Source organism: Coloeus monedula (assembly GCF_965178545.1).
Source record: "Coloeus monedula genome assembly, chromosome: 2".
Classification (NCBI taxonomy): Eukaryota; Metazoa; Chordata; class Aves; order Passeriformes; family Corvidae; genus Coloeus; species Coloeus monedula.
The window spans coordinates 117,557,157-117,699,811 of NC_138782.1; the positions used below are offsets into that span (position 1 = coordinate 117,557,157).

At 46.5% G+C, this 142,655-nt stretch overlaps 2 protein-coding genes across 3 annotated transcripts; both read left to right on the top strand.

The window, feature by feature from the left end:
- The first annotated feature begins 5,866 nt into the window (after window positions 1-5,866).
- Window positions 5,867-65,681, top strand: PINX1 (PIN2 (TERF1) interacting telomerase inhibitor 1). 2 transcript variants are annotated; one of them, XM_082277043.1, is made up of 7 exons: window positions 5,867-5,894; window positions 11,221-11,330; window positions 13,122-13,214; window positions 13,560-13,638; window positions 17,303-17,395; window positions 19,931-20,007; window positions 64,446-65,681. In XM_082277043.1, exons 1-7 carry the CDS (start codon window positions 5,876-5,878, stop codon window positions 65,049-65,051), a joined length of 1,077 nt encoding a protein of 358 aa, XP_082133169.1. In that variant the 5' UTR covers window positions 5,867-5,875; the 3' UTR covers window positions 65,052-65,681. The 2 variants fall into 2 exon arrangements, with proteins under 2 accessions (XP_082133169.1, XP_082133170.1); XM_082277044.1 differs by lacking the exon at window positions 13,122-13,214.
- A 7,721-nt stretch (window positions 65,682-73,402) lies between these two features.
- SOX7 (SRY-box transcription factor 7) lies at window positions 73,403-77,685 on the top strand. The gene is made up of 2 exons (XM_082302404.1): window positions 73,403-73,646; window positions 75,592-77,685. Exons 1-2 carry the CDS (start codon window positions 73,421-73,423, stop codon window positions 76,494-76,496), a joined length of 1,131 nt encoding a protein of 376 aa, XP_082158530.1. The 5' UTR covers window positions 73,403-73,420; the 3' UTR covers window positions 76,497-77,685.
- Window positions 77,686-142,655: the final 64,970 nt, after the last annotated feature.

Here is a 142,655-nt window from a genome sequence, read left to right on the forward strand (position 1 = left end):
TTTGTGGAGGATTGTCCCCAGTGAATTATTCAGGTGGTTTTTCATCACTCTGCTGTCCTCCAGTGTACAAATATTGAACCAGTTACGGAACAACTTCAGCAGGGTTTTCCCAGGGACTGCAGGCAAAGTAGCTCATCCGTGATTCCCTGAATTCCACCACTCTCCTCTTCCTCCCAGTATGATCATTACTGATTCAAAGGGTGTTACATGACAGTTCTCCAAATTTCCAGGCTGAGCTTTCCCTCAGTTACCAACCTCCCAGGAGAGGCAGAGCTCTCTCTTCCTACTCCCAAACCCACACCATTAAATTGCACTGAATATTCACTCAGGATTTTGGGGAAGACTGAAAACAAGACACCTGCAAAGCCCTCAGTCTCCTGTCAATGCTTCTTATGGGCTTTTCACCTCCTCTCCTACATCAAGGTGAGATCAAGGCCAGGTTGGACAGGGCTTGGAGCAACGTGGGATAGTGGAAGGCGTCCCTGCCCATGGCAGGGGGTGGAATGAGATGAGCTTTAAGATCCCTTCCAATCCAAACCATTCCATGTTTCCATGATCCCATAAAGCCCATGCTGATGAAATAGCAAAACCAAGAGCAATGATAATAATAATAATAATAATAATACCACACTGCACTCATAGAATAGAAGGAAAATCATCAGAATTCCTCTCTGCTGCCTCTTTTGCCACGCTCCCTCCAGTGTTCCCAGCCAGCCACTGCTGAGCTCTGTGCTGGCAGCACTTCCAGGAACAGCAACCCCTCTCCCTGAGCCTGTTCCTGCTCCTCAGTGCCCCAGTAGCTGTTCTTTGAACCCCTCGTCTCCTGGCTGTGGGCACTCGTTGTGACATCCTTTGCTCAGTGGGTCACACGTTGTTAATCTCTTGCTCCCTGCCTGGCGCTTGATGGGCAGCTTCTCCCACCAGAGCTCACCTCTAATCCGTGTGCTCCCTCGAATCAGTGTCCTAAATCAAAGCTGTCTTGTCGTTTTAAGGTCTCCAGGCAGCCCTTGTCCCTAGAGCTTCCATCCCACCTCTCCCAGGACTCCCTCAATAAGCATTTCTAGCCTGGCCTCAGGCCATTTATCACACAACAGAGGCCGAGTTGCCTCACAAAGGACTTGTTGCACAGCCGGGACTCACATTCTGTTTCTTTCCTCGCTTTCCTCCTCCTTTCCTCCCCCTTTTCTATTCCTGGCTGCCTCTCCTCTCTCTCCTCACATCTCCCAGGTTTACGGGGCATTGGAATGGGGCCCTTCTGCAGGGCACGGAGCTGCTCCTTAGCTGGGAAATGTAATTCTCTCCCTCCTGACTTCCAAGGGTCTCCTCCAGGTGGAAAGGGGTCGGCGAGGTGAGTATCTGGCTCAGATGTGCTTCCAACCCTCCTCCTCTTTCCTGCTGGTTCAATTCCCATGTTGTTGGCTCTGTCCATCCCAGCTGGATTTTTCCCTGTGACCCCAACTCAACCTGAGAGTGGCACCAAAGGAATTCCCCAAAGCCTGAAGGGACTCTTGAGCTGACAGCAATTGATAAGGACGTGCTGGGAGGAAAATTCCCTGCTCAGACTCCGAGCCCTGGGTGATCCTTGCGGGGCTGGCTCTCGGGAAACACCTCTTTCCAAGGAAGACCCTTGGGAGGAATTGCTGGAGAACTCTGAATGGAATGCCCACCAGGCATCTTTATCCCTCTATTCTTCAGACCAGAGCTACATTTCAACCTCCCTCCAAGCACACTGGAAACAGGATTTTAGGCTATTTTCTTAGAGGGCTGGAATCACCCACAGCTGCTGTTATTTCTCTTGGCAGAAAGTATATATTCAAACACTCACGCATTTTTCTTTTCTGTGACACCAGCTTTTAGTCAGGGATGTAACTGGGAAGCACAATAATTGCCCCTGGATGGAACCTTTTCTCTGCCTAATTTCACTTCCCCTGAGCATATTCATGGACTTAATTGTTTTATAAACTCCTCATTTGCAAGAACTGTGTCAGATAATTTGGACCTTGACCTCGAGCCTCCTGTTAAGCAAATATTAAGTAATAATTAAATCATGTGCGACCTCCTTTGTGTTTTGAGTTGTGATTCTTTGCTGGCCGGAAGTGAGAGCTCTGGAGGCAGAAGTGCTCTGATGCGGCCGAATATTAAGTTTCAAAACCAAACAAGAGAAAAATCTCAACCTGAAGGCATCCTTTAACAGCAATTACTTCACGTTTTCCACCTCCAGTGATGTCTTTATATCACAGCGAAGCTGTTCCAAACGTGGGGAATGCTGCTCCCTGTTGGAGCGACCAAATACAACACTCAGCTCTCAGCCGGAAGATTTGAACCTCTCCAAAATTAAAAACAGAGCAGAATTTGGCTGGTGTGAAATGCATCACACAAGTGACCATCAAACACTCCACACATCAATTTCATTGATGTAAAAGAGATCTTAGAGGGATAATTCATGGAAATGGCTGCTACTGCCAGGGAGGGCACTTGGATCAGGGAATACAGGTAGAAGGATGAGGGATTATTTCAGATCCAGATGCCAGCAAAGAGTGGCCACTACAGAGAATCCCTGGGTGGTAGTGAAGGAAGAGAAGGAGGCTCCTACAACTCCCTGAAAGGAGGAGGAAACGGCCCCAAGTTGTGCCAGGGGAAGTTTAAATTGGGTATGAGGGAAAATTTCTTCACTGAAAGGGTGGTCAAACATTGGAACAGCTGCCCAGGGCAGTGCTGGAGTCCCCATCCCTGGAGGGATTTAAAAGCCCTGTGGATGTGGCACTTGGGGACATGGCTCAGTGGTGGCCTTGGCAGTGCTGGGGGATGGTTGGACTTGGAAGTTTTTTCCAATCTGAGTGATTCTATGAGGATGCTGGTGACTGAACTGTGAGCACTGGAAAGCAGATGAGGTGACACAGAGCTGGGAAGGGGCTGGAGCACCAGGAGCAGCTGAGGGAGCTGGGAAAGGGGCTCAGCCTGGAGCAAAGGAGGCTCAGGGGGGACCTTGTGGCTCTGCACAACTCCCTGACAGGAGGGGACAGCCAGGGGGGGTCGGGCTCTGCTCCCAGGGAACAGGGACAGGATGAGAGGAAACGGCCTCAAGCTGTGCCAGGGGAGGGTCAGGTTGGACATCAGGAGGAATTTCTTCATGGAAAGGGTGGTCAGACATTGGAAGGAGCTGCCCAGGGATGTGTTGGAGTCCCCATCCCTGGAGGTGTCCAAGGAATGACTGGAGGTGACACTCAGTGCTCTGGGCTGGTGACAAGGTGGGGACCAGTCACAGGCTGGACTCAGTGATCTTGGAGCTCTTTTCCAACCTAAATGATTCCATGATTCTGGGATCCTGTGTGACTCTATGAAAACAGAAAGAAGGCTCTTCTGTGGTTGATCCTGATCTCCAAGGATTTCCTCCTGGAGGAAAGCATTAAGTGAAACTTTTGAAAGGGAAAATCTCTCTCTCTCCCATGTAGTGAAGGTCTGGGCAGTATTTATTTGTTTTCACATCAGTCGAGCCTGATGAATGTGACCTGAAAGTGCAGAGAACTGGCAATAAAGTCTGGGGAGAACAAACCCTGTGAGGATTCCTGGCAGCGGGAAATGGCCTCAGAAAAGTCTAGAAGGACCAGTTCAATACCCTTGTTTAAAGGAGGAAGTGGGGCAGCCAGAGCAGCCAGTGTAATAGGACCTGAATATGGACTATTAAAAATAAATCATCAAGATAATTGTAAATTTAGAGATTTGCCAGGATCAAGCTCCATTGTATCAACGTAACTTTGCTGACAGACAGAAGGGGTCTTAGAGAGGAAAAGCCACAGATACAATGTTTGTTTGCTTTGTCTATGAAAAAATACAAATTAACCTTATCAAAATTGTCCTGCACAGTGTTCCCAAAGCAAACAGGGAGCTGTAACATAAATCCAAAGGCACAGAGGCAAAGCAGTGGGAAAAGCTGAGCCACGGGAGCTGTAACCCAGCTGCCATCCAGATGGGAGGATGGATGGAGAAAGAGCAGTGGGAAATCTGTCCTGATCCTCTCCTGTGAGGAAAAGGTGAGGGAATTGGGCTTGTTCAGCCTGGAGAAGAGAAGATTTGGGGTCACCTAATTGTGGCCTTCCAGTACTTGAAGGGAGTCTACAGGAGAGCTGGAGAGAGACTTGGGACAAGGCATGGAGGGACAGGACACAGGGAATGGCTTCCCACTGCCAGAGGGCAGGGATAGATGGGATATTGGGAAGGAATTCCTGGCTGTGAGGGTGGGGAGGCCCTGGCACAGGGTGCCCAGAGAAGCTGTGGCTGCTCCTGGATCCCTGGAAGTGTCCAAGGCCAGGTTGGATGGGGCTTGGAGCACCCTGGGACAGTGGGAGATGTCCTTGACCAGCAGTGACCGGAGGGCAAAGCAGGTCAATGGTATCCTGGGGTGCACCACGAAGAGCATTCCCAGCAGGTCAGGGAGTGATCCTGCCTCTCTTCTCAGCCCTGTGAGGCACATCTGGGGTGCTGTGTCCAGGTCTGGGCTCCTCAGGACAGCAGGGACACAGCTCCTGTAGCAGGTCCAGAGAGGCTGACAAAGTTGATGAAGGGCCTGGAGCATCTCCGTGCCCAGGGAAGGCTGAGGGAGCTGGGGCTGCTCAGCCTCAGAGGAGATGCTGAGAGGGACCCTCAGCCCTGGGTGTCCCTGTGTGCAGGGAGGGCTCAGAGCAGGGCCCGGGCTCTGCTCCAGGGCCCAGCAATGGCACCAGAGGAACGGGCAGGGACTGATCCCAGGAAGTTCCACTGGACATGAGGAAGAACCTTCCTGTGCAGAGACCGAGCACTGAACAGATTGTCAAGAGAGGGTGGGGAGTCTCCCTCATGGGGGATATTCCAGACCTGTCTGGACACAGCCCTGTGCTCTGGGATGGCCCTGCTGGAGCAGGGAGGTGGCACCAGAGGAGCCACCGTGGTCCCTTCCAACCTGACCCATCCTGGGATTCTGGGCTCAATCCTCCCATTATCAACCTCACTCAAGGTACTGAGGACACTTGGGACACTTCCAGGTGACTCCAGCTGGGAAAGAAAAGGAAAACCACCAAATATCCACAGTTCAGAACAGCACAACAACATGAACAGACGCAAGTATTGATTCAGTAAAGGGTGGAAGACAGAATTAACACACGCCATGAACACAGAATATAAAACCCCTTCCTGGCACTTCTAAAAAAGGGATATTAAAAAACAAAATATTGTGCTTGGATGCAAAATGTAGGCAAGGAGGATCCAGAGGAAGCTGCCTGAAGAACTCAGTCATATCTTGGGTGCTGTTCTTCAAATAAAACAACTGAAGAGATGCTAAAAACCCAGAAAATATGAACGACCAAGGGCTTAAGAACATAACTACAAAAATTATTCCTGTAGAGAAGAGCTTTGACTCAGCAACTCATCAAACAGGGGTTGCTCCAGTCCTCAAATGCAGTTTGTGGCAGAAAGGAAAAAAAAAAAAACCTGTTTCATTTCACAGAAAGGCTGGAAGGGGATGCTGCTCAAGCTGCCTCTGTGTGTCCCCCACCCTACCCTTCCACGACAGCGAGATTTGGGGAAATCCAGGCACAGCCAGACCCGCAACTCCCTGGAATATTCACCCTGCCCGCGCCCCTTATTTCCAATCACACACAGCGAGCGCTGCTCATCCCCTTCCCCCGGCGCGGGAACAGCCGATACACAACCGAGACCGTGTTTTGAGATAGTTACTGGAATTTCAGCAAATTTGCAAACTTCATTTTCATTTTTTCATTTTTGCTTTGGTGTCCGCTGCGCTCGCCTGTTTTAAAACTTTTTTAATCAGGCGCCGCTCACGCCGCCCTTTTTATGCGCCGGAGGTCACGAAAGTCCCCCTGCAGGAAGGGAGGCCCCCAAGATGGCGATGCTGGCGGAGCGTGAGTGCCGGTCCCGATGGGAATGCCGCGGGAATGCTGCGGGAATGGGAGCGAACCGGTGCCTCGGGAGCGGTTCCAGACCCTCCCCACAGCCCTGCCTGAGGGGTCCGGGCTGCGCCGCCCCTCCCCATGGGTGCAGGGGGGTCTCAGTAGCGCATAAAGGGGTTCGGGGGGTTCCGCTGCTGCGGAAGGAGGTTTCAGAGTTAAGGAAAGGGGAGTGCGGGGACTGGGAGAGGTGGGGTGAGGAGGTTCCTTTGTCCATGAATTGGGCTCCAGGGGTCCCCTGTGTCAGGGGAAGGGGGGGTCATGGGGTGAGGAGACCTCGGGATGGCCGGGAAAAGGGTTTAGGGGTCCCCCGGTGTGGAAGAACTGGGGGCTGGGAGAGGCAGGAATGAGGGTCCAGAGGGTCCCAGTGTCAAGGAGAAGGGGGGGTCTTGGAGGTAGGAGACCTGGGCTGGGGCCAGAAAAGGGGCTCAGGAGGTGCCCGATGTTGAAAAACGAGGGGTTTCGGGTCTGAGAAAGGCAGGAATGGGGCTGCGGGGGATGCCAGGGTGAAGGGAAAGGGGGACTGGGGCCTGGGAGAGCTGGGCTGAGGGTGAGAAAAGGCTTCAAGGGTCCCTGGGGTTGAAGAACGGAGGGGTGTGGGGGCTGGGAAAGGCAGGAATTGAGGAAAAGGCAGGGTTAAGGAAAAGATGGGGTCTGGAGGCTGGGAGAGGTGGGATGGCCGGGAAAGGGGTGCCAGGGGGGCACTGGTGCAGGATGAGGGGTGCAGGGGCTTCTCTGGGGGGGGTCTGTCGTGTCCCGGGCAGGAGCAGTGGGAATGTCCCTTGGACACCTTTAGGGACAGCTTGTCCTTCCAGGGGCTCGGTGCCGTCTCTGGCCGTGTGTTTAAGGGGAGACACCTCCAGCCCAGGGGTGCTGGGGACGCCCCGGGGACGTGGCAGGGCCGTGGGCTGGTGCTGGGGTTGGTGCTTGGGTCACTCCCGGGGCAGCGCTGGAGCTGAGCCAAGCTCTGCCAATCCACAGCTTTTAGAGACCCTCCAGAGGAGGCTTTGGAGGTGGGGAAGGGTCTGGAGGGGCCAAATGAGGAGGGCCTGAGGGCACTGGGTGTGGTCAGCTGGAGCAGAGGGGACTGAGGTCAGACCTCACCAGGGGCTGCAGCTCCTCCCGAGGGGCAGCTCCGATCTCTGCTCCCTGTGAGCAGGGACAGGATCCAGGGAATGGCTGGAGCTGTGCCAGGGGAATTTGGGATGGATAACAGGGAAAGGCTCTTCCCCCAGAGGGTGCTGGGGCACTGAACAGCCTTCCCAGGGAATGGGGACATTCCCAAGGCTGCCAGAGCTCCAGGAGCGTTCAGACAACGCTCTCAGGGATGCACAGGGTGGGATTGTTGGGGTGTCTGTGCAGGGCCAGGAGTTGGACTGGATGATCCTGGTGGGTCCCTTCCAGCTCAGGGTGTCCCCTGATTCCATGGATTTTGTTAAAATTCCCATGATATTGGAAACAAAGAGCTTCACTTTTGCCTCTGAGGTGATTGAGAACTTGGGCTCCCCATTTCTGATAGAACTTTCTGGTGTCAGGACACCCTTAACCGAGAGCTCAGGGTCTGCTGAATTTGTTTGCTGGGCTTCAGGAAATATGGACAAGACAGACTCATAACAAATGTGGTTTCCATTGGGAAGTGAAGATGTGAATTGAGGAAAACAAATCTGCATTTGCACATGGAGTTTTCTAGGTATTTTCAGTGTGAACTTTGGTACTCTTTTTTCCAGAATTTGTTAATTGTTTTAATTGGATGTATCAATAATAGACTCACTTGGAGTGGAAGGGACCTTAAAGCCCATCCAGTCCCACCCCCTGCCATGGGCAGGGACACCTCCCACTAGCCCAGATTGCTCCAAGCCCTGTCCAGCCTGGCCTTGGACACTTCCAGGGATCCAGGGGCAGCCCCAGCTTCTCTGGGCACCCTGGGCCAGGGCCTCACCACCCTCACAGGGAACAATTCCTTCCCAATATTCCATCCATCCCTGCCCCCTGACAGTTTGAAGCCATTCCCTGTGTCCTGTCCCTCCATGCCTTGTCCCAAGTCCCTCTCCAGCTCTCCTGGAGCTCCTTTAGGCACTGGAAGGGGCTCTGAGGTCTCCCTGGATCCTTCTCTTCTCCAGGTGAACACCCCCAGCTCTCCCAGCCTGGCTCCAGAGCTGTGTCCTTCCTGTGCTCCCAGCCCATCTCTGGGCTCATGGCAGGGGTTTGGATGGGAACTTTTCGAAATTATAGTTAAAAACTTGCTCCAGGCATAGAATTCATCTTGGCAAAAGGGATTAGCGATGGATCTTTTTCAGATCATGGAGTGTTTGAGTAAAGAATTTGAGTTGTCCAGCCCTGGCACAGCTGCCCAGGGCAGTGCTGGAGTCCCCATCCCTGGGGGGGTTTCCAAGCCCTGTGGATGTGGCACCTGGGGATGTGGCTCAGTGGTGGCCTTGGCAGTGCTGCGGGATGGTTGGACTGGGTGATCTTAGAGGGATTTTCCAACCTCAGTGATTCTGTGATTCCCTAAGGAAATGAGGATTTTCTCCACTGGATGGTGCTGCTCTCCCGGAGTTCCATCACTGTCTGTGGCATCATTTTCGGAGCAGCCCAGAAAGTTGGTGTTAAATTAGGAGCTGAATCTTGTAGCTGGAAGTTTGTACCTGGTTTCCTCTCCCACTTTAGATACATCAGTAAACAAACGTTTCTGATAAATTATTGACTAATTAGTGGATTTTGTTGTTTGTTTGGAAATGGAAGATGATTTTATGTTTTCTGGAAATGGCATGGAGCTGTTCCTGGCTTTCTTAAATACTTCTCTAAAGATGAAAACAAGTTTGTTTGGGATTTTTTCCTACATTTAAGTCACCCTGTTTAAAAATCAGAGTATGTTATCCTGGCAGAAATCTGAGTGTTTGAAATACTCGGATTGCAAGTGCTGAGAAAGGGAAGGTCTCTTAATTTCAAGCTTAAATACTTGTGTCTGGTGCCCTTGTGCTTTTGTTACCAACATCCTCCCAGGAGCAAAACATCTCAGGGGCTTCTCCACAGGGAGATGCTCAGGAAAAAACATAGAAGTTCATTTCTGAGGTGGTTTAAAGCACATCAAACAACTCAATCTGGAAGTTAATTCACCCATTGTTGATAAATCCTGAGATACATGGGGTGGTTTTACAACTGTAGGAGTTGCATTGGATTTAATTTCTTGGGGTTTGCAAAGTCACCACCTGAGGAGCTACTTACAGAGAGTGTAAGAGTATGGACATACCGAAAATGTTGGATTTATAAAGGGCATGGAACCGTTTTTGGTGGCTGAGTGAGGGGAAGTTGATGTAAATTGAGGGATTTTAGAGGTAGAAATGAAGAAATGTGAGTGAAAAGGAGGGCAGCTGCTTAAGTGGGCAGCATAAACTCTATTGGAATCATAGAATCTGAATTATTACGGTTGGAAAATCCCTCAGAGATCATCCAGTCCAACCATCCCCCAGCACTGCCAAGGCCACCACTGAGCCATGTCCCCAAGTGCCACATCCACAGGGCTTTTAAATCCCCCCAGGGATGGGGGAATACCCTGGGCAGCTCTTCCAATGTCTGACCACCTTTTATCATGAAGATATTCCCTCATATCCGATCTAAACCTCCCCTGGCACAACTTGAGGCCATTTCCTCTCATCCTGCCCTGTTGCCTGGGAGCAGAGCCCGACCCCCCGGCTGCCCCCTCCTGTCTGGGAGTTGTGCAGAGCCACAAGGTCCCCCCTGATCCTTTTCTCCAGGCTGAGCCCCCTGGTTCTCCATGGGACAGCAGGGAATCCCAGTTTGTTTAGAAGTTAAAAATCAGAGACCACAGTGGTGCTTCCTCACATTTTGTTGGCAGCATGGGCAGGGCTGGAGGAGGTTCTGCTCTCAAGACTTCCTGGTGGGAATAATCACAGAATCCCAGGATGGTTTGGGGTGGAAGAGACCCTAAAGATCATCCCATTCCACTCCCTGCCATGGGCAGGCACACCTTCCACTCTCCCAGGTTGCTCCAAGCCCCATCCAGCCTGGCCTTGGACACTTCCAGGGATGAGGCAGCCGCAGCCTCTGAGGTTAGTAAGTTGTTTCCTGTAGAGAAATGAACCAGCCAAAGGTTGGATTCCCCTCACAGCCCTCGGGTGTTTAACCCACTGTGAAAGCTGTTTAGGGACTGTTTGGAGCTTCAGAGTTTCAGAAGCTTCTTAAAAAAAGCCCCCACCTTTCATTCTGACAGCCTTAGTTCCTTAAAAATGAAACAAAACTGGACAAAAAAAATGAGTCAAACATCCCTGTAATATTCAGTCCCTCTGGCCCAAATCCCAAATCTTGTCTTTTAGGGAACGATGACTTCCTGATTACATTGAAAACACCTCATTGGATTTGGCTTCTCCCTGCCTTTGTGTGGCCTTGGGTTAACCGGTCATTTTTGATCCAGCATTTCCCATGGTGTTTAATGAAGTTTGTGATCTTCCTGTCTCCCATTCTTTGTTTGTCTTGTTTATTTAGGTTCTCTTCCTGCCTGGGTTTAGGTGCACACTTCAAGTGACTGGTTAACTGGGCTGGCTTCTCTTCCTTGATTTCAAGGAAGCTGTTCCTGGTGGGAAAGGCAACATGTGGGTCTGGGAGAATGTAATTTCTTCGGGAATCTGTATAGGACAAAGGAGCCTTGATTTTTCCTTTGGAGCACTTAACTCCTGCAATAATTTCTGGCAGCTTTTCAGTTTTCCCATAAAGCATTTTTGAGAAATCCAAAAGCTGAAATCCCACGGGTTTGTGTTCTGTCATTCCCTTTCTCTGTTCACTTACATTGGATTTTTGATTTGGCTTTTGTTAAGAAGGCAAATATTAAAATTTCTGGGTTCTGGTTCAAGGGAAGTCTGGAGAATGGGTTTTGTCCAGAAGTGGGAGAGCTGCATCATAATCTCCTCCTCTGTAGATTCCATGTTGAAGCCAGATGTAAAACAAAATTGGAATAAATATGGAATTTACACCTAAATGGTAATCCTTAAAGCTTTCCCTGAATCACAGCCCATCCTGAGGGACAGCAACTTCCATAGCAATTCTGCTTTGGCATCTTCCCATTAATAATTAATATTTTCACTGGGCTTTTATTGTTGTGGTGGTGGTTTTTGTTTAGTAAAATTAACCCCCAAAATATGGTGAGTCTGGCCTAAGTTCTGGAGTGGTGTTTTTGCAATGAAGAGCTTTGGTTGAACTGATCCAATACCAAGAACTCTCTGGGAATGCCAGTAGAGCCTGTTTGAATTTTCCCTTCCTGCTCCAGCCCGGAGAAGGCAGAAGTGGTCCGTGGATCCACGAAACAGCGCCTGGAGCAATGATGACTCCAAATTTGGCCAGAAGATGCTGGAAAAGATGGGCTGGTCCAAAGGAAAGGTAGGATCTAAGGGAAAATTGTCGCTGAAGGGTCTAAAACTGCCATAAATCAAACTCTCATTTGATTTATTCTCTTAAGTGCACAGAGAATTTGAGCAGTGACAGATTTCTACACTTAGTTACAAAGTCTTGTTTGTGCCTCTCCTGCTTTCCAGTTTCTCTCCATTCTCTGACAACCTAAATTCCCAAGTGAGAGCAGGAGTTGGAACGTTAAATCAGGTTAAAGGTTTTAAGCTGCCTTTAAACCCTCCATTCTCTCCCTGTGTTTGGTGCTCTTTAAAGCAACTGCAGGACCTGCTTTAATCTTCCACCTGGTTTCAATTTTTTTTTCTGCTCTCTTCCTTGAACCCCCAAAATGCTGTATCCTGTGAGCTGTGTCCCTTCCCAGCTCCAGCCAGGACCTGTGGTCCCAGTGACTGGTTCCTGGCACTAACAGCAATCTCCAGGTCAGCACAGACACCTGCAAACTGCAGGTTTAATTCTACAGAGGTGCCTCAGCAAAGCTGAGATTTGGGGCTGCACATCAGAGTATTTAATGATAAGAATCTCCACAAACCCCTACTTCCTTTAATTCTCCTTCTAGATTTCCTCTTACAGACTTTCCTTAACAGGAATAAAATTAGGATAATTCTCAATTCTCTGAATGCTTTAAAGCCTGTTTTTGGATTTAAACTGTTGCCTCAGTTGTCTCACAACGTTTCCCACTCGAGCTACTGGATCTTCCTTGGCAGCAGTTGTACAGGAAGGATTTATGTCTCCATTCCACTGCAAACTTGGACAAATGGAACTTTCCCTTGATCAAATTAAGGGGCAGAAGCCCATCTGGGCAAGGAAATTAAGCTGCTTACACCAGTCCTGTTATTGGTTGTGTTGGAATTGGGTCAGGGCAGGTTGTGTGGCCGAGTCTCCTGCTTGCTTCCATATCTTTTGGTCAGAAGAAGTTTCAAGGCAAATTTTCCACCCCACTGATCAGAAAAACTCCACTTTGGTTGTCCAAACATGCCTCATTCCTTCAAATATTAGATATCCCAGGATATCCTGATATCCTGTGTCTGCAGGGCTTCTCTGCACTGCAGCAGCACAAAAATGTTTATTAATTCTAGCACACTTGGCTGATGATTTGTGACAGATGAGGCAAAAAGCAGGTCCCAGGAGCAAAGTTTTAAACCAAAAGCTTTGCCTTTTAATTTTTTAGCCTTGATCATACAGTTAAGAAAGATAACCCTGGACCTGATTATTGCTTCATATTAAAGAACCCTGAAGTCATTTGCTCCAATATTTTCATCCAATTATGAGCACAAATGAGGTGGAAGAAGTTGTGAATGTCCTCCTAGCTCCAGTCTGCTTCTCCCCTGCCCCTCCCTGCTCGTCTCCCGTATAAATTTGTTCTGGATTGTGTGTTCCATGTGCATCTGCCTTACTCCCATTACCCTTCCCAGTGACAGAGGGATTTTTGGGGAGAGGTATGTTCTTCTTATATAGAGTCTTGTTGGAAAGCTGGAAACACTTTGGGCTTGCTTAGGAATGTCAGGTGGCTTCCTGATTAATCACCCAACTACTTCATGTTGTTGCTGTTTTAGTGTTTGTAATGCTTTGCTGGAGGCTTAAGTAGTGAATTTAAAAGCCTTTGTTTGTTGTGTGGTAATGCCTGTGAATGAGTTCAGCTACAAGCGGGCAAATTCATAGGGAGTTGTGATTTCTTGCTGTATTTCTTTGTGAACTATCTGACAATCCAAAAGCTCTAACTGCTGCTGTAAAATCCTTACATTTTTACCCTCAAATCCTCCTTAGGGTCTCGGGGCTCAGGAGCAAGGAAATCCAGAACACATCAGGGTTAAGGTGAAAAACGACGTGCTGGGATTAGGGGCTACCATCAATCACGAGGTGAGCACTAGACCCAGGGCAGGGAATGGATCCCATTTCAGCAACAGCACAATTATTTGAATGGAACATCAGTGAAATCTGTTGTCACAGCAGGTGGTAGCATGTACCAAACAGGATTGTTCAGGACTTCCCAACACAACCCTGATAATTTCATTTCACTTTGGGGTGGCTGTAGGAGCTGTTGTTGGTTTTACCACCTGTGGAGCTTCCCAGGGTCCCTCCCACCAACAGGGACTGGATATATCCAATTAATTTACTTCTTAGAGTCTTAGTTCTTAGAGTTTAGTAAAACTTGTGTTAGTTCTGAAGACTTCTGCCTTGTGTTCATGTGGGTGATATTTACAGGACAACTGGATTGCTCATCAGGATGACTTCAACCAGCTTCTGGCTGAGCTGAATAACTGCCATGGACAGGGTGAAACAGGTAGGTTCATGCTTGGCTCAATCAGATGCTGGAAGCTCAGCAGAGTTTCCATTCTGTGTCTTAAAAGAGTTCCTGAGGCCCAGTTTGGGCTACAAATAAGGTTAACAACTCCCTCTTCTTCCCCAAAATTACTGGGAGCCAAAGGATGTGTTGCCATCCATGACCATGGATTTGCAGATCTCAGTGCATCAGTTTTACTCTCAGGACTCAAAGAAAGGCTTTTTGTTGAGGAAGGAAAACATAAGATATTGAACTTGTTTATTTTATCCAGATCACAATATTTGGGACACTTTTCCTGGGCTGTACCTACAGGAAGAGTTATTTCTTTATGAAGCACCCCGAATCTGTCTGAAGGCTCACAAAAATCACTCAGCACTGCAATGCTTTGCCTTCCTTTTACAAATGAACTGTCACACTTGGCTTCCATGCTCCAGTGGCTTCTTAAATACCTCCTTTTCCTGTCCTTGGAGAGCTGCTCCATAGCTTTTGCCTCAGAGTTCTGCATTTCTGCTTTGAGTGTGGTATAAAGTGATTTTTGTAGCCCTTGTGTTGAGCACACAAGTGGGGAAACTTCCCCAAAAGGGCTATTTTTAAAGTCTTCTCTTTTTGAAGTTTCTTACAAGCTGACCTTGCTTTGTGAAAATGAAGTTAGGAAATTGTGGTGGGTGTGAGCTTAGAGAAAGGATTGGTTTATCAAATGATTTATCATCTCTCCTCTAGTTAAACTCATGTTTAAATGCTGGCTTTGTATCTAAACAGCTTTCTGAAGTGTTGTTAAACCAAGGGCTCCTGTTTGGATACAGCCTGTCCGTGTGCTGCTGGGGCAGCATTGCCAGCTTAGTGGATCCACCAACTTCATTTCATTCATTCATTTGTGTAACCTTTGAGCACTGAAGGTTTTCTAGGAGAAAAAATGTAGAAAGAAGAGGAGGAAAATCGGTTAGCAAGGAAGTTTTCTAATCCTGGTGAGCTAAGATTAAAATTCTGAGCCTGATGCCTCAAAAGACCTTTTTTAGCTTGCTGTGCAAGTCTTCCTTGTGGAATCATGAGGCCACCCAGGACTCGGTGCTGTCACTCAGCTCCTCGAGAGCTAGGAGAGCACTTCACGGGGAAATTCCAGAAGTTCCTGTCTACCTTTAGAACTAAATCCTACCCAAGTTGCAACTTGAGCCCTGGGAAGATCAGGGAGGTGTAACTGGTGGGAAACCTGCAGACTGATGAGCAGAGAGCTGAAATTACTTGCCCAGGGCCACGGTGAGTCAGCAGAGGCAGGTTCAGGGAGCAAGGCTTGGTCTTAAGCTCTGCACTCTTGCCTGGGTCACCTCATGCAAAGTGACCCTTGAAAACTCCCATTTCTCCCTGTTTCACTCAGTTCTTTTGGTCCTTTTAGGAGCTGGGACAAGTTTTCAATCACTGAAAGCAAATTTGGGTGCACCTTGAAAATTCCAGGTCAGAGTCGCATTTGGTGATTTACAGAAAGGCATCACTCCGAAACTTGGTTTTTTTGGCAATTGTTGAACTGGCAGAACTCATCCAGAAAAAACTCTGCCTGCAGCTGTGCTGCAGGAGCAAATGTTACATTATTGGCCATCCTCCAGTTCCAAACTGCATTAAAAGTCAGCTGAAAAACTTCATTGTTCTTAAAGAACTGGTGCAGTTGCCAGAGCTTGATTGCAATTAGAGGTCGGAAAGGAACAGACCCATGGGGGTTGATGCCAACACTCAAATGCCCTCAGTGTCTGTAGTTTTAGCTGTCTTTTCCTTTGTTTTTTCTAGCTGAGCACCCAGTGAGGGCAGGTTTAGATTAGATTAAATGTTAGGAAGAAATTCATCTACTGGTGTTAAGGCCCTGGCATAGGTTGCCCAGAGAAGCTGTGGCTGCCCCTGGATCCCTGGAAGGCCGGGTTGGACGGGGCTTGGAGCCACCCTGGATAGTGGAAGGGTTTGGGGCTATGTGGTCTTTTCCCACCCAAACCATTCTATAATTCCAGGCTGTTTTGCTGGGGTCCTCAGTGATGATGACTGCCCCTTTCCCATTGATAAAATGTGGGAACAACACCCTGCCTGTGCTTTGGCACTTCCACTTCGATCAGATTTGCTGCAGAAATGCCACTTTGGTGGCTTTATTGCCCTGACTGAATTTCTTTGAAAAGCACATTCATATTCCTGCAGCGCTTGCTCAGTTTGTCAGGATTTTCCAGTCCCTGGAAGACTCAGGGATGTATTTCCCTGCCCACTGCAAGTACCAGCATGTTCTGGAGTGAAATCCCTCTCTGCAGGCACGAGGCGGTGCTGCTGCCCCTTTCCCTGTAGGAATAACGTGGAGGAGGAAGCTCTGTGGAAACGTTTTGCTGTGTAATGCTCCTTTTGCTACCAGGAGGTTGGAAACCAGGCTCAAAGTGCTGCACCTCTGTCAAGATATTTTAGTTGTGATCCTTGCTTTCCCCACAGACCCTGTTATTGATGATTTTTTTTGTTAAAAACTGATTTGCTGGTCCTTTCTCTTCCCATTAGGGTTTAATGTGTGAGTGTGAGAATGAATCTCAGCCTGCTGGCCCTCAGCTCTCGCACTGCAGGCTGAGGATTTCACTTTTAGCTCGGGGATTCTGTCATCAGGTGGCACTGCCTATCAAACAGGGAAGTGCTGGAATTCCAGTGGCAGAAAAGCTTGGGCTGCAGAGCTTTCCAGGGTGGGATCATATAAAAAAAGTGACTCAACTTGGCCCTCAGGGTATGGGTTGATTTCCCTACCCATTCCCCTGGGAGGAAAAAAACCATCTCACCAGAGTAACCTTCTCTGGAGTTAGAGAGTAGAGACTCCTGTGGTGCCTCTTTTCAGGACTGGTAATGCAGTAGTTAGCTGTACAACAGGTTAATTCTCTCTTTCTTGTAAATTAACAGGCTCTGTGGCTGCAAAGAGAACATTTGTACCCCTAAAATAACCTTGCACAGCACAGGAACGTGATCTCTGTGCTGTTAAATAGTGAGGTTAATCTTTCACGTGGCTTTAACCTGCTCAGAGTCTCCCAAAGCACTCCTGAGTGACTCTGGGACTGAGCCAGCCCCGGAGACCATTCCCAGAGGACAGTTTAGATGCAGTCCCTCTTCTGGAAGCCTGGAAAATGAGATAATAGGGATGTGGCAATTTGTTCTGGTTGGCCTCAGGGACAGAAATGCTTTGTCACCATTCAGTTTCCTTACACAGATGTATCAGCTTATGTCCAAATAAAGGTATTTTGTGTAGGGTTAGAAATGAAAATCCTGTGGGGGGTTTTTTCCCCCCTTTTTCTTTTTGCTCAGTCAGGTTCAATATTTTATTTCCTACTATTTTTTACATATTTCTCGGACTCTGGTTCTGGAGACACTCCATAAAAACAGCACTATTATTATTTTCTAACCACAGAGATGGATTTGCTTTTGACCTGGAGTAGCTTTATCTGCCTTTTCAAATTACATTGGATTGGAAATGGGAAAGAAGTGATGGGGCGAAAAAAAATCAAGCAAAAACTTAAGAGTGCTTCCTTCAATAATATTTTATGATATGTTGTTGTTGACTGAATTTTGAGAGAGAAAGTTGAAAACACTGATGTTTGAATTTGGTGGTTAAAGTGCCTCTAACAGAGCTGGAACCTGTTTGCTTGGGGTTTGTTTCTGGTTTTTTTAGAGCCCTCAGTGAAAAAGCAGAAAAAGACATTCAGCCTCGAAGAAAAATCCAAATCTTCCAAGAAACGTGTCCATTATATGAAGTTTGCCAAAGGTAAGAGGAGTTTTGTTGTTTCATAAGCCCTGGCCAAGATTAGAACAAACCCTGGTCAAGGTGATCTGTTGCCTTCTGGAGTCTAAATTACGCAAGTAAAACCTGGGTTTAGAAACACCCCCTGCAGCAACTTGCTTAAAGCTCTAATGCGCTGTTCCTCTTTGTTTTGGGTAATTTTGGATGGCCTTAGGCTGATGTTGGGAATAAAACAATCCCTAAGTGAAGGAGCTGAATAAAGGAGCAGCGAATATTCTGAGGGTCGGGGCGTGGGCAGGGATGGGAGCAGGAGGCAAAGGCGAGGTGGGAGTGACTGAGGCATCTGCGTGGCACTAAACCCTGCAATCCCCAGTAACCCCTGCTCAGAGATCATGTGGATGAGATCAGGGATCAGATTAAACCTGCATGAAGGAAGAGGAAAGAGCTCTTACATCCATCAGATACTTTCTGGGATAAATTAGGGCAGCGCTCGGTGGCTGCAAAAACTTTACCAAGAACTTGTGGAGTTCAGTAATTTCTTTCTTTCTTTCTTAGAGTGATGGCATGATTTGAGTCAGTCCAGGTCGTGGCCCTTGACAGTTGTTCAGTCCTGTCCCTGGTGCTCTGTTCCCCTTTCACACGGTGTGTGTGCCTGTTTCAGGGCATGGATAGGATCAGTTTCCACTAATGGCTGATTTATTAAACTGAAAGCTCTGTGTCATGTATTCCAGCAGCAAATGCCTCTGCTAAGACAGAACTAATTGATATCTGAATGGAGGCCAAATTTTCATATCGGGGTTTGGGATTTTTAGTGGGCTAATTCAGCCTTTAAGTCCAAGCTGTTAACATGAGCTTGCCACTTTATGACATTAAACAATTAAATTGGTTCAGGGCTTGCAAGTGCAGAGGCCATGGCCTGCTTGAGGTGGTAGCAAAGAGGACTTACTTTGATTCGGATTTAACCTTTTACTAAATATAGAGGAAAAAAGAAGTGTCTTTTGAACAAAGCTCAAGGCTTTCATATTCCCAATATCCCTGATTTGTTTGGTCGCATTTCCACAAGGCAGCTCCTCATTTGCTTGTACCCTCTGTGGCCTGACACAGGGAAATTGTACTTTTTCTGAGAAAGAGGAAAAGTTATTTGAGAAAGGCTCATGCTGTCGTGGCCCTTGTTGTTGAAGTCCAGTCCTGCTTCCTTCCAGACTAAACAAGACAAGCTCACACAAAAGCGGGAGAAGGGAACAGCGACGGCACCAAACGCGGCTTCCGCTCCTGGGGCTGGTTTGGAGCCTCACTGCTGGAGGAACAGGCACCCCTGGATCTGGGAAATACACCCCAACCTCAGATTAAAACACTGATTTCAGCTGCTTTTCTAGTAGCTGCTCCCCTGTGATGCTGCAGGGGATTTGGGCTGTCAGCTGAGTTGGTTTTCTGAGAGGGAAGGAATGGGGGATGCACCCGGGGGAGGCATGGAGAGGAAGCGTAGCCTAAAAATGGGAGCAGGAGGATTTTAGGTGTCACATTCCAAGCCTTGGCCAAGATAAAGCTGAAAACAGACCCAATCTCATCCAGCTTGCTTGCAGAAAGCCATTTAGAGGCTGTGCAGTGAGGCAGCAGGAAGCTGGGGAACACTTGCTCCTCTAGGCTGATGTGTCTCTTTACCCTCTGGGGGCAGGAAAGGATCCCAAGAAAAAGAAACAAGTTGAATCGTCAGATTTGGGGATTTTTTTTTGTTTTGGGTTTTTTTGGCTATTACAAGATTCATTTTGAGGTCAGCGATTTTGGAATCAGAAAATCAAGTGATTTAAGACCCCAGCAGACTCTTAATGAGTTTACCTGTCTGGGCTGATTTTGTTTCTTTAACTTCTGCTGACCTTTTCCAAAAGAATTTTCTGACAGAAGTAGCAGACAACTCAACAAATTCTGCACTGTGGAATTGGCTAAACCTTTGCCTGTATCTCTGAGTCTCACATCACACCCTCCTGCTTCCCCCTCCCTGCTCTGTGTCTGATACCCAGCTCACCACACAACAATCAGATGGGAATAATGGACCTCCTGGAAATCTTTGCTTCACCCTTGCAGTGGTTTTGAGTTGGAATAATCCAGTGTGTGGCAGAGGTGGAGGTTTTGCTTTTCAGAAGCAACATCAGAAATCGAAGAAAAGCCTCCACACAGTAAAAATTGATTTCTTTTTTTTTTTTCATTGTGTGGAGGAGCTGTAACTCCCTAATTCTGTCAGAAATGGGGAATCCTCACAAGACTCCAAAGATCCCAGTGCATACACACATTTCCTCATGTGTACCTTCATTTAGTGGCTTTAGCATAGAACCACAGCATGGTTTGGGTTGAAAAGGACCTTAAAGCCCATCTCATTCCAACCCCCTGCCATGGGCAGGGACACCCTCCCCTATCCCAGGTTGCTCCACACCTCGTCCAACCTGGACTTCCTGATTTTTATTCACCTCCAAGAGCAATTCCTCTCTGTGGGTCACACTGTTGCCAAAATGCATCCTCAGATGTGAAGGTTTGGGGTTTTTTTCCTCTCTTTACCCCTTCCAGGGAAGGATCTCTCGTCACGCACTGAACAGGACCTGTCCTGCATTTTTGGGAGAAGACAGAAGAGTGCCAAGACCCAGGTAAACAAGAATCTTCTCCTTTCTCTTGTTTCCTTGTTTATTATCCCTTAAACAAAACATCCAAATGTCTTCTGCCAATGTGTTTTTTCTCCTTGAAGGGCTGTGCTTGAACTGTGAGGAAATAAGAGTAAATTTAATCCCTGGTTTTTTGGATTATTGTGATGTAACTTCTTTGGAGTTGGGGAACTCTCCAGTATTTTAATTTTTTGTTAGGAAATGTACATCACAAAGGAGAATTTTGCTTGACCTGATTGGACTCGATGCTCTCAGAGGTCTTTCCCAACCTAAATAATTCTGTGAAAGAACCATAAATACCCAAAATAAAATTGGACATTCCATGCCAACAGGGCAATCTCCACAAAAATTGCCCTCGTTTTCACAAAATTGGGAAAGGCTGAGCAGCTGCAAAAGATTCAGAGGTGCCCTGAACAGTGATAAATATTTGATGAGAAGACCTCTCCCCTGACTTTGTGTAACGAGATCAAGGTTTGGACCAGCTTTTATTTTATTTATGTGTTCATTAGCATTTTGCTTTTGCAGAGCGCAGACCTGCTCTATCAGTGGACAAAATAACTGTGACATGACCAACATATCCAGAAAAATTCTTTGGAAAAAAAACCACCTGGAAAAGCACAAATGGATGTGTTGCAGGAATTGCCCTGTTGGTTCCAAGTTCTTGGAAATCCCTTGTTTTAAGGGAAAAATGGGGCTTGAGTTGAGTGGAAATTGAGTGGAAATTTCTGTAGTGTTTGACACCTTGCTCTTGGTGCTCTTGGAAGTTGTTGTGGAACTTCACTGCAGGTCACTGGGAGCTGAAATAAGGATTTGGTAACTTCCAGTCTGTGAGGACTGTTGGAGCTCTCAAATCCTGTGCCAGGGAGTCTTGTTGGTTCTGAGCACCTAAATGTGCCATGGATCTGCTCCTTAGCTCCCTTGCTTGTCAGATCAATGGGAAGCAGGAAAAACTGGGATTTAAAGCAATTTTTCGCTGGTGGGGTTGAAAGAGCAGACTTTGTCCACTCATGAGTTGTCTTAAGTAGTTGGTCTTGTTTTCTCTGTCTGTTTCACATCTTTTGAAATTCAGAGTTGGAAAGTTGCTTCTTCTGGGTCTTTTTCCTGCAGAACATTTGCTCTTTTGTGGATAAACACTGCAGATCACATGGATTTTATGGAGGGTGTCTAAGTTTGTGCATGTTTTTGCCAGTCCCTTGACAGATGCAGTGGTTGGCTGATGGCTGCTGTGCTGATTTCCTGAAATGGTTCAAGCTTCTGGCAGAAAAGTCACAGACTGTTCCCTCCTAAGCACCCAAATTTCCCCATGCAAATCCAGGCAGGAGAGAACAGAATTTGGAACTGCTGTCATCTTCTGGCTGCTGCTGAGCAGCCACAGGGAGAGGAAGCCAGAGGCAGCACAATTGCTCCCCCCAGCTCCCCCTTCTCCTTCTCTTCATGGATCAGAGATCTGTGAAGTTTGCACAGAACAAAAGTGCATTGCTCGGGCCCTCCAGCTCTGAGCAATTGCATTTCACTGCACCCATGAACTCTTAGGATCCCTTTCCATCATGTTCCAGAGCCTGGTCCTTAAGGTGGCACTTCCAAAGGAAGTGCCCTGTGAGGCCTTGCAGGAATTCCCTGTGTTTGCATTCTGGTTTGAAATCCCCAAGCTCTGGGCATTTCCCTGAGTGTGCAGAGCTCACTGCAGGAGCAGGAAGGTGCTGCCGTTCTTCTGGAACTGAGTTGTTCCTGCGTGGAGATGATGTAGGAAGAGCCCTGGTGCCCAGCAGAGCCCTGGGTTTGCCTCCAGATTGTGGTAGGCTCCAATTTCCTTCTAATTTCAGCTCCTGCAACCCTGGGCTGGTTTCCCTGTTCACAGGATAAGGACTTCCACACTTCCATAGGGGCCAGAACTGCTCCTATCAATGGATCTAATTGCAGGCTCCCAGCTGTGGTTGCAGTGGAGATGGTACATGGAAGTACTCCTATTGACCCTGGAAGAGCTGGGGTGGTGGCCCACAGGAATCTCATGGATTTAACAAGGCCAAGTGCTGGTGCTGCATCTAGGTTGGAGCAGCCCCTGGCATCAGCCCAGGCTGGGCATGAGCAGATGGAGCAGCCCTGGGAGAAGGACTTGGGGGTACTGGTGGGTGAGAGCTGGACATGACCCAGCCCAGAAACCCCCCAAGGGCAGCAGGGAATGGGTGGATTCTGCACAAGGAGAGCATGGAGCTGCTGGAGCGAGTCCAGAGGAGGCACCAGGATGATCAGAGGGATGTTGCAGCTCTCCTGTGAGGAAAGGATGAGGGAATTGAGGTTGTTCAGCCTGGAGAAGAGCAGCTTTGGGGTGACCTAACTGTGGCCTCCCAGTACCTGAAAGGAGCTACAAGAAAGATAGAGACCGACCATTTACAAGGGCCTGGAGGGACAGGACAAGGGGGAATGTCTTCAAACTGACAGAAGACAGGGTTAGATGGGATATTGGGAAGAAATTCTTTCCTGTGAGGGAGGTGAGGCCCTGGCACAAGGTGCCCAGAGAAGCTGTGGCTGCCCCTGCCTGGATCCCTGGAAGTGTCCAAGGCCAGGTTGGACAGGGCTTGGAGCAACCTGGGATAGTGGGAGGTGTCCCTGCCCATGGCAGAGAGTGGATCTGGATGATCTCTAAGATCCCTTCCAACCCATGCCATTCCATGATTTTATAGCTTGAATTCCTGTCTCAGACTCTTCCTGAGGTATCATCTCCTTCCTCTGTTCTCTGAGGTGCAGTTTGAGAAGCATTCAGCACACATTTGATGTGCACTGAAAGACCTACCAGCCCCCAACGGAGCTCCCATTCCACTCTTGATCTTTTGACAAAGCGTTTCAGCTTAATTCTTTTCCCCTTATTTCTGTTTGTTTCAGTCTGGGATCAGAAAAGCTTGGGTGTAATTTTATGGGAAGATGCAGGAACTGCTTTTCATATAGTCACAGAATTGCTGAGGTTGGAGGAGACCTGGAGGTCTCCAGATCAGTCACCCTGCTCAGGGTCAGCTGTGGCACCTTCTTCAGGAGTTTGTCCAGAGTTTTGATTATCAGCCTTCCTTAAAGCCTCCAGTTTAAGCCTGTGACAAAATTTCAGTGGGTGGATAAAAGAGGAGGAGAAAAGGAGAAGAGATTACAGAATCGTGGAATTGTTAAGGTTGGAAGAGTCCTCAACTCCAAGCCTGTTCACCACTAAACCATGTCCTCAGGCACTTTATCCACATGTTTCTTGCACTTCCAGGGATGGTGACTCCTCCACTTGCCTGAGCAGCCTGTTCCAGTGCCAGACAACCCTTTTCATGAAGAAATTTTTCCTAAATCCAATCTAAACCTCCTCACTGTTGCACTAGAGCTGGCTGGTTGGCTGGTGTCACACCAAACTGCCTTTAGAGCTTAGGAAAAGGGAGGAAAAAAGCAAAACACAGGGAATTTTGTCTGTGCTTATGGTCCAAGGAGAGTCAGTGGGAGGACTCAAGGCTCAGTGATGGTCTCTGGACCAGCAAGATAATCCTGGCTTTTCTGAAGTGCTTGTCAAAAATCTGTCACCCCTGAGCTGCTGCAGTGATAAACAGGGTCTCAACAAATCAGATGTGTCACTGTTCCACTTAGTCCTGTCCACTCTTTTCCAATGTGGTCATTAGCAATCATTTTATGATCTTGACCAGTGCAGCAGCCTTTGGCAGGAGATGCTCTGTGTGAGCTTAGTCTGAGCTGTCTTAACTGTGGGGCTGATCTCAGACTCACTTTGCAGCTGTCTCAGTGGCCAAGGACTGATCTGGTAGTGGATCCTTTCTCTTGTTTCACACCAGCTCTGCAGCAGTAAGTGGGGAATGTTGAAGCTTGGATTATCTACCTTATCAAAGGAAGAGGGAGTTGGCCAGAGGATTGTGAAGATTGTGAAAGAGGGGAATTGCAAAGGATGTGGAAGGAAATGCTGTTTGCCCCTGAGGGTTGAAAGGAGTTTCTCTAGAAGTAATAAAACTACAATACTGTTGTTTTGATGGTTCTGGGATATGTGTTACTAATCAGAGGCACTTGCAACCTTTAATTCTCCTGAATGTTCAACATAACCATCCTTTTTTTAAAATTATTTTTGATAAATCATTTGTCCAACTCAAACCTCCTTAATAAACTACACGGGGACCTTTGTTTAAAACAAACAAAAACAACAAAAAAAATACAAGTCAAAAAAATGAGGTGGGGAAGAAAACAATGGCTGGGCTTCAGAGTGGACCTAAATTGAAAACGTCTGCAGTTTTTCCCAGGGAGAGCAAGTGATCGAAAATATTGAATTGTAATTATGAGGCTCTCTGGAGACCTGCAGTGAGGACCTGTTTTGCAGGGTAAGATCTGCCAGACTTGTTTTTTGCCCCCACTTTCCCTGTGATTTTCTCACTTGCTTAGGAACACTGGGAGCTGGGGAGACAGAAAAACAAATTCCATTAGTTCCTATCTGGTTGAACTTCCTGGAACCCCCACTATTTTTTTTGCTTCTCAGAATTTCCTTCCTCCATCCAGCTGTGTTTCCTGATGAAGCCTTATCACTGGAGAAAATGCTCCTGAGTGAGGCTGAGGATTTGGGAATGAGTTGCAGACGGTCCCAACTTGGTTGCTGAACAACATGATTCTGGCACTGATTTCACTCTGGGGGCTGGGGGAGCAGCTCTGATTTGCTCAAACCCTGTTGGAGATGCATAAAAACCTGAGTGTTTTGCATCCATCTCACATCCATGGCTCAGGTCATTACATGAGTAATCTGCTTCCTCCAAATTTGTGTAACTTGGATGTAAAACCTGCGTAAGTTCCCTTAAGCCACCCAATCCAAGTTGCTCAAAAGTCTCAGGCTTGCAGTGATTTCTTCCTTGTTAGGCATTAGAAATGGAACTGTCCACCCCTGGTGCTTTTTCACTTTTTTTTTTTTTTCTGTTTTTTAATCAGGAAATTGTCTTCTGACACATTTTGCAGAACTTCCTCAACTGACTTATATTTCCCAGCACTTATCAGAAAAGCACGTTGGCTAATCTTAAGGGACATAGCTGAAAATCCATTAAAGTCTGGCTCTGCCATGGGCTCCCTGAAGTTGTGGGTAAGCTGATATCATTCCCTGCACCTCGACTTTTCTCTCTCCAAAATGCCAATCTTGATATTGGTGTTTGTGGAGTTCCACAAGTGTGACTTTTAGGCAAGTTGCAAGTTTAATCTTAGGGGGTTTTTTTTAACCTGTGACCAAATTTGTTGCAGGGTTAGCACATAAATTAATTTGCTGCTCCCTTTTTTGGCAATGCCAGGGAATTAAAAAAAAAAAAACAGCAGAAGAGAAAAATGAGTTACAAATTAACACAGATTTTTCACCGTTCTGCTTTGGAGACCACAGTTAGCATGAGGTATTTGGGACTGAGAAGCAGAACAGAGGAAAAAAAAAAAAGACATCAAAAACCTGGAGAGAGTCCAAAAGGATTTAGTAAAATGGGAGACAGGGTTAGAGGGCATGTCCTAGAAGGAGAGAGTGGAGGAACTGGATACGTTCATCTCAGAAAAGAGGCAGAAAAAAAGATGACCTCTCTGCCTATAAATATCTGGGGGTCGCGGGGAGGGAGGAGCAGAGGAAGGGAAGGGACAGTAATCAGAGTAGGCAAAAGCCAGGAATGGGACTGGGGGTGAGAACTTCAATTAGAAAGAGGAAGACACAGACTTACTCTTCAGCAGGCTTCCTCACAGTGATGTCAGCGGGGCACTGGAGGAGTCTCCTGAGGGAAATCCCAGCTCCTCAGTGAGTGACGCCGAGAAAAAAGATGAACTTAACACTTTTAGACTTGTTGGAATGGGCAGAGAGGGATCAGTTTAAGTCAAGCATCTCTAAAAAGGCATTCTGTGAGCGACTCCAGTACTGAAGTTGGATTCCTGTGGTTGTGTTGTGCTTGGATTCTGTGTGGCTAAAGGAGGTGAGCTGGGGCTGGAATCCCTGATCCATGTCCATGGATCTGTTGGCCTTCCTTGTCCAGTCATGAAATATTTTAGAGTCTTAACATCCTTGAAATCTCTGCTGCTTTGATCAGCACGTTTTACTTGCTTCTGAATTTTAGTCTCGAGTGGTAGGACAGGGGGGAATGGTCTTGAGATGAGGCAGGGGAGGTTCAGATGAGATATGAGGAAGAAATTGTTCCCTGCGAGGGTGGGGAGGCCCTGGCACAGGGTGCCCAGGGATCCCTTGGAAATGTCCCAGGCCAGGTTGGACAGGGCTTGGAGCAACCTGGGCTAATGGGAGGTGTCCCTGGCCGTGGAAAAGAGTGGAATGGGATGGACTTTAAGGTCCCTTCCAACCCAAACCATTCTGTGATTCTATGATTATTTTCAAGGGCTTTTTCTAGCCTCTGTAGTACTGCAGGAACTTCTTCGGCCTCTCCAATTCTGCTCTGCACCCCACCATGGGCTCTCACATCCAGAAGGGCCAAAAAGAAGAGAAAAAACCAACCCAAAGCCAAGACTCTGCTAGGAGTGAGCAGAGTGCAGCAGTGCCTTTGGCTGTGTCTGAGGAGCAGTCAGGACAGGCTGGTGACACAAAGTCACAAGGAGGACAATAGGGTGGTACAGCTGAAGGGCTAAATCACAGAACCACAGAATGATTTGGGCTGGAAGGGACCTTAAAGCTCACCCAGTTCCAGCCCCCTGCCCAAGTGGTACAGGTAGAGCAGATCTGGCAGCACACACCCGTGGAAAGTGGGTCTAAAGCTCTGTTGCTTTGAGCTGGTAACTTACAACATCCTACACAGCAAGTCAGAAAATGAATTAGGCTCGAGGTGTTAATTTGGGCCGTACTTTTAGTGTTGCTCCATGCAGATGAGACTGTTTCAGGAACACCAGGAAGAATTCCTTTACCCAGCATTCTGTCCTAGCTGTGCTTTTGATAAAAAGGTGGAAGAGCTAAGTATTGATGTTTTGTTGCCTATTCTATAAGCACCTTGTTAATCAACTGGAGGATAAATTATTGCTGTTCAGATATCAAGAGAGAGGGAGAGGAGGAGATATCTCCCAATCTGGAAGAAAAGGTGCTTTTTCTTCCTCTCTTCATTGGAGAAGAGTCTTGCCTCCACATTTGTTCCTTGGGGGGGTTGTTAAGGAACAGAAACAAAACTGGGGGGAGCTCTTTTTGATTTATCTTCTCTCCTTCCCTTTTGGTCACTTCCAGAGGCTTAAAGAGCCGAGTTGGCTTTAATGTGTTACCATTAGAGACCAGGCATTAGCTGGAATAACCCATCCTGCCTCACAGTGAAAAATATCTCTTGATTGGCTTAATTAATCAGTCAAAGGGGAATGACATGGCCCTCGGCTTGAGGGACTCTGCTGCACAGGTAAACAGGTCATTGATAAATGGTTTACCCACAAATTCATATATCAAGAAAACTTGGTCATTTTTTAACTACACTTGGTGTGAAAGCTGTGCTGCGTTTTTTGGAGGTGGATTTTTGCTGTCTTCGCTTTTTTTTTTGTATTCTGGGAGCTTTTAGGCTGTGGAAGTTTGCAAGAGGAAAAGGCCAGTCAGAACTTCGTCACGATTGGAGTTCTTCTGTTTCCAGAATTGGAAGAAAGAAAACCCTCAAGAATTTTTTGTGCCCTCTCAAAAAAGAGGAAATCATTGACATGGCTTTGTGTTGAGATTCAGTGGGTCTGAAATCAGGATGGCTCAATTGCTTCTGTCATTTAAGTATCCTGAGGCTGCTCAGTTGGTCATATCCAGTCCTCAGGCACTGCATGCACAAAAAATAGATCGATAAATGGGTCTGATGAAATAATTGGGGAAAATCTATGGAGTAAGAGGCAGGTCTGTGTTGGTAAAAGGCTTTAACTGACCTGATTTCCTATTGGCTTTTGGTATCTCTCTGCTGGACCTTGTCATCTGTATCTTTTATAACACCTTGTCCTGCAAAGGTGGTTCTCCAGTGGGATTCTTCACTGAGATTTAAAGAAAAAAAGAGGGGAAAAAGAAAGAAAATGAGAAGGGGAGGGAGGAAATCCAGCTCTAAATTAAATTGCATAAAAATGTGATCTAGAAACACTTATCCATGGGGTAAATTGGGTTAAAGCACTGGAATCGTGTAAAGAGCTACAGAACAATGTTTGGCACAGCTGCTTAACTGGGTGCTCAAAACAAATCCTAATTGTGCTTTTTTCTTGCAATTGTCTTTTTTTTTTTTTTTTTTTTTTCTTATTTAACTGTGTATAATGTGAAAAAGTTACACACCAGTAGCTAAGAATATGGGTTTGGCTACTAGGGAATAAACCTCACCTTATTTTTGTCCTGTGTAATCCCTTCCTCTAGGCAGCCCTTGCCATGGGCCTGAGCTTTACAGACCAGCCTTGTTTTGTTTTTCCTTTTAAAAATATTTGTCTGATCAAAGAGCTGTCCTTAAAAAAAAAAAATAAAAAAAATTCCAGCGCAGCAGATCAAAACAAGGAAAAGTACTTTTTTTGATCCTATCATAACAGGATTTGTATATGGAAGTGTGAACTAAGCAGGTGGCTTCCTGTTGATTTTTAAGCCAGGTGGGCAAGTTCTTGGTGATGAGTTGGTCTCCTTCCCTGCCCTGCTTTCCCTGGGGCAGGAATGTGCTTATTCCTGTGCCTGGAGGAGTGGGATTTGGGCTGACAGCTTGTAGGGATAATGCTGCTGTGGGAATGAGAGGGAAAAACAGCAGCTTGTTCTCTCTCAGAAATCAGGGGTTAGGATACATTTTATTATCTCTAAGGTGGCAGCTGGATCTACTCAAGCAGCCTGTGAGGACTGGGTGTTCACAGCAATCTGATTTTTGCTGACTTAGTATCATTAAAGGGTGTCTAACCTTCCTCCAAGGGTGTCTTCTGATTTTTGGCTCATCAAACTGGTTATGAAACTACTGCTTGGTTCAGATGGGTTAAACAAACCAGAAGCAGGAGCAAAAGAAATGATTCAGCCTAAGAAAGTGCTTAAAATCTAAAGAAACAAGCTTTTCCACTTTCCAGTCCTGTATTTCAGCTTCTCTGCTGGGTTGTTCTTTCTTCAGCTGTGACTATTCACTTTTTTAACTCTCCAGTCAGGAGAAATACCTGGTGCTAGAGAGTGACTTGGTGGTAAAGTTCCCCCCAGAGTCCAAGCTGGTCCCTCCTCTCTCTAAGCTCCCTCCAGCTGCCTGACATGTGTGCAAACGTGGCCATTTGAACTTAGTTTGGGCTTATTTGGGCTTTCCCAAGGTTAAGAAATCCAGTGTCTGTTTTTCACTACCTCTGCAGCCTCACTCTGCAAACCACCATCGATCCCAGCGCGTTTCCTTTGAACAATTGTGGTGTTGCCATAGGGAGAGGGGCGAATGTGACAAAATTGCTGATTAATGTCATTAATTTGGCCATCTGTTAATAACTGTGTGCATCCCTCAGGTGAGGAAAGAGGAAGAGGATGATGAGGAAGACAAATCGTGCGGGGGCAGAGTTGGTGCCTTCTGTGCTCAGGTGACTTTAGCATCAGCTTTAAAATGGTGTGTCCCTTGTCAGGATCCTGGTGATGAGGACTTGCTGTTCTCCATCTCCTCTGTGGGAAGGGCCTCAGATTTGGTGTTAAGGATGAGTATTGTCCAATTTTGATTTCTTGAGAGGAGAGAGCAAGGACTTGTGGACCTGTTGGAATGTTAGCATCACAAGGATGCTCCCAGGACCAGAGCCCCTCTGCTCTGGAGCCAGGCTGGGAGAGCTGGGGGTGTTCACCTGGGGAAGAGAAGAATCCAGGGAGGCCTCAGAGCCCCTTCCAGAGCCTAAAGGGGCTCCAGGAGAGCTGGAGAGAGACTTGGGACAAGGCATGGAGGGACAGGACACAGGGAATGGCTTCCCAGTGCCAGAGGGCAGGGATGGATGGGATGCTGGGAGGGAATTCCTGGCTGTGAGGGTGGGGAGGCCCTGGCCCAGGGTGCCCAGAGAAGCTGTGGCTGCCCCTGGATCCCTGGCAGTGTCCAAGGCCAGGCTGGACAGGGCTTGGAGCACCCTGGGCTAGTTGGAGGTGTCCCTGCCCATGGCAGGGGGTGGAACTGAATGGGCTTCAAGATCTCTTCCCACCCAACCCATTCCATGATAACAACTGGAATCGGCCACAGAAAAGGCAACCAAGGGCAGTTCCAGAGTTTTGCTGATTTGGGCAGAGTTTGGATACTCTACTGAACAGATTCCGAAATTTCCGTGCAGGCAGCAGGGTCTGAACTCTTCCCTGCACTGGATTAAGGGATGTGAATCCATCTGGGTGCAGTTTGTCCCTTCTCCCCTTGGGCACAGTTGGTTGTGCCCTCAGGTGTTTGGATTCACAGACCTGCGGTGCTACAATCCCAGGGGGTGTCGGTGAGGGCAGGCTGGAGGTTGGTGTGCCTTTGGAGCAGGAGATGCTGCTGCCTGTGGTAATTCCTCAGAAATCTTTTGTTGTATCCTGGGATGAACCTTCAGAAGGTTCTGCCTGGATGATGCTGGTGGAAAATGCTGGAGTCCCTCCGGATCCAGAATCCCCGGGCTGGTTTGGTGGCCACTTTGCAGCTACATCAGCTGGAGTTAAAAACCAACATATGTTGGATAAACTTCCAGCTCCCACAAAAAGTCAGGATCAAGGATGATTTCACCATGGGTAGTAGAGTGGAGAGAGGGTGAGAGGTGTGGCTGTCCACAGCATTCGAGATTTAATTCTTTCTTACTCCCATTTTACCAGGGTTTATTTTAAACCTGCTCTGTTTCACCACGAGCTGAGTTTTTCCAAGTGCTGGGACATGTTTTTGACAGCAGAATCCAGCCCAGCTCAGGATAATGCTGATCCTGTGTCACCTGTGTGGTGCAGGTTGTTTTTTAACAAATGAAGGGAAGATCAAAAATATTGTCTGCCCTAAAATTGTGTTTTCCAGAATATTGAAGAATTTAAATGTCACTCAGTGTTTCAATACTTGAAAGAAAATTATTTATTCTCAATACTTTTTTGCAAAGAAATTTCTAAGCTTGGGAGTAGAAGAAAGTTTCTGTAGTACAAGGTAGTCAAAGGCTAATGCTAATTAGGAAATGTTTTCTAGTTCACAGAAAATACATTTTTTGGCAATTTTAAGAAAAATAAGTAGTATTTTAATTTCAAGTTGTCAGCTTGTGTGTTTTGCACTGAATATTTGCAGTTAGAAAAATAGTAATTGCTACAAAACATCTTGCTGTGGTAAAGTGCAAGCTTGAAAGTGCTTTTTTATTCTTCATTAAACCACTATATCTCATAATGGAGTGAAAAAATCTTAGATGAGGAAAAAAATCAAGCAATTTTATTTATTATTTCAGGTAACCCTTTATTTATATATTTATTCTTTGATGTCTCATAATATGAATGTGGGGTTTATATTTAGTGGAGAAAAAGAGGAGCAGTTCAAGTAAATAAGCAGAAGGTTTTTGTTGTGTCTCTCCAAATCTCAGCTACTGCTTTAACTCTTAAAAGTATTGAAAAAGCACAAAACACTGCAAGTGCCTGGAAAAGTTCTTAGGCTTAGTACAATATTTGTAAAGTCCTCCAGGTATCAGTGCTTGTGGAATTTCTCTCCAACTACTAATGGATTAACCCACTTAGAAATTTGATACGAAATATGTCAAAGACAACATCCCAAATTCTTTCTGGATGCATTTTGGGGGGGCTGCTGACTCTCTGTGTCCCTGTCCCTGCTGTCACATCCAAGCAAAAGCTGTTTCCTCCAACAATTCCCAAATTATTTTAGAGTTTCCAATGTTTATTGAGTTGCCTGGCTCAGTTCATCCCGGTGTCAGCTCTTTAATCAGTTTGTAAACACCACATTGAGCCTGGTGGGTTATTAAGTTTTCTAAATATCTCCCTTTTCTAAGGTCTCAATTTGTGCAGTGGTGGCACCAGTTCAAAACTCCAGTTGTTCCATGAAGACCACCATAATATATGAATGATATAAATTATCTAAACCTCTTGGTGCTGCTCAGCTCCAATCTGGGGCAGTGATATAACAAAACATGTGACTGTCGAGTTATCCAGTTCTCAAATTGCTTCCCCCTAAAAATTTCTCCTCCTGAACTAAAGAATGGATGTTCTGTGGGGAACGATTCAGCCTTGGCCAAAGTGGCCTAAATTCAGCCTTTTAATATCTGTGGCTGTGCTGATGCTGGGAGCTTAAGCATTCATTTACATTTTGTCTTAAGAGCAGTGAGAATGCTGGGCCAAGCTTTGAGGTGATGAGAGAAAATTGGGTAATCCTACACGTCAGCAAGCGGCTGGAAGAGGAAGTTTTTTGTTGGAACTTGCACACTGAGAAGGCACAATGTCCCTGTTTTAACTTCTGCCTTGCTAAGCCTCCTATTAATCACTGCTTTTGAACTCCTCTCTCCCAGCCCCTCTGGATTTGGAGGATGGGATTTGTCTGTAGTGGATCCCAGGAATGTGGCTCAGGTGAGGCAGAGCCAGGCTTTAGTCAGGGCTCTCTGGTTCCCTTTCACCACCTGCTGTGCAGCCTTGGGTCACGTCTGCATCCCAATTTCCCAACCACTAAACCTGGGGATGATTCACATATCCCATGCTAGCGGTATCAGCTTGTGTTGTGTGTGATTCTTCATGAAGTGCATTGAAATATTGAGATGGTAATTGAGAATTTTGAAGTGCAAAGTGTCTCATCCAGGTTTCTCCCAATGGTTATTTCTGGAAAAGCTGTTGGAAGCATTCTGTATGTGCTTCCCTGTTTACCTTTTGAACTTTACAGCCACGGTGCCCATATTGTGGTTTTAAGACATTGCAACTTAATTAAACTTTCAGAGAGTCCTGGAGCGTGACTGTCTCCAGCTTTCCTGAAATCCCTGCAAAAGCAGGGCTGTGTACATAAAATCTGGGTGGGAGGGGGATGCTGTGCTCCAGAGCATCACCTGAGAGCACGACCCAGGGTGGGGGTGTGTAACCCCGCAGATTTGTGGAGCTTGGGAAGCTGAGGTCAGGCAAGAAGTGCAGGAGTATCTCACCTGCAGGAGTGTTTGTGGAAGTGGTCTGAGAAAATTAACAGTGAAGTGCAGCAGCAGCCCTTCTTTTGGCAGGCAGGACTTCATGTCTCCCTTGTGCTGCTGATTCCCTGCCCTCCTCCCATTCCAGCAGACCCCCTCTGCCCAGGCCTCCCCACCCACAGCACCACGGGGCCGGGGGTTTTTTCCCCAACTGCAGGGTCAGGTTTTTTTCCCTGTTTTAATAAGCCTGGTGTTTGTCAGTTACCAAATGGCAAAGGAATGCTGTGTGTAGCAACTGCGATGGATCTGATCCAAAGGCAGGGATCGTGGCCCGTTCCTTTTTTCCGGCGTTGTCGTAGGGAAATGGGTGTCTCCAAGAGACGCCCAGCGGCAGAGCCTTCGCTGCGCAGCACCGGCGGGCTGGGGGTTCTGATTTGAGCACTTGCTCCTGGAAAACAGAGCTTTGTCACTCCTGGCAACTGGCTGTATGAAAACACTGATAACAATAAAGGGCTCCCTGCCCAGTCCAGGCTTGCTCTGGCTTTCTTGGAATCTTCCAGGGTAGAGGAGATGCTGCCCCTCTGATTTAACCCCCAGGGGTGTCGGGCATTTCTTCTCCCAAATTCTGTATCCCCACATACCTAAAGCCTTTCAGGGCTGTGGCAGATCCTGGTCCAATCACGGAATTTTGAGATTTGAAACTCCTTTCTTTCCTGTATCAGCAGAACACAGTGCTCTTCAGCTTCCCAGAGCAGCTGAAGGGATGGGAACTGCTCACACTCTGAGGAAGCTTGGGAAGTAGGAAAAATTCTCTCAAGTTCATGTCAGGCAACAAGAGATAAGAATTTTGCCATGACATCTGTAAAGCACTTTTCAGACTTAACTTTCCAAGAAGCTTTTATGGTTAAAAGTTTTGGACTGAAAGCTGCAAAACTCTTCTGACCTAATGAGTAACCAATTTTTCTGGAACCTGGATTGTCAGGCTGGTGGGAGAATTCTCTGTTTTCCTGGGTCTGAAGTCCTTGAAATAAAAGATGACATTGCTCCCAAGGGGGAGTTGCAGGGTTTGGCACCGCGTAAGGGCCCTGACACAAAATCACCTTCAGGGTGTCACACAGGAGGCATCCACCTGGCTTCTTGTTTTGTCCTTCAGGATCTCTTGTTGCTGTGGAGATCTGTTGATCCTGATGGATTCAAGGCCATATTCTCCAATTGTTCCAGAGTTAAGCTAAATGCCTTAAAGGAAAGGGAGATTAATCCCTGCTGAGAGGTTAAATATAGTGATGTAACATCTAAGAAGCAGGAGAAGAGAAAAGCCCCAGTGGAGGGGCCATTGAACCTGCTTAAGGTGTGACCTCTGCCTTTGAGGGTCACCTCTCTACATTGGATATTATGATTTGAGGCTCCAGATTTAAAGCTTCCACCAAATATTAAATCTTTGTTTTGAGCTTTAGGTACAAAGCTCTTGGTTTATAATCATATATTGCAAATATATAAAAGCTTTGTATTATTTTCCTTTCCATACACACACTTAGGCAAGGCAATATGCTTTTGACAGTTTCTATCTTACATTTTTCATAGAACAGAATCACAGAATGGTTTGGGTTGGAAGGGACCTTAAAAATCATCTCGTTCCAACCCCCTGCCATGGTCAGGGACCTATTTTTGGTGCTACTGAAAGGATTTAATACACAGAACTTGCTTAGGACCTCAAGGAACATTGGAAGGGACCACATGCACAGAAATTATTCTGTAAATTAATGCGACTTCCTAACTTACTTAGAGGAATTATCTTTCTGTCACTTCTGATTGCTTTCCTTTCCCAAGTTCTGCAAATAAAAATACCTTTCTGTAGGAGATCCAAGCAGAAATCCTTAAGGCAGGAGCTTTATGTGTCCAGGAATTTATAGGCACCTTTTCCCCAGTGTGCAGCTCTGAATCGGTACCTGGCTGTTATTTAAGAGGGCATATTATTCACTGTTCTCCAATATTTGGGAAAGCAGGACATGCTGCTCATTTGAAAATCATACCAGCTCCTTTATCACTGCCAGTCACAGTCAGTAACGCTGCATTCCCAGCTTGACACGAAGGAGGAGGTTTGCCCTGAATAAATAGAGGAGATAAATGGTCTTTCTGTTCCTCAGAGGAATTTGGGCCACTTCTCAAAAGTTGGTGCCAGGAGTACAGTAGCAGAGTGGCATGGTTAAAGTTAATTGCCCTCAGATTTTAGTTAAAAGTCTAACTAGCTTGTCAGCTTTGAATTTATATTTTCACAGTTCACTAGGGAGTGAGAATAGGGAGGCTTTGATGTAGCTGCCTGGTTTTTGCTTTGTATGAAATGCTCCCAAGTTTAGTAAATAAACTTTTATTGGGAGGGGGGCAGGATTGACAGCTTAGAGGCAACCAGGAGAATCACAGATATCCCCTCACCACGGGGCAGAGGGGCAGCAGGACATTGGTTGGGGCTGCATGGCTGGAATGATAAAGGAGATTTTCGTGGAGCACTGTGCTGAGCTCTCGAAGAAACAGCTCATCAGAGATTTGTTAATTAGCTGTCAGCAGAGACTTGCTGAAACACTGGAGCTGCGATGCACAAAGCACTGCCTAATTAACTCTTTAATAGCCCTGGAATACACTTGCTAGTTCCCTCCACCAGGGAAACTGAGGAATGCTGGATTAATTCCCTGGGGTTATCCTGAACAGCGTTTGAGAGAATAGAGATGTGAGACTGATTCAGGGCTTGTATCAGGAGACTGTAGCTTCTAAACCAAGAAAAACCTCGTTAAATTAATTGTTTAGAAAGATGGTCTTTCTGGCTTTAACTGGAACCAAAGTATCTTTCCCTTTTTTTTTAAATTTTAATTTACGATGTCTCTTACTGTATACTGTACTCCTACCCTGTAGCCAGCTGGGAGGGACCCGAGCTGTTCAGTCATCTTTCAAGTCCAGAAGCATAAAGGCACATCTGAAAGCATTTAGAAGATTTGCTACATCTTATTCTAATATTATTATCTTATTCAATATTGCCTAATAATGTCACTCAGAGAGTGGGGAGGCCCTGGCACAGGGTGCCCAGAGAAGCTCTGGCTGCCCCAGGATCCCTGGAAGTGTCCAAGGCCTGGTAGGATGGGGCTTGGAGCAACCTGGGCTAGTGGAAGGTGTCCCTGCCCATGGTATGGGGTTGGAACTGGATAATTTTCAAAGTCCCTTCTAACCCAAACCATGCTGAGATTCTGTTATTGGTTAACTTTCTATTCACAACATTATTGTGTTGATACCTTCCAGGCAGCTGTTTTCTGGATCAAATCCCAGATCAAATCCCAGAAACTGGAGTGCTCCCCCTAATTCACACTAGAAACATTCTTGAACACTTTTAAAGCATTTTAATACGATTTCAATCCTTTCTCATTAAGTGGAGAAGGAGTAACTTAATCTCCTGTTTCACCTGGTGGTGTTAAAAGAAACCATTGAGCTGCCTGAAGGTGCAAGTGGTTTTCTTGGATCTGCAACCAGAGTGGATGAATTCCATTGCCAGGATCTTACTGCCATACAGACCTTGTCTCAGTGGGCTGCTGGTTTTTGGAATCTGTTCTTGAGCTGCTCTCTGCACTGCAGGTGGTTCTGCAGAGCGAGCTGGCTGCGTTCAGACACGGAGATAAACCTGTGCCTTTGTGCCTGAGCTTACACAAGCTCAGATCACCTGCTGGCCACCAGGAATGTGGTCTAATCTTGTTCTGGCTGACCCCAGTGAAAATGGGAACTTGCATTGCCAAAACTATTGGAGCATCCAGTGGCTCCAAGGAGTCCAACAGGCTGCAGACAGGTTTGAACCGTCTGAGTGGGAAGGGACTTTCTGTTTTGCCAGCCCTGTAATATTGATTTCAGCACCTTGTGGCTGGGGCAGAGGTAATGGCAGTGCCTGGAGGAATAGCTGTGGCTCTGTCTGAAGGAAAAGTTGGGATTTGTCCACTCTGAAACCATAAGAGTAAAAATGTTACTGCCTTCAGAAAATTCTTAAAGGAGCATTAGATGGAAGGAATCCCTTTGTAAGGCAAACAATGAAATGGTTATCTGTAAAAAGCCATTATTGCTTTAACATAAAATCATGGAATCACAGGGAAGTTTGGGTTGGAAGAGACATTAAAGCTCATCCTGTTCCACCCCCTGCCACGGGCAGGGACACCTTCCACTATCCCAGGGTGCTCCAAGCCCCATCCAGCCTGGCCTTGGACACTTCCAGGGATCCAGGGGCAGCCACAGCTTCTCTGGGCACCCTGGGCCAGGGCCTCCCCACCCCCCCAGGGAAGAATTTCTTCCCAATATTTAATCTAAACTAAATACCTAATCTAAACCATGACATGTAAAGGGTGGCTTTCTAAGTTTCAATGCAAGCTGAAATAATGTGTTGATATTTAACATTTTAGCTTCTCTGTATTTGAACTTCTCTTCCCCCCTGTTTATTTGTTTGACACAGTCGAGCATTCCAATGTAAATTTCCTCCAATTAATTTTTAGTCAGGTGTCTGAGTTTTGGTTGAACTCAAAATTCTGAATTGTTTCACACTTTCTGGCTGGTGTCATAAGCTCTGTATTTGAAAATTACTTGTTTGAGGGGGAGGATGTTGCTCTTGGGTTTTTAAGGCAAATTTTTGAAAGACTTGTCTCTTGAAAAAGTTTATGCCTTTGGGCTGTCTTGAAAAAACTTGAATAAATGCAATCCTGGAGTCCTGGGATGGTTTAGGTCTGAAGGAACCTTAAAGCTCATCCAGTTCCACCCCCTGCCATGGGCAGGGACACCTCCCACTAGCCCAGCTTGCTCCAAGCCCCGTCCAACCTGGCCTTGAATACCAATTAATAAAATCCATCAAAATTTTGGGGGATTTTCCCTTCATAAGACACGTGAGGATGTCCTACAAGGAATGTTTTAAGCTGCCATGAGAATTTCAGTGCTTGTACTTCCATCAGGCTGGAACTGCATGTTCTCCCAGAGGGATTTTGGGCTGGCTATGCTGGAGTTGGTTGACCCATGTCTCCTAGAGGCCTTTATACAATGCCCTTCTTGTATAGTCAGGAGTTTAAGGTTTATTTCATCCTTTTTCTGCTCTCTATAGTGTCACTTCTCCACATATACTGAACCTCATTCAAATACTAGTTTGTGTAAGAAAAAAGAACAAACAAACAAAAAAAAAACCCTAAAAATGCTGAATCTGAGCTTGATCGTGTAACTCGACTCGCTCCAACCCTACAGTGAGATTATTTAGACAATCATAATTGTTAATTACATAATTATGTACTGTTCATTTCTCTGGAAATGGCACTCATAATGAACAGCTATTCAGTATGTTTGGGTTTTTTTTTCACTTAGGGTGTGCCCTTGGTCTTTGTTTACTACATGCAATTCACATGCTGCTCAGAAGACAGGATTGGGAATATTCTTGCTGGGAATTTGGGAATGTTCTTTCTATGTTGTTTACTGTAGTTGTATCTACATCCTTTCTTTTCAGTCTTCCCTCTCTGGTCTGGGGATGGTATCAGGTACTTGTGGAGGACAGTTTGTTAGATCCTGAAGAACAAATCAATATCTGGAATCTGGGTGCATCTGCCCCACAAGGCAGTATAGATATTTACTGATTTTAGGTTTGCAGGTTGAGATGGCTGAGACCTCAGCTCTTTCTGTTTTCACATTGCTTCAAATGGTTGAGTTTGAGCCCAAATTCACACATCTGGAGCTGAAAGATTTTGTGTTTTCACTACCAGTCTTTGGTGGGATAACTGAAGTACTAAAGAAAAGATTTTCTGATGTCAGCCCTGCTGCTTTGCTGTTCATTTGTCATACATGGGAATGCTTTTCTCATCCTTCCATATATTCCATATCCAAATATAAGCATTATTTCAGGTGACATTATTCATGACAGCACAGTGGGAAGTTATTGTTTTATCAGAGAGGCAAATTATGCCTCAGGGAAATCTGCTGGTCCCATCACCTTCCATTTAGATTTGGAATTTTTTTCCCTATTGGATTCCATTTTTTTGATGTATTGACACTTCTGCCTTTTTTTGGGAGGGGTTACAGTTTCTTAGATAAGTAGAGTCAGTGGCTCCACTTATCTAAGGGAAGAGATATAAATACCTGGCTGGGAACTCAGCCTCTGGAGTTGCTCTATTAATCCGTGCCATCCATCAGGGGTGCTGCTGATGGATGTCACCTTGTGCACAATGCAGGTGGGAAAATGGAGCATGAGAGCTTTCCAGACAGGGTTTCCTGTAAAAGTACCAGGTGATACTTTCAGAGGCCTTTGGCTACCTGAGGACAAGTGGTGTCCTTGTGTATGATGCACGCAGGCCTGGTGCTTGTCTGTGTGCCTGGAAGTGCTTGTGAGCACAAATTCACAGCTTGTGCCTGGCTGGCATGGTTTATTGATCAGATCCAATTGATAGCACTCGTTGGGAATTCCCTGTGAGCATTTCAAAGTGCTCCATGCACAGGTTTTGTTTGCTGGGGTGTGATTCCGTGCTGCTGTGTGGCCTGAAGGCTTCTGGAGTCTGCAAAGTGCCTCGTTTGGGATGGATAAAGGTGCACAGGTACAAGAGGGATTCTGCCCCTCTGCCCCACTCAGGTGAGACCCCCCCTGTGGAGCTGCTGGAGCTAATCCAGAGGAGGCACCAAGATGTTCAGAGGGGTGGAGCAGCTCTGCTGTGAGGAAGGGCTGAGGGAATTGGGATTGTTCAGCCTGGAGAAGAGAAGGCTTCAGGGTCACCTAATTGCCCCTTCCAGTACCTGGAGGGAGGCTGCAGGAAAGATGGAGAGAGACTTTTGACAAGGGCCTGGAAGGATGGGACACAGGGAATGGCTTCCCAGTGCCAGAGGGCAGGGATGGATGGGATATTGGGAAGGAATTGTTTCCTGTGAGGGTGGGCAGGCCCCTGGATCCCTGGAAGTGTCCAAGGCCAGGCTGGACAGGGCTTGGAGCAATCTGGGATAGTGGGAGGCGTCCCTGCCCGTGGCAGGGGAGGGAACTGAATGGTTTTTAATGACCCTTCCAACCCAATCCATTCTGGGATTTGAAAGGCAGGACTGGTTGGGAAGGCAGCACTTTGCTTGATGCACTTGGGTTACAGAGAGAGAAGTGTCTGTGTGCGTTTGCTCAGTGGTCTCCTCACACTCCAGTTTCCATGGCTACAACCCAACCCTTTTTCCAGTTTCCCACCTTCTTCCCAAGTCGAGTGTTCCAGTAGTTTCTGATGTTTCCATTTAATCTAAAACATGTCACAGTGGCAATGTAGCAATCATACAGAGTTTAGACCTCACTGAAATACCTCAAAATATCCATTTTTGTGGATGCACAAACCATTTACTTATTAGTATGGAGTATTTTATGAGCAGGAGGAGTATCTGTGAGTCAGGTGAAAGTTTCTTGTGCCAGGGTATAAAAGCATCAATGATTTGTCATATTATGGGATACTTCTCTACTGTGCCACATTCCTGTGCCATACCTTCTTTTTTCCCACTCTCCAGCCCGAGCTCTGCTTTTGGGGTGGATCAGGGCAGAAAAGGGCAGCTTTGTGTTTCCTGGAGAGCTGTTAAATTTACTCCTGGAGAGGCAGGAGCTGCCCAGGTTTTCTCCTCTTCAGATACATGTTATCACACATTAACTTATCTTGATTAATTCTGCACCAGATACGGGAGCAGTTCCCTGGAGTTCTGGTGAAAATGAGAGGGACCTGCTATCTCCCCATCATCCTCCCTCGGCGTCAGAGTGTCTGTCTCTGGCATGACTGGGAGCCAAGGGAAATTGCTTGACATCACTTCAATTTCTGAATCTCTCGGCAGCAGGAGCTTGGCACTGGGAAGGTGAATTCCAAAACCAGTTTTAGCCATTGGATGTTACAGATCATGTTCACACATTCTTTTGCTGCTTGTCCTAAATCCTCCAGGAAGGCTTCCCCGGGTGAAGTCACAGCAGCTTGAAAAGTTCCGGATTTTCTTTTTTTTTCCCCTTTTTCCTTCTCTTTTTTGTTTTTTTTTTTTTTTTGCCAGAGATGGGCAGATGCCATTTTCCCATCTAAACACTCCTTGTTTCTGAGCATCAAATGGTGATTCTGGTCACTGTAAGATCCAGATGTTTTTCCCAGTCTGAGGTAAATCCTCTTCTGCATAATACAAGCAAATTAATCAGCTTTGGATAGAAAGTCACATTTCCAAGCCATGATTTCAGTATCATATCCAGGTAATAGGTCTGCATGTCTTCAAGACAGAATTTTTTAAACTATGTCACTTTTGGCTCATTTTAGTTGATGGAAACCCCATTTAAAAAAAAAAAATCATAAAATTCAAATAGCCTAGTTTCTGCTGGGGAAACTTTCTTCTGAATTGAGTGTGAAATGCTTTTTTTTTTTTATTCAGAAAATCTATTTCAGATGTGTTTCAGACTTTTGCTTTGATCAACAAACAAGTTGCCAATCAGCCTATTGAAATTTGCTTTTCCAAAGGAGACCAAAAAAAAAAAAAAAAAGAAATGCTTTAGGAAGTTCATTGCGAGTTTTGTTTCTTCAGACACCACCTCAAAGCCGCTTTGCCAAACAGATTCCCCCTGAAATGGCTGGTGTCCGTCTTTTTGTCTTTTTTTTTTTTTTCTTTTTGGCTTTTCATTTTTGTTGTTCTTTGACAAGATTATCTCAGCAGTGTCAGAAAGGACCTGACTTACCCAAAACAGCAGCAGTTAACGAAATCCAGCCTCTGATCCGGGTTTTCCTCCCGAGACTCGGCTGAGTTTATTTTGCCATTCTTAAGAGGTGGTTGCTTTTCCAGTCAGCTCTGTCTTTGATATCCCAGCTAAGTAAAGCTGCTAAATTTGTCCTGGCTGTGTTTTCTTTCTGAGCATTTTCTGGACAAGTGTTTCAACTCTTCCTTTCCTGTCCTGTCTGATATCCAGGGATAAACACACCCCGACACACACACACACATATGCTGGTTTATCCAGAATGCTGGGCTCAATGCTGCTTGCATGTGATTAGAGTCTTAAAATACTTCTTTCATTCCAGTCTGAAGGAATATTTGACATTTTTGATGCCATCACCATAATTCCTGCCTTGCCCAAGGAGCATTTCATCATCATTTCCTTGTTTTTGTATTATTGCAGGAGGTTTGAGGGAGGAAATTTTTCTTTATTGTGGTAGAACTTAAAGAGAAATGGCAGAATGAACTTGGAGAAATGCTGAGATCTCATGATTTGCCTTTTGAATTCTTTACTCAATAGCAGTAGGAGTAACATCATAAGTTTTGGTATTCCATGTATGCAGAGAAGTGGTTTTTTCATCTAATGAGAATCCTAAGTAAGGTTTAAGGGTAAAAATGTAGTAGCAACACAATTATTTTAAAAACAAAATTTTAGAAGCTTCTTTTAAGGAGGAGGAGGAGCAGGAAGTTCTAAGAGTGAAGTTCTACTTTGCCTCAAAAGCCATGGATTATTTCTGCGTTTGCCTGTTGTTTATTTTGGGTCTCCAGATGTTCTTCTGTATATATACATAGTAATGTCTTTCAATCACCTGGAAAGTTAATAAATTTTAGAATCTTTTGTGCTTTTAAAGGTGAAATTGGACTGCTCTTTTAAACTCCTCCCCAAACACCTTGTCCTAGAAGAAATTGGTAGGAGGAGTAAGTCTAGAATTTGGGAATCTTGAAGTGCTCAAGGACTTTCTGTGCCCTGGCACATCCATAAAGTTCTCCTCCTATTTTATGGCACCCCGTGACATCTGTGATGTGGATTTAACAGCTGCTGCAATTACATGAGGGATATTATTGTTTCAATTTACAAACTGACCGTGCAGCCATAATTTTAATAATGATATTGAGGGCTGAGGAGGAGCATAGGAGCAGTTCTTGAGGTTTCCAAAACAGCCATTTGGCAATTATATGTGGGTATTTGCTAGATGATTTTTGTTTTTCTCTACATTGGTAGGTCCAAGTGGGGCTTTGTGGAGAGCTGGACACTTGGCTTCCATCTGGAAGGTTTATTCATCCACCTCTATGTTCAAGTCTTACTTGAAGGTGCCTCCTAAAATGACGTTGAGTCCCTCTCGCTTGTGGCTGACAATGTTTTAACAAGAAGTAACTCCAGCTTTATAGAGGGTGGAGACTGAAGCACTCATAAATTAAATCCTATGTGGGCAGGAGATGGAAAGATGGGAGATAACCCAAAATCCTTGGAGGCTCTGTCTAGCCTGTCCTCTGCACACGAAGAAAATGAGGTGGAAGGACTGAAGGAACATAAACAGAAGGAGGGAGCAGCAGAGAGAGAAGGAAAAACAAAATTAAAATATGAAATGAAAATAGTAATTTATAGAATGAGGCTTGGAGCAACCTGGGATAGTAGAAGGTGTCCCTGCATATGACAGGGGGTGGAACAGGTTGATCTTTAAGGTCTCTTCCAACCCAAAGCATTTTGTGATTCCACGATCATTTCCACATGCAGGGAGTGTCCTTTTGCCAGCTAATTGGTTTTATTTGCAGGGGGAAGAATTCTCATGTAGTAAAGATTATTTAAGTAGTGAGATATCTTTTAAACCCCGAGTCATCCTGGGTATGTCAAAGTAGATCAGTTTGCACTGAGGATACAGAAGATTTTAAGTAATTTTCAGTACTTCTAAAAATCCTACCACAAGTTTTTTTTCCCAAAACTTCAACCTTTTGAATTACAATTATGAGAAATACTTGTCTCTCTCTTTTTTTTCATTTTCCTCCTCCTTTTGCTTAAGTTTAATTTTTACTGCCAGTCTTGGTGGTGTCTGTTCTGGAGAGTAGCAGGAAAAGCTGATAAGGGCATAGGACAGAAATCTTTGTGCTTATCTCCCTGCAACACATGGAGCTGAGAGTGCATCCTTTTCCTGTCCTAGGACGGGAGACGTAAACTGACCATCTCCTGACAGCAGGGACTTCAAACAGAGCCTCCAGCGTCCAGAGGGTAGGAATCTTCTCTCAACTTCAGAGGCCAGCTAGGTGAAAGTGGGTCACTGGCTGTTTAGAAAGCTGGGTTTGTGCCAGAAAGAATAAAAAAAAAAAAAAAAAACCCACCGCATTTCTGATAACTGCTGGGTCAATAGGCATCTCTGTAGATATTGTAGTGCTTTGTGGTGGGTTTTTTTTTCCCCAAAGGGCAGAAATTCAGCCTGACTCCTAATTGTTTGTTTAGACTTTTACCAGAAGGTGAATTAAGTTTAGGGGGAAAAAATGTGTTTTCCAAGAGAGTTTTATAAAAATCACAATTTTGCTGCCAGATTTGGAACAAAGGTCAGCCTAAAATTGTCCTCACAGAAGGAGTTATTTGGACAGTGTTGCTACAGATGAACATCAGAGGTTTTCTTTTATGTATTGTCTTTATGTGACCTAAAAGTGAGGGGTCTAAGGCAAAGGGAATGGGAATTGGAGCAAAGAGAATCTTCCACCAGGAATGCCTGAGCCTTGGTGTGCCTGGAGCTGTGCCAGGGTCTGGGCTGTGACTCGGGGTTGGGAACCAATTCTTGGAAAACTGTAAACACAGTTAGGAATTGGTTAGAGCAGCTCATTTGTTACACTTAATCATAGTTAGGATTCATTCCTAATTTTCACCATTAAGAGGAGGCACAAAAAGTCCCAGCTCTTCTGGCTCCGTGTGAAAATCCACCTCAGTGGCCAAAGCCCACAGAGAGAAATCCAGGAAGAAAACCAGGAGTCCCCACATCAAATATTGATGCTGAACAGTTTGGGACAAACTGCTTCAGTGCTTCCCAGGCCTTGGTGTCCCTGGTGTAGGACAGCCCAGGAACTCCATGGCAATGCCAAGTTCAACACAAAAGATCACAATGGGAAAGAGGCTTTGGAAGTGTTTTTCTTCTAATTAAGTGCCTGCCTGGCAGCCTGACCCTTTCCAGAGTGGCTTTGCTCTGGAGTCTCCCTTCAGGGAAGCGCAGTGCCAGATCTTCATTTTCCCAGAAATCCTGGGACTCTGCAGGTTTCCCAGCTCTGACAGCAGCTCAGTGTGCTGCCACATCAGCTGAAGGTGCAGCCTCATCCTCTGAACATTTATTTATTGCTCTGACATTGGCAGGCCTTGCTGAGGCAAGTCTCCTCATCTGCTTCGTACGTTCACTTGGAGACCTCACCAAGGCTGAAGAAACAGCGATGATCTCATCCTTTCCCTTTGTTTCAGGATGCACAACAGTTCCTCCAGAATGATTGATTTGTTTTATTTTTTTTAACAGTCACTCCTAGTAAATGTGAGGGCTGGAGGAATTAGGAGCATTAAATCTCAAAGGTTTTCAGCTCTAGGCTGGGATTTGAGGTTTACTACAGTCCTTAATCTCTGCTCGTGGTCACATAACTTTGATAAAGGCTGGCTTTGAGTGGAAAACCAGCAAACTTTTATCTCTTCTGTCTTTCCAATCTGATATTCCTGTCTCAGCAAACCTCAAATAACTTCCCAAATGCAGTTCAGGCAGTGCAGAGCAGCTCTAGGACCCTTGTCCCTTCTAGGACTCAGCAGGATGAATGGGTTCCCTGGAGCTGTATGATTAATCCCATTACAATCCCAACTTCCTAGTTCTCTTCCAGTCCCTGTGAATTGGATGCAAATTGTACCCTGTGGAGTTGGCTAATCTGTCATCAATAGCAGGCTTCCAGCTGCCTGTCCAGGCCTTTTGGTGTTTCCAAAATGAAACCTTTACATTGTTGTTCTTCCATGACTTTCACCTCTCTCCAGGATTCATGGTATTGTCAGCTCTGCTTCAAAGACAAAGCACAGCTGTGGGGAAATGTTGTAAAAGCTTTTCCTAAAGTGCTGTGAATCTGAGACTGGGTTAAATTTGCTGAGATTAAGGGTTTTCTGCAGTCTTCAAACTAGTAATGGACTAAAGGCCTAAATTTTAGATTCAAAATCCAAATATAGGGATGCTGAGTTTTCTGAGAAGCAGAGGAGCTGGGAGTTCAGCTCCCAGCTTACACCCACATCCCCTTTTCTCCAAGGCAGGAAAACTGAGAACTGGTCTGAGTACAGGGTGTGAAGATCCCAGTCTGGGAGGGAACATTCTTGTACAAAGCTCACCCTTCCCCTGGACTTGGCCAAATGAGCTCAGCTTCCTCCCTCTGAATCACTTCTACCTTCTGCACTAGCACAGAGTTGCCTGGTTAGGTGGTGAACTGGGGTAGAAGATGCAGAGGCAAAAATTTAGGTGGTAATTAGAGTTATGGATGGTTTGGGTTGGAAAGGACCTTAAAGATGATCTAATTCCAACCCCCTGCCATGGGCAGGGACACCTTCCGCTATCCCAGGTTGCTCCAAGCCACATCCAGTAACTCTGGTATAAGAAACTTGCCATTTGCTGTCGAGCCTGGAGAAAAATTCCAGTAGCTGTTGATTCTGCAAAAATTTCTGTCCTCTCAGAAGGACCCTGACCTGGAATTTATCCCCAATCTTCCACATCACTTGGCCACTGCCCGAAAGGCCACATTAACCCAGTAATTCCTGTTGGATATCGCAGAGGCTGTCACTCATCTCTGGAGCTGCCCAGCAGCATGGTAGGAGCTGTTGTTACATGAGTCCCATCAGCTTTTCCGTGCCCCGGGACATTTGGGAAGCGAATCCCACCGCCTGCCAGGGATTTCAGGGCTGTCGGTAAATTCCTTAGTTCCCTGAGAAGCACTGCCGTGGAAGGTGGCCTTTTATTCCTGTTTGTGCTGGCTTGTCTGCCTGAGTGTCAATAGCAGCATCAGACTGGGCAAAATGAAACCTGTCAGTAGCTGCCTCCTGATGTTAACATTGGCAGCAGCTCCTCGGAACTGTTGCAGGGAAGTAGCTCCGGTGGCCAAATTCTTTCAAAATTCAGCTATTACCTTTTTGAATGGTTAACTCCTTCAGGAGAGTTCTCAGTCTGTTTCCAAGCTGCTCTCCAGGTTTCTTTACGTAGGAGGTAGTTTAGGAGAGGACCTAAGAGCTCATCAAATCCATCACCTTTTCTCCAAGAGGGATCAGCTCTGCTCACGTTGAGTCTTGACAAATATATTCAAAAATCCTACTATAGCTGGGTGCTCTTTTACATCAACCCCACAGGCTCTGCACAGGCTGTTGTGTGCCTGACTAAACATGGAAAGGCTTCTCCAGCTCTTTAAAAAATGCATCTCTGTTGCTTTTGTTTACAATCATTATTTCTTTACCACAGGGAGCAGAACATGGAGGTGAGACTATCGTTCTCTCCCTTTTGACATTCACGTTGCTCTAGGAATCATAAACCCCAAATCATGCATTCCTGCCTGGATCCCTGGTTAAGGCTTTAATAGCTACTGGCACTCCAGGCAGAGATGAGGCTGGCAGTTTTTCAGGTTCTCTCAATCATCAAGGCTAAATTACCATTTTTCTCCTCACCGTGAGTATAACCTGACCAGCCCTCAGTGTGAATCATGGCAGGCTCAGACTCTGAATCTGTAGTCTGGCATCTTAACCATTACTGTGACCCTGAACCAGCAGATTGTTGCTGTTCCTGACCTTTCCTTTGAACATATTTTAGGGAGTTAAAGCAGAAAAGACATTTAATATTGTTTAGAAGGTGTGTGTGGGAAGGGGGGAGAAGATGGGTAGGGCAAGTTGAAGGATGAAGGTGCTGGAGCCCCAGGAGAGGCTGAGGGAGCTGGGAAAGGGGCTCAGCCTGGAGAAAAGGAGGCTCAGGGGGGACCTTGTGGCTCTGCACAACTCCCTGACAGGAGGGGACAGCCAGGGGGGTCGGGCTCTGCTCCCAGGGAACAGGGACAGGATGAGAGGAAATGGATCCTCCACAGAAGTAAATTCCCTCCCAAACTCTGCTTGGAATCGAATGAGCTGTTTCCCTCCCCCTTCGAATTTCTGGAGACAGTGTCAGGAACCCATCCCATTCCAGCCATATGGGCAAGACTGAACCAGGTCTGCCTCCTTCCACCCTTCCAGCCATTTTTTATTTCCCTGATGTGGCCTTTCAGAGGATGTCTTAACAGGTACCTTCACTTCCATGTTGGGAGAGCAGTGATGCCTGGCTGTGCTGGGTGGGCTTTGCAACAGTTAAACTGTTATTAATGGAAAACCAGCTTGAATACACACACACAAAACGTGTAACAAGTATTTCCAGAGCAGCATCCCATGGAGAACTCCCTCTGAGCCCAAGCAGAGAGATAAATCCAAATTTGTGCTTTTTAACTCCTACAGACGTGCAGCAAACAGAGGGGAAGGCTATTAGGGAATGAAGAATGTGGTCTCTCTCCAGAGAGCTGAATCTGTCCTGGTGACTCCAGGCAGAGCAGGAGATACAAATGGTTCTGTTTCGCTGCTTTGTTTTAATGTTGATTTGTTTGTAGTCTGCCCAAGGTACTAATTGGTGTTTTACAAGCAGAAATACAAAGGTGTCTGCCCTGAAGAACTCGCTAACAAAAAGCACTGCAGCACCGTGTTAATGACAGTCAAATTTTCCGCCTAATGAACCAATCACTTTGATAAAATCTCTGCCTCCTGGTGAATTCCCTGCTTTGATTTCCCCCTCGACTCCCATCTCCCGTTACACCTCGCTTTGTATTCTTTTTCTTTTTCCCTTCTGCTTTAAATTTTGGGGGCGGTTCGAGCTCTAATCAACATTTTACGGTGCGGCTCCTGGAGAGAAAGTGAATCACCTCTTTCATTAGGAGCAAAGAACGCTGGGCTGATGTTGCAACTGTAGATATTTCAGCTGAGAAAGGTGAAGCCCCTGGCCTGGCACGAGATTTTAAGAGGGATGGTGGCCTGTCATTAGCTTTTAATCCCTTCAATATGCTGTGGTCGCCAACAGGTTGTAACACGGATGTCGGTGCCTGCATTTGCAGCGCTCATACCCAGGACAATAATTGAACAATTCCTCCTCTTCAGTGCCTTGTTGGCTTCTTAGCACCTATGTCTTAGCATGAATTCTTTTTTTCTGCAGGAGCTGTTGATTGCTGCAAAAATAGTCATGTTAATGGTTGCCATCGGCACCTTACTCTCACTGCTTCCATTTGGATGTTGTTGCCCCTTTTCCGGAGGTGATTTCCTCTCTGGAAGAGGCTCTGTGGCTGCTTCTTGTCTGCTTCAGCACAAAATATTATTCTAAATGGTCTTCAGTGGTCATTTATACTCTTGTTACTGTTTTCCTGTTTCTCATTGAGCCTCACTTCCACCTTAAATCAACACCTCGTTTTAGCACAAGTCGTGTTCTCATGAAGGAAGTGAGGAATGTCTGAGAAATCAGATTAAGGGTAGTTTGAATTAATGGTGAATAGTTCTGGCACATTTGATTTTGGGGAGCTTTGGACCAATCAGCATTAGAGGGATTTCTTTTTAACCTCTACCTGTATGATGTGCTGCTTTCTAAATTGTCCAGCTGCTTTTGGATGTGGTATTTTAGACATGCAGAGTGTCAATAACATCCAGTAACAGGCTGGATGAACTCCTGAAATAGGTCCTGACTTCCTAATTTTTATACTATTTGATACTAGGTTCTATTTTACCCAAGGGCATTTCTTTTTATTTATCAACACTGAATTATTTTGGTTTTATTTCATCTGCCTAAAGGACTGCTTCATTTTTAGCCTGGTTTCCAGGTCAGCTAAAGCATAGATGATTATTTTTTGGTTTTGAACACTCACCATCCTTGGAAGTGTTCGGAAGACGTGGATGTGGCCCTTGAGGATGTGGTTTATGAGTGAACACGGTGGTGGTGCTGGGTTGACCTTCCCAACCTTAATGATTCCATGATTTTTTTGGTCTATTCCATCCTTTCTCACTGATTTTAGGCCCAATCCACAGGCAGACAGCAGCCTCACAAATACGAAGTTCCTACTCTTTGTGAAAATAAATGGTTGCATGAAAAGAAAAGGCAAATTGTTTTCCCAGCTGGGCTCAACTGTATCATCAGACATCAGAGAATCCACATGGAAAAGAGACATTACAAACTCCATAACCACAGGAACAACTTCTATCAGAACCTGTCAGAAGCTTTATCAGGTCCAGGGTCATCCAGCCACAGGATCCAAAGCCACAGAAAATTGAGTTGCTTCGCTTAGGGTTACCACAACCATCCTTTTCTAAATGAAAAACAGAGCTCCCACCTCAAAGAAGCCGTGACCTTCACCTGTGCTTGGAATGACTTCTTGGAGAACTCTGTGGCTCCACCCTCCTGCTTTTCTCAGGGCATTAAGTGTGGGGTAAGGAAGGGAATAAACCTGAGCTGGCATTGCTGAGTCACCGCAGGGATTTGAGATGGGATGACTTTGTGGTGGAGGGACCACCCAGCTCTGGAGGCAGCAGGAGGGATCAGCAGAGGAAAAACCCAAGGAAAGAACAGGGCAGTAGAGGATTAACTGGAAGGAGGCAAAGTAAAACTAGAAAGCAGATTTGAGGTGGATTTTAGAGTGCAATTGTGGGTAAGCAACATCTCTTGAAGCTTCTGTTTAGTTCCTGCTAAATGCGGGGCCACTCAGGTCTGCTGGATGAGGGGACACTCCCCATCCCTGGAAGTGTTCAAGGCCAGGTTGGATGGGGTTTGGAGCAACCTGAGATAGTGGAAGGTGTCCCTGCCCATGGTCTTTAAGGTCCCTTCCAACCCAAACCGTTCTGTGATTCTTTATTCCCCTTTTCTCTACACCCTTTTAATGCTCAGTCTCAAGCAAGAATTTCTCTGCTGTTTGGTATCTGTTTTTTTCTCTGCTTCAGGACACTTAGGAATTCTTGGTGAGCTCTTCTGAGGCTTCCATTATGGATTTGAGACCCCCACCAGCAGCACTTCCCTCTCAACAGCTTCCCAGGATGTGGCTGAGGAATGGGAGAGGGACTGGGTACAGCAGCTCTGCGTTGGGCTGATACATCCCTGACAGGAGGGTGCAGCCAGATGAGGATCGGGCTCTTCTCCCAGGTGACAAGTGACAGGACCAGAGGAAATAGCCTTGAGTTCCACCAGGGGAAGTTTTGATTGGATATTAGGAAAAATTTCCTCATGGAAAGGGTTGTCCAGCCCTGGCACAGCTGCCCAGGGCAGTGCTGGAGTCCCCATACCTGGAGGGATTGAAAAGCTGTGTGAATGTGGCAGTTGGGGACATGGCTCAGTGGTGGCCTTGGCAGTGCTGGGGGATGGTTGGACTCAGCAATCTCAGGGGGCTTTTCCAACCTCAGTGATTCCACGATTCTGTTTTCCTTCCCTTACCTGCAGACCTCAGAGCATTAGGAGCAGATGAGCCGTTGGGAACAAATTGGTCCTCCCTTTAATCTGACATTTCCTCTTGAGTCTTCATTTTGCTGCTTATTCCTGGAGCAGTTTGCTGCTGAGCTGTGATAAGCATCCCATTCCCACTCCTTTTCCAGAGCTCCTGTGCCAGGAGACGTTCCGGCTTGGAACACGCGCGCTGCCTGCGGGATTGCCTACCTGGCAATTATTTGTATTGTTTTGTACCCACTCAAGAGCTTTAACCTGCAAGTCCCTTGGGGCACAGGTTCTGAGTTTTGTGTGGTTCACTGGGCAACCACAGAGCTCTTCACTCCCTTCAGGGCATTACACAAAGTGTTAATAGTAAAATCCTAGGAAATCTATCTGGAATTTCAGGCACAGGGATTTTCTCATTGTCATTTTTTTGCATTGCTGCTGAATCTTTATGCAGTTCCATGGAGCTCATACTTGGTGTAATGAAAGACAAGTGTGTTTTCGAAACTCAGCCAGGTCAAAACCAGGGATGCAGTCATCACCAAAACAATAAAAAAAGGGAAAGCACCTCTGTTCTGGAGCCAGGCTGGAAGAGCTGGCAGTGTTCACCTGGAGAAGAGAAGGCTCCAGGGAGACCTCAGAGCCCCTTCCAGTGCCTAAAGGGGCTCCAGGAGAGCTGGAGAGGGACTTGGGACAAGGGATGGAGGGACAGGACACAGGGAATGGCTTCCCACTGCCAGAGGGCAGGGATAGATGGGATATTGGGAGGAAATTGTTCCCTGTGAGGGCAGTGAGGCCCTGGCACAGGGTGCCCAGAGAAGCTGTGGCTGCCCCTGGATCCCTGGAAGTGTCCAAGGCCAGGCTGGACGGGGCTTAGAGCAACCTGGGACAGTGGGAGGTGTCCCTGCCCATGGCAGGGGATGGAACTGGATGATCTTAGGTTCCCTTCCAACCCAAGCCATCCTGGGATTCCATGAGAAGCAGAGCAGAAGCACAAAGGTCGGCCATGGAAAGCAACCCAAAGGAAAACAAGTCCAAGGATGGGTTTAAAGGTGGAAAATGAGGCTCTTTACTCCCAGGAGAGGAATTCAATGTCAACCCGAGAGCAGGCTGGACAGATACAGATGTGAAACAAAAATAAATCAAATGTTTTCACCTTTAATGCTTGGGAAATCAGGGCTGGATTGTCCATGAGCAGAAAAGCTGAGATAAGACCCTGTCTGTGAGGCTACAAAGTGTCTCAACATTACAGGATCAGAGAATCACAGAAGGCTTTGGGTTGGAAGGGTCCTTGAATATCATTGAGTTCCAGCCATGCCGTGGCTTTTTATCAGTTTTGAAGGACAAGACCTCTCTTCTTCTCCTGGACTATTAAAATTTCCTTTGCCATTGGAGCAGGCCCGGAAAATGCCAGTCCTGTACATGCTGATCTGAGCTGTTCTCTCCTCAAATGACCTAAGGTTAAACCAGGTGAGCTGTTCTGCAGCTTGGCAGAGCCAAAGTTGTGCCAGGGATGGCAGATTTCACAAAGTGACCATGGGGAGCCTTTGTCCCAGGTCACAGCAGACGTGCTCTGTCTTGCCCAGGCTGCAGGGCTGGGTGAGACATTCTGGCACTCGTAGGCTCCAGGGATTATCCATAAATTAGTGCCAACTGCTCCATTACAGGTTTTCCAGCTGCTCTGTGGCCGAAATGGGCTCTTCACTGTCCTGTTCTCAGTAGGGACCACCTCAGTTTGGTGTTCCAAGACAGGATCTACAATCAGTATTTCAGAGCACAGTCACCACTGCTGACCTACTCAAGGCTGCGAAATGTGGAGATTTAATCACACACTTTCTCCCCCTTCTTTCCTGAACATTATTCCTTCTCTGTACATTCCAAATGCCATCTTTCTCCATCCCAATGACCACTCCAAACTGATCATTTATCCTTTTCTTTCCTTTCTTCATCCTGCTTTATGCTTCCTAGGCTTCCCAGGTCCCCACGAAGTCAGAATTCTGCTTCAGCCTTATTAGAAACCTCTGTCTAATTGTTTTGGCATCTTACTTTTCAGTATTGAAGGTATACCCAGGACTCATAACACTTCCTAAGAAGTGTGCAAGAGCCTGGAAGTGCTCTCTTCCAGTAGGAAGCCTCAGGAATTGAAAATGTTTTATTTGCTGCTGAAATAAGAAGGAGTTTTTAGGCTTTCCCTGATAACTGTTATCATTCCCTACTGGCTGTTGTGGGGTGTGTGGATAAAAACCCAAGAATAGAGGTTCTGTCCTTGTCTCCTCCAGCAGTTTTTTCATCCTAAATGATGTCATTACATTGGTGTTGCATCTTGCTCATGGTTACACTCATCCTGTCTTTCCTTCCTTCAGCGCTTCCGTTGCCAAAGTTAATTTAGAACCAAATTATGAGCCTTTCACCTCCAACTCTGAGATTTATTGTAGTGTTCTCTGTGTAAATACTCACAACGGGTCGTGTTAATGAGAGGGGAAAAGCAGCAAAGCCTGGAAATCCAAATAAAGTCAGAACATTTTATGTCTTCTTTAAAACACAGCGTTCACCTTTGCTTCTGTGCTGCCTTGGAGGAGAATCTGTGCCTCCAGGAACTTGGAAGCTGCAAGTGAGCATGGAACAATGCAAGTCCCTGCAGAAATGGGGCTGTGATAACTTGGCTTTTTTGGCCTACATTTCTCAGTGGTTATTATTTGTTAATTACGTTGTAGAGTGCTCACAAGTGGGCTAATTGCTTCCCCAGAGAGCTTGCAAGGAAATGATGGACAGAACAAGGGCAGGATGTTACACATCTCAGATAGCGAGAGGGTAAGGTAGGACACGGGCAAGACGGGTAGGGAAACACTCGGAGCAGCATTTTGAAGCTGAGAGGAGAACAGTTGGGTTGATTTTTGGACAGAAGGAAGAGTCCCAATTGGAGTTGATCTGAGGAGCTGATTGTCAGAAGAGTTGTTTAAGGAGGCACTGAAACTAAAGACAGAAATGAAGAAGAAGTGCAAGAATTTACCAAAAAAAGGCTGCAGGGAGGCTGTACCTGGCTGGGTTGTAGACACTGGGCTGTGCTGTGTGAATCCTTGAAAGCAAGGGTAACACCCTTATGAACTCTAGGCACACTGCATGAATGGTATTCCTTAAAAAACAAACCCCTTTCCTCAGAAAAACTCTTTTCTTCAGACCTTTATAGATGGGAGAGAAGAAAAAAAAACCTGTGCACACACATCCATATTGCAAATTTCATTCTTGCTGTTTGTTTCTGCATGTCTTTTAGCCTGCACAGGAGGGCCCTGCTGGTATTTATGGTATTTCTGGTCTGTGCTGCCCCAAATCGTGAAGTTCTGATTCATTTCCCTGGGCTGTGAATCCCCCTTCGCACCTGCTTAGAGGAAAGGAGCCAAGCCTGAGGAAGGCACACTAAAAAGTGGCAACAAAGTGACACAAGGTATTTCTCAGGGGCTCCTGGGCCGCTGCTGGTGCTGAAAAACATGAAATCTCTGTCCCCTTGCCCAGAGGCCTGAGCTGGTTTGGGTCTGTGGATCAGCTCTCCCACGAATCGCCCTCGCGGAGCAGAGGAACGGAAGAGGCTCAAGTGTGGATTTTCCTTTTGAGAAGCATTTGCTGAGGGGAAGGGGAAAGGAGCGAAGCTTTGGTTTAATTTAACTTCTTCAAATGATCCTGGAAGCACTTCATTTGTACACAGATCTGCTTTTCTATATTTATTATTAGAAAAGAGCCAGGAGAGGAGTTTGACATTGGCAGGTGTTATTTTCAGGTTTCATAGCATGTGTGGTTTCCTCTGCCAGAAGCCAAAGCTGTGATGCTGGGACTGTGCTTGCTCTTGGAATTGCTACCAGAACTCCTTTTGCTCCTCTGGGTGCTTCCAATGGTTTTTATTCCATCCTTTCTCTGAGCATCCCAAATCTTCAAACCCCTTTATAATACCTTTGCTTGTATTCACAATCTGGCTGGCCACGCCCACTTGTTACTTCTTGTGGAGTTCTTCTGTATCTGTGGAGCGCAGGAAGAAATCCTGAACTCGGGAATCAATGAGGGTTTGGTCTTCGGAATCCTGAAGAGCAGCTCCCATTCCACACACATTACAAAGGGATAACAAAAAGTGCCCAGGGAATGACAGGACATGTGGAGAAGGCTTGGATTGCTTCTGAGCATGGCAGTGCCACGGGACCAATACCCACAGTACTGGGGACAGGGATGACTGTCCTGGACTTTCTTAAAGACTTTTTAGACATTTAGAGTCTGAATTCAGGATTTAAAAACTCAGTTTGCACTGATTTGCATCCTGGGCTGATCCCCAGCATGGGCAGCAGGGGAGGGGGGGATTCTGCCCCTCTGCCCTGCTCAGGTGAGACCCCACCTGCAGAGCTGCTCCAGCCCTGGGACCAACAGCAGAAGGACGTGGAGCTGCTGGAGAGAGTCCAGAGGAGGCCACAGAGATGTCCCAAGGGCTGGAGCCCCTCAGCTCTGGAGCCAGGCTGGGAGAGCTGGGGGTGTTCACCTGGAGAAGAGAAGGATCCAGGGAGACCTCAGAGCCCCTTCCAGAGCCTAAAGGGGCTCCAGGAGAGCTGGAGAGGGACTTGGGACAAGGGATGGAGGGACAGGACACAGGGAAATGTCCTAAAGCTGAAGGAGGGAAGATTGAGATGGGATATTGGGAAGGAATTCCTGGCTGTGAGGGTGGGGAGGCCCTGGCCCAGGGTGCCCAGAGAAGCTGTGGCTGCCCCTGGATCCCTGGGAGTGTCCAAGGCCAGGCTGGACAGGACTTGGAGCAGCCTGGCCTAGTGGAAGGTGTCCCTGCCCATGGCAGGGTTTCGATGATCTTTAATGTCCCTTCCAACCCAACCATTCCATGTTTTTTCTCCTGCACGCTCCTTTAAAATACAGTATCTGAGACTCCTGGTGATTTGATTCCTCACAGATCTATCACAGAAGTGCTGCTGGGTCAGTTGTGTTCAGTGTCCCAGCCCCAAGTGCAGGTGAGTGGAATTCCAGGGTTATTTCCATCCTTGTTCATCTGGGATACCTCTGTGAAGGATCTCAAGGCACCTTACAAATATTTTATGAAACTCCTAGTTCTGCTGTGAGTTTCATGCAGTTGATCAGGCATGTTCTGTGCTTTGATAACCTGTGCCAGAGCTGGGGGAAATAACTTCTCCAGGGTTTTCCACCAGCTGGGAAGAGAACTTGGGAAACGTGACCTTCCCAGTCCTGAGCTCGCTTTGCTGGACTGTACTTCCTCTGTTATTCAAGGTGAGAACAGAACAGTTAGAATTGATTTAGGTGCTTTTTGGGAAGATGAAGTCACTGTGTTTGGATCTCTGCATCGTGCCAATAGAGAGATCCTAGGGGAAATCTCTTCCTTTAGTTTTGTTTATATCCAGTCTGAGGCACAGATGTAATTTGCAGGGAAATGCGAAGGAAAAGAGTTGTGCTGGCCTCAGCAGTGGAACTGGAGTGGAATGAGATGTCACAGGGATATCTAAGTGTCTCTCAAGAAATGAAAAGGATTTTCTGTGCCATGTGCTGAGTTTTTTAACTCATTCCTTATGTGCCTTCAGCACCTCTTGGGAATTATCCCACAGTGTGTATTCCTCCTTAGCCTCAGCTCCTGGATTTTACTCACTGCCTTTGTTGTGCAAAAACTGAAATAAATGTGGGGTTTTTTTCCTGAAAAGTGTAAGAACAGTAGGAGGAAGTGTGTATGTATGTGCCCTGTGGGACATGGTGCCAGGATTCCCAAGCTGCCCTTGGAAATACAGGTGCTGTGGCCTGACCAGGATCTGCTCGGGACAGCTGGAATGAATCCCCAGGACTATCGTTGCAATCAAGTCCCTGGCCAAAATTTAATCCTCTGCACTTTTGCAACCCTGTTGTTTCCTGTTCCTGCTGGTGTTTGCAGGCTGGAGGCAAAACCTGGCTGAGTGTCACAGCTTTATTGTGCAGCTCCTGTTTCACGGATGGGAACGGGCTGGGCTCCAGCTCATCCTACACTCCTGAAAATGGATTGTTTGTATCACAAACAAATGGCATTTTGCATACCAAGAGTATTCAGCAAGAGAGATGGGGGGTTTCTGTTGTGTGAATTATAAGAATGAATGAAAATTGCTAAAACTGGCCACTTGCTGAGGTGCTGGATGAGCTTTTGACGAAAATATAAAATAGAAGGACGAGACAGGTTGGGAGAATTTGGATGTGGTTTTAATAGAAACGCATCACTACGGAATTTAAAACTGAAATAAAAAATGGAATCAGCAAATACAATTTAAATGAAAATCAAGCACCTGTAGATTGCTGCAGTGGGGTGAAATGGGTGCTGTTAGGTGGCAACAAAAGCTCCTCACTAGGATGTGGCTCCACATCCAAGGCCAGGCTGGATGGAGCTTGGAGCAGCCTGGGATAGTGGAAGGTGTCCCTCCTGGTGGGGGGTGGAAAGGGATGGTCTTTAAGGTCCCTTCCCACCCAAACCATTCCATGATTCAGAATAGGGGTGTCCTGAAGGATGGTAAAACCTCTGTCTTTGGAGGTTTCCATGACTCCGTTAAAAAAAGTGGTGGTCTAGCACTCATGGTAGTTCTGCTCCAGAGGTCAATGATTCTATTAATAACCCCCAGATTATTCTAGCCAGAGATCTACTATAATAAAATTCCTTGGCCTTTTGATTGCAAGAGAAACAATCTGCTCTTTCTTTTGTAGTTGCAAGTGTAGCAAAAATGGATCTCCATAATTCCATGGAAGAACACTGTATTTTTTTAAACATTTTTACTTGTCCCCTTCCCATTAATTACTTCCTAACCTCTCTTCTTGTCCTTGCTGGGTTAGAGGCGGCTGGTGGCTCCTGTGGAGTGTATAAGTTAATATCAACTGCAAGACAGGCTGTTTCAATATATTCTGGCACAGATAGAGTCAAACAGGAAAGTGCTTCTCTGTAGTAATTGGAACTTGTCCTTTTAACAAGTGTCATGTCACCCAGGTATTGGACATTCAGGATTTTCATTCCATTTCCCATCAGTGGATTCATTGCTCTGTTGGCACTCAGGATAAACAGTAGTAAAATTAAACCTTCTTGTGGATATGTGATTTGTCCTGGTGACTACACCAGCATGGCCAACAAAAACCAGAAGTTGCAGGTGACCTGAATTTTTACCACTTTTGTACAAATTGAATATTCCTGATTCTCATCTCTTTTATTAAACCCTCATTTGTTTTAACAGCCTGCCCATGGAAGTGGTAGAATCATCATCCCAGGAGGAATTTAAAAGCTGTGTGGATGTGGCACTTGGGGACATGGGTTAGTGGTGGTTTTAGCAGTGCTGGGGAATTCTTAGGCTCAATGGTCTGAGAGGTTTCCAACCTTAACAATTCTGTGATCACCAGGAGGTCAAATTGTATCCCTGTTGAGGTTTCTGAAGCATTACAGGACTAAAAGATGCTTCTGGAGTCCAGATCCCACATTTTCCATTCCAAGCAAAGATTAACTCCCCCTAACACTTCCCTGGTAGTTGTCTGAATTGCTTTCAGTGGCTGAGACTCCCAGTGGTTGTTGAGGCTTCACAAAGATACTGATTTCTCCTGGCAAAGTTTCCTGTGGATAATTTCCTTCTGCTGTCTGTCCTTTTCCTCATGAGCACTGGGAAATTGTCCCGTTTTCCCTTTGCATCAGCCCTCTCTGTTCTCATCAGCTCTTCACAAGATGCTGTCTGCACTAAACCAATTTTAATCAGGTAAATTAGAAGCATTAGAGCCTCCTGGGTACCTGTTCTGATGCCAGAATTGACTGCAGAACTGATGGTATGTGGCCTTATTTATGCATGTATTTATTTTAATCCTGCTTAAACTCATCAGGCTACAGGTCTTTGTTCACCCTCTTGCCTGTTTGATCCCAATCCAAACATTAATGCTCATATTTAACTTGAAGTTGTCAACTCCGTAAAGCAAGACTCTGTCATCGTTGATGTCTGCAGAGCTCCAGAGTGACTCTTCAGGAATTATCTGCAGCGATTCCTGGGATGGAAAGATACAGGGATGCCCTCAGCTCTTGCCTGTCAAGGTTTGTGCACTGTACAGGGGTCCTACCAACCCTTTGGTGAGGATCTGAAGCAGCAGAAACAGAAGAGGATTATTTTAATCTTGTTACAGTTTCTCAACAAGAAAGTTGGTAAGAAAGGCAGAACAGGGGTGGCTGCATTTTAAAGCTAAGAGTGATCCTGTGTTTTCCATGGAATTCAGGCTCCATGTGCTTCATCCAGCCCACTTTCTGTAATGTAAGTGAGAACCTACTGAAATAGTTTAGCTTTATTCTGCCTTTATGATCATCCCTTCTGGACTTTGCCTTTTGTGTCGTTTCGTGAATCAGATTTCATAAAATTGTTGTGGATTACTACCAACAAAGCAAAGGCACATGAAATTACTGGGCTTAAGTAATAGCAGTTCATATGTAGCAGACTGAGATAGTATAAGAGATTTTTGTATTCCCCTCTTTTAAGACTTTAAGTGCTAGAAAAGAAATACTTGCATTCTGAAGAGGAGGGAAACTTCCCGGAATTAATCCAGGCTGCTTCTGGTGCTCCTGTGCCAGCACCCTTTACTTTGCTGGTTGGTTCTATCTCACTTCTCCTTCCAGATTGCAGGTGCAGTTCTTCTCTTTGAATATTAATTGTAATAATGCCAGAGTGGTTTGGGTCAGAAGGGACCTTAAAGCTCATCTCACTCCCACCTCTGCCATGGGCGGGGACACCTTCCAGTAGACCAGGTTGGGTTTCAAACTCATTTCATTTCATGAGGTGTCAAAATCCTTCCCACTTCGGGCTTCTGCTCTTGCCAAACTGTTTTCACTGATGTGAATTTCTTTGATAATTGACCATAATCCCCTGTTTTTTCATTTCCCTAAATAACTGAAAGGTGCTCTGAGAGTGGGATGCCCTAGAGATGCGATCCTGATCCTGCAGGATTCAAGGGAACCAGGATTTCCCTCTGTAAGTTTAGTGTAGTCCCTTAATGATTTAATCAGCAAGCGAAGAAAAGCAGAGAAAAACACAGTGGTACATGGAGTGCTTTATGTCCTTCACATTATTTTCCATACATTTCACTAATTACATAAACAGATGATATTTACAGGGGACTGTAATTGACCTTCATCTCTTCCTGTGCACTTCCCAACCTCTCCTTGAATTTTCCTATTGTTTCCTCTTACTCATTCTACATTTAACACCATGGTTCAGGCAGTCCTTTTCTTTTGCTTGGGACCATCCTACCAATTCCCTATTCCCAATTCCTTTTAACTTCATCTCTTCAGCTCGATTTTGTGGGCAATTTTGGAACTCATGACATGGACAAACATCTCCTCCAAAGCCCAATCTTCAGGTTTCCCTCCAGTTATAGCACAATTGCTCTTTCCCTTTTACCAGCAGTTCTCTGGAGCAGGAATATTTCTTTCTGTCTTTTATCTGGTGGAAAATTGTCTTTCAGAAGCTGCAGCAGCACAATCCACTTCTAGGGATATCTGCCTTATTTTTCTTTGAAATTTTTCTCTGTGTTGGGTCAAGCAGGGGAGGAATTGCACAAACTGTGAGGGGTTAGAGAAAACCCCTGGTTAGAGTTCAGCAGTGTTCCCTTGGCTACTGGGAGAGGTACAGCACGGAAGCAGGAATACCTTGGCATTTAACAGCCCTTCCAGGTGATTTATGGTTTTACATAAGCTTTTCCTAAACCCAGAGGTTTTCTAGGGTTGGCACCTCTTTGCTTGTCTCCATGCCCTGTTAGTTCTGTGCTCAGTGGCCCGTGGTTATTAAAATTCTTATCAATAAAGGAGTTTCTGAGCAAGGTTCTTATTTTCTAAACTCGTACATACCTTTGGAACCCCTCTGCTTAACCAAAGGAACATTTGTTTTTATGCCTAAGGTACTTCATGAAAAGAAACGTGTAGAGTTCAAGTAACATTTGCCTTCAATTACAGTAATTAAGTTGTCAGGACTTGAAGTCACCAAAGCAATGAGAAAATCCTTTCCTGGTTGGCCAGGGGGTAATGGGTGTTCTGGGCCCAAGTGTATTTTACACATCGGGGTGGGGAGGGAAATGGTTCTGGCCAAAAACCTGGGAGTCTGTTTGTCCTTTTGCAATACAGGGTGTCAAAATCCTGCTCTGGGGGGAAGGAGAATGACCCTGTTTGCCTGGGCTTCAGCAGGGCAGCTATTTCTGCTCTGCACCAAGGCTGGATAGATGGGCTGAGAGCAGCGCTGTGAGGGTTACCGAGGCCAGGTGCCACATCCTGCACTTGGTCACACCAACCCCTGCAGCTCCAGGCTGGGGAACAGCCACTGGAAAGCTGGAAAAGGACCTGGGGATGCTGGTGACAGTGGCTGGACATGAGCCAGGTGTACCCAGGTGGGCAAGGGGCCAGTGGCACCTGGCTGGTGTCAGGAATAGTGTGGCCAGCAGGACCAGGGCAGTGATTGTCCCTCTGTGCTGGCTCTGCTGGGGCACCTCCCGTCCTGGGGACACTTCTGGGGCCCTCCCAACAAGAGAGACCTGGAGTGGCTGGAGCATGTCCAGGGAAGGGAACAGAGCTGGGGAAGGGGCTGGAGCACCAGGAGCAGCTGAGGGAGCTGGGAAAGGGGCTCAGCCTGGAGCAAAGGAGGCTCAGGGGGGACCTTGTGGCTCTGCACAACTCCCTGACAGGAGGGGCAGCCAGGGGGGGGATCGGGCTCTGCTCCCAGGGAACAGGGACAGGATGAGAGGGAACGGCCTCAGGCTGTGCCAGGGGAGGGTCAGGTTGGACATCAGGAGGAATTTCCCCATGGAATGGGTTGTTAAACATTGGAAGGAGCTGTCCAGGGAGGTTTGGAGTCCCCATCCCTGGTTGTATCCAAGGAAGGCCTGGACGTGGCACTCAGTGCTCTGGGCTGGTGACAAGGTGGGGATCAGTCACAGGTTGGACTTGATAGTGTTGGAGCTCTTTTCCAATCTGAATGATCCTGTGATGCCGTGGGATTCTGTGCTTGTTGGGTTAGGTCTTATTAAAAACAGGTTTAATATAAATGTAGCTCAACCCATTTATCCTGGGAATTCTGTCCTGTCAAACTTCTGCTGCAGCTCCGCTTTCAAACATAACCTATGTGGAGACGTGTGTGGATACATCCTGTTTTTCCCTGTGTTCCACATCCCTTTGCCAGAAGTCAAATAGTTTCAGTTACTTCATAACCCTGCAGGAACACTACAACATATCCCTACAAGAAAAGTCCCTAATTTTGATAAGTGCCCACACAAACATCACTGGAATCTCAAGTGCAGCCTTACTTTCGTTCCACTGGAATAGCTCTCTTGAAAGCAGATGGATGAGGAAATCACCACTCGTAATGCATCACTAATGACACCAATTTTTGCATTCCTGCTCATGGGAGTAAAGGTTATGGATGCATAAGGAGCCAGACCTGGAAAACCTTACTCACAGACCCTAATAAACCCCACTTCAGCCAGCAAGTTTAACGATGCCCTCAAGAGAGCCAGATCCCTTATCTGCAGCATCATGCAATAACTATAAAGTGTTGAGATAAGTGGGATTTTATCTCCCAGCTCTCTGCTGGCCTTCCCCGAGTATCAGGTCATGGCAGTGAAAGTGGCTGTGAAATGTGGCTGCTCTGATTTGGGCAGGTTTTACAGTCCCTTCATTCAGGATGTGTGGGCAGAGTGGATGTTCTTATCCATCCGTGCATTTATGAATGGAAAACCTGGGAATTATCTCTGACTGTAATCCCTGTGGACCCCCTTTCCTTCAAGAAGGGGCTGTAGGGCAGATGTTGGTGAGGATTCTATGCCTTCCCAGCTTCTCCCGTCCAGAGGGGGTGCCTGGTTCCCTGTGGTGTGTACAAGGCTTTAAAGAAACAGTTCATGACCTGAGGGAGCTGGGAAAGGGGCTCAGCCTGGAGCAAAGGAGGCTCAGGGGGGACCTTGTGGCTCTGCACAACTCCCTGACGGGAGGGGACAGCCGGGAGGGTCGGGCTCTGCTCCCGGGGAACAGGGACAGGAGGAGAGGGAACGGCCTCAAACTGTGCCAGAGGAGGGTCAGGTTGGACATCAGGAGGAATTTCTTCATGGAAAGGGTGGTCAGACATTGGACGGGGCTGCCCAGGGCAGTGGTGGAGTCCCCATCCCTGGAGGTGTCCCAGGAATGACTGGAGGTGGCACTCAGTGCTCTGGGCTGGTGACAAGGTGAGGATCGGTCACAGGTTGGGCTCGATGGTCTTGGAGCTCTTTTCCAACCTCAATGATTCCATGATTCTGTGAAAATTTGGGACATTTCCAAGAGTCATTTGTGACTTTTGCCAAGCAAAAGGCTATACCACAAAGGCTTTGTTTTGAGTGCTTTGGTATGTATGTGAACAAGCCTTAATTTCAGCTGCCTTTCTGGTTTGTTTATTTTGTAAATCTCAGATAATTTAACAAATTATACATTTCCATCTTGTGGCATTTGTTGCTTTGTCAGAGTCCATTCTCTTCGTGCCATCCATAACATCCAGCTCCAGAGCTATACTTTGCTTTTAGTTTGATATTTCCTTTCCAAAAAGGAGATTATTCACCTCCAGCTGGAGATGAGCAGCTCTTTATTTCATGTCCGCAGAAACCTTGTAAGATGTAACCTGTGATGTTGTTTGTGCCATCTGATAACATGTGATCAAATGGAGCCTGTTTAAATAACAACATCTGGGACACCCTGACAGCAGAGCAGCTCCGAAACAAACATTTCCAAGGATCAGATAAGATGGAAGAGGTGCCTCAGTGCTGGATTGCTCCCTGGATCACAAGTTCTTTGCTGGAGAGTTATTCCAGGCGTGGGATTTCCTTTGTGCCACGGGCTAATAGATTGCAGTGGATCGTTTTTCATGCTGGTTTATGTCTTGCAGAGACATGTGCTTTGTAAAGTCAGTGTAATGCACTGAGTATGACAGTGGGAGACATGACTTATGTAGGAGCAGGTAAACTGAGGAACTCAAAACAACTGAAAATTGTCTTGGTTTGTCTTCTCTTGCTGCCTCCCAACCTTCTACCTCTTCCTAAACCCTACAGCATTTTTTACATTAAGGGCTGCCTCACTTCCACCCAAATCTGTACTTTCACAGTTAATTTTCAAAGCACCATGTTACTTTTCAGTATTTTCCTTACTAGTGTGCAGAAAAACCCCAGCGTTATGTTTAATGCCATGATTCCTGCCTCTCACTCCTGCTCCTCTCTGTTCACTTGCAGGAGGATACTGGTGATCCTGACTCCCAGGAAGAGAAGGAGGGGAACAACTGGCTCTCCTGCCCTGGAGATGGTTCCAATACAGTGAAGAGTGGTCTCACTGTCCAGGAATATTTCGCCAAGCGCATGGCAAAGCTGAAGGGATCCCAGAAGGGAACAGAAACAAAGGTGGATCATTCCAACCCGACAGCTGATGAAGCTGTGGAGCCTTCAGAAGAGCTGGAAACCAAAGTCAAAAAGAAAAAGAAGAAGCAGAAAAGAGATGATGAGGCAGAGAGGGCAGAGGACTGTGAGAAACCAGGGAAAAAGCCTAAGACAGGGAGCTTGAATGGAAAAGAACTGGATGATCCACTAAATGAATGTCACAAAAGGAAAAAAAAGAGGAAATACAAAGTGGAGAATGAAGGAGAAAGCATCAGTTGTGATGAAAATACAGGCAGTGGAGAAATTTCTGTGGGAATGTTGGAAGAGGAGGAACTCAGCACAGAGGAGCAGGAGGAAAAGCAGAAGAAACTCCGTAAGAAGAAGCACAAAAAGCAGAAAGAGGAGACAGAGGAGTGTGGGGATGGAGCCCCCAGAAAGAAAAAGAAGCACTGCAAGAACCTTTAACCCCCTTCAGGCTCAGGCTGGGGGTCTGGGGTGAGTCTGCACTAGAGGAGGCTCTGTGTAAGCACAGCAGCAGACAACACGTTGTACTCCAGGCTTGGACACTGCGCCAGCTCCAGCTGGGACCACAGACTGGATCTAAACACAGAATGGATCTAAACACAGGCTGAATCTAAGCTCAGACTGGATCTAAACCCAGCTCTCCCAAAGGAAAACTTGGTGATGTGCCAACAGGAGCTTCAGTACCACATTCAAAAGGGATGCCCGTGAGGGATTAACACATCGAGACTGTGAAAGGCAGGGAATGACTTTCTGCTGCTTCACATTGACTGTGTTTTTGTCAATCCAGGAAAAAAATAACAACAACAAAAAAATCACCCAAGTACTGCCTTTTTATTAAAGTTGTTTTCACTTGTGAGAGCCCAGCTCTGCTTCTGGAAGCAGGAGGGGGTTTGCAAAGCTGTCTGTGTTTCTTCAGTGATTTTTGCAAAGTGGTGTCTAATTTTTACATTCACCTCTTTTTACTTATGAAATGAATGTTGTTTCTTCCCAAAATGCTTACTCTGATTAAAGGTTTGCTCCTGAGTGTCAGCACTAAAGGATGAAATAAAAAGACCTCCCTGTGCCTCCAAACCATTGTCAAACTTTTATAACTTTGCACCAAAGCTAAAGGAAGTGTGTATTAACCATATAATTTATTAACCATATCCCTATCTTTGATTCCCAGGCAATATTCAGGATCTCTTCAGTGGTCTCTAGAATTCAGAAAGATGCCTTGATAGAGCAAGGTTTTTGCCTGAAATTGGGAGACCAGTAGATTTTAAAAGCACAGTTAGATGCATTTGGTATTGCCATTCACACATCGAAAACTTGCAGTTTGGATTTATAACCAAACCAGAGCTTGTTTCTCATTGTAAGCCTGGAAACAAGGAATGCTGGAACTGGGCACTGCCACGAGCACTTTTGTGGGAGATCTGAAACATTCAGCATGAATTTTGGGATGTTAATATCACTCAGAGCTGTCAGAAGAGATGGGTGAGCTTGGAAGTGGTGGGATGGGAAGAAGGATTCACCTTCCTGGTGTCCTGTTCTGATATTTCTTTGGGCACAGCAAACTGGCAGCAGAACCCTGAAAACCAGCCAGTTATCCTGGCAGAACCCAGAATCCAAATCCATTAGCTTCTCATTTCATTCAGGCCTGGCTGGGTTTCATCAGTGTAAATCTAAAACATCCCGTTGGCTGCTCTGCTGAATAAAATGGGTACATTTTTATATTGTCTCAGCTCAGTGGAGTTGCTTAACATGGTTTGAGGAACATTGTCAAGATGCAGATGTTAATAGGGAAAAAAACTTCCTTAAGCAGCCTTTATTGTGCAGTGGAGGAAGCTCCATCTGCAGCACCCAGACCACATGGATGGTTTGGTTGCAGCTCAACTCCTCTGTTTTTAAGATCTCTTGGTTTCCAAAGCACCTTTTTGGTTTTTTTCTGCCCTCAGGACATGCTCGTTCACTGCAGCAAAATGAAGTTGCACTTCTTATATGGGAGAACAAGATGCCTTTCCCTGGGTTTCACACACCAGGGGGTTTTTAACCCTTGTTGCATCTCCTTTTCAGGCTGTACAGTTATTATCCAACATAATCCGGCTTGCCCCTGGCTTCCTTAAATGAAATACCACTGAATACCATCAGTTGTTATCAGACTGGGAGGAAACTCCATGCTTGAGGTGAAAAAACTGTCTTCTCAGTGGAGGAAGACAGCAAAATAATGTTTTGTGTTTCATTGAAGCATCCCTCCTGATCTCTTGCTCACCACAAGTTGGAATTTTTGTTATTAGAATCCAAAAGCCTGATTGTTTCCAATTATTATTTTTTAACTCTTAAGCAACTAAACTTTACAGTCTAAAATCTCTGGGATTTCAGTTTAAAAAGGTGCTAGTCAAGGAATAAGGTTTCCTTCTGCAAATACTGCTGGGCTTGTTTGTTTGTTCCCTCTGTGAGTTTCCATGTGTTTCTGTGTGCTGGTTCTTGTGGGTGCTTGGCCACGTTCCAGTGTCAGTTACAGGAAGAATAAAACCAGGAATAAACCTTTGAATTCGTGCTGTTGCTCCTGTTAAGTTCAGGATACCCAAGACTTAAATCTGGCTCAGATGGAAGTATCAGCTACCAATGGAAGGTTCTCTATTTCTGCGAGAAATACACGGCACTTTATCCTGGAAGATGTGGGATTTTAATGTGCCCCGAGCTCTCCATGTGGTTGTAGGAGGGGAAAATCATAATAAATAAATAATCATAAATCATGAATTGCTTGTGTTTGACAGAAGCAATTGATTTAACTGCTCTGCTCTGTGTTTGTGGTCAGCATTACTCAATGAAAAGCTCTTCTTACCAGATACTGTCCAGTGAAATGGGTGATTGGAACAAGAGGAACATGTTTCAGAGTAATAAATTACATATATATAATTTTTTTTGTTTGTTTCTAGTGGGTTTTGAGTTCGGTTTTAACCCAACTCTGGTTTGGCAAGAAGGCCTTTTTTAGAAAGCACAAGAAAAAGAATTACATCAGTGCCCAGATGGTGGAATTAGCAGAATGTGAACACAAAGGAACGACTTGGTTTCATTTCCGCGAAAATCAGACTTTTAAACTCCAAGGCCTTTTGTTATGAATTCATCCATTGTGCTCACAGAATGAGGTGGCTCCCAGTGAAATTACCTGGACACCAAGGAAAATGAGACTCCCCGCTCTGCTGTCGCTCCCAAACGGAGAACGAGGCACGCGCAGCACAGATATTAAAATGTTTTCAGTTTTGGTAACCCCAGGTCAGCAGTGACAGAAGGAAATTTTCCTTTTTGCATTGGGAACATTCCAACACTGGTTTCTCCTGAGCTGTTCCATTTTTTGCAGGGATAGGGCTGTTCTTCGCTTTGAGGCTTGGAATTCGCTGCGGGATCCACGGCCAAGGACATGATTGGCAAGTGCAATGTCAGAGCAGCAATCCCGGAGGTTGAATTGTGTTTGTAAACACCTGCAGGCACCAAACTACCCTGGGCAGTAGAGACCATGGAGAAATAGTCCTGGTACCATTGTTGGACCCAAATCTGCATGAACTTTATGAGTTTTTGGAGGTTTGTCTAACTGTGGAGCTTTCCTTGAAGCCAGGGATGGGAGATGGCACTGGAGCACCCCAAGTGACAGCCCAGACATGTGGAGCAGGCAGCATCCCTTGAATTTCCTCCCAAGTTGTTCCAGCTCTGGTGCTTCACACACAGCCAGCATAAAGGGGAGGTAGAATTGTACAATCATGGGATCATTAAGGCTGGAAAAGCCCTCTAAGGACGATCGAGTCCAACTCCCCCAGCACAGCCAAGGCCACCACTGCCCCATGTCAGGTGCCCTTTAGTTACAGCCAGGGTTTGTTTAAAACATAAATGCAAGGCGCCATTGAAGATTTCAGAACCACCTGTGCTTGTGTTAAAGTGAATTTGAGTCCATTGAGATGCAGCTGCTTTGTGACATTTGTGAATTTAAGGGGCTGGAGCATGTCCAGGGAAGGGAACAGAGCTGGGGAGGGGCTGGAACCCCAGGAGTGGCTGAGGGAGCTGGGAAAGGGGCTCAGCCTGGAGCAAAGGAGGCTCAGGGGGGACCTTGTGGCTCTGCACAACTCCCTGACAGGAGGGGGCAGCCGGGGGGGTCGGGCTCTGCTCGCAGGGAACAGGGACAGGATGAACCTCAAGCTGTGCCAGAGGAGGGTCAGGTTGGACATCAGGAGGAATTTCTTCCTGGAAAGGGTTGTCAGGAACGGGAAGGGGCTGCCCAGGGCAGTGGTGGAATCCCCATCCCTGCAGGGATTTTGAAGCTGTGTGGATGTGGCACTTGGGGACACGGGTCAGAGGTGGCCTCGGCAGTGCTGGGGCATGGTTGGACTCGATGATGTCTGAGGGATTTTCCACCCTAAACTATTCTGTGGCTCTGTGAAATGTTTGGGGCAGCTCAGCATCGTGTCTATGGCTGCACTTCTCCTTTCAGCTGCCCTGGTGCTCTCTGCCTTCAGCTCCTCAGCTCTCAGCAAGGACAATTAGCTGCACTCATCAGCGTAATTAACCAATTTTCTCCTGTTTAAACACACGAGACCGAAGTTGTTGCAGCATCCACCTTCAAAAGGCACAATTGACGTCACGAAACCTCCGAACCTGCCAACACTGAGGGGAGGAAGGAAGCTCCAAGAAGAGAGGGAAACCACACAAAGTCTCTTGGAAACACTGCCCGGCATCACGCCTAGCTGGAAAAAAGATCTGGGAATAGTGTGTCCTATTGGATACAGCGTGAGGATTGTGGGCATCCAAAGCCATCCTTTGCCTAATTCTTCCTCATTCCTGGGCAGGAGCCCCCAGGAAGGATCCGAGCTCAGAGAACTTGGGACAAGTTCTTGGGCTTTTGTCTCTGTACCTGTTCCATCCAGGGATAAAGCAATTTTTTCTTCGACCAGCAAACTTTTAGTGATGTGGGACTGGGAAATGCAGTACAAATACACAGTTTTGTGGTGGCAGAAGTGGGAATATTGTTGTAAAACAAATTGAAGCTCCATTTCTCAGCAAGTCAAAATCTGCTTCTGAACCACTCGAAGATTCTTTTCTTATCTTAATCCATCTTTATAAATGTAAAGCTGTAAGAGAGAAACTCTTTGTGATTCCCTTTAACCTAAAGGCACTAAAATATATATTTTTGTAACCTTAAAACTGCATTTTAAAAGTAGCAAAAGCAGAAATATTCAGCACTATGCTGAAAAATTTAGAATTTTGGGGGTGGGGGGGGGAGGTGTCTGCATTTTTTCATATAATGGGAAAGCTCTGGGGTTTTTTCCCTAGAAAATAAATGGCCTAGGTAGCAATCCCTGGGGAAAACCTGGTGGAATCAGGGAGGATGGGCAGTGGGCAGAGTTGGGAACTGCAGCACTGAGGGAATCTTCTGCTGGGAACCCCTAGCTGTCTCTGCAAAAACTTCCCTTGGGAGCCGAGAGTTTCATCAATAATTAAGGAACATGTGAATATTGAGCTAATTTAGGTTTTGCACTTTCTCACACATTCTAATGTCCTTGAAGGTTGGTGGGGTGGGGGTGTGGGGGGCGAAAATAAACCCTCCCTTCGCAGGAGTAAAATTCCAGATGTCGGATCCACCCAAAAAAAAAAAAAAAAAAAAAGAGGGATATTTTTAAAGAGATGGTCCTTCCATGTAGGGTTCAGCCACTCATTTTCTGCCTGGCCCATGGGAGTTGTTGCCACTGTTCCCCATCCGTGAAAATGGGGGAGAACAAAGCTTTCTTCCCCCCTTTGTCTGCTCCGTCTATTTTCGCTCGCGGCTTTTCGCCGTAATTTCCCTGTTCCCAAAGCCCTGGGAGAGCTCTGCTGCTTCCTGTGCCCCAGATACAGGTGAAGCCTCGCAACAGAGCGAGGAAGGTGAGCACACACACACATACAAAAAAAAAAAAGGTAGTCCCGAGGTTTTTCCAGACTAATTACCCCAATCCGGTGGCAATTAAGAGGTGGCATTTTCACATGGCCCCAGCCTCCTTTATGTAACGTGGGAGCCTCCGACAGGACAGGTTTGACCAGCATTTTAGGCAGGGTGCAGAATGAAACCCTCCTTACTAATGGCATCAGAATGCCAGGTGCTGCAGGAGAGCGGGAGAAGGGGAAAGAAAACGGTTATTAATAACAGTGTTTGCACTTAAAATTCTGTGTGGGGGCCCTGGGAAGGGAGGAAATCCAAACGAGGAATATTCTGCTGGATTTCTTTGTGCTGTAACCACACAGGAGCCCCAAATTGTCTCTCAGGGGGTTCTGAAAAGGCACGAGTTGACCCCTGTGATACCTTTGGGAGGTCAAATGTTACTCCCAGGATGTGGAGGGAATAATGAGGATCAGGAACACCCAGAGAGGTGCCCCAAGAGCTTCCTGGCTTTGGCAGCAGAGGCAGGAGGTGGGTGCAGGTCCTGTCCTTGCTCAGGGTTTTATCCTCTCCCGAACCTTTCCACCCATCCTGCAGAATGTGGAAACACAGGGCAAGGTGGAGGCAGTCTTGAAAAAGGGAGCCAGTGGAATTCATCCATCTCATTCATTTCCCCAGGAAGGGAAACTGCTGTTACTACTAAAAATTCCTGGCCTCTGGGGCCTCGATAGAGGTGTTTTTGTATTGATGATATCCAGGTCCTGAGCATCCTGAGGGTTAAAAAACAACACTGAGCTATGCACTGTAATCACCCTACCCGAAGAACCACCCTAACCAAAATAAAACCTTGCAACCCCGGGTAGCCTCTTTTTCAGGGCACTTCCACCCCTCCTAAAGGGAACTAAACAAAATTAAGGATGTTCCAGGTTTTCTTCCCAACTTCTCGCTGCCAGCCTCTGCAGCAGCTCCAGTCTGCAAAGTGCACCCGGGAGACCTGTGCAGGGCAGGGTGGAGGGTTTGGCATCCTCCCTCCCTGCCCCATCCCGGCACTTCCATCCCGGCACTTCAAGGCGTGAGACGGGACTTTGGGAGAGATCTGGAGCGGCTGGGACAGAACAAGCTGTCCCCAGGAGCGTGCCCGGCTCCAAACCCCAGATAAAAGGCAGCTCCTCTGTGTGTGTGTGGAAAGGGTGTATAAATCTGTCCCGAGACCAGGAAATCTCCTGCGCCTTTTAGATTTAAGAGAAGTTGCCTTCCTGTTGTATTCCCAGATAACGCAGCTCTGATGGAGCCCACTTGTAAATAGCTTAATAGATTTAATCAGTTCCTTTGGAAAATGTTGTTGCTTCCGCAGGGTTTTAGTTCGGTCCCGGTAAAAAGCTCGGGGAGGGCAGTTGCTGCTTCTGCTGCGAGCGAAGTTGGCAGATTCCAGCTCTCCCGACCCCAAAATCGCTGCAATCCACGAGAAACCAGAGCCATCCCGCTCCTGTGCGGAGGGAAGGGAGGGACCAGGAAGCCCAGGCGGATCCTGCCCGGCTCACATTTACATGAGCTCTCTCCATCACTCCTAATCTGACAAGAGTCAATAGGAACACCCAGGCACGTGGGAAACCTGCCCAAACTCCCCGGCCTGGGATCCGCGCCGGGGTTTTCCCCCCTGGCTTGGGGTCAGATGGGGCAGCCCTGGCCAGCCCCAGGAAACGCCCGCCCATCCCGCACCCCGTCCCGCTGCTTTTCTGGCAGCGCGGAGAGGAAACCCACGGTCAGTCAAAGCGGAGCCGCTGCAGCCCTGCAGCCCCATGTCAGCGGGTCAGAGTCATAAAGGAATCCAGCCACCAGATACATTCCTCAGGGCAGGCTGCGGGGATGAGCTGGGAAAGGGCAGCCAGCTGGGGATTTTCGGTGCCATCACCTTCCTGGAGATCCTTTGTCCTAGTGAGGGGAATGCTGCTTGGATGACTTTCCCACCCTTGTGAACACCCAGCTGGGGTTAGTGGGGAACACATTGTGTGACTTTGGGACTTCCGTCCCATCCAGGCTTTGTGGGATGGGGCAGCACTCCATAAAATGCAGCAGCAAGGAACAGATCCTTTGTCTCCCAGTGTCCAGGAACGGGCAGCGGGGACGGACTGGGGATGTTTCAACCTCTTTGAACTGTGCCCAGCCCCATCCCTGCCTTGTTTTCCCCTAAAAGCTTCCTCAGGAGTCCCACCAGGCTGGACAAGCACCCGCCAGCAGGTTCATTGCGTCCCAGTTTCCATCCCATACAAGGGGACCTGGAAATTTGGGGTGAAAACTCACATGGGGTGGGCAAAGCACAGCCTGGTCTGGTGGGTAAAGCAGGAGGAGTGGGGGAAAGATGTCCCTGCCTGTGGGATCCATGCCCTGATTTCCCCTGGCAAAGAAGGTTCCTGCAGCTTGCCAAATTCTGGGGAGGGGCCTTGTGCGCCCCAGTGGGATCTTCCTTTCGGTGCCATTTTCCTTTTCTTTCCATGGTTTCAGTGCCTTTATCTCCTCTCTCTGTGTTACCCCGAGCCTTTAAAGTTTGAAGTCTCTGAGGTGCAGGAGGGCAGCGGGGCTGTTTGGGGGAGGGACATTTCCAGCTCTCTCCTCGCTTCCTTTCAGCGGGCAAAATAAGGAAAAATAATAATAAAAGAGGGGGAGGGGGGAGTGGGAAGGAGAAAGGGGGGTCTGGGGGGTGCTGCTTCCCCGGGGGGTGCCGGGCAGAGGGTGGGGAGAAGTTTTCTCGCGGCACCATCCCGGCCGGGGCCGAGGAGTTTGCAAACAAGGAGGAGCAGCGAGTCCCTTCGGTGTCATTGGAGGAGGCTTTTTCCAAGGAGCTCATAAATACGGGAGAGGCCGGGCAGGAGGCTGGGACTGCGCGGGGACCCCGAGGGCAGCGCGGCGGGGCGGGGGGGCCGGGGGGGCCATGGCTGCGCTGCTCAGCACATTCCCCTGGCCGGAGCGGCTGGAGGGGGACGCGGGAGAGGGGCTGTCCCCAGGGCCACCCCCCCGAGCCTCGCAGGGCGAGAAGGGCTCCGAGAGCCGCATCCGCCGGCCCATGAACGCGTTCATGGTGTGGGCGAAGGACGAGAGGAAGCGGCTGGCGGTGCAGAACCCCGACCTGCACAACGCGGAGCTCAGCAAGATGCTCGGTGAGGAGCGCGGCGGGCGCGGGCTTGGGGGGAGAGGAGCGGCGGGAGGTCGGGGACTCACCCGAGCATCCCCTGGGGTGCAAACCCTGCCCGGATCCGGTGCCCCGGGGTGAGCACCCGAGCACCCACCCAGCCAGCCAGGTGTAAATCCTGTCGGGATTCAGTGCCCTGGGGCACCCACCGGAGATCCCTGCGGGTGCAAACCTTGTCCGGGTTCGGTACCCCTGAGTCCACCGGGACATTCCCGGGGGTGCAAATCCTGCCCGGATCCAGTGCCCCGGGGGAGGCACCCACGCACCCACCCGGGCATCCCATGGGATGCACACCCTGCTCGGATCCAGCGCTCCGGGCTTGGTCCGCAGGCACCCACCTGAGGTCCCTGGAGTGAAAACCCCGTCCGGATTCAGTGCATTGGCGTGGGGATCCACGCACAACCCCGGGGTGCAAATCCCGTTCGGACCCAGTGTCCCGGGCTGGGCACCATGCACCCACGCGGGGTGCAAATCCCATCCAGATCCTTCCTCCGGACTGGGAACCCCAGCACCACCGGCCACCCCTGGGGATGCCAACCCTGCCCAGATGGGGACCCGGTCTGGCACGCAGCAGGAGGACACCCCTACACCTACCTGGCCGTTTTGGGGATGCAAAGCCAGCCCGGGTGCAGCACCCTAGGGCTGCAAAGCCTGACGGAGTCCCACACCCCGGGAGCAGCACCCCGGGAGCAGCACCCATGCACCCACCCCATCACCCACGGGGTACTCACCCCAGAACTGTCCCACACTCCAGGTGTGCAGTCACCCTTCAGGGTGTCCTGATGGTGTCCTGCATCCCAGGGGACAGGCACCCTGCCACCTCTCTGCTGCAAACCCTGAGGGTGCTGCCTCGCTGTGCAGGGAGGGACCCCAAATTTCCCTGGCCTGTCCTTGCTGTCCCACTTTGTCCCAGTATTGCGTGGCTGGGGTGTGTGTGTGTATTTCTGCTGTTGCTTTTGGGGGATCACAACCCATTTCTCGCACACATTTGTTTCCCATTCCCCATCCACTATTTCTCCCTTTCTCCCAATCCCCATTTTGATGTGAAACCAAGAGGGCAAACCGAAATTATTGGCCCAGACAGGCTGAGAAAGAGCTGCCCGAATTGCAACACAGCTTTGCTGCCCAACCTCTTATCCAAAGTTTGTGTTTCCCTGGACAGTTCTGCGGTGTTTTCTTTGGTGGTTTGGGTTTTCTCCTTGCTGCTTTGCCATGCAGCATCTCAGCTTATTAGTGTTATTTCTGCTGTCTCAGGCCATGGGAAGGCATCAAAGGCTTTGATCTGTATCCTCATTTCTCCCTCTTACCCTGAGGAGCAGCCTGGGGCAGCTTCACTGTGGGATAACCCCCCCCTCCCCCTGCCCAATGCTGCTTCTCTGTCCTGTGTCTTGGGAACATTTTATCTCAAACAGGGAGAGCGAGGTCACAGAATTACAGAATCATGGAATGGTTTGGGTTGGAAGGGACCTTAAAGACCATCTAATCCATGCAGGGACACCTTTCACCATCCAGACCAGCTGTCACAGTGCCCAGGTCTCCTTGTGCCTTGGTGCAAGTCCTGTCAGGGCACAGGCTGGGACACCTCAAAGGACACCACGTCCTGACTCCCTGCTCAGCCAGGCATGGCCTTGGCTGTCCCTGCTCCACAGCCCAGCTCCCTGTCCCAGCCCATGGAGCTGGGAGTGTTCATCTGCCTGGATTCATTTACTAACCCCGAGCCCGCCTTGTGTGGGGACTGGGGATTAAGGGAGTCAGAGACCCCACAGTGGCCTCAATTCCCCCCTTCTTCTCCCACCCGCTGCCACCTCGTCCTCCTGCAGGGTTTTTGGGATGTGTCCTCCGCGTGTGCCAGCTGGGATATCGGGAGCCTTTGGGAGACTGCGGGTGCTAAGGGAGCGTGTCCTCCGTTTCAGGGAAGTCCTGGAAGGCGCTGAGCCTGTCGCAGAAGCGTCCCTACGTGGAGGAGGCCGAGCGGCTGCGGGTGAAGCACATGCAAGATTATCCCAACTACAAGTACCGGCCCCGGCGGAAGAAGCAGGTCAAGCGCATCGGGAAGCGGGTGGACCCCGGCTTTCTGCTGGGCAGCCTGACACGGGACCAGAACTCTGTGCCGGAAAAGCGGACCTGCAGCCGGGCTGGGGGGGACAAAGAGGGCCCGGGTGAGTACCCCCCCCGCCCGGGGCTGCCGGCTGTGCGGGGGTACCGGGAGGCTCCGGGCAGCGGAGGCAGCAGCACCAGCGTGGACACCTATCCCTACGGGCTGCCCACGCCGCCGGAGATGTCCCCGCTGGACGCCATAGACCCCGAGCAGAGCTTCTTCTCCTCACCCTGCCCCGAGGAGCATCACCGCTCCCACCTCGCCGGTGCCACCTTCTCCCCGGAGTACGCGGGCGGCTCCCTCCCGTGCGGCCACCACCCGCTCAGTCCCATGCCGCAGCCGGCCACCTGCATGATCCCCCCGGCCTCCAGCTGCCCTCCCCTTCCTCCTCCTCCTCCTCCTCCCAGCTACTACACACCCGCCTTCCCCTCCCTGCCCCCTCCCAGCCTCCATGCCCACCTGGGCCAGCTCTCCCCGCCGCCCGACCACCACGGCTTCGACACCTTGGACCAGCTGAGCCAAGCGGAGCTGCTGGGCGAGATGGACCGCAATGAGTTTGACCAGTATCTCAACAACCCCGGCCACGGCGACCACCACGGCGGGGCCTTGGCCAATGGGCACGTCCCGGCGTCCGGCAGCTCCCACAGCTCCGAGAACAGCCTCATCTCCGTCCTGGCCGATGCCACGGCCACCTACTACAATAACTACAGCGTCTCTTAGGAGCCCAGCCGGGGCCGCCTGGACCGGCCGAGGAAGGAGCCGACACTGTTCTGAGGCGTTGCTCCCTGGGGACATCGCCCGCGGCCCCTCAGGGTGACCGAGTCCGAACCGCAGGGCCCTGGAGTCTCCTCGGTGTTGTAGGTAAAGGATTTGGGTTGTTGGCTCACCACCGTGCAAAGCCTGGAGTGCTCTGCTCCGACCGGGGCCGGGGGGCACTTCCCGATGCCAAAGCCCTTTGGCCAAGTCCCTCTTCCAAAGCAGGGATGCTCCTGGGAGTGCAGGAAGGCTGCCCCTCATACTGGGGCATTCCCAGCCCTGCTTTGGAGTCAGGAGTGCGGCAGCACCCTGCAAATGTCGGGTCTGAAAGGCAGGGGTGGCAGAAGGGAAGATTTTGTTGAAGGTCTGTGAGCTGGTTTTGGGTTCTGGTGGCGGCGTTGCTGCAGCCACCCTGACCTGCCCGACTGCTCCAACGGGGATTAACCCCCCTCCCCCTCCCCCATCTCCTGCCCTGGAGCATGGATTGGGGGCTTCATCCCTCAAGAAACCCCGGAGGGGATGGGACACCAGCCAGGAGAGGGGCAGCCAGCCCCGAGGGTGCTGAACCTGTTCTGGAGAGGGGCAAGATCAGGGCTGGGAAAGGCAGGATCCGGCCGGCATCCACCCCTGGGAGCAGGTCCTGGGATGAACATTTTGGCCAAGAGGTGATGATGTAGCAGACACTTTTTTTATCAAACATCCTTTGAAGGGGAAGGCTCCGTGTTTGGAGCCACAGTGCCCAATGCCTCTCCTAACTCTGGCGTTTTATTGCTTGTAATAAAGCTGTACATTGATTTATTCCTTCCATTATTCCCCTGCCCCCCTCGGATTTTGTATTGCTCGAGTTCTCTTCCTTTCCATAAAGATGAAGCTTTATTTTAAATCAGTTATATGACATGATTAATCTTAGTGTTTACTGTATGGCACTTGGTAATGATTAGTTAGTAACGTGGTTATGATTTCCTGGTTTTAGTCCCCAAAATGTATTAATAATAATTGCAAAGAATACTTAAAAAAAAAAAAAACAACCCAAAAGTTCACTGATTTTTAAGCTAGACATTCCATCTCTTTTGTGTGGCTCTATGCATTTTGAATGAGTGTAGATACAAGTTTGCATAAAATATTTAATTTAAATAAATGTGTTTTTATACAATGATCGTTCGATGATTTAAATTGCTGTCGCTATTGACAACAGTTTTCAAAACAGAAACATTTCCCGTTCAAGTGCTATTTTTTTATATTTTTGTTGTCGTTGTCGTTGTTGGTATTTTCAGCCAAATTTTTCTACTTCCATTTTTTTATAAATAAAACAAAGATCTGTGGTTATCTTTGCAAATTGTGGATTGCTTTCTAACAAACCGACTCGGGGCATGACGAGTGCCTACCCTCACTTTCCATAGAGTGTCTCGGGGTTCAGGTCACTGCTGGCCTTGATTCTGCTTTTGCCATCTCTCAGATATGATCTTTTTAATCCTGTTTCCATATCACAGTGAAGTCAAGAGCTTTGCCTGTGCTGTCTTGGTGAGCGTAGATGATGTTGCCAATTTATGGAGCGAGTGCCAGTGCCTGGAGCGTGGGTTTTAGTCACATTTAAGGCTCCCTTTTCTTTCCCAGTTTGGGCTGATTCACCTTTAAAGGTGCTCCACGGAGTCAGGACCTTAAAAAGGGTCCTTGTTTCAGGTGCAGATCAAGGCAATGAGGCCTCAGAAATGTGTGGGGGCCAAATTTGGGGAGCCACTTGAAGGCGATGTTGAGTGATGGTCTTCAGGCCTGGCCAGCAAAGAGAAAAGCTTAATCCATGTTGTTGTCCGTGGAAAAACATCACAGCCTTCTCTTGCCAGACATTAAATCAGGCTGTGTCCCTGCTGTCCTTGAGGTTAAGCCGTGCACAGAGAATCCCAGAGTTGTTAGGGCTGGAAGGGAGCTCTGGAGATCCAAGGCACGGTAAACGCTGCCCAAAGCAGTGTCCTCCCAGGCTGGGCCCTTCCTGCTTGGCCTCAAAAAGTGGAGGAGCACTTTTCCTAAGTGCTCTTTGTGATGCCACCTCTGTGTGGTGGCTGGGAGGGGTCTCCAGAGGTCACCCAACCCAATCCAATCCAACCCAATCCTGTCCCTCTAGATGCCCTGTCTCCCATAAATGATGTCTCTGATCCACAGAGCCCATGGTCCCAGAAGATGGAGGCTGTGTGAGTATTTGGGGAGGCATCAACATGCCCCTGTCCTGTTCTCCTTCATGCCCCACTTTTATCCCCTGGATTCAGCTCTCCCATCCTGCCTCTTCCTTCTTCCATCTCTCAGGCATCCAAACTCACCCTTGGCCTTTCGTTTGTAGGGGGAAAGGAACGGACACCTTTGGGTGTCCTGCCAGCCTCAGGTACTGTGGTGTCTCCCTGACGGGGGTGGCTCAGCCCAAATGTGACTCTTCCAAGAGGATTTTGGAGCTGGAGGGAGGGAGGTGCCAGGATCCTGTTTGACCTCTCTGCCCAACATCATTGACTCACATGGGACCATGCCAGGAGCAGGAGTGCGGCTGGCAAAGTCCTGCTTTTCCCTTCTCCATCTCTCCCTGCAATCCCTGGGGTGGCCCAGGCCCGAGAGGCAGCTGAGAACAGTGAAACTACCTTGGGGAGGAGGCTCAGCGGTCCCACCCCCCCCAAAAATCAGCTCTGGGTATTGCCACCAGCCTGGTTTGGGCTGTCACATTCTTACCCTATAGGACCCTTTCTCCAGGACATTGGCTGCTCCTACTGGTCCTTCTCCTTATTCCCATGCCCCAAGCAGCAACGGGATCAACTGCACCACCCCATGAGCCTTTTCCCTCCTTGCTTTCATCCCGTGCAGGGTTAGTGGAAGCAAACCCCCCTCCAAGAGCTCCCAGCACCTCCCAGAGTCTGATTTCCCCAGGAAAAGGGGTTTCTCCACGCACCCCATCCCCAAGGAGCCCGTCGGGCTGGGATAAATGGAGAGCCCCGCCAGCCAAGCCTGTCCCCACTTGCTCAACCCGGAGCCACGTGGGGAGAGGTGGGAGCTTGTCCCTGTGCTCTCTGCACGCCAGGAACAGCTACAGGCCCCAACCGGGAGCCAGGGCCCCCCGAGGGCGTTGGGAGCCTCAGCCAAGGTGAGGTGCGGCTCCCTGGGAGCCACGGCCGGATCCGGGCACACGCCCAGCGCCGGGAGCAGCCGGCTTCCACCTCCAGGACACTGCAGCCGAGATGAGATTCAGGAGCAAAACCATCCGCCCCTTCTCTGGTGGGATGGAAAATGAGATGCTATGGGTCAACCCCCGCCCCACAGCAATTTTTTTGGGATGCAGGGCACTGCTGCAGGGAGCAGGTGGAAAATAAGACTGGCAGAGGTGGGAAGGAGTGGTTTTGCTTGGAAGGTGGACATCCATGTGGAAGAATGCTGGCCACGGTGGTTTATGGATGTTGGGGGGGGTCTCCACCCCAAGCAGGACTCGTTCTGCATCAGTCCTGGGCACGTTTCTCCTCCCTCCCCATCCCAAATCCAGGAGCCCATGGCTGTCTCAGTGCAGGCTGAGGAGTCTTGTGGCTGTGGCTTGTGGCCTGCTGTCCCCAGCCTGGGAACCAGCAGGAAAATCAAATCAGGGCTGCAGGAAGGGATAAAACGGCCTCACACCACATTTGGGCTCCTGCTTGGGGGTGCCAGCTTGGGCCAGGACAGGGGTATCTCCTTGCCAGGAGGTGACCAGGGTGTGAGCCCTCTGCCCCCAGTGTCCGGTGGCCCTGGCCAGTCCTTGGCCCCCATGGCTGTGCAGGTCACGCTGCCGGGCATCGGGAGCAGGGATGAGGTCACCTTCCCGGATAGCTGGGATTTGGGCTGGCCGGGAGCTGCCGTGTGTGTCATGCCCTGGGCAATTTCCTTTGCATCCCTTAAGCAGGTGGTGACTTCTCTCTGTCCTCACTCTGCTTGTCCCAGTGCCACTGGGCAGGGGTGGGCGCTGGTGACAAACAGCCACGTGGATGTTCCATGCCTCAGTTTCCCTGTCTGTAAAACTGAGATAATTCTTCCTTCCCTCACGCCCTTTTTCTGACCAGCTCTGAGACATGATCTGTCTCTTCCCGAGAGTTTGAACAGGACCAAGTGCTTGTGCTGCCTTTGGCACGAGGGGTCCCTGCTCCCCTCAGCAGGGAGACAGCACTTTTCCCTGATTTTTCAAAGCAGAACCAGGTGAGGGAAGTAGAGGCAGAGACAGGAGTGAGGTAACTGGACTGAGCTCACCCTGCAAATCAGTGACAGAGCCTAGAGAGACCCTCAGCATGGCCAACTCCCCCAAATCCTAAACCCCCTTTTGCCCCCTTTTTGCTTACCTTCCCCCTCCATCCCTTTTTTCCCCCCCAGCCCACCCTGAGTCCCAACCCTGCTGCACCCCACAGCAGGGAGGGCAGGATCAGGCCCTCCCTCCCATCTCTCCAGAAGAGGGAATGAGACAAGCTGCTGAGTGGTTTCCTGCCCGGCACTGCCAGTGGGAGCTGCTTGGGGTGCCGGGAGCAGGGGAGGATGTATCCGGAGCTGAGTGTTTCCTGGCAGATAAGGCCAACCCCTCCTGCCGGATGTTATGAGTCCAGGTCCTACCTCCACGTTTCAAGAGAAGGGGCCGAGGAAAGGCTTGGATGTTTATGGCAAGGAAAAATAACTTCTCCCTCTGTGTACAATCCTCTGGCTCCCCCAGGGCTACGTGCGGGAGGGTAAATGCTGGGAATAGGAAAACAGGGGCGAGGAGGGTGATGGGGGACGAGGAGGGCTGTGGGCAGGCTGGGGTCTCTCTCTGCCTGCTGGGGCTGCATGGGAATGTGCCAAGGCAAAGGCAGGATGGATCTGGGGAGAAGAGCCTGCTGGTGGATAGTGCAGGCTCAGCACTGTGGGATCAGGCTCAGCATCAATCCAGGGCCAAACCCAGCAGTCACCTCTGGTGCCCACCTGGAGCAGATCCAGCCCCGGGTTAGCATTTCTCCTCATCCTTCAGATGAGCCCCTTCAAAGCCAGAGCCAAGGCCAACCACGGCAGCCCCCACAGCTGGAGATCCAGGGTTATCCTGCCCACCTCTGTCATCCAGGGAATCAGGTGCTGGCAGAGGGAGGATGGTGGCAGAGTTGGGTCTGGTGGCCCGGCTGGATGAGGAGGATGGGGAGGTTGTGCAGTGGGTATGGAGGGAATGAGGAAAACAGGGATTTTCTCCATATTTTTTGCAACAAATAAGTAGAATCCAGTGCTGGCCAGTCTCCTTTTGGAATGTAGCTGTGCTCTCCTAACACTCTTCTGGGAACATCCCAAAAGCTCAAGCCAGAACCTGTGCACTGCCTGAGGGCTGGTACATGTCCAGGGCCACCTCTGGATGATGGAAGGAACATGGAGAGACCTGCACTAGACTTAGACTGGTCAAGAAATTAGGACAGAGAAGACCCCCAGCCCTCAAGCGTTGCCATTCCCACTGAAATTACCCCAGATCCCAGCACAGCTGTGCCCAGGCCACAAGTCCTGCCCCTGCCCCAGGACAGGGGCAGTGAGGACATTCCTGGAGAAGGCTTGGATGTGGTCACCTGGTTTGGATGTGTCCAGACATTGAACAGCTTTTGATGGAGAGTTTTGTCTTCAGCATCAATAAGAAGAAATCTGAAAACAGACAAAATCTGGCGATCTCCTGTCCAGGGTGGTTAACGAGAGCTGAGCTGCCTCTCACTCCCATTTCAATCCAAAAGAGGCTGCTGGAGGTCCCATTCCTCACCCAGAGGGAGGACTGGAGGACGACCTGAGCAGAAATAAGAGAGGGAAAAGCCCTGTTCTTCCTCCTCTGCCAAGCTCAAGGAGCCCATGAGGGTTCCCTCTGACAGCTGAAGGGCATCCAGGGAGCGCTGCTGCACTCAGGGAGAATTTTTGGGATAAGAAGCTTTGTGCTGGAGCCCTGACCTGTGCCCTCCTCCAGTGTCTCCCAGCCCTCTTCCCTCAGCACCCGGAATTCCCCCGTGTCCCATCCAGCCAGGACACCGCACCCCGCCTCGGCCAGCCCAAGATGTTGTTCTTTCCCTTTGATTTCCAGGAGCTCCCACTTGGCCCCCAGAGCTCCACGGCAAACAAAACATCAGAAGCCCAGGCTTGGCGGTGCAGGAAGGAAACCGGCTCATGCAGGGCTGAGTCACGATCCCGCTGCTCCATCCCGGCATCCCAGGGAGCGGGATCAGGTATCAAGGGATGCCAAGCCCCACCGACCCCTGACCAGCTGGGGCACCAAAAATCTTTGTCCACCACCACCACCCCGTGTTATTTGTTTTGATAAACAAAACACAGGTTGTGGGCTTTTTTCATGAAGTTGGAGTGGGAAAGGCTGGATTTGCTTCCCTGGTGAGGGAAGAGTCTCCACGCTGCCCGTTTGGGCCTCAGCCAAAATTCAGGGAGGATGCCAAAAACCTGAGGTTTAAAAGAGGCTCCTCAGCACCCCTGACCTGGGACCAGCTGTTTGATTTCCTCCTTTGAGGGCAAACTTGTTGTCTTGAGCATCACATGGTTGTGATTGTCACCACTCAGATATGTTCCCAACTCTCCCCCTCATATTTACTGGAGATAAAAAATATACACACATACACATTTATTTTATATATATATATATATATATAAGATGGGTACTCCCAACTCTATCCCTCTCATTTACTGGAGATACCAAATATACATATAAAAAAATAAAAATAAAAATAAAAATAAAGAATAAAAATAAAATTTAAAAAATTATAATATAAATATAAATATAAATATACACATACAGGAAATATGACATACACATATATGTATGTATAAGGGATCCTTATATGTAGATAAGAAAAATGGGTTCAAACTTTTTAGCAAGGCCTGCCATGATAAGATAAAGTGTAATTGTTTTAAACTAAAAGAGGGTAGATTTAGATTAAATAGAAGGAAAAAACCTGATTTAGTGGAAGGTGTCCCTGCCCATGGCAGGGGGTGCAATGAGATGAGTTTTAAGGTCTCTTCCAACCCAAACCAATCTCAGATTCCATGATTTTATGATTTTATACAGAAGTGTGTGTGTGTGTGTGCACACAGAGGACATGGGACATATGGCTTGGAGAAAGCAGCATCCCTTGGTCTCCTATTCCACAGCTCTCAGCACAGTCTGGTGGAACTCTCAGCAGAGTGCATGTCCCATGTCTCCTTTTAGGGTGGATATTGGGAAAAGGTTCTTCCCCCAGAGGGTGCTGGGGCACTGGAGCAGCTCCTCAGGGAATGGGCACGGCCCCAAGGCTGCCAGAGCTCCAGGAGCGTTTGGACAACGCTCTCAGGGATGCACAGGGTGGGATTGTTGGGGTGTCCGTGCAGGACTCATGATCCTTTTGTGTCCCTTCCAAATCAGGATATTCCATGATTCTGTGATTCTCACAGAAATGCTGAGGTTCTAAGGGACCTCTGGACATCCCATATGGGATCTGTGACAGATCTTTTCCGAGATGGAGGCCTTGCTTTGAGGCAGAAGGAGGTGGGACACTCCTGAGGCTGACTGTCCCTCTCCAAACCAGCACGGCATTCCAAAAGGCCTTTCCCTGGTGGCCTGGAGGCCCTTCACTTGAAAGAGAACCCACATCTCCACTAGCAATGAACAGGTTGGGTATCTCTGCACCATGGTCCCATAGAGGATCCATGGAGGTCCCAGCTCTCCCAGGATCTCCCATGACAGAGCTCCCTCTAAGCCAGGCTCCTGCCTGCTCCAGGGAAAGAAGAGAAGGAAACCCTCAACTCATATCCCCCACCCCACCCTGCCTGCCTTCCACCCCCCAACCTCCTGAAAAGTCCCAAAAGCCACTCTGAGAGAATTTCTCCAAGGTATGGGACTCCCATGTAAAGGACCTGCTGCACTAAATGATCCATCAGAGCTTCCTGGTTGCTCTTCCCTGCTGCCTTCCCGGGTTCAAAAGGTGATTTAGGATGACATGCTCTGCTTTACATGAACTTGCCAGCTATTGCCAGCTCTTGCCAGCAGCGTGACGAGACGCCCCTTCATTGTACATTAATTCCAGCAGGCGTACAGCCCAGCAATCAAAGTGCCTCATTAAACTTTAATTAAATTTCCCAAGTGATTTGCTCCCGGGCAGAGAACCTGCAATGCAAGCCCAAGCAGGTCTCTGTGTGTGTGTGTATGTGTGTGTGTGTGTCTGGGCTTTTGGGGTGTCTTTTTTTTTCCCAAAGTGGTACCAACACTTCATGGCTGGGGTATGAAATAAAGCCAGAGGTGGAAATGCAGTCCAGACTGTAGGAAGAAGAGCCAAACTGAACAGATTTTCTGCTCCTGCCACTCCTGCTGAGTGCTGCTCTCCTGGAAGAAGATTCTCCAGAGCCTCCTCTTCTCCAGGCTGAACAATTTTAATTCTCTCTGCTGTTCTCCTGGAAGACCAGGGAGATTTTGCACTACAGTCCCTTTGTAGGAATGGACAGGAGATAGAGAGGTCAGGAATTAGAAGTCATCCTCAGATCGGTTTCCACAATCAGAACTCAGAAAAAAACCAGAGGAACAAAGGAATTCCAAACTTGGAATGGATGGCAAACAAAACTAGATCCATCAATGGCAAGTCTCAGAATCAGAGGGATTAGGGTTGGAAGGGACCTTAGGGATCACCCCATTCCAACACCCTCCCATGGACAGGGACACCTTCCACTGCACCAGGTTACTCCAAGCCCCATCCAACCCGGCCTTGGACGCTTCCAGGGATGGGGCAGCCACAGCTTCTCACATGAACCTGTGCCCATCCTCTGCCTTGATGACCATTTGGCCTGGTCCAGTCCTTACAGTCAAGCTCACTCCCTCCAGAGCAAGGCAGCTGCATCTGAACAACCACCAGGAACGGTCCTTGGGCTGTGCTGACTCCTGACCCATGGCTGGGATCATTTGGGCTCACTCCAGCGGACTCAAACCCAAGCCAGGAGTGCAAATGAACGACGTCCAGTCCATATCGAGACATATGCAGGTTGTCTCTGTTATTTCCTGCAAGCTGCAAGTCAGATTCAAATTCCCTGAAGACTCCAGAAGGAGCCAAAACCAAGGCCTTGTTCGGAGGACTGCACAAAACCAACCCAGCACAGACTCCACAGGTCCCTGCACCGGGTTCCTGCGCAAGGTGATATTTCCCTGTGTTTTTGCTTGGACTGGAGTGGATGGATAGCAAACAAAGCGAATACTGGAGCACTTATTCACATTGAAAGAGGCACGAGCACAAAAACCAGTCACCCCCTTGAAACTTCGAGTGAGGTGGGGATTTCCATGTATTGCCTGTGCTTCCAGATCTGCAGATAAGGGTACAGCTGGTCAAACATTTTCCATTGATGATTTCCTTGCAGAAAACATCCTTCTAAGGAAAAAAAATCCAGTAACTTAAAGAAAACTCAGAGTTTAGCTTTGTTTCCCTTAAGCACACGTAAAATGAAAGTGCATTTTATGCAACTTTTCAAGTCTTTCTCGTTGAAAAGAAAAATAAAAGTGATGAGTGACCAGTCAGAGTGAGATTGCTTGATTTTTTTATATGACAAGATGTATATTTTTTTAATGTTTTTCACAGCAATATCTAAACTCCCCCAAAACATCCATAGAAACTAGAAAATTCTTTCAGGTTTTTTTTCATGTTCTGTACTTACTCCTTTCCAGTAGCTGTACTTAACAGTTTCTTGGTCAGGTTAAGCTTCTTCCTCAGATCCTACCAGTTTGAAGACCTATTTAGGTCAGAGTAGGTGATCTTTGAAGATCCCTTTCAACCCAGTGGTTTTGTGATTCTGTAAATTGAATCCTTTCTATTTCAATATTCAGGTGAATAACTGTGAGTAAAAATAACAGATTTTTCAATAAAATTGATAGATTATGATTCTCAATTAAACAAAGGTAAAATCAAAGTAGAGAAGACAATTTTCCCTCTAAAAAAAGAAGGATTTTTCAGAAAGGCACATTTTGTTTTTGTTGAGGAGAGAATGATAAGAACCTAAACTGGGAGAACAACTGGGACTGTCCAGTTGTTTCTTGCTGATTTTGCCTGTCCCTTCAGTCAAATTGGATAAAGACATTTATAGAATTCAGGAATATTCCTAAAAAATATGTTTGGAGGCTGAAGGGAAACAGGGATATGTTTCCTAACTCTGTGGTCTGCATTATGTTAATGGAAGAGAATAATTAGGAATGGAACCAGAGCTCTGCATTTACACGATTTTGCTTCTGCCACTGAATCATTCCACCCCCTTTGCCAGGTCCCTTAACCCCAGTGAGCTCTGTCTAACCTGTCAGCAGTACTGGGATGATAATTCCTCTCTTAAGGGACTTGGGAACATCCATTATTCCCTACAAAATCCTAAAGTGAACACACGCTGTTGTTGCTTTCCTCCAAGGTGACACAAACGAGCTGGAGAGAGCTCAGTGTCTTTAGGGGGAGAGGTCTGCAGGAATAGGCTGAGCCTTGGGAGATGAGGCTGTTAGCATGGAAACATTTGTCTGGGAAGGAAGATCCATGGCAAAACCTGGCAAAAGCCCAGCCCAGCCCACTGGGGAAGTGTGGATAAACTGATGTGGTGATTAAGCCCAGCATTCCCTCAATGCCTTTTGGTGGGGAATATCTGAGACAGCTTAATTACAGGAGGATGGAGGAGCCTGAAGCCCACTGATTTCACTTGGAGGCTCATTCCTGGACTTGCTTCAGGCTGGATGTCCAAAAATGAGTCATGTCCCAGGAATGGGGTTAGGGGGTGAGACCAGCAATTGACTGGGTACGCCTCATCCTGCCTAGGCATGAAAAATCTTTCAGGGATCCTGTGGGATGAAGAGGAACAGGTTATTGTTGTGCAAAGTGCCTGGCTACCACTCTCCAACCTTTTGCAATTATAGGTCCATGAGTAAAAGTGGAGTTCATGAGTAAAAACTGCACATGCTTTGTGCAATTATACAGGAAAAAACTTGCAGGGTTGAAGTCCCCAAATCCTGCAGCTTTGAACGTATCTCCCAGCAGAAAAGGAACAGTATTATTTCTGGGGAGCTGAAGGCCAGAGATCCACCCCCTGCTTCTGATTTGTGCACAGAATTGGTGGATTTCCTTGTCATGAAAATGGCAGGATAAACCTCAGCATCTGTCTGAGGATCACGATCATAGAGGTCTTTTCCAGCCTTAAGGATTCTATGGATTCTGTGAGCACAGAATAAAATGTAGGGTGCTCTTCATCCCCCCTGAATTAAGGAACTCAGAATTTTAGCTCTATTAGCTGTCTAAATATTCTAGGGAAAGGTGTCCCTGCCCATGGTCTTCATGGTTTCTTTCAACCCAAACCCTTTTATGATTCTATGATTTTACTATGACTATTCCCTGCCTAAATAATCACAATATTAAAGATTTTTGGATGGTACACCTACGTTGCCCACTGGGAATCGCTCTAGGCAGTGCAAACTCCCAAAATCTGCCCAGGAATCCCCTGGGTGGGTGCTGGATTGTAAACAAAAAACAACATTCCAATGCTTTTGCTCTCTTTCAAAGGGGACAACAGTGCTCCAGCACTGGTGCCTTGGGACTTCCCGGTTTGCTGGAAGAATAACCAAAAAATCCAGAACTCAGCTAATTTGCCTCTAGTCCAAGAGGAGGGCAGAGAACCTCCAGACATGGTCAGGGCATTTTTACAGCTATGTTAAAATAAGGCAACCTTCATTCTTACTCTGTTCTTCAGTTCCATTCTCCAGAAGGTGTAAAGGGAAGCAAGAGTTTGGATTTGCCGAGCTCCAGGGGGTTTCCTGCAGTTCAGTGAATCCCAACAATACATGAAGAGCCTGGCAGACTGTGCCAGGGCTTGACAACCCTCTCAGGGAACACACTTTTCCTAATATCCAATCTCAACCTTCTGCCTTCCCAATATCCCATCCATCCCTGCCCTCTGGCACTGGGAAGCCATTCCCTGTGTCCTGTCCCTCCATGCCTTGTCCCAAGTCCCTCTCCAGCTCTCCTGGAGCCCCTTTAGGCACTGGAAGGGGCTCTGAGGTCTCTCTGGAGCCTTCTCCTCTCCAGGTGAACACCCCCAGCTCTCCCAGCCTGGCTCCAGAGCAGAGGGGCTCCAACCCTTGGAACATCTCTGTGGCCTCCTCTGCATTCATTCCAACAGGTCCACGTCTTTCCTGTGCTGAGGATCCCGGAGCTGGACACAATTTAATGAGCTTCATCCCAGAGACTGATCATCCCGCCTTTTCTTTGCAGAAGGACAATCCAGATCAGGGAATGAACCAGAAATGTTCTATTTCTACCACTTGGTCATTTGCTTCTTCATTCAATTTCATCTAAACGTTGGCTGCTGGAAGCTTGGGGATTCTTGTGCTCCAGCTGACTTTGCTCCTCCAGCCTCCCACTGGAGATTTCCCTCAGTGGAGCAAAGCAGGAAGAGCCTTTGTGCTCTCTAAATATGGAATAATTTAGGGTGGCTTAGAATTCCCATGCAATCAAAGCCATGCACTATGGTTACAGCTATTAACCTCAGGATTTCTGTTAAAAACCCTTCTAACCAGGGACAATTTCTAGGCTTGCAGAGGGAATATCTGAGAAAATGAGCCCTCCACTCCTAATTTTCAATGCTCCTCACCCCTCCAGACCCTTTCTCACTCCCAGGACCCCATGTCCCCCGTTGCCCCCTTCACTGGTCCCTGTGCTTGTGGGGAATATGTGAGAGCAGGAGCTGCCTCAGGATTTATTTTCAGGTATTAATACTTTTGCTACAGGAGAGGAAGTGCAGTACCAGAGTGAGAGCCCAGAAGGCAGTTTCTGAAATATTCCCCCAAAAAACTGCACATCCAGAAATTAATCAGGAACTCACAAAGTCCTCAAGGCTGTGCTTTCCATCCTGGTTTATTAAACTGAAATTATTATTTTTTTTTTTTAATTGCCATCTCCCCACCTCATCTCAAAAAGAAAGGAGTCATGGAAGTACATCCTGGCTCCTTTGCAGGACTTCGGATTGTCGTTAGCATCTCATGCATTATTCAGTGGGCTGATTATGAATGAATCAGCACAGATCCCTCCCCTTGGAAAGCTGAGAAAAGCTGCAGCTCCGTCAGAATGCCCCATGGCCCTTCCTGACCCAGCTGGCTGCAACGGGAGATGTAATTTCTTAGTGACGTTTAATTAAAATTTAATTAATTTGTGAAGAAGCAGTGGATGTCCTGAATGGATTTTTATTTCAAAGGGAATGCTTGAAAATTGGTGTCCTGATCCTGTGTAGTGCTGGGAAAGTACTGAATGGACACTTTTCTGTAAGGACTGGGAGATCAGTGAGGCAAAAAGCACATGGAGGAGGGTCGGGTGTGGGATGTTTGATCCATGACTGAATTTGTATTATTTGCAAAATAAATAAGGGATTAATTATTGTTAAGCATCCTCTGATTAGGAACATCAGCAAGAAGCAAAGATCCCCTTCAAGTTATAAAGCCTGGGATAAATTCCACCTAAACCCAGCAATCCAGGAGCAATTACCACAGTGAATTCCAGCTGGTTTTCCCTTTTCCTCTTTCCTCCCTCTCAAAATTTACCCTGTGACAATTTCCTCAGCCTGAGAGCTGATCCCCTATCGAATGTGCTGAATGGATAAAATCTGCAGCAGCAACAAGTTGTCTGTGAGATTAATTTGTCTCTGGAATCAACATTATGCAAACAGGACCCACCCTAATTTGTGTGAACAGGCTGCCTGTGTTATCTTATGATTAAACAGCTTTGTAAGCATCAAAATATCTCATCTGGCTTCCCTGAACAGGGTCTGATCCAGGACAGGCTTCTGCATTCCCTTCAGCTCTGCTCTGCACCTCCAGCATGATCCTTAGAGCTTAGAGGGTCCCAGCACTTTTTAGGGGCAGGAACCAACTCTGTGTCGAGTTATAGATTAGTGGCATCTTAATTTTATTTCAGAGGTGCCCTAAAAGCCCCAGTGGGCAAAGGTTTAATCCAGCATCAGCACAACCCTCTGTTATCTCTCTTTAGCCATGCCATGGACATGGACCACCTCCCAAAGGTGGGGGAGGTGGGAAGAAAACCGGGATATTGTGCAGAATTCTATGGTGCTGTAGCACCATTCCCTCTTTTCTCTCCGCTCAGTACAGGAGATGTTTTCTCACCCAACTGTTTTGTGGAAATCTTTTGAATTGATTGATGGAGCTTCACTGGCTCCTCTCATCACTTGCTGCCTTTTCATTCTCCATGGAGGCACAAAGGGAAAAGGGATCATCCTCACCTTTCTCTTAGCTTGGATCTGATTTCTGCCTTACCTGCATCAATTCAAATGAGAAAAAAATTCAAAATGCCAAGAGGATGGATGTGAAAGAGTCCAAGAGGAGGAGAATCCTTTTTACACCTTCTGGAGTGCAATAGGGTGTAACAGAACAACATCAGAATGTCATAGAGGAATTTTCTCCTTTCTGTGGGAGATTTTGGTACATGTAGGACACATCCAGGATACCGTGCCTGGTGTGAGACTTCCCAATTTTGAACTTGCCCACAACGAGGGGATTGACAAACTGGGGAGAGTCAGACAGAAGGTCCGGGTACATATATGTGTATATATATATATATTTATACTGATGTGTTTAGGGAGATAAAGAGCAGGATTTGGAAGCAAAGGTTGAGGGATCTGGGTTTGTTCAGCCATAACCAGGGATGTCAAAGAGGGATCTCACTGCTGCCTTCAACTATCCGGTGGGAAGGTATAGAGAATGTAAAGTCGGATTTTTCTTGGACGTGCAGAGTGAAAGGAAAAGAGAAAATTGACTTTAATAGCAAGAGCAGATATCCCAGTTAGACATTAAGGGATTGAAGGTGGAGGAAATCCATCACGAAGAGAATAAAAAATGGGAGGCGTGACCCGGAGATGCTGAGGGGGTTTCCATCCTTGGAGATAAAATATTGCTGAGTATGACCCCAAGCAATAGAACTTTGAATTTGCATCTAACTTTGAATTGGGTTTTCGATCAGAGACCTCCTGAGGTTCCTTCTGAACCTCACTGCTCCGTGATTCTGTGGGGAGCCTGGACAAGCCTCCAGCTGCAGCTGTCCTGCCCAACTCTCGAGGTGAGGAAAGCTCTAAGGAAGCTCCCACCAGGCTCCACAGTCAAAGGTGATGTCCCCATCAGCACAGAGAGCCGTGCTGGGGCACAGGGGGCACACCCCGTGCTGTGAAGCTGCTCTGTTATCTCATAGGCAAACAAGGGAAGTGTTAACTCGGAATTATTTCTTGGCAGTGAGTGCAGGAGAGAAAAAATTCAACTGATGATGGTTTTAAATGGCCCTAACAATGCAGATACTTCAAAGCACTGAAGGACTGACTGGGTTCAGTCTGAAGCCATTAACACAAGGAAACTGAGGCTCTTGCAGGGGGAAGCCCTCAGGATACTCTTACCTGCCTGTGCCTAAGATATTCTTATTCAACAAAGCCACAACCAACAGAGGCAACATAAAAAACCTTTATTGCAATATCTATAAATCAAACAGTACCTTTCCATTCTCTGGGACTTCATCCACCTGATATGGTTTGGACATGTCCATCCTGTCAAGTTCAGCCTTCAAAACAGGGTGGACCTGTGCTGACTCCTGATCCACACCTGGGATTTGCTCCTGAGAGTGGTGCAAGGTCATGCTGAAACCCTGCCAGGGATTTGGCACTGGGTTTGGAGGTAGCCAAAGTTCCCAGAGACTTAAGTCAGCATTCAGGTTATCCATGCACAGGCACAGACACACTTCAGGGCTAATTCATTCCTTAAAATTACCAGTGCACTCCTGATGATCCTCAGGGGACTCCACTACGGGGAGTGAGGACAGTATGCTCCATTAAAAATCATCCCACCTCTCATTAAAGAGTTGGGAGCACTTCAGTGGAGAGTCAGAGCTGGGCAAGGTGGTGACAATTCCTACAGCACCAGGGGTGGAGGCTCAGCAGATGGAGACAGGCGGTTTGGAAGAGGAAGAGCGCAAAGGCAACCCTTGTTCTCTGGGAAGAATCCATCTGCACTGGTGTTTGCAGCAATGGCATAGCCAGGCTTCTGCAAACTCCACCCAGCAGAGCCAATTTCTCTCCCCTGGCCAGACTGTGCTGCCCAACATGAATGTAATAATCAGCATCAAGTGAGGGGTTGAATTCTGGATTTATTTTAATCGTGTAAAGCCACAGTAGCTCCTTCAAATTTTATCTGATCAGATCAATGCTACTGTGATGGAGAATCTGTATCCAGACCTGATGCCCAAGAACATTTATAAGCCCAAAGCAATAGAAGATACAAGTAAAATCAGTAGCAATATTTTTTACTGCCATACAGGGCACTGAAATCTCAGGGGTTTTATTTAACTTTTCACTTCTGACGTGGTGTAAAGGTTACTCTGAAAAGGCGGGGGAAAGGCTGGGACAAGGAAAGGGTCTGGATAAAACCCGAGACCTGTTTGCAAAGCCACATTGCTGAAGCTAAAGAGCCAGTTTTACCCAGGAGCAAATCCTCACACAGCTCTGTCTGTCGAGCAGAGCCCCTTGCACAAACCGCAGGTACTCAGAGGTGTGCAGGGGCCATGGGCAGGACCCCTCCAGCTCAGCACCTCAGGGATGTTTTCCCTGCCACACTCAGATCCCGCTTGGCAAGGCACAGATGGATGTTGTCATCCCTGTTACAACACAGGGAAGCTCTTCACAGCTCACTGGGAGGCAGGGTGAGGGCAGGATTTCATACCAGTCACAGCGGTGTGAGCACACCAGCAACCCCACCAGACTCGTTCTGCCGGGCTGTGCTCCCAGACACTTCACCCACAGCATGACTGCTCCTGGTGTCCCCAGCAACCAGAGCTCCAACAAACCCTTCCCTCCTGGGCTTACCCCAGCCTGGGGCCACTCTCAGCCTGCCATGGACTTTTCTGCCTGTATTTACACTTCCTCTCTGAAACAACGTAGAATGGTTTGGGGTTAGGACAAGAGGACACTGTCTTAAACTGCACCAGGGGAGGTTTAGGTTGGACGTTAGGAAGAATTTCTTCATGGAAAGGGTGACTGGGCTTTGGAATGGGCTGCCCAGGGAGGTGGTGGAGTCCCCATCCCTGGAGGTTTTTAAGAAAAGACTGGACGTGGCACTCAGCACTCTGATCTGGTTGACCTGTGGTGTTTGGCCGCAGGTGGAACTCGATGATCTCAAAGGTGTTTATCGGCCTAGTTAATTCTGTGATTCTGGGTTGGAAAGAAGCTTCAAGACCACCCAGTTTCAACCCAGATCCCATGGGAATCCACCTGCTATGGCCTGGATTTTGAGCTAAACACCCCACACTCTTTATGTAAAACCTCTCTAGAGACATCTTTCCCCTCTGCTCTCCCCACTTCCCCTCACCTCAGGAGACACAATGGGCAAACAGCTCGTGCTGAATGACACAAGGTAAGTCCTCCATTTCCTTGAGGAGCTTTTCCATCTTCCTCGCTGCTGTTGTAGAGGACAGCACTGAAGATACCAAATCTGGTTGCAGTGGCACCCTTTGTGGTTGGGAGGGGTCTTCAATCTCTGCTAGAGGCTTTTGGGAAGACAGAGCAAAGATCTGGAACACCATTAGAAAATTATTGACTCCCACTATTGGCTACTTCCAGGGAAAAAGGAACTAAATTCATTCCTAAAGGTGAAAGAAGAGTGAAAGGGAGGAAAGAAAAAGGAGAGTGCCTGGGAAGAGCAGAGTGAAGTAGCTGAGAGGGTGGATTTTGAATCCCAAAAGGACGCATAGTACATCCTGTAACATTGTCATGTTTGGGAGTTTTAAGGCATTTCTCATTTCAGCAGAGCCAGGAGAAATCCAGGCCACTTTCCCTGAGGTGTCAAGTCCCAAAGTTGTGATTAAATCTCTAAATGTCATCTCCTGAAAGCTTTTCCAAGAAGACCAGAGTTGGGTGGTGGGTAGGGACAGAACCTCCAGTTTGCACACAGTGTCATTTCCCTGGGGAAGCATTTCTGCCCTGATTCACATCCCCTCTGGCACTTGAGAGCCTGAACAGAGTCAGATTTCCTTTTCCTCAAGGTTCTCCACCCTCTCCATCATGTTCCTGGCTTTCCTTTAGTCTCCAGCTCTTTCTACTCTCTGAATCCAGCAAAGTGATGATGCTGAGAAGAACGGTCGGGGACAGGCATTGGGTTAACTGGTCTGTAAAAGCTGTCTGACCACAGTCCCAGGTCTGGCCCAAACTGGTACCAAAGTCCATCCCTGATCCCAGACAGGAAGCATTCACCTCGTTGTGGAGGAAGTTTAATACTGTGGACGTTGCCAACCCTGACAATTGTCCTCAGGACCAGAAAATTACTCCAAGCACTGATTGGTAGAGATGTCACCTTCCTGTCCTGTATCAGTAATGCATCCTAAAAACTGAGGTATGAAAATGCTGGAGCAGACAAATCCTGGTTGTCGTCATCCCCTCTCTAAACCAAACAATATGTAGTGGTTTTATCTGAATTCTAAGATTATTACCCACGTCTCCCTTCCCAGCATCATGTAGTCATTTGTATGACAATCCCAGATAACAGAGGACATGCTCCAGCATTCCCCAAAGGTGTCTTCTACTCCTACATCCTCTGGTTAACCATGGCTGCTGATCAGGTGAGATGAAATAAGAGTTCGTGTCCCAGTTTTAGAGGATTTGCTAAAGCATTCCCAGTCTGTGGCACAGCCAGGAGAGCACCAGGGTTTTAGACTTCCTACTCATCATTTCCATCACTGTATTTTGGAGGTAAAGTTTTCAAACAAGCAGCTCCTGGATGAGTGGGAGAGGTTTCCCCATGCACTGACATGACAGGCCAGATCTTCAGTTTAAGATTTAAGAAGTTGCATCATTCCTCAGAACACAGACATTTCCACATACGATGTCTCCCACCTCCGCCTCCTCTGCATGGCCTGAGTTTTTCCCAGCAAATATCTTCCCTAAGGAAGATCTCCATCTACTCTGTAAATACCTACAGCTTGGTTAGATGAACGCAGGCTGATGTAGCTGAAATCGTGGAAAAAACTAGCCATGAAAAGCTCTGCTTTGCAGAAATTCGCTTTGGACTGGAGGCAAGGCCTCAAGGTGGAATTGTTGTGTTGTGGCTACAGGAATCACCCAAAGCAGCTGATTCCTGCTGGGAAATTGGAATCACCCAAAGCAGCTGATTCCTGCAAGGAAATTGTATCACCTGAGGAGATACCAAGCTGGCACGTGGCTTATTTGAGTGCAGCTGCAGATTAGGGATGACCTAACTGAGGCCTTCCAGTACCTGAAGGGAGCCTACAGGAAAGATGGAGAGGGAATTTTTACAAGAGCATAGAGTGACAGGACAGGGGGGAATGGCTTCAAACTGCCAGAGGGCAGGGTTAGATGGGCTACTGGGAAGGAATTGTTCCCTCTGAGGGTGGAGAGGCCCTGGCACAGGTTGCGTAGAGCAGCTGTGGTTGCCCCTGGATCTCTGGAAGTGTCCAAGGACAGGTTGGAGAGGAGCAACCTGGGATAGTGGAAGGTGTCCCTGCCCATGGCAGGGGTTTGGAACGAGTTGAACTTTAAGATCCCTTCCAACCCAAACCATTCCGTGACTCCACAAGATGAGGAATGATTGGTGGAAGGCACAAGGACCAGGTGAGGATGGAGCCCTTTAAAGGCCGGTGAAATGGTGGGTGGGTTGTGGAGATTGCATCAAGCCCCTAATGCTCTTAGTGCTAATCCATTAATGCCTCAGCATATAAGGCAGTTACTTCTCTCTTAGACCGATTTTGGGTCCAAGGGGATTAGGACAGAAGGTCTCTCATCTCCTGTGCTTGTGTTGTGCAGCACACCCAGCGCTCCTTGCATCTGCTGCACCTTGGAGGGTGGAAAAATGCACTTCTGAAACTGCATTACCCGCTGCAGGTGCAACTGTGGCAAGGCCAGAGATTTATCCTCAGCCCAGCAAAGCTCAGCTGGTTCCCAACAGCAATGTGAGACCCTGATCTCAGAGCCCACCACACTGAGAGCGTGGTCAGGGCAGGGATGTCTCCCTGTGCATCTGCTGCTCGTGTCCCAGCACCGAGAGATGGAGCTCTGAGGAGACGGCAGGGGCTGTGCTCCAGCTGAGATGAGCACAGCCAAGCCTGGCAAAGCTCCAGCTCTCCTTTAGGCTCACCCAGAAGACCTGTTGCTGATGGAGGGTTCTGCTCCCACTGTGGCAAGCCTGGGGTTGGTTTTAAAGAGGAGCCCGGGCAGAAGGTGAGGTCTGGAAGATGCTCGAGCATCCCACATCTGTCTCTTACATCTGTGATGGACAAAAGCAAGGTAATGTCACTGTCCTGCCAGCCAAACCTCCACACAATCGGTGTTTTGAGACCAGTGGTTCTGGCCTCTAACTCCTGGCCCTGCACAGGACACCCCAACAATCCCACCTGTGCATCCCTGAGAGCCTTGTCCAAACACTCCTGGAGCTCTGGCAGCCCAGACCGTTCCCTGGGGAGCCTATTCCAGCACCCAATCACCCTTCTTTCACTGACACACGTAGTTTAATGCATTTAGACAGCTGCATTTCAGGACAAAACACAGTTTTCAGGCTTCTTTGGTTTTCAGGTGTTTCTATTTTTGTAAAATCCAGCAGCAAATGAAGAGCTTTCTCAAGCGACCCCGCAAGGCTGAAACAGGATGTGTGTTTGGTGAGGAAAGAGGAGAGATTTGGCAAAGAAATAACTTCAGTCTCAATAGCAAAGAGCAATCTGTCTGCAGCTGCATTTCAGAAGTTTCTTGACTCCCCTCATGCAGTCCTATAGAACAGAACCATGGGATGGTTTGGGTTGGAAGGGACCTTTAAAGTTCATCCAGTCCAACCCCCTGCAATAAACAGGCAAATCTTCAACGAGATCAGGACAGTCTTGCTAACACCCAGGCTTTTAGGCCTCCTGGAAGCTGGTCACTCACCATTGGGATCATCTGAGCAAAGCAGTCTTAGAGTGCAGTCTGCCTAAAATTGTACAATTCTGATGTGTCACCATACACACAATAAGAATTTCATTTACTCTGGAAATTATTTTGGTAGAGAGCAGAAACTGATAACTGAGACAAGGAGATCTAGGCTTGTTCTGTTCTCCTGGGCAGCACAGTTACCTCTTGATGAACACCTCAAAGAGGCTGGGACTGAGATCCTTCCACTACATGGAAAATAACTCCATAGCAAGAAAGCAAGGCCCTGTTCAGGAGAGGAAAACACAGGAGGAGGTTAAACATCTTCTGGAAATGAGGTGCTGGATCATATTCCTCTGGGAACAGGGAGTAAGTGATTTGCCCAAAGTAAACCCGGTTGTACCACACTCAGTTTTTCTGAGTGACCCAAGAGCCTTGGTAATTTCACTGTTAAGTGTAAAACCTTTCTATAATGGATTAGAAACAGGTGCTAATAATATCCAAACATAAGGAGGGATTTATGGGAGTCAAAGGGATTGGTTTCAGCAAATTTTTCCTGTCTTCTGCTAAATTTCTCCTCGAGGGGCAGGAGGTGTTTGTTAGTGGAGGAGGGGATTAGAAAAGGGGACCCCTGGGTTTGTTGCATGACCTGCTGCTGTGTCATGTCCTCTGGGTTTTTGAGCTCAAGACCTTACAGAACTCTTTATCTGGGGAGGAAATAGGGTCAGAACAGCCACTGTGGTGAGGAGCAGGGACCTACAGCTTTAATGTATTAAAAAGGCTGGAATCTGGGTTGTTATCCACCCTGGTGCTTTCTCTCCCCTGCAGACTTTACTGGGGTTCAGCCTTGAATTTGAGCAGAGCTCCCAGCAGGAGTTTTTCCAAGCCTAACACGTTTTCCAAAATGCCTTTTCCCCCCTGCATTCTCCCTTAACACTTAATAAAAACTCCTCAGCCACCTTGGTGAGTGAGTCTATTTTCATTAAAGCCTGGAAGTTACATGGAGATTTACAGGCAAAACAGGCCAGGGAGGCTGCCAAAACACAATTAATTATAATAAACAATTAATTATTAAGATGGTCTGGGAGGAGAAAAGTGCTGGAAACCCTACTCCAAGCGATGCTGTGTAATCTCCTTTTGGAAAAACCCCAGTCAACCACAGCATCCTGAGGTCAAGCTGATCATGTGCAGCTTTAGGTGACAAAGCCATTGCATGCGGTAAAGCTGGAGAGATTCCCCCTATTCTGATGATAAACAGCCACCAATCCCTCGGGAGATTTAATATGACACCTGCCTGGGTTTACAGCCTGCAACGTGTGGAATCCTCACACATGGCTGAAATCAGTTTCTTTTTTTGAGTCTCGGAGGGAATGGGGTGAGGAAGGAGGTGGGAGTGCAACACACCAAGGGAGAGTCTTTTTACACCACTGTTGTTGTGGTCTTGTCTTTTGGGGTGTTATTTTGGACCAATCATGCAGAATTTTAGATTTTTCTGTGGTTACAACCATTGAATAATTGCAAACAGCCTCTGGTCTTTCATCAGTGGGGCGAGAGTCACTTGCAGGGCTAATTCAGAGCTGGCTGAGCTTTCCCCCTTTCCCTTCATGTAGAAGAAACAGAAGCACCTGAAAGTAGGTAAGAATTTCTGGGGCTTCTTATTATTGGCCACACCTCATTTAGGATTATAGGATTCACTGAATAAACTCAAACATTGAACTCTTTATGCTTCTACTGCATGTTTTACGTATGATGTTGTTCCTCCTGGATGAGACACAGTCAACAGGGCCTGGAAAATGGTTCAGCTCGTTTTAAAGCAAGGATTCCAGAGGTGTCTTCCTGGAAGGAATAGTACCACTTATTGCATGGCTTAGAGCAACCTGGGATAGTGGAAGGTGTCCCTGACCACGGCAGGGGGTGGAACGAGATGAGCTTTAAGGTCCCTCCCAACCCAAACTGTTCTGGGATTCTGTGATCGTTATTCTGTGCTACAGTCAGTTTTCACTCTAGGATGCAGAAAGATTTTGGAAAGTGCTTATCCTCGTGTACGACTGGGCACGATGAGAGTAGGCACCCATCCCATGTAATTCCAGCTCTCCATTCCAGAGGTCAGTATCTGAGCTAAAATCTCAGATTTCACTTATTCCCTGGAGAGATGAAGTCATCCTTGAGGGTAATCATGGAGTCACGGAATATCCTGAGTTGGAAGGGACCCACAAGGTTCATTGATCCAGCTCCTGGCCCTGCACTGGACATCCAACAATCCCACCCTGTGCCTGAGAGTGTTGTCCAAACTCTCCAGGAGCTCTGGCAGCCTCGGGGCTGTGACCATTCCCTGGGGAGCCTGTTCAGTGCCCAAGTGGGAACGGAGCCTAAGAAAACACAAGAGTTTTGACAAGGAGGCATCACCCGGGGTGAGGGTGTTGAGCTCGGCATTAGGACATTCGGGATCTGCACTTGGCTTTACTGTGGGGAAAAATACCAGAATAGGAAGACGCCTCTTCTCCACTGAAAGGATGAAACCAATGAAGGAAGAATAACACTTACCCTCCCCTCTCTGGGATTTTGATTTTTATCAATCCTTATAACTTATAACACACTTTAAGAGTCCCTGATGAAATATACGAAACTTTGTCCTGGATACTGAATTGGTTTTTTTTTCCATCCATGAGGGATTTTTCAGGTTGGGAGAGGATTTTGCGCACAGTCTGATTTAATTATTAGATATTAGAGGCTGGAGATTTAAAACTTGGGCTTCTGTGATCAGAGAAGGCAAGAAAGCCTTTGCCACCAGGAGCCAGCTTTTCCCTGTGCTCCAGCTCCTGGCTGGAATATGTGTGGACAGAGGAAGAGGAGGGGGCACTGAGTCAGGCTGGGTGAGCAGCAGAGACCGTGATGCAAAACTCCCCATCACCAAACCTGCAAGAGGAACAAGAGGAAAAAAACATCTTTAAAACCTCATTAGTTAATCATCATCACTGCAGATGGTGCCCAGCTGTAAGCTCCTTTCTGCTCACCCTAATCCCATTCCAAGCAGCTCCCCTTGCAAGAGGAGCCTGTTGGCTTTGTTATCTGGAGAAGTGGCGAGCATGGGAGCACCTGGTAGTGGGGAGAGCTGCCTGAGGGGGAGAGATGTAAAGCTTTAGGAGGGGAGGTGGGGGCCCATCTCCCTGCGCAGGCAGGGACTGAGCAGAAGCATCGCACCCTTGGCTCCCAGGGCTGAGGAGCAGGAGCCAGAGGAATTCTCTGCTTGGCTTTTGATCTCCACTGTCAGTGCTCGAGGAAGGCCTGACCTGGGATGGATTATTGACCTGAGCAAAGCTATGTACCTGGATTACCTTCGCTGTGGTGAGTGGAACCTGCCTCCCTCTGTCCCTTTCTAAGCTTTTAAATCAACACTGGGAAAAGGAGCGACAAGGGAGGTACTGGAGGATTGATGTTAATGCTGACTGCCTTTTTTTCAGCAGCTCTGTCATCCTTTTTGATTTGTTTCCTACTAGGAAATTGGGATATTGCTGATTATGTGGGAGAAATGGGTGCCTGTGATAAACAGGAATTCTGCTTACAGGGAAAGGTTCCTGATGGGAACAAGCCATAGCTGGTGGCTGTACTTTGCTCTGTTGTGCAATGCAGATGTTATCCCTGGAAGGCCTCCAAGGGCTGTGTTTGTGTTTTCCTGGGAGGCTTTGCAGTGGGCTCTGTGTCCGTCCTTTTTGAGACATTTCCCAAGAAAACAGGTCTCCTTTCTGACCAGAGATGGATTCTGGTTTTTCTGATGTAACTTGCTGCAGCCACTTAAAGTCTCTGCTGCTATTCAGGGACAGCAGGAGATTGAGTGGATCAATCCCATAAGAAGATCTGTGCTCCTGTGCATGGAGAGGGGACTCCTGTCCATTTTAAGGAGTGCTGCCCAGGCAGGGAGCCAGGCTTGCTCCAGGCCCTGATGGGAGAGATGTCACTGTCACCACAAGCCCAGTTGGAATCTAAACCAGAATTTTTACTCTGATTTTCTCTGTAAGATCTGAATAACCACAAGGCCTTTTTTTTTCTTTTTTTTTTGTTGGCAGCCCCTCAGTCCCTCTAAGCACAAGCTAAAAGGGGGGCCTTGTGTTTTCTGGCTAACATGAATCCCAGGTCATTAACCCTTGACAGTTCTTTGGTGAATTGCTATCAAAAAATGAACTGATTTCTTGGGCTGAAGAGAGATTCATACAGTTGATGACATAAGGGTTATTTAGATCATCAAATGTGACCGTTTGAACAGAACATAGCCTTGAATTTCATCCTGTAGCTCCTTTGCTTTCTGACCTTTTCACATTGCACTAAGAAACTCATGGCAGGACCACATAAACTGAATTAATACAGAAAGGAAGGTGAGAACGGATACAAATTCACCAGGAGGCCACAGGTCAGCATCCCACTGAGACTTTGAGGTGAAGAACACAGCAATCCACGGTTGCCTCTGCTGAGAACCCAACTGATTCTGCCTGTCTTTTATGGAAGGATGTTTTCTGGTGCCCATACCCCTGATCTGGGAATTTCTGCACCTCTGTGGCTCTTTGGTTTGGATCAGGATTTGTATTTGCTTGTAACATCTGAAACTCCAGTTGGTTCTTGGCCTGGCTGCAATCACTATGAGTTACTGGTTGTGCTGGTGATTGATTTCTCTTTATCTTCCATGTCTTCTACTCCCCCAAATTGCTCCTTACAGCAACTGAGGGCACAAGATAATGTTTCCATCTCTTGCTGGTTTTTTTGCTTGTGGGTTTTTCCCCCCCTGCTTCACTGGATCTCCTTTGGCTCTTTTTTGGAGCTTCAGTAAGTCTTTTTCTCCTCTCTTTTAATTTATTTCCCTGTAATTAAGGCTGTCTTCTTATTGTGCTTTGAAGAAACACAAACCATTGGCCAAGAGGTGAGTTTTATTGCTATCAGTTGTTAAAAGTAATTCATGCCCATTAATGTAGAAGAGGGACAAACCTCACATTTAAGTATAAAATGACATTTATAAGGCTTAGGTGGTTTAAATACATTTTAAATAATTTTGGAGAGATAAACAATGCATCTTTTAATCTCTTCCCTTCACAGTGTGATTCTTTTCCCCCTACCAAAAAAAAAATCTTTTTTTCCCACTCAGTCTAGTTTTAAATAACCTGTGGGAAGGGGCTTCCACTCCTTCATTTGAGGGTTATTCCAATCTAAATGACCTCACTTGCCCTTTTCTCAGTTTTATCCTATCACATCTATTTTTACCCTCTTGCTCTACATTAAGCTGTTCCCCTGCATGCCTGGGAAGAGGAAAAATTACAGCCTTAACATTCTGACCACTTAGAGAATGAAAAATACAGGAGAAAATCAAGACCCAGGTGCCTGGCTACTGACAGAAATGTTGTTCCAGAAAGGACTTGATTTCATCTCTTTGTGCAGTGCCTCCACTCCTCATCTTCCCCTCAGCATAACTTATCTCCTGGCTCCCAGTCATTCCTCATTGTTCATTTCCAAGAGCTCTCAACAATCGAGATCCTACTTTTTCCTTGGATCTTGGCTCCCTCCTGCCTGCCAGCTCTTGAGTTTTCCCCCGGGCATTAGCTGGCCAAGCAATGTATATTTAGTTCTTTCAACATTTTGTTTTCTCCCTCCTTCATCTCACCAACCCCTCAATCACTCTGCTGCTTTTCTCCAAAACCTCTCAAAATTGGCAGCATCATGCAGGCTTGTGGTTGTCCAGTGCTACCCTGAGTCTTCCTCCTCCTACAGGGCATGCAAGTCGAGTTTGTTGCCTGACTTTTTTTGGTGTTTCCGCTGACGTTGGTGCCCTGGATCGTGAGAAGGATCTGGTGTGTGCTTAAGGGCTTAGAGGGAGAGGTGGGTTATGGAGAAGGGAGAGCAAATGCTCCCATGGCTGTTTCCAAGCAGCTCACCTGGAAACAGTGGAATTGTGTCAGAAATTGGCTTTGTCCCTCTCTCTTTGCTTTAATGCAGAAGTGAAAATCATGATATCGAGGCCAAGGAGACAAAGGTCATGTTCCTGCTGCTGTCCCAATGACCAAGCAAGTAGTACTGGGCAGATTACTTGATCCATCAGGACCTCAGTTTTCCTTTTAGCCTTTGTCTCTTCTGTCTGATGCTCTGAGAAATTGTGGCTACCCAATCCTGGAAGTGTCCAAGGCCAGGTTGGACGAGGCGTGGAGCAACATGGGATAGTGGAAGGTGTCCCTGCCCATGGCAGAGGGTGGAAGAAGATGATCTTTGAGGTTCCTTCCCACCCAAAATATTTTGATTCTATGATCTGAAGAGGAGGCTCAGGGGGGACCTTATCACTCCCTCCAACTTCCTGACAGGAGGTTGCAGTGAGGTGGGGTCAGTTTCTCCTACCATGACTACACTGAGAGGTCCAGAGGAAATGGCCTTAAGCTGAGACGGGAGATTCAGATTAGATATCAGAAAAAAATTTTTTCACTGTTTGTGTGGTCAGGCATTGGGAGGGGCTGTCCAGGGAGGTGTTTAAGGAATCACCATCCCTGGAGGTGTTTAAGAGGTGTGGATCTGGTACTGATGTGGTTTTAGTGGTTTAGGGGCTACAGTGGCAGGGCCGCGCTGATGGTTGGACTGGATGATCTTGAAGGTCTTCCAGCCCTGATGATTCTATGATTCCATGATCCAGTGACGGCAATGCAGCATGGCCTGGATGTTAGCCAGAAAAGGGAGGCTGGCTCACGTTGCGGCACCCAGAGAGCAGAGGTGACTCTCTGTGTGCTCACACCTGATCCCAGCAAGTCTGTTCCTGCCCGAAGGCCTGGGCCTGTGCTGCCTGGCCGTGTCCATGTCCCAGCATGTGCATTCCCCATCCAGCCTTGGAGCACTGCTGGAATCCAACAGAGTAATAAATCAGTAGAAATTATACCTGCTTGCTCAATAGACATGGTGCTCATCCCAGAGCCACCTTGTGCCAGTTCTGCTCTTTAAACAAACATGGTTTTTTTGACTTTTTATCCACGTGCAGTCAGTAAAGCTGTGAGAATTCTTTCCTGCCTGATGGAATCGTGTACAGGTGCCAGTTAACCTCCAGTTTCCATTCTGGGTTGCACTGGGTAGGACTGGGAGTGACAGAAGTGCAGAGCCCAAAGAGCAATGGGACTGGCAGGTAATAAAAATAACCTGCAAAGTTGTCACCTGGGGAAGGGGCTGGAGCACCAGGAGTGGCTGAGGGAGCTGGGAGAGGGGCTCAGCCTGGAGAAAAGGAGGCTCAGGGGGGATCTTCTGGCTCTGCACAACTCCCTGACAGGAGGGGGCAGCCAGGGGCAGGTGGGGCTCTGCTTAGAGGGAACAGGGACAGGATGAGAGGGAACGGCCTCAAGCCAGGAGAGGTTTAGATTGGAGAATAGGAACAATTTCTTCCCCCACACGGCTGTCCAAGCCTAGCACAGCTGTCCAGGACAGTGGTGGCATCCCCATCCCTGAAGGGGTTTAAAACCTTGTGGTTGTGGCACTTGGGGACATGGGTTAGTGGCCTTGGCAGTGCTGGGGGAATGGTTGGACTCGATGATGTTTGAGGGCTTTTCCAACCTAAATGATTCTGTGACCTAAATGTAGAATATTTGATCGAGTGTTACTAGGGAGAAACACATTTGCAGCAACTTTTGGTACTAAAACTGCACCAAAGAATAATGAGGCCACTACAGCTGCTTCAATAAGTTGCAACAGTTTGGTGGAACTTTTTGCCCTACTTCTGGGAACATTCCCAGCTGCATCAAAGTTTGTTTGAAGTTGTCCCATACCAACTGCTCCCAGGCTTCTCTTGCGTTTAGCATTCTTTCTGCATTAGCTGACCAGACTTATTCACCAGGTGTCATCCTCAATTCTTGACTGCATAAGCCAATCTCTTGTCACTGAGATGTGGCCACGAGGCCTGGCAGAGAGGGAGTTCTGACTTGCCCTCCACAAATACCTCAGCGAGCCCATGAGCACATTTGGCAGGTGCCCTTGCCATTAAGGTTCAGGCAAAGTGAACACTGAAGTCAGAAAAACATGGCCCTTGGCCAACCCATGGAAAAAAATGCGGCATAGATAATCCCAGGTATTTTTTGCAGTACTTTTCCAGACCTATTCCCATTCGGTTGGCGATTCACTACCCATTTCAACATGCTAGCACTTTAAGCTTCCTCAGGGGCATGCAAAGCCTCTTAATAAATAATCTTGCTATTCCTTATCACATCTGCCTTTGAGTGAGACACAGGACAAATGGAACAGTGTCCCCATCCGAATCCAGGTCAGGATCAGACGTAAGCTGCGAAATGGTGGTAGTGAGGGGCTGAGCGATCGCTGCAGTGTTACGTAAGCTCTGCTTTAGCTCCAACACGGTTTACAAGATCTGTGGTTTTGGGATGGGTATGAGGCCAGGGAAAGGAGGTGCATGGCAGCAAGGACTGTATCTCTCCCTAAACTTTTACTTGCTGCCTATTCCCATAATGTAAAAAACATTTCATGCTCCATGGATTGAGAGGTGTGAGCTGGATTGGCCAACCCTCACAGTCTTCAGGAGAGGCAGGTGCAAGAAAGATCTTCAGATCAGCTGAGCATGGTACGGTCAAAGGTGAAAACATGGAAAAAAGTGAGAGGTTAAGCACTGGAAGGGGCTGCCCAGGGAGGTGATGGATTCCCCATCCCTGGAAGTGTTCCCCTGGATGTGACACTCAGTACCGTGGTCTCCTTGACAAGATGGTGTTTGGTGACAGGTTAGAGTCAATGATCTTGGAGCGGTTTTTTCCAACCTAAATGATTCTGGGATTCTGTGGCTGCAGAAGTGAAGAATTTTATAGGCAGTATTTGGAATGGATCTTGTATAATATTGTGAAAACTGACAAAAGTTTATAAAGGCTGAGATAAGGTCACTCAGAAACAGGTGTTTTACAGGAAGGGATGGCAGGAGGTTTGGGAGCAATTACAGCCAGGAATCTGTAAGATTTGGCAACAGTCCAGATGGGAGTGTTTGGTGTGAAGGAGATGAAGGTGTTGAACGTGACACAGAGGTCATGAGCTTGGGTGTTGTGTGAGTGTGGGTTATTCCAGCAGGGAAGGAGGAGCTGTGGTGGGAGATAAGAGGGTGTTCTTCTAACTGTGATAAAAGGCTGTCCAGGGATTTCATGGAGTCTCCCTCTCTGGAGGCGTTCCAAACCCACCCGGATGTGTTCCTGTGTCACCTGCTCTGGGTGATCCTGCCCTGGTGGTGTGGGTGGACTGGACCATCTACAGAAGTCCCTTCCAACCCAAATTATTCCATGATTCTGTGAATATTGTTGACAGAACCAGCTCTGGGAAAGCTCGGGAAGGAAAGGACTGACCCAGCAGTGGAGAGTTACACCTGACACCATGAGTGTCAAGGCTGATGTCACCAGCTGACATCACGGAGATCACGATGTCGACAGAGAGGGAATGAGGGTGAGGAAGAAGCACCAGGACACTCAGATCCTTATCTGTGGGGTGAAGGCAGCAGAAAAGACCAAGTCTCAAAAACATGGTGTCCATTGCTGTGGAGGAGAACTGGATCTCAACTGCAGCTCACATGGAGAAGGGGCAGAAGGTGATTTTTTTTTTTAGCTGTTTTGATTTTAAGTCGCAAGTTCAAATGTGGAAGCTTTTAAAGGACCCAAACCGTGTCTAAATACAAAATTTCTATTTTTTTCCAAGCATTCTTTCAAATGCTTTGAAAGAGTAATTAAGGTGAAGGAAAACTTTTAATTTAATCTAATTTTTTTATTTGACTTTCTCATCTCTCAATATCAAAGGGATGCTATTTGAAGGGCCAGCTAAGGAGGACATGCAGTGCTTTTGGGGGACTTTTTCCCCCTTCCTTCTCAGTATTTCAGGTGTTCATTCTCAATAATTCTTATAAATTCAATTTAAAAAAAAAAATTAAAAAAAAATTTTGAAGGGTCAGCAAGGAGCCATTCGAGCATTCATTTCTCATAATTTAGAGCCAGGACACAGGGAATGAGACATGGATGAAACAACCTTCTTGTCACCTTCTGTGTTCATCACCTTGAGCTTCTTTTCCAGGCAGTCGAAAGAAACAATAGTTCTAAGATAGAGTTCATTTGAGACTTCCAGTTAAGGATTAAGGATATAGAGCCTGTTAGAGTGAGTCCAGAGGAGGCCATGGAGATGCTCCAAGGGCTGGAGCCCCTCTGCTCTGGAGCCAGGCTGGGAGAGCTGGGGGTGTTCACCTGGAGAAGAGAAGGATCCAGGGAAACCTCAGAGCCCCTTCCAGGGCCTAAAGGGGCTCCAGGAGAGCTGGAGAGGGACTTGGGACAAGGGATGGAGGGACAGGACACAGGGAATGGCTTCAAACTGCCAGAGGGCAGGGACAGATGGGATATTAGAGAGAAATTCTTCCCTGTGAGGGTGGTCACCTGGTCCAGGTTTCCCAGAGAAGCTGGGGCTGCCCCTGGATCCCTGGAAGTGTGCAAGGCCAGGTTGGACAGGGCTTGGAGCACCCTGGGCTAGTGGAAGGTGTCCCTGCCCATGGCAGGAGGTGGAAGAAGATGATCTTTAAGGTCCCTTCCAACCCAAACTCTTCCATGAGTTGAATGCAGCCTGGAAGACATCGTATCTTTCTGGTGGCTCTGAAGGAGGGCTGGAGTGACCTTTTCAGCTGGAGACATTGCAGACATCCACGTCCAGCCTGAATTTTCCTGCCCAGTAGGATTTGTCTCACGTTATCCCGGCATTGCCTGATCCTTGTCCCTGCTCCCTGGCTGCACACGATCTCCCTGACCCTATTTAGGATTGAGCAGTTGTGAGGCCACCTGACTGTATGAACCCACCAGGACACTTTGTTCTTCCAGGAGGGCCCCACAACATCTGGGAAGGAGCATTTGTGTCAGAAATACCCCCCATTGTCCCACAGCTGGTGGTGGAGGAGAAGCATTGTCCCTTCTGCTCCTGCACAGTGCCTGAGCAGAGCAGGTGTTCAATCCCAAGAGATCCCATGAGCTCCTGCTGGCTCATCTGATCAGAGAGTCTGGCACTGGGATTCAACAGATGAGGGAAATTAAGAACAGTTTAATTGTGTTAAAAGTGTAGGAAAGCAAAAATCGCAGAAAACACCAAATTTAGACTTTGGCCAGGGTGCCAGCATTAGCAATGCTACCCTGCATGAGAGGTCAGAGTTTTGCTGACATGAACGAAAATCAAGGATAAGTAAGAACTGGAAGAATGTAAATCTTGGGGGTAGAGAAAAAGTAGTGGAAAAAGCAGGATTAATAATAAATTAATAAGGAGGACAATAATTCAAAACTGGCTATGTTATTGAACACCTTTAAAAAAAATCTCCTAAAGAAGAAAACTGTTGGAGAGTGGTTTGGACAGGATTTGAAGTGAGGAAGGAAGTCACTATAAAAAAATGCAATTGGTAAAGAACAAATGGAGGAATCCTTGAAAAAAAAAAATGGAAAGAACACAGATCAGCTTTGCTGATCTTGACAAGTTCAAGTTTAGAGAATGAACTGAGAAACCAACTCTGTCACTTCCCAAAGGCAGCTGATGTGAACTGGGATGAATAAGGGAGAAAAGACTGGGATAATATCCCTGATAATTTTTTTCCCCTGTTACTCAGAGCCAAAAGGAGTCACTCCAGGTGAGACCTTGTGTCTTCTAATACAATGGAGCAAATGTTGAGGCCCAAATAAGAGCACAGCTGTATGGCAGAAGAATTCCAGACAAAAGGCCAGATAAACACCTGATTCCAGAGAAATTTGACTGCTTCTACTCTTTATCAGATTTTACACAGTGCTGGATTTGTCTTGGTAAATTACTTAAAAGCGTTTTAGAAAGAGGCATTGTTGGATGAATAAATGCTGTCCATGGATTCAATAATGCACATTGAAAAAGTGAGAGAGAAAGGATATACGTGTTGGAATGTGGAGGGAGCTGATTTGATTTAATATATTTTAAAAAAACTTTTTTAAGAGTGTAAAAGACACATTAATGAAAACCAAAATTGATAATCATTTGGAAGGAGCTGAGGGTACAAGAAAGGAAAGAGAAATCATATAAAAGGGCTTGGAAATGTTAACAATGGTTAGAAAAATTAGATCTGTACTGGGGAAAAAAAAAAGGCAGTGTTGCATTCAAAGGTTTAATAATCTCAAGTAAATGTTTTATTGGAAATGGAAAATAGGGAAATGATGGTGGTGTGGAGGAAATTGATTTGTGCCTTACAGAGATGAAAACATTGGGATGCAAATGGTTGTTGGACGTATGGAGAACCACGTGCTGAACTCAGGAGGTCTGGGCAATAAAGTGTCTGTGTGTTTGAAGGGTTGGGTGCTGTCCTGAGGAAGGCTTGGAGTGGTTTTTTGTGGAAACTGAAAAAAACCTTCCAACCCCTGCAGTTTCTGGAGCCTGTGGTGAGTTCCTTCTCCTGACATACAGCCCTGAGCTGCCAGGCCAGATCCAGCTGCAGACTGAAACCTCTCCAAAGCTTGTGGGGACTCTCTTCGTTCATCTCTCAGCAATCATCTTCTGGGTGGCAATTTGTAGGCATGGCTTGCCTCAGGTTCTGGGTTTTGTGCATATTCCTGGTTCTTCAGCTGCTCACTCCAATCACCTGGTTTGCTTCCCTGGATGCTGAACTTTCTCAGCTTCTTCTGTCATTCCCTGTTACAGAGGGGAATTCCCTGCTACAGAAGAGCTCACCAACCTAGGAGATCTCAGCTGCTTCTCTATAAACTCCTTATGTGCCTGAGCTTCCTCCTGGGAGCTGGAAACAGCTCTGGGATGAGAGGTGGGAGGTACAGGATCCACCTTGTGTGGCTGTGATCACATAATCAAGGGACATCCCTACCAGACAGTCTCCATGGGGAGGTAAAACAACTGCTAATATATGCTTGGCCCATTCCTGATCCTTGTGATCCGTGTGCTTTTGGGATTGTGTTCCTTGTATGCAATTAATTGTATCAATTTTAGGTTTGAGTTGGGCACGCTGCTCCAGTCTGACATGATGAATAGAATCATGGAATCATAGAATATCCTGAGTTGGAAGGGACCACAAGGATCACTGAGTCCTACTTGTGGCCCTGCACGGACACCCCAACAATCTCCCCGTGCCTGAGTGCATTGTCCAAACACTCCTGGAGCTCTGGCAGCCTTGAGGCCGTGACCATTCCCTGGGGAGGCTGCTCAGTGCCCGAGCATCCTGTGGGGGAAGAACCTTTTCCTGATATCCAATCTAAACCTCCCTTGGACACAGCTCCAACCTTTCCCTCAGGTCCATTCCCTGGTTATCAGAGAGGAGAGAAATAACACATTTGTCCGTCAGTTTCTTGGTACAAACATGCAGAGCAAGTCGGGCATCAAACTCCACCTCAAAAAGGAAATGCTGAGTTATTTTCCCCCATAGTGCCAGAAACGTGAGTAAAGGGCAGTGCTGCTTACCTGTAACAGTATTACTGGGAAATGCCTGGTTTCAGCACTAGAAATACCCTCTGAAATGAAAGACATGTCCCCAGATTCTAGAGGTATTTCTGACCTCTTCCCGGAGCTGAACAATGCTCAGTCTGAAGCACCCAGCTGGGGCTGTTTCTGTAGGATCCCATTGCAGAGACAACGTCATTAGGGCTGTGTCACAGCCAAATGGGCTCCACAGGGAGGTGGTGGAGTCCCCATCCCTGGAGGTGCCCAAGGAGTGACTGGACATGGCACTCAGAGATCTGGGCTGGGTGACAAGGTAGGGATCAGTCACAGGTTGGACTCAGTGATCTTGGAGGTCTTTTCCAACCTCAATCAGTCTGTGATTCAGGGTTGTTGTTTCAGTAGACCACAGCAGGGTGTTGAACAGCAAGTGGCAGAACTGGCCTCCCTGCCTCTAATCTATTAAACCCTCATTTTCATTTTAGGAAAGAAATCCTACATTTTTCTAGGAAAAGAAAACCAGCCTTCTGCATTAGGTCTTCTCTGCTCCCTTCAGTGGGAAAATGCTCTAAAATCTCGCAGAGGACTGTGCTTATCAGCATCCTGGAGGAGATGTCACAGTGTGATTGGACTGAGGGGCTCCGAGATGGGAACCAGCAGGATGTGTAGGGAAGGGGTAATAAACGGGCATCACGGTGTTGCTGTCCCTGCTCACCAGGAATCACAGAATCATTAAGGTTGGAAAAGCCCTCTAAGATCATCGAGTCCAACCCTTAACCCATCACTGTCGCTAACCCATGGTCCCAAGTGCCACATCTACATGTCTCCTGAGCATTTCAAGCGATGGTTAATCCATTATTTCCGTAGGCAGCCTAAGGAGAAAGCAAAACTCATCACTGACAAGTTTGAACCAAGTGTTAGTTTAGAGCCAGTCTTGGTAAGGTCTGTCCTGTCTGAGGTCCTGATACTGGAACCAGACCTTTATGGCTCAGTCCCTACTCTCTGAACTGATACCAGGAGTTTGTTCTTCAGCTTCACAAATACATCTTTTATTTGCATAGTGAAGGCACCTCTTGCCAAAGGAATAACCACAGAATGGTTTGGGTTGGAAGGGACCTTAAACACCATCTAGCTCCAACACTCAACCTCCAAAATTTCTCAACTCATATATTTTATCTCCTGTTGAAGGCACTCAATTTCATGATTTAAACCCATGGAAAATGAAGCATTAACTGTAGAGACCTTGTCAACAAGATAAGTGCTTTAAAATAAGGAACATTGGGGAAAAAAAACATATTTTTTAGCAATTTCAGTGGTTTTTCTTTCTTGGCACCTGTGTTTGATGGCTGAAAAACTAATTAGCTAATATAACTAGAATAGCAGGGAGATTTTCTGTCGATGAATCTGATCCCTGAGACTACTTCTTATCCTCCAGAAAGCTGGGCTTCTTTATTACCTGGGTTAAGTGTGGTTTAATCCTTTGCATTGGAATCTGTACCTGTAAATGCAACTTGGATTGCTGTGCTTTGAGTATTGACTTGTTCTGAAGTGATATGGACCCAAACAAAGAAAAAGAAGTACATTCTTTTAAAAAAACCCCAAACTAATAAAAAGCCCTACCTACCCTGTTAAATAATCCCACCACTGCCCACCCAAAACCCAGAACAACAAAAAAGTCACGTGTACAAATGAATATTTAAATTTTTAGAAGGAAATCCAGTGATCACAGAAGAGAAGGGCAAATAATGGTAAAGAAATTGGAGGTGGAATATTCCATCAGATCCCAGAAAACATCTCTGATGACAGAACAGTTCAGGTGGCTGCAAAGGATGGATCACATTAAACTGGCATTTAGGTGGATCCCAATTGCTACAGGAATGTGAACCAGCACAGACGACCTTTGGAGAATCTGCCTTGCCTTTGCTGAATCACAGAATAAATTGGGGTGGAAGAGGATTTGGAGGTGCTATCACACACTCACAGTCTCAGTAGATCAGAAGAGTCTTCAGTATCCTCACACTTGGCTGTTCCTCCACCTTTGAGGCCCCAGTCTCTGATCATCATCATGAATTTGGTTTTCTTCTCCCACCAAAATGGCATTTTTACTGCTTTCACTTGTCTGCCATGTCTTAATGCTTTGCTCTTCTGTGAAGATTCTATCCCACACCTATACCATGCCCTAGGCAGTTATAGACAAGGATGTGGATGTTTCCAAGTCTTTCTCCAGGTTCAACAATTCCAGTGTTCTGTTTCATTTCTGTTCACATCATGCACTCCTAGAGTCATAGAAGGGACCTTAAAGGCTGCCATGGGCAGGGACACCTTCCGCTAGACCAGGTTGCTCAGATCTCCATCCAACCTGTCCATTAATGTTTCCAGAGATGGAGCCTTTACCCATCCATCTACCCTGTAAATTCCCAACAAAATCCCAGAAGAGAAGGAAAAGAAATAAATGCTTTAAGATGCAGTGAATCCAAACCCTACTAGAAAACGGTCAATGAAAATGTTCTAAGCTGTAGCTGCTGTAAAATCCAGGAGATTTTTGGCATACAAGACTGAGTTTACATCTCCAGCTTCCTTTGTGATCCAACGGTCAGGCTCAAGGAATGGTGTCAATCCCTGACATCTCCAACAGTGTTCCTGCCTGGGGGTGATTTTCCATGTGTTTGAGACCAGCACTGACAAGGATCTGGGTGAGGAAAATTGCAGCGGTTTAGGCTCATTCATCCATGGATTAGAATGATATGTTGGCTGTTGGAAGTCTCCTTCTCAAACAATGAAAAACTTAAAGCCCTTTTGACAATCTTTTTCAAGTAATTTAAGTAACAAATTAATTGAGGAGAAAATATACATTCTATCCGTTTTGGTCTCTATTTTTCCAGATAATTATAATACATTCATAGGGAAATGGATAATCTGCTTTCCAATTTAATGCTTTTATCTTTTTATGAATCAAATTTCTCAAAGTTTGTAATTTTCCAACCAAGACAAAGTCTTGGTTGGATCATAAATACTCCTTGTTAATTAAGATCACTTTGATATTTAAAAAATATTTTTCTTCATCAAAAAGAGCACGGGGCCAATTGAAATGAGCTTTTTTTAGAAAAAACATGGTTACATCTTCAAGCAGATTCATCTTCCTTGCTAGAAACTCTCACCTTTTCTGGGGAAAATTCCACATGAAATCATTTTGTTCATGATTTCCCTGGAAGACAAACTTGGAGTTTTCAACCAGCTGCATTCCAAATATTAGTGGTGGTCTGTAAATTTTTCTTCTGTCTGGAAGAAATGACTGCAGAAGTAGAAGCTGCAATTACTTGCATGGGAAGAGAAATTTCCAGCAAAATTCTGCACCCTGATTAATCAAAAAAAGCCATATAAAAATTGATACTGGGACCATACAGGTGAGAGGAAAGGAACAGATTTTAGTATCAAGTGGGATTAATGAAAGGTCGCTGCTGGATGGGGTGGATTCTTCATAATTTAAAGTATTTAGGTCAAGTCTGGAAGCTCATCATAAAGGCCTCAAAGAGTGGTTATAGGCCTGGTGCTTAATTCATGAAGCCACATTCCCTGACAGCTCTCCTGCCTTGACTCGGGCACCTTCTGGGTGACACCTGGATTCCTCTACTTCTTTTACACCCTAACAGAGAGAAGGAGGAAAAAAACTATCCAAGGTAAGACCTGGGCAAACGACAGAAGGCAAAGGCTGATGTGAATGTATGTTAATGCTGCAGGAGAAGGAGCCCTCCAGGAGAGCTGGAGAGGGACTTTGGACAAGGGACGGGAGGGACAGGACACAGGGAATGGCTTCCCACTGCCAGAGGGCAGGGATAGATGGGATATTGGGAAGGAATTCCTGGCTGTGAGGGTGGTGAGGCCCTGGATCCCTGGAAGTGTCCAAGGCCAGGTTGGAGCAATGTGGGCTAGTGGGAGGTGTCCCTGCCCATGGCAGGGCATGGAATGACAAGGTCTTTAATGTCCCTTCCAACCCAAACCATTCCATTTGGTTTTGGCTAAGGGGTCACGCAGCTTCCTCTGTGTGAATTCCAGCAGCAGAGGTTTGATGGGGTTTAGAAGTCCAGAAGTCTAGCCCTGCCTGCTATAGTTTAAACTATAGTTTATAGTTATAGTTTATAGCTTTTGAGATATTTTGAATGTTGATGGGAAATTGGAAAACAGGGACCAGCTCCCTGGCACAGCCCTGAGTAGAAAGGCCTCCATCAGTGCTTCAGTCTTTCCCATGGATGGACTCCTGCAAATTTTCCTGTAGAGCTGCAATGTTTTATACTCAATGCAAGCCTACAGAGAGATGTCCTTGGTCCTCGGGGTCAAGGATACCACAGAAATGGCCTCTGGACCCTCAAAGATGTGTCCACAGCTGGAAGAGCAGTTCTGTATGAAGAGGACTATCATGGATGTTACACGGACATTACATTTAGAAGGTTCCAGTTAAGGATCTGAAATGTATAACTTGTGGAATTTCTTCTTGCAGGATCCCCAAATCCCTGCCCTTCTAATAGAAGCCCTTTATGACCCTGATCTCTCTGCAGCTGATTGGTTTCTATAAAGGAATGTGCTTAGTGCTGGGAGTGAGAAAGATGCAGCAGCTGTGTCAGTAGTGGAATCACAGAATCACAGAGTCATCAAGGTTGGAAAAGACCTCCAAGATCATCATGTCTAATCTTCAAGAATTCCAGTCCATGCAGGAGTGAGATTTCTCACTGATTTTCTACCTAAATCCAACTGAAGTTGTTATTGTTGTTGTTTTTATGTGCGGGTTTTTTGCAAGGAGGAGCAGAGAGAGAAAACAGGAAGGCTCTTAGAGGTGAATTATGACAGAGCAAGTAATGTCCCATTATTTGTCATTCACGTGCTTGTCTGTCCTTATTTCATGCCCAAATCTCAATGATCCAGCTGTTGAGCATCATTCTGAGACTGTGACTTTGACATCTGGCATGAACTTGAAAATTTTGGGATTAGGGCTCTCCAGATTTTCCTGTTTCATTTTTCCCTGAAAAAGTTGTTACAGATCTCATCCATCTCTCTCCTGAGTAAGGGACTATCACCCAGGTGAGAAGTGACACATCCACACAAGTCCTTCAGAGACACCATCATCCTTACTCCAGTCCCACTGATTTCTCTGGACTTGCCAAAAGATAAATATTATTCCAAAGCATTTTAATGAGTGGGCTGGATCGGGAAAGTTTTCCAGGTCTCTGCAGGCCTTTATTTAAGAGGAGAATTCCCTTTCTGGCCTGGATTGCACTTCCAGTTGTACTGGTGTGATTTCAGAGCCGAGTCAGATTTATACCAGAGTTACATGGGCACAAGGAAGAGAGGGATTGGGCAAATTGTGCCTAAAGCCCCGGTGGATTTGAGAGCCTTCTCCAGCAGCTTAGGTAGCTTTTCTTTCTATCCTTAGCAACACAGCCCTGCTTAACCCTCCAAGCTGTGGTCAGTCATTTTGAGGCCAGTTTGATTGACAGCAAGTAACCTGTTAACATTTTTCCCTGCCTTGTGCAGTGTATTTGATCCTGTAGGTGGCTGGTTGGATGTGTTGCTTTTTTAAATTATTATTATTTGGTTGATTTTATTTTTAATCCCTTGGTTATTTTGTAAGAAAAAGTCATCTTGAGCAAGAGGGATGAAGTATTTCAATGTAAGTACAAAAATATGCATTGAGACTTCTCTTATTTCTCTAAAAAGATGTATTTGGGCAAGATGAGCATTTTCCTTTGCAGATTAGCAGTAGAATTCCCTTCCAATTCTGACCCTTCAAATAGATAATATTAAACTTCTCTGTATGGTAACTGTTTATACTTCTTTTTTTTTTTTTGTGGATATACAGCTTTGTAAGAGCAGATCTGACAGACCCTCTAGGCTGGGGTGGGTAATCAGCTCTATCACCCAAAACTCAAGGAAAAATATTCTTTTAAATCAGTCATCTGTGAAATTATTCCCCAAGAAAAGTAGTATTGGGAAAGTGTGTTATGGTTTGCCTTGTATTTAGTTTTTTCTGTACTTCTTACAATATGATTTAACAGCTTGAAAAATGTAGAATAAATCCTTGGGAAGCAGTTTAGATTTCTGGGAATGCAGTCAGCATATTGTGGATCACCATTTGTCCAGTGACTACAATTTGGACAATGGGTTTGTTTGGAAATGATGCTGTCACTGGCTGAAAGCTCCAATGTGGGGCTCGTGGAGAAAAAGTGAAACCCACCTTTCTGGAAGCCATTGGAAAATAGAGAAATGAGATATTTTTTCCCTGGAAATGATGAGTTGGAGTGATGAATTGACCTTTCACTGGGAAATAAATAAGTGAATAATTGCTTGGTGAAATGTGTACGTGGAAAGAATAAATCATACTGAAATCTTTTGGGTGTACATGGATATAAATAAAAGCAGGGATTTGTCACAATAATAGTCTTTCAAATGATGCCTAATTTCTATTCTCACCTAGCTGAGCTTAAACTTCCATTTATTGCAGCATTTGCTGTAGTACAATGTGCACAAATATTTCACTTGAGGGTACCGTGGTAGGAATATAATGGTTTTGTTCTAAAATGTAGAGAAATTCAACATTTACAGCTTTTTGAATGCTCCAACAGTGACGAAATTCCCATTAGTGGCAGTGGGCACCAAACCGATCCTCCAAAGAATGAATTGTGATTATCACAATTATTCATACTAGAACTTCATTCAGCTGCTGCAAGAGGGGTAACCAGGAGCAAACTGGAGGAACCATGTAATTATAAATACATTTACTGTTTTCTAATTCATTTGTAAGCATTAAAAAGTTTCCTTTCTTGTAAGAGATATTTTGGAAGTTACAATAGAAAACTGATGCCAATTAAGAATAGAATTTGGAAAATAAATTGGATATAGATGTCTGTGGCCAGAACCCCCTTCTGCAAGTTATAATTCTACTGATCCCTTACTAACAATTCAAGTGGTTTCCTATCTGTCCGCAGATAAATGACCAGAAGATGACATTTCTAAGTGCCATTTTTAGAGTCTCCATTTAAGTCTGAGTAATTAACTCAGAGTAAACTGGGGAATCACTGTTCATATTCATGAAATAAATGTGTTGTGCTCATTATAGTCAATATTTTAGCAGTTGTAAAAATAGTGTTAATTCTTTTTTTTTTTTTTTTTTATGTCAAAACCAAAGTGTCTTTTTTTTTTGGCATAATAGTTTCATTCCATATGAGGTCTGAATTTTTTAGCAATTGGCTTCCATGACAATGGATTTGATAAGGGAAAGTAACAAAGAGTCTCGTCTTCATCAGGAAAAAGACATTAAAAACACTTGTGTTCAAAAAGTGGGATGCAACCACCAGACTGAAACGCCAAAATCAATTTATTTAAGAAGGACACCAACTGCCCCAACAAAAATTGGGCAGATCATCTCCAACCAGTTTCAAATTTTCCCACAGTTTAGCAGAACCAAATTTTGTATTTTTGATGTCTTGTAATATGTTACTTGTTTCCATAACTGCCAGAAATTTTTCATCCAGAACTCAGCACATTCTGAAAACCAGATTGCTCTGCCCCTCAGTGAGCTCAGGACTGATTGTGTGCTACAAAGTGTAATCACAACATGAAGAAATTCAGTTTTGTTTTGGTTTTTGTCACATTCCAGTCCACAGGGTTAAAGGGTTACATGAGAATCTCAGTGCTGTGCTTGTAAAAATAAAGCTGAAATAATCACTGTCTCTGATAATTTCAGAGAAAACCTCAAAAATATAATCAAGGAAGACACAAAATTCCAAAGGACAACAATACACTTCTTGTGGGTTTCACTTGGTGTCTGACTCATGCTTTTTGTGCCTCGGGGGCAACTGACACTGTCTGGATTCCCACTGGAATCTGCAGGACCAGGAGGGTTTGACTGTGACGAGCAGGGTTATGGATGCTCTCCCTGCTGTGCTTCTCTGTATCTGCCTGATCCATGAGTTCCTAAGATTTGTTGGCACAATCTACTCGTGATGGAGCTGATGTGAGGAGCACAAACCTTGCTCCAATGTCAGGCTCCAATCCTGTGTGACTCAAACAAACCCCAATCCGTTTTTCCTTCTCTTTGCAGTTATCTTTAAACAAGAGGGATGACTCAGGTGCCTGCTGACTACCTGTCAAACACCAGCTCCTACAACTATGAGCCACCCCTCCCCTCCGTGGCTCGGGCCAGCACCCTCACCAGGGTCCCTCCAGCCAAAAAAATAACATTCTTCAAGAGTGGAGACCCTCAGTTTGCAGGAGTCAAGATGGCCATCAACCAGCGGAGCTTCAAGAGTTTCCACGCGCTCATGGATGACCTCTCCCATCGGGTCCCACTGCCGTTCGGGGTCCGGACCATCACCACCCCACGAGGAATACATTGCATCAGTGAGCTGGACCAGCTGGAGGATGGAGGGTGCTACCTGTGCTCTGACAAGAAGTACGTGAAGCCCATCAGCATCACCTCTGGGGGACACAGGCCGGCCCCGCCACGGAACAGTCGCCCCTCCAGCACCACGAGGAGAGTGGCTCAGGAGGGCAAGCTGGAAGATTATTCCACACCTTTCACTTACCATGGCCCCAGAATACCCAAGAAAATCACTCTGGTTAAGAATGGGGAAAGTGGATTTCGGCGCTCCATCATCCTGAACCGCAGAAATGCCCGCAGTTTCAAAACGCTCCTGGATGAGATCACGGAGATCCTGCAGTTCCCAGTGAAGAAGCTCTACACTGTTGATGGGAAGAAGGTAAATATCTCTGTGCCGGTCAGTTGTTCAAACAGAGTCATCACAGTCCCTGTGATGAAAATCCTTTAGCTCATGGGTCCAAAAGTTTACCTACATTACCTTAATCCTTCAGATTTTGTCACAATAAACGCTTCCCCATTAATTACACAAAAGTTCGATGTAGAATAATCTTGTTCAGCCACTCAAAAACTTCATTCCAAATATTGTTTGTGGTCAATAGGAGGTTTAATGTTTTGCACGTGGGTATAAAACCCTAAATAAACTTTTAGTAATGGAGTTTCCCACCTTTTCCTTGGAGGCATGTCCCAACAAAGGTTCAACTTTTCCATACCTGACCACTGGGAATTCGACAGAATAAGGTGGCCCTTAGGTAGCACCTTGTGGTTGCACAGCTCCCCACAGAACAGGGTCCTGCTCATTACGTGGGATTCTCAACATTATGATAAAATAACCCGTTAAGGCATAAGTAATTGAGGATTGAGTGGGATCAAGAGACACTTTTTGTAGTGATGAATTGGTGAATCTGCTGTTGGGGAACTCTTATAATAAATTCAGGGCATGACAATCTCTTCATTCTTCTGTTCCCAAAGCAATTTCCTGACAAACCTGAGATTCTCTTGACTTCTTCTCCATCTCTTTTTAGCTAACTAACCTTTACTTCCATTATTTGAAGGGGTCTCAAGAGTTATCCTGACTTCTGCCTGTCCCTGCAGCTGAATGGAGATTCCCAGCTCCTTTGACACCTTTCCCACCTTTACGGGGCTGAGTGCCCGCTCCTCAGTGGTAAAAACACAACCACTTGTGGTGTCACTTTCTGTGCCAAGTGACTGAAACGGCTCGAGTTCAAGTGACCCATTATCCAGGAGGGGAAAAAAGTGCAGGAATATTTTGCAATAAAATAATTTTTACCTGGCACAGGGAGGGGAAGGTGCAGTAGGAAGGAGAGAGGGAGAGGATAATTTAAGCCATCCTTCCTGGTGGAAGCACCATGTCTTATCATAGAGATTTCTGCTGTTCCCACCACTCTGGAAAGAGCTTCCAACCAAACCCAGTCCTGCTACCTAGATATTCTGTAATCTATGGATAACTAACTTATTTTGCCTTTGATTTCTCCAGTTTTCAAGACTTCGACGCCTGTTCAGTCCAGATGGACATAATAATCTTGAGAGCTGATTGCAACTCCCTCTTCTTCAATTTTTGAGAATTTTCACTGATTTCTCTAAAGAAAAGTTTTGCCTTCTACTTCTTAGCGCAGTCTTGATGTTCCCCTTGTAATTCCTAAATGAATTTCCCACAATTTTCCTTCTACTCATTATAAACACCAGTACTTTAGGTGGGATATGCACTCAATGAGCACTCTGTAAACACAATATCTTCAACTCGATGATCTTGGAGGTCTTTCCCAACATTTCCACACAGAAATGTGTGGATGAAACACCATCACTTAATCTCTCCACAATCCCTTCAGGTTCGGGTTTCTTAATATGAAAATTTTCATTACTGTTTTGTCAATAAGGAGTTGATTTTCTATACCTTAATAATTTTAGTTTCACTCCTTTAATTCCTGTGCAGAATATCACAGTGGTAGGTGACGGTGAGTCCAACGTCAGCGACATTATCAGCTGCCACATAATTAGGAGATATGTGATTATTAATACCTTTCCTGGGAATCTTTTACAGAGATATTTTTGGCCATTATTAATTTTTAGTAATTTACCTCCAGCTTTTTAGCTGTTCCCTACTGTTCATTTAACAACCATTCCTATTAGGGCTTCCTGTTACTCTAGGCTTGGGTGCAAAGCATCACAAAAAATTCGCTCTGTCTTGGATTTTCCAATCTTTTCTTTTCACATGGCTTCTCTGAAGTCTGTTCTTCTTCTAAGCTTTCTTGTCATATCTCAGCTTCAAGACCTCTGTTTCTGATACACAGAGGTATCTGTTGTGTCTGAGTTTTCACCAGATGTAACTGTTTCACTGAGGAGTGAAAATAGTGAATTCAATGCACAAATTTGTGAGTTTTCCTGAAATAACTTCCTTCCGCTGGAGCTGGAGTTTAATTTTAGCTGTACATCTTGTCTTTATACTTAAATTTACATTTTCTTTTAAAGCCAATGTAAAGAAACTTCCATTCTTCCATGATCTTTCAAAGGTATCTCCATGTTTCATATTTCTTGAGTATTTTCTTTTTTCTCACGTTATTCTCTTTGAAGAATAATTCAAATTCTCTTTAAATAATTTTGTAAACTTCTTTTACGCCAATTATCTGGTTTTTTTCCCCCATGACTTAGTACAGAGATCTTCCTGGGAAAGAGGGCTGAGATTGAGTGGAACAGTAACTTTTGATACTTTTTTCCACATTTTGACAGATTAGCAGAATAATTCCTCAGCAATGCATCTGGACTACTGCTGAATTGACTTAGTCTGTCTCAGAAAAACAAAATTCACAGCATTTAATAGCAGGTACACAGTTTTCCTTTTGCAGCCAGTTTTTCCTTGATCTCTTGAAAACCAAACACAAAAAGACAGGGAAAATCTCCTGTCCTACATGTTAGTCAATCTTCCATCAATGGAAGAGCCATTCATGACCTCAGAGTGTTTGTTCTTCAATCTCCTTTTGTTTCTTCTACTACTGTAATTTCAGATGTAAACTTAAATCCTAAAATGAGTTTAATCACCTCTGTCCCAGTGGCTCTCTTTTGATCTTCTCCATTTTAATATTTTTACCATTTTGTTGAGTAAATTCAGGGTGTTTCAAGATTACAAATCTTTATGTGGGTATAAACATAGACACACATGGAACCGGCTTGTTTTGTGTTCCTTTCATGGAGTATTGATTTGAGAAAGCAGAGAAAAGTGTTTTCTTCCTTTTGTAGTCCACAAATTTTTCCAGCAAACTTCTTAGTTTAGTTCAACCGTAACTCAAAGTTAAATCATAGAATCTGAGAATTTTAAAGCCCTGATTCCCATGGAAGGAAATCCAGTTTGGTTCTATTGATATTTACATATTTCCATTTTCATTCTAACACCTGAAGCCTTGAGTGAGGTGAAACCAGTATTTTTAATCCTAGATATCAAGCAGATTTCCTACTAGGAAATCCTAGTCCCACTGAAGAAAGTAGGTCTGAAGTGCTTGAACATTCATTTCGTTAGGGAAAATAGCCCATTTTCCCAAATTAACCAAGATTTTTCTTGCCTAGAAATTTGATGAATATCAGACTGGAGAAAAATTTAATTCAATTTTAGGTAAGGAAAATAAGTTAAATTTTCAACAAGAAAAAAGGTATAAATCATAAAGTTTTTTTTCAGGTCAAGCCACTCATTGGTGTTTTCCAGGTGATTAACTGGATATAATCGGATTAACTGCCCAAATAGAGAAATTTGTTATTTAAGTTAACATTGACACACAATTAACTGACCAATGAAACTTTGAGCACTAAAATATAGACAGTCCTGGACTAAATTAATTCATCTAAATCTGACCAGCTTGTGAAGCAGTTAGGATGGGGGGACATTTTGCCTGTGAGACTCTATAGAAGATTGGAAGAGTAACTTCGACTTGTCACATAAATTAACCCAGGCCCAAGTTTTCTTACACTGGTTCTAAAGTACTACAGATATTTAGATATTGGCAAACATAAGACACAGGACTTTACATCAATTGGTTGATGAGACTGTTGGAAATCACAGTTTTCCTAATTTTCACTGGGAACATCAGTTCTACGCTAAAAAAAAGAACCAGGTGTGCAGATATCTCAAGAAAAAGAATAATTGTGGGTTGTCTTCTCCATGAAATGACCTTTTGGCTCCATTCTAGGAAGTTTTTATACCACATAGTGGGTTTTCTTCCTCATGGTCTAAACCACAGGAATGCACCTCTGTTCAGATCCTCACTGCCTGCCTCTGGAGAGGGAAGGATGTCTCTGGGGACAAAGAGACAGGGATCACAGAAAGGGCAGAAATCCTCCCAGGCTGTAAGAAATGACGTGCAGGATTATGAGGCAGTAACAGAGGATTTCCCTTACAAATGGCAATTATCCAGGACCCACCAGCTGAACAGTCATTAAGACTTTGTTAAGTCACAGGAACCCAGCACCATGACTGTGTCCAGGCACGGATGGCCTGATTTCTGAATCATGAGGCCTTCCTTTTACTGGCTGTCCTAAATTAAAACAAAAACCAAGCCAAACCCTTCCTTAAAATCCAATGCTCCTCCTCACATGGCGTTTGAAACCACACTGTGAGATGGCAAATAGTCTACATAGTTTATGGCTACTGGTGGCAATTACCAAGAGCAGCTCAAATGGGATTTATCAGCCCTCAGAAGAGTTTTCCAGGGGATGTGGCCAGTTTTATGTTCGCTGGAGTCAGGCCGAGGTTCAAATGTTTTTCTGTTTGGGTGCACTCAAGGCTGACTGTAAGTTGTTATATTTGATGAGTGAATGTGATCCGGTTTTGTTGTGTGGAAAGGTCTAGTGGATGACAAGAAAGACTCGATTTTGCCTCAAATTCTCCAAGTGAGAACATTGCAGAAGGAGCACTGTGTGCCACCGATTTTCCATGGGGGATCAGGGAATTGCCGTTCAGATTAATCAGCGGAGCAATCATGAGTTAAAGAATGTTTCCCCAGGCACCACGAACTGGAGACTGTAAAGGATTAATTATTAGAAACTACTCAGGGTAAGAACCCTCAGTTTTCTCCTGTATTTGTGTGGAATTTGGCATGGGATGCACTTAGGCAAGACCAACCATTCTGGGGCAAATCAAGCTGTCTTCGACCATGTCCTAGTCTTGGAGAAAGACACAATGGCCCAAATGAAGTGACTCCTTCTCTGGTGTATCTTCCCAGCCTCCAGCAACCTGTAGGGTAAGATCTTCAGCCCAAAGCAGCAGAATGGGCCTGCACGGCTATTCCAGTAGCCAGAAGAGTATCAGGGCACAGACTCTGGCATCAAATGGAACCATCTGTGGATAATCACACACTCTAGCACCCAAAATAGGGTCTAATTCCCACAGGGGTGGCCACCTTCAAGCCACTTCTTAGAAAAGCTCCCTGGCATGTGTTAACTCCCAGATCTGCCCAGGAATTGCTTGGGAGAGTGCCAGTTGATCCAGGCTTTAAATGCACTAAAGACTACTCTAAGAAGAGTGGTAGAGGCAACGCTCTTCCAGTGCCCTGGATCCAGAACTGATTTAATTTAGCAGTAAAGGCAGAACTTTTATTTTTAGCTGTTATTAGCCAAACTGGTGGCCTAACCATTATCACTAAGTAGTTCTTGATAATAATGACTGTATTTACAGCGACCTGGGGGTGCAAGGCCAGGAAACAGGCTTGTCTGACATATTTCCTGACTCAGATTTACACATCCATAGAGCCATTCCTAGGACATCTGTAGGCTGCCCGCAGGCATCCTCTCGGCCACTCATGTTTGGGCTCTCTACCAAGCTCATCTGTCTTAATGACAGGTGTCATCAAGACCCTGATGGAAGTGCAGGAGGAAAAGGGGATACGTGGGGGCAGATAAGCTGGTTCAAAATGTGGTGTATATAAACAGTGAGAGAAGGGAGGTGATAATTTGCCTCCGTGGGATCATTAATTTTCTGGTTGCACGTTGATGTATTCACTGTGACACTCAGTTTCTGTGCTCAGGTATGAAGGGTTGCAACCAATTCCAGCCCCTGATCTGGAGCAAACCGTTGTTATCAAGCAAGCTGTGCCACTTTTCCACCCACTACGTGTGTGACTCATGGTCTAAAAACAAACCACAGGTTTCAGGTTCGATATTCTCTGATTCCGTGCCAAAACCACAATGACTCCAACGAGATTTACACAAGCGATCTGTAAACCTCAGCAAAACTTTCCATGAACCTCATCCACAAGAAGATTCATATCCAGGTGTGTTTTGTGAACCTTTGAGATGCCCTGAGATCATCTGGCCCAGTGCCTTACAACGTAGAGCTAAAGGGACCTTGTGTTTGGCCACTTTCTTATCTAACATGCAGCAAATCTGATACTTTCTTATCTAACATACACCAAATGCAGATGGTTCCTTTAGCCTGAGGAGGTTTTGTTCCTTCAGTAATCATGGAGCAAAGTGTAATTGCTTTCTAATCCTTTTGAATTTAATCCAGGGCAAAGATATTTCCAATCATGTTATTGAGTATATGCAATAATCACGGAATCATGGAATGTCCTGAGCTGGAAAGGACTCCCAAGGATCATGCAGTCCAACTCCTGGTCCTGCACAAGATACCACAAAAATCCCACAATGTGCCTGAGAGTGTTGCTCAAACCCTCCTGGAGCTCTGGCAGCCCTGGTGCTATGACCATTAATATTTCCTAATTTTTCCTAATAGCAATTTAGAAAATGCCACCACTCATTTATCTTGTCCTTATCGACTTCATTATACAACCAAAATTTTCTGCCATGCTATAGGTACCTCCTCTTGTAACTATTTTTGGCATTTCTGCGTTTTCCCCAAAACAAACTATTTTTGTTTCTAAATGCAAGTGGTTTTGAAAGAAAAGGAATTGAATGTTTTAAAGGTACAATTTTTTCACATTTAGGTTTTCTTCCATCTTAAACAAATTTTAGAAACTACTTATGGGAAAATTACTTCTATAGTTACCCACATATGGAAGCTTAGAATTCTGGAAAGATTAGAGACAGTTAAAGAAGAAAAAATCACCCAGACTTTTAAAATGCAGATTTTTCAATGCAACAAAGGGCACAAAAGTGCACAACAGTCATTTAGACTTGATATAAAAATCCCGTATGAGGGTTTTATTTATGGCAAAATATATTGAGCCAATAAAACCAAACCTATGTCAGTAACAAGTAAATTGCCAGAAAAAATCAGGGTTCATCAGAAAAAGTTGTGTTACAAAGTATTTCATGAGAAATGTGAAGCTTTTCCTGTTGATGGTTCCCTTTATAGTGCAGAAAAGGAGCACAGAATAAAAGTGGACTTCAGGAGAGTAAGATTTGTCACCATGATCTCTCTATTTATTCATTTGCTGAGAGTACAAAAAATAGCAGAATTCCACCCTCTCCTGGAAAAACTGTGAATTTTCTGTAAGTACTTTCAGTAGAAATCACTGTTTCTGCAAAGAGTTTTCACAGGAAAGTCTGTGGGGTTTTTTCATATGGAAATTAGGTTTTACAAATTCAGATTTTAGAGGTTTTAACGAGTAAAAGGTGAGGAAAAGAGAGGATTTTTGCATTTGCATGAATTTTCTTCTTCCTTTTTGGCCTTGAACAGGGAATTCAAAGGATTCTGCTGCAACTCTTAGCAAGGTCTGGAAGTAGAAACCTTCCCACCTTTCCCATTTGTACTGTGGACTTTGCAAATTGAGAGTGAAACCTGGACTCAATAACAAGAAAAATATTCAATTAAACCAAATTTTTTTCAGCTGAATGGGTCTCTCTTTATGCCCAGAGCTTCTGGAGTCCACAGATTGTACCCACGGTGTTTGTGCTAAGAGATATCCAAGATGGCAAGACCATGGATCAATTCCCTATGGATCTGTGAGCTTGATCCAAGAGGGTTTATATCCTCAAACCCAGCTCCTACAGATAACTGGAGCACAGCTATGTCGTCCTTCCCTTTTCCCCCCACCGTTTCCAACTGGAATACCTTCTCATCCACAGTGTAAATATTCTCCACACGAAAGGAGCGAGTTTTGACAACGTCTGGTCATGGGGAGAAGCTTGAACTCCCAAATTGGATCCTTCCCACTGACTCAGCCACCACAAGGCTGAGCACAAGAACCAAATGCTTTACATTTTTTGAGGCACGTCAATTTTTAAGCTAATCCTGCCCCAGGAGAGGATCAGGGCAGGCTCTTGGGGTGGAGTGGATGTTACTCTGACTCATCATTTTCAATGTTGGATGGACCAGGTTTAATGAAGCCGATGCCAAAGGGGCAGGTGGGGGACTCTGATTTCAGTCAGAAGGTGAAAAACATCAGCAGCGAAACTTTTCTAGAAAGGCCATCCTCTCTTCTCAGTTGAAATTTGCACCTTTAACAGCAGTTTGCTCTTTCTCTGGCTGTTTCCCAGCTTGAGCAGTGTCAGACCTAATTTTGAGCTGACAGGGTAGGTGGGGAGAGAAAAGACCATCAAAACTTGCATACAAGACCCGTGCACTGTGGAGATCTCCCCACATCAATCCAGCACTTTGTGAAGTCCTCAGGAAATGTCCCATAGCCTTCATCAGGAACCAGCTCATCCTGCACAGGGGCAGGACCGGTGGCACCCCTCACACAATCAAAAATTCCAAACTGAACTAACTGAGGCTAGAAATCACTTTTCTTCCCATTTTTATCCTCTTCACCTGTTTCTCAAAAGCATGCTTTCTCCATGCCTTCATTTTCCCCATCAATCCTCTTCCTTCCCCTTTTCCCTTTTCCCATGGGGTGTTTCTCTTCTGCTGCTACCCAAGTGATTTCCAACAGCCACTGAATTTCTGATTGCAGTATTTCTCTTGGAATGATGAAAGAGTTCTTCATCCAAAGTATTTCCAGGATGAGACCCAGAATGAGTATTTTATATATATGCAAATTGTCACACACAGGGAAAGGGCATCCATGAGTACTCCAGGAAAAGCTGCCAGAAGAGCAATAGCTACACATGATCTTTGCCTGTGTTTGATTGAGAAAGCAGAGCAGGGCATTATTGCATTTTTCCTCCCTTTTTCACATATTTTACTTGGCTCTTTGAGTGCTTCATGGCCTTCCAAACTCTCATTTTTTCATGCATCTTTACACTGTGGGCAAACCTGAAAAATGAACAGGTCCTGTCTGTAAAAACCTAGAAGATGCTGATGTTTGTAGAAGTGTTGAAATGACAAATTATCTTATATTGCTGCATTTCAGCATCTGGAGCATTGGACTTGCTCCTATTCTCATTAAATAAGCATCAAATAAAGATATCAGCTTGTAATTTATGTTTAACAAATCACCTGCTCTTACGAGAGCCTTGGACGCTGGAATCTGTCCTGATTGAGGATTCTTTCTTTGGTAAAAGAAGGTTTGGGGATGAGCTAATTGTGGCCTTCCAGTACCTGAGGGGAGCCTGCAAGATGGAGAGAGACTTTAGACAAGGACATGGAGTGACAGGACACAGGGAATGACTTCCCACTGCCAGAGGGCAGGGTTAGATGAGCTATTGGGAAGGAATTCTCCCCTGTGAGGATGGTGAGGCCCTGGCACAGGGTGTCCAGAGAAGCTGTGGCTGCCCCTGGACCCCTGGAAGTGTCCAAGGCCAGGTTGGATGGGGTTTGGAGCACCCTGGGCTAGTGGAAGGTGTCCCTGCCCATGGCAGGGGGTGGGATGGGATGATCCTTGAAGCCCCTTCCCACACAAACCATTCCATGATTCTATGTGGATTTGGGGGGCTGATACTTAATTTAGTTTAAGAATCCATGTGAGTTTTGATTTGGGAGATGGAAGGGATGCTGTGTGCTCTCTTCTGGACTAATAATTTGGATGCTACCTTTTCCAGAGGATTAGATCCATTTCCATGCAGTATTTCCTCGGTCTAAGTTCACTATTACCTCTTGTTCTGTCTTCCTCCTGATGATGGGGAGGACACTTTTGACCCCTGCTGAAGTTAGAGAAAGGGAGAACAAGTCATGCACTTCCTGATTTCTTCCTCCTCCTTTTCTTCCGCTACTTTGCTAATTTGTATGTGGGCACGGAGTGGCAACACCCCATGATTCACCTTCTGACCACAGATTACCCAACCACTCCCCAGAAGAACCACTCTCTAATTCCTCTGGTGGAAAGTTTGGGGAAGGGAGGGGCAAACGGGTTCTTTGCATGAATAAAATGCAAAATTTATCATTGTTAAACCATGATACATCAGTTCAGAGTCTGCATGCCTCCGGATTGGATGTGGCACAACCACAAAACAACAGGGCTGTTCACACTCCAAGGAGCTGTAAATGGGAGTGGAAAACAAAACGGAGCAGATGGAAGAGCTTTAGGAAAGGAGGCAAGGAGACAGCACAGGCCATGGACTCAGCCCGTTAGCCTGAGTGGGTCTGTTTCCAGCTTCTTCTGTTTCTCCCATGCATCTCTGAACTGCTTTGGAAGGTGAATTAGCTTATGGACTTGTCCTCTGAACCGTGCCTTGCATTATTTCCCCATTCTGCCCTTCTCTCAGATGTCTTTGGTTGGCTGGCAGCCAGCAGAGGGAGAGCAAGGGTGTCTCCTTCACTCTGCCTTGATCCCAAACTGGTATCTGTGTTCAGCTTCTGAGCTGAGCAAGGCTGAGAGTGGTTCTTTTTTCTCCGGGAAGAGCCAGAGGGAGGCATGTTCTCCACAACAACCAGCTGCTTCCGTGTTTTAGAGGTGTTATGTTTGCCTTTCTCCTGTAAAGGTATTGAGGACATGTTATTATGCATTGTGTTGCAGTAGCACCTAGAGGTCCTTGCTGAGATCACAGCAGTTGGTGGGTTCTGTACAGCAAAATTCATGGAGACAATCCATCCTCAATGGATACAGCCAGACTGGAAAAGAAAAGGCTATTTCAGAAGAGAGATGTGTTTTCCTTTACACCTCACTTGTGGTGACCTACCCAGTGGAGCTTAATGTCTGTAAAACATTTTTATTGGAAATAAAGTGGAGCTTTTTTGAAACAATCCGTAAATGCCATATCCCACTGGGGCAGGGAGTTCCTGTGGTGGGGGGATAATGAATCATAAATCATAGAATGGTTTGGGTTGGAAGGGACCTTAAAGATCATCTTGTTCCAACTCCCTGCCATGGGCAGGGACACCTTCCACTGGACCAGGCTGCTCCATGCCTCATCCAACCTGGGCTCTTGTGCAGAACTTCACTCACGGCATCCATAATCCTCTTAGATCCTGATGCAGAGTCTGTGGAGGTCACCAAGTTTCTCTCCATCCATTACAGTGGGACTTGGGTCAGATTTTACAGTAAGATTGCGAAACCTGATTTAATTTTCAGGGATTATGCAATAAAACTTTAATGGGAGTCTATTCCAGCCCACCAAGTGCCAACTGCTAGACACTGATCCCATGAATTTCGGTGGATTTTTGTCTCTGATCATCCACAGCCTTAATTGTGATTGAGTTACACTGAGGGAACTCCAAAAAGGCATAAATAGGACCTGAGAGATCCAAAGGAACTCTTTCCTAACCCATCAAACACCTTTATCATAAGCCACCATTTCTCTTCCGTTTTATTCCAGACTGTTCACTTACGGATTAAAATATTCTTGAAGTTCCCATGTTTTGGGATTCAGCTTGAAAATGAAGACACCTCATTTTTTAACTCTGTGAATGTGGTTGATGTTTCCTGCTGAGCTTTCCAGTCTCATATTTATCTTTTATCCTGTCAGCCATCCTCAGGCACATATCAGATACTCTAGAACATCTCAAATTGTTCTAGGAGTCTACTAGATTTAGACAACTGCATTGAGATGATTGACTCTGTCATCAGTGAGAGTCAGGCATGTCCAAGGGGGAATATTCCACCTGAAGCAGGTGGCTTTCCTGGGGTGAAATTACCTGTCACCCAAAAGTATTGGCTGCTCTCCATCAATGTGCAAGAAGCCTTGATTGTAGATGAGTTACAATCCTGTGGGATGAATTAGTGGAGAGATGTTAGAGCAGGGCATTCTCTATCACAACTTCTTCAGATGATCACCAGAATTTAAGTATTTACAATCCACTGCCTTTGGGGGTTTTTTAGCTAAATTGTGGTGGGATGTAATACTGTTTTCTTGGAATATCCTGTCATGGGTGCTCAGGAATCATGCTGTGGCAGCCTGAGGGAAATGAGGAATCTGTTTAGCAGAAGGATTTCCTCACGTGGCTACTGCTTGGAAGAGAGCAAACAGAGGAAAATTTAATACGGGAAAAGATCTGTGCTGAGCAATGAGTGGCCACCACTTCATTTCACTGAGGCATCTTCTGATCTTCTCCCACCCTAAAAGAGAGCACCAAATATCTAAGGTCTTACTACTGCTTTAAAATTATAGAATCATCATAGAAATTTTAAGGTTGAACAAGACCTCCAAGATCATGAAGATCAACCTTCAGATGAAACACATCCCCATTCAGTGGCATTCAATTTTCTCCACTGTGTGTGAGAGCTAAAGCAGATAAGAACGTTCACCTTCTTATCTTTCAGCTTACCCCACTTTCCCTCAATTCACGTCTCCATGAAATAACATCCACCTCTCCTGCGATAAATCACAGAACCACATTATCACTGAGTTTGGAAAAAGCTTCTGGAGGTCATCTCATCAAATCTTCCTTTTCCTACATGTGTTGGAATTCACACTGTTCTCTGCAAGATCATTCCCACCTCTTACCTAATCTGAACAGCATTTCAACAGCAGATTATTTTCTCAGAATTTAGTCCCATCTAATATTTCATCTCTTTCTCTGGGGCTCACATGGTTCTGAAACATGAATAGCTACTGTGTCTGCTTTTCACCATGGTCCTACTGCCACATCTTGTAATCTTATCTCTCTCCAAGTTTCTGTCTGATGTCCGGTTTCTTCCCCCAGCATGAAAATCCTTGGCAGAAATTGTGTGGAAAATACAGCTGAATGAGTCATGAAAACTCCTTGGTAGCTGTTGTGTCCAAGAAGAAGAACAGGATCACTTCTCTTGCACAATAGCAAAAAAGAGGCTGGAGCCCCTCTGCTCTGGAGCCAGGCTGGGAGAGCTGGGGGTGTTCACCTGCAGAAGAGAAGGATCCAGAGAGACCTCAGAGCCCCTTCCAGGGCCTAAAGGGGCTCCAGGAGAGCTGGAGAAGGACTTGGGACAAGGCATGGAGGGACAGGACACAGGGAATGGCTTCCCAGTGCCAGAGGGCAGGGATAGATGGGATATTGGGAAGGAATTCCTGGCTGTGAGGGTGGGGAGACCCTGGTCCAGGTTTCCCAGAGAAGCTGTGGCTGCCCCTGGATCCCTGGAAGTGTCCAAGGCCAGGTTGGACAGGGCTTGGAGCAACGTGGGCTAGTGGAAGGTGTCTCTGCCTTGTCAGGGGTTGGAAGTGGATGAGCTTTAATGTCCCTTCCAACCCAAACTGTTCCATGATGATGCTGATGGAAAGAAAGCTCCCAGTTTTCCTCACTTCCCAGCTCTAGGCAACGTGATGCAGGCTCCAGAGAAGCCAGGGGAGACTCTACCACTGCTTGAAATGGGACCAATATTTCACTCAGCATTTCCAGGAGCAACAGAGGACAGTGGAATGCCTGCAGGGTCAGGATCTGATCCCTTCAGATTATAAGTAGTTTTTATACATTCCTTAAAAAGAAGGAAATCCGAGAAGAACCGCGTGGGCCTTACCCAGGACACATTGAGTGAGCTGCAAGTTGCTAAATACCCAAGAGGGGATGTGCTGTTTAGCGATTATTCAGCACTAGTAAAAAATGTCATATTGATGGCCCTGAAGACAGATGTTCTCTAGACAGCCCAGGCAGTGACACGTTGAGAGGATGGGATTCCTGCAGAAGTGTGGGAAGGCTCCATACGGAGCACATGGAATGAACTGTTATCCCAACCCTGCACTGCCCTGAAACAGTGGATGTTGCATTAAATCAATGTGAGAAACAGGATGTATTTAACCCTCAGAAAACATTCAGCTGTATCTACAGCTACCAAAATGTTTTTAACAATGAAGCATTACAAAGGTGAATCTCTGGAATTATTAATTCAAAGAGATGAAGCTTGCAAGACATTAGGAAGAAAATTTGCATTATAGACACAAACACTGCTAAAGTGCTGCTGCTGTCAGAAATACCCTGTACTTCAAATACAGACTGTTTTAAGTGACGTAACACAAGTGTATTCCATATAAAAGGATGTATAAATTCCCTAACTCAGACGGGTCAGCTCCATGGATCCCTGACTCTCTGTCATTGGCACCATCTATTTTCTGCACGCACAACGCAGCAGTGATGGGTGTGATTGAAATATCTACACCCAGACACAGAACCACGTAAGAAAATGAGAGCAAAAAATAGCTTTCGCTGAAAAAAAAATCCTTTACAAACAGGAACAGTTTCTAAACTGAATGGGGTTTTAAAGACAGATTCTTTTATGTTAGGGATGGAACACATTTCATGCCTATTTTTCTTTTTTTTTTCTCTCCCTTTTTTTCCTCTTCTCTTCCTTCTTTTTTATCCTCACTTTTTTTTCCACTTGTATAAAATCGGGGGAAAGATTTCATCAAAGGAATAAAAATAAGAAGAAAAATGAACAGAAAAAAAAGAACAGAAAAGTAAAGAAGGAAATGAAATATACAGGTGGCGAAAACATGCTCAAAATATTTGGTTTATTAAATTCTAGGCTTTCTATAAACTTTAAAAGTGAGCTAGAAAGATGTTTTTGTTAGGAATATATAAAGATGTTTTCTTTAGGAATAGATGGATCAGAAGTGAACAGAAGCAAAGTGAAATTTGTGAGCTATTTTTCAGCTTCATGGTACCAATCACATGAATTTGGCACTTTTGCTGCTTTGCGGTGTTTTAATGAAAGTTTCAGTGAGCAAAGCTCTCTTATTTTGGGTTTCATAGCAAACTGGCTGGGCCTAAATCACAAGTGTTGTTAGAACACAAACAGAAAATAAAAAATAATGGGAAGACAATGGGATTTTACTGTATTTCCACTAAAAAGTTGATGCCGTATGTTTTATTGTAAAAAATGTTATCAGAAGTGATGAGCTGGATGTAGAATGTGCTTCCATTTATCTCTGTCTTGCTCTTTCACTCTCCACACATTTACCCTCTTATTTGCACCAGATCCAGCACCAATCCCTTGGTGCGTCCCACAGTCCTGGTGGGACATCTTGGAAAACTCCAGAGGCATTTCACAAACTGAGGGCTTGGGCTCTGAAGGGGCCCTGGTTCTTCATTCCTTGGCTGTAACAATATTTAGAGGCCGAGGTCTGTCCATCATGCGCTGTTATTTCAGGCGCATGTGACAACTGCAGAACTGTCATCGCTGCTCCTCTGAGATTCCTTATCTTGGCTCTCATTAAGGGGATGATAATTAAGTGACAGGGTGAGGTCAGGGTGCATCTTGCTGAGCCCACCACTGGCGCTGGCTTAGTAACCCATGGAGCGGTCACCGCTTGTTGAGGTTTTCTGTATGCTCTAGAGACATTCTCCTGATGTAGCTGGCTGAGGAGGAAGGGACATCCCAGATTATGGAGACTCCTGGCAGCACAAAGCTGCCAAATGTTGGCCAGTTTAAAGTCCTCTCAGACAGCAAGAGAGATTTCTCCTTCTTTTGAAAGACATCAAGTATTTTAGCTGAGAGCTCAGCTTCAGTCTTTCAAATGAGAGGCTGCAGAAACAAGATGGAAGATGAGTCCAGCATTTGTCTGCCCAGTGCTTCCCACAGGACTGATTCCCGTTCTTTGAGAGAGACAATTGTATTTGGGTAAAAGTTGGCTGGGGCTCTGAGAAACCTGATCCAGCTGAAGATGTCCCTGCTCATTGTAAGGGGTTGGACTGGATGGCATTTAAAAGGTCCCTTCCAACCCAAACTATTCTAGGATTCCATGGGAAGTGACTCACGAAGGACTTGGTGTGTAATCCAGGAACAGGTCACATGGTGAGGATGAAGGGTGAGAACCTGAGTTCTCGTGGAGGAACAAAGATTCCTTCACAGGCACTTCTCAAGCTGGGGACAACGTCCTTTGCTGTCCACCACTGAGGCAATACTTGGGCTTATAACTGAGGCAGTATTTGAGAGAATATTAGGGGAAGCCACAGCTCTTGTCCCTCTTCTGGAGCAAGAAAAGGATCAACTAAGGGACAAAATGAGATGTAGCATTTTTCAGGTAATAAAAGCTGCCCCATACAGGAATTAGAAGAATTTAAATGTTATAATTCTCTGTAAGGGAAACGGAAACATCTCCACTTCCACCCTCTTCCTCACTACCACGTGGAATATACCTAAATTTTTCCCAGAATATGTAAAATCTTATATAATATATAATAAATGAGATATATTCTCCCTTAGGCAATCTCTCCCACCCCTTCCCCATCTTAGGAAATCTGATCAAAGCATAGCAGAGCTTCTCTTTCAATGGAACAATTCTCCAGTAAGCTCTGGTAGACCCCAAAGCTCTCCAGAACCATGTTTATTTTCATTGAATCACAGAATATCCTGAGTTGGAAAGGATCTACAAGGATCATCAAGTCCAGCTCCTGGCCCTGCACAGGAAAACCCCAAAAACAGAATTGCATGCCTGAGACCATTATCCAAATACTCTTTTATTTAGGTGGCAGCTCATTGCCAATTGGTTCCAGGCCTGGAAGAGCCAAACTCTTCGGTCTGGGCTCATGGTGCTCCACTTGCTGTTCCCTTTGCAGATCGACAGCATGCAGGCCCTGCTCCACTGCCCCAACGTGCTGGTGTGTGTCGGCCGGGAGCCGTTCAAGCCTGTATCCATGGAGAATTTGAGGAAACACTCAGTGGAGAAGCTGCCCAACCTGCCTCTCTGCTCCAACAATGGCAACAATGTCAACGAGAACAATGAAAGTAAGAAAACCTCGGGGCCATGTCGCACAGTCGTCCCCGGGCCTGTGTCCCACAACATGGGGATTACAGGCCCCTATTGTGCTGCCCAATGTGCAGATCTCATGTGGAAAATGCACTTCCCTCTCCCTGCCTCCCAGGCCTTTCTATCCTCCCCTTCTTTTTCTCTGGTTTCCTTGTAGGATTTCCTCCCTACACCCCCCAGTCTTTCTTTTACATGCTCCCCATGTCTGGCTGACTTCCCTTCCTCTTTCATATCTCTGGGTCTCCTTTTCCTTCCAGAACTCCCTCCTTTCCTGTGCCTGTCCCCCTGGACCCTCGAGATTTCCCACGAATCCTCTATCCCCTCGTTGTCTGTCCTATCATGCCTTCCCTCCTGCATTTTCCTGCACCAGGACCAGAGGATGCCCTGGTTCTGTCAGCAGGAGACTCAGTTTCTCCTGCAGGCTACAGCTGCCCTTTTGGCAACAAAGCGTGTTTTTTATGGAAAGATTATGTTCAGGAAGGAGGATGTTACGGATTATTCAGGATTATATTTCTTTGGCACTCCATCATGATTTATCTAAGGTCACAGGTATTTAAACCAGCCACACTCAGTAGCCCAGGAAAAGAAACTTCCCAATTCCACAGGACAATTAATATCACCTGTATTAAGGATTTATTGTAGGATGAAATTAAATGTGCTCTAGAGGTGCATCTGTTTCTCTCCATTGTCAAAACCAGGAGCTGGGAAAGATTCATTTGTGTGTTGCCAACAAGCTGTAGAAACTCAACGACAGAGGCATCCTACGCTCATTGTCTGAGACATAAATAATTGGAGGGAAACATGGAAATAAACTGGAGCTTTGCCTATCAAGAGAGCAAATCCATCAGTTCAATCATAAGGATGGTGAAGGAAGAGCTATTTCATGTGATTTTGATGTGCTCCTGTTCAACACTTTCTGCCTAAAATGCCCTCCATTCAGCTGCATATCCACATGCCCATGGAGGGACAGGATTGTCCAGTTATATGTACGAGGAAATTTTAGAGAAATATATATTAGAAACAAGACAGATTAATGTCTTGCAAGACAGCCTGATAGCAATGTATTCTGCTTGAAATGAAGGAACCTAAATAAACCTGTGCAGATCACTGCACTGGGCCATAAAGGTGTTCTTCCAATGGCTATTCCTAAATTCCCTTATTCTCATTGATTTCTTCTACAACTCCCACTATTTCTCTTTGCAATCATCACTAGCTTACAATTACTTTTCTATTTGTTCTTTATGTTTTAATAAGAATTATAGCTATTTTTAGTGGTACATCCCTGCAGGGACTGAGTGTTGCTCTGGTCTACATGGCCACACATTTCTTGGAATATGAGTGGAGAAGTGGATGATGAACAACAAATGTGTGACCCTTGATATCCAGATAAGGAAGAGGGTCACTTCTCCATGTATTTTTCCCTGGTTAAACAAGAAGAATGAAAACTTACACAGTTAAATAAAGGAATATTTGCAACATGATAAAATGCCCAAACTCTGGGACTAAATTTCTCTGTATGTATATATATATATATTTTATTTTTCTTAATTTTACTTCCTGGCATGCACTTAATAAAACAAAGTGTTTGTGTTTCAATTTATTTTTTAAAATAAAGTTAAGGTGTAGAAGATTTTATTGCAGATTATTAATTCAAAACTTAACATTTACAAGGAAGTTGGATTAGATTATCTCCAGAGGTTCCTTCCAACCTTAACTATTCTATGATTAATGGATATCACTTAGTCAAAGACAAATTTTCAAATTATGTAAATTGGCATAGGCTTGGCTTTAATGGAATAGCATTAGTATTCACTGGTTTGAGGGTTTGACTTCTATATTATTTTGTGTCACCTTTATGTGAGTTATCTCTCTCCATCTTTCTTTTCTTCACTCCAGTGAACTTCGGACTGAAAGCCAAGAAAAGCATTATCCATCCACGGTCAGCATCCAGCAACAGGTCGATGAGATTTTCCTTGTCATCAGAGAAGTCGTACCCCAACGGCCTCGCAGCCTCTCCGGACAACGGGGCACCCTTCTCCAATGGCTGCCCTCACCCAAAACCTGGGGACCTGGTCCAGTCCTTGGTCAACGATGACATCGAGAAGCGGGTCCACGTGAACAAGGACGGGAGCTTGTCTGTGGAGATGAAGGTTCGCTTCCGCTTGCTCAACGACGAGACTTTGCAGTGGTCTACCCAGATCAAAAAGTCCAACTTGATGAACCAGCTGCCTTGTGAAGAGTCAGGGGTGGAGGAGGACAGTGGAGTGGATCCCCTACAGAAAATGAACCCAGAAGCCAGCTCAGAGGCAGATGATTCCTTATATCCCTGTGATATCGATTCCTACATGTCCAAACTTGAGGAATCGGAATGTGACGAGGCCCACTGTCACAGCTGTGGAAAGAAACACCGGGACTATGACATTTGGAAGAACCCCATACACACGTCCCAGAGGGAAGAGCCCAGTGTGCAAAGCACCTGGCACACGCGATCGTCGTGCTCCAGCACATCTTCCCGGAGGAGAGTAGTCCACAAAAAAATGAAGTCTGTGGATAGCATCTACACCACATCCAGTGAGGAATACTCTGAGCACATTGTGCAAGAGTCCTCATCCTACTCAGAGACTATAAAAAACAGAGTGGCGTATCGATCTGTTAAAAAGTGTATGTGCCGAAGTGATTTATCTACAGGTGCTTCCAATGGAGAAGAACAGCAGGAACACACTCGGACAAGCACAGGAAACAGCCAGAGACCTTCATCCTTGGGCTTGATGTCACATTCAAGCTGTGAAAACAACCTGGATACTCAAGACACCCCTGAAGACCATGAGATCACCAAAACCATTTCACAAAATGAGGATGAAAATTGTTTCGAAGCTTCCTCTGTGAAGTGCTTGAAGGGTGATGCAGAAGAGGTTGAAAGCAGCAGAGTTGGGAGTGTCATGTCCAGGTCATCCCTGCAGTCCAGGCAGAGCAAGAAGAATGGGTGTGAGGAAACGAGCAGTGTGGGCAGGAGCATGTCCTCCTCAAGCCTTCAGAAGGCAAATCAGGGAGACAACACCCAGTGCTCCAGCCCTGCCAACAGCGTGCACAGCAAGTCCAGTAACGGCACCATGCCAAAAGAAAAGAGTGAGCAGGGTGACCCCTCTGATGAAAACCCAGTGGTGTCCTCCTTCTCCAGTGAGTCCTTCCCCAAGAAAGAGGCTGAAGAGGTGGAAGCAGAGCAGGAAGAAAGTGAAGTCAATGAAGCCAGCTCAGTGTCAGCAAAAACAAAGCCAAGCCAATCAATCAGGGGTGAGAGCAGTGAAGGGGAACGATGTTCTACGCAAGGAACCCACCGTTCCAGGGCTAGTGACAGGAACAGCAAGAAAAGTGGCAGTGATGAGAACGTTCCATGCAGTGTCTCTTGCTCTTCCAGAGGGTCCAAAAAGAGCAAACACAGCCATATTCATTTGGATGCACAGTCTGAAATATCTGTGTCTTCACTTGAGTCCACTCTGAATAAAAAGAAGCATTCCCTACATGCAGATGATGGAAGATCAGGCAGCAGAGCATCAGTTTTTTCCAAAAGCTCATGTGAAACCAAGAAAAAATCTGTTGGAGATGCCACGTCTCATAAGTCAGGATCTCTTCACTCAAACATTTCATCTACCAGTGAAGCAGAGGCAACTGGAGGTCCTGCTGAAGAGAAAAGCTCAAAAAGTACTGCCAACGGCTGCAGTGAATCCTCAAAAAGCTCAAAGAAGAGAAGCCATAAAGAAGAAAGCAACAGGCCATCATCCCTCTGCTCAAGTTCTTCAAGTCCTAATGGAAAAGCTGGAGAGGGTCATGCCAAGATTAGTTCAGAGCTCTCTTCTTCAAAACAGGGAAGCATGAGTGGGAGTGTATGTTCAAAAGTTGACCACCCAGCTGAGGATGGGATTAGGAATGAAAATCCTACAAGTAGCTCCTCAAGAGTCTCTTCAAAGTCAGAAATAAAAGATAAATGCGTGTCGACACAGATATCCCAGGAAACTGATGATCGGTGTTCACAATCAAACATGTCTCTATCTTCAAAATCAAGACGGACAAACAAGAACAATCTTCATGTGAAGGTGTCAAACTCCAGCCGGGCGTCGGTGTCGGAGACTATGTCAGTGTGTAGCCTGCACTGCCCTGCTCCACCAAAAGGGAAGCCAAAGAGAAAAAATATGCGTTCGATCATGTTGAAGAACTCCTCCATCAGTAGCATCGGCACCGAATCCATGCTGACTGCAGGAAAAGGGCAGAATGAAATTCTGGATTCCTCCAAAGCAACTTCCTACTACTCTAAATCTGCTGCAACTGAAGTAAATGGTCAGAATAATAAAGAGACTGATGATTCTTGTAACAAAAAAGCAGAGGCAGAGGTAGAAGACACAGGCATTCAGGAGGAAGGGGGTGATTTAATGCCATCAGCTCTGCCAAATGCATCTCCAGAAGAAGTTGTGCAAGAATGGCTCAGGAAAATCCCTTCAGAAACATTGCTTATGAAATATGAAATGGAAGATGATGGGGAAGAGGAAGGTGCAGAGTCGACCACTGAGGTATCACACTGTACAAATGCTGAGGAAGCCCCAGAGGAGGAAAAAGCTGAGGAAAAGCATGAGGAGGAGGAGGCTGAAAAGGATGAAGCAAATGATGAAGCAAAGGATGAAGCAAAGGATGAAGCAAAGGATGAAGCAAAGGCTGACATGGAAGAAGAGAAAGCAGAAGACACAGCTATTAATGAAGAGGCTGAAGAATGTGTGAACCAGGAAGAAATCTCTGAGGTTGCACCTGAAGCTGCCAAAGCTGAGCAGGCAGAATGCAAGCAGTCAGTTACATCCAGCCAAAATAACAACAAGAGAGACCTGCCATCCTCTGTCCAGACATCTGTCCAGATCATGAAGGCCTTGCTCAGTTCAAAACACGAGACCAAATTTGACCGATCAAACAGTTTGCCCGAAGTGTCCCCCACAATGGGGAGAAAACTGAGTAATTCCGCCAACATTTTGATTACTTGTCTTGCCAGCCTCCAACTCCTTGATGAAGAGTCAGAGGATCCATCAGAAAACTCAAAACTTTTGAATAAGTCAAGGTACACAGAGCTGCTAAATATTTTTCAAGCCCTGTGGTTTGGGTGCACTGCTGAAAGGAGCAGCCCAAGTTCAGGCCAAGAGGCAAGCGAGCAGGCAAAGCCAGTGTCTGCGTCTAAAGCCCCGAAATCCATGGATCATGCCTTCACTCCCATGTCCTCCTCTGGGGTTGATGTTTGCAGTGGCTCTAGTGGCTCAGGAGAAGAGTGCACAGCTGGTGCTGTGTTGGTGGCGCAGAAAACCGTGGAATTCAAACCAGCTGAGCAAGTAGAAAATTCAGAGATTGGCACAGAACTGACTGAGGTTGAGGAGAAAAGTAAAGAGGAAGAGCAGCCATCCCGCCCTTCCACAGCCTGCTCAGAGGCAAAAGTTGAGGAAAAAGCAGAGTCTGCTAGAGGGGAGTCTGTAATCCAGAAGGAAGAAGAGAATAAGGAGGATCAGGGCAGTAACTGTGAGCAGGGTCAGGAGGAAGGGGGAGAAAATGAAAATGAAGAAGAAAATAAATTAGCTGAAACTGGAGAACAGGAAGAAGCTGAAGCTGTGAATGATGAAGTCCCACAAGAAAACCCTGAAGAAGCTGATCAGCCAGCGACCACTGATGATGCCAATGTCGGTGATGCTGATGGTGGGACGGAGCTGAAAGATGAGTTGGAAGGGCAGCCTCAAGAAGAGTCGCCAAATGACCCTGAGCCCAAAGTCGATACATCCACCAGTGTGGCCAAATCCCTTGTCCAGCAAAACTCTGTGGATCCAGACCCAACCTGGGTCCTGAGACTGCTCAAGAAAATTGAGAAGGAGTTCATGGCTCATTATGTCAGTGCCATGAATGAGTTAAAAGTCAGGTGGAACCTGCAAGACAACCAGCAGATGGATGAAATGATACTGGAGCTGAAGGAGGACGTGAGTGAAAGGATACAAAAGAGCATAGAGAAGGAGTTGAGGAAGATTAGAAGTAGGGCTGGAAGGAGAATGCCGAGACCTCCAGAGGAGCCACCCACACACGAGTCCAAACTCCAAACTGAGCAGAGGAGATGGCGACTGCAAACTATGCATAAAAAGTCCCTCTTTGGGGACAAGAATGGCACCCAGACGAGGCTGGAGGAGACGTCAGACTTATCATTCAACGTAGATAAAGATTTTGACCTTAGTGCAGCTTTGGAGGACAGCATTAGCAAACAATCCAGTGAGGAGGAATATTGTCCGTGTGACTCCTGTGTGAGGAAAAAATTGGCTTCCAGGCCTGCCAGAGCCCCCATGGTGGCCACCAACGCTCCGGTAATGAAAGCCTTTGATTTGAAGCAAATCCTGAGGCTGAAAAAAGATGACAATAAGGAAGACATCATTGCAGAAGCAGCCCAGGACACCAAAACACTTCCCAATGGTTCTGTGGAGGAAGGAGCAGAAAATGAGGAG

Excerpts from the sequence above, each read along its gene's own strand:
- PINX1 (XM_082277043.1), top strand. Across the intron at positions 13,639-17,302 it reads CCATGGACAGGGTGAAACAG|AGCCCTCAGTGAAAAAGCAG; the intron begins GTAGGTTCATGC and ends TGGTTTTTTTAG. Across the intron at positions 20,008-64,445 it reads AGAAGAGTGCCAAGACCCAG|GAGGATACTGGTGATCCTGA; the intron begins GTAAACAAGAAT and ends GTTCACTTGCAG.
- SOX7 (XM_082302404.1), top strand. The coding sequence starts at position 73,421 with ATGGCTGCGCTGCTCAGCACATTCCCCTGGCCGGAGCGGCTGGAGGGG. Across the intron at positions 73,647-75,591 it reads GGAGCTCAGCAAGATGCTCG|GGAAGTCCTGGAAGGCGCTG; the intron begins GTGAGGAGCGCG and ends CCTCCGTTTCAG.